We start from the raw sequence: 106,550 nt of genomic DNA, 5'->3' as shown, positions 1-106,550 counted from the left end.
GCGGTGTCCAAGACAAGTCCAGTCGTTCCCTGTCGTGGCACGGCGCGGTTGAATTCGTTCACCATACGCAGTACGAGTGAAGTATCGAAAGGGAACGTACTCGGTTACTAACGTAACCTCGGTTCCCTGAGATACGGAACGAGTACTGCGTTACATGCCGTGCCACGAGGCTGCGGCTTCAGTGTCGTCGCTTCAGTCGAATGACCTGGAATCCTATGGCGAAGCGCCTGCTTATATAGCTACCCCGCCCATTTCGGCGGGAATATTCGCGGGCTTTGTCGCCATAGGCCGCGCAGCTATGCCGCGCCGTCATTGGTTCAACAACTTGTCTATGAGTGAACCAATGACGATGCAGTTACACTGCGTTATTGAAAAAGGCTTCAGTAACAGGGAAAAAGGAGACCTTTCCCCATACGCAGTACTCGTTCCGTATCTCAGGGAACCGAGGTTACGTTAGTAACCGAGTACGTTATGTTCTTTTGCACTTTAATCTGTTTGAGACGTTTGTTTGCTTCATACATTTTGTGTATTTTTCAAAAGTAGGCCAATGTTATATTTAAGGCTCTTTTTTTGTTGTATTAAAAAAAATACTAATCAACCCAGTAAAGCTTGAAATAATATAATAGTCAGAAAATAATTCATTTTTTTAAACATCAGTTTTTTAATCTTTAGACAAAAAATAAAAGTTTGCATGTGCTTTATGGTTTGTCATAATTTGATACACCAGGATTTTATGGCCCATATAGTATGATATAGTGAGAGTATGGAGGGGGAAAACAGCTTAATTTTATTCAGAGGCCAAAACTAATAGCAAAAATTATTTATGTAAATCAATGAGATCTGTATAACAGTACAGCAGACTACTTTCATAAAATGCATATAAATATAATTTGTCACTCTATATCTCTTACAATATGTCTTGGTAAGAAGATATGGTTTAGTTTTATGATGAAAGCTCTATCATTTTTATTGTAGGGGGCAAAACACAATGCAATGCAAATGCATACAATGATGATTGAGAGATGAACAAATAAATGTTCCTCAAAGCCTGTTGTATCATATTTGATTTATAAAATATACAAAACCTTATAAATGACAAACGTGCCCCCATAGTTTCACAAAATCCTGTGGAAAACACTGCAATGTAACATTTCATATATTGCCTATATTTTTTTGTTTTATTTGGTGTTACATATGAAATAAAATGTTGAAATTATATTTTAAGATATTATCAGTGTTCTCCTTTTCAAAATTACAGCGCCCAGTGGTTCTTGAGCATTGACTATGATACAATGTTATTTCTTTTCATATCTGTCATATTATTTCAAGTTCCTCCATTGTCCAAATCTCAGAGTATTTCCTAAAAAAGCTATGACATCTGAGTATGATGATTCAAACGGACACAGGTCTGGGCTTCACTATAGTGTGTGCTGTATCTGTATGTTCAGAGTGTTACAAATCAAATGCTTTTATACCATAATCTTCAGTAATGCTCACATGATTAACAATTTAGGCAATGACAGACAAAATAGCCCACAGCATATGACTGTTTCTCTAAAAATATTGTTGTGCTGGCTTAATGTTTTACAAATGTATGCAATGTTGACAGATTAAAGTAGAGTTTTCTTTGGCAGCTTTAATCTTACAAAACACTGAACTTTGACCTTTGGACTTAATAACAGTTAGTTCTTCATCCTCAGAGAGAGCATCTAGACATCCAGAGGACAGTGAGGATGTGATTTTGGTCAAGTTTGTTCTGCTGGTTTCTATTCATACACTGGAGCTTCAAAAGCATCATCAAATAATGTCATGAAGCTTCTGGAAGTCAGGCTTCATTTACTGATACTGTATGAGCAGAAACTAGCAGGAAAACTTGACAAATCACCTTTTGTGTTCAGAAAAAAGGAAAAAAATGAACACAGGGATTGAACAGTATGAAGACGAGTGAATAATGACTGAATTTATATGTTTGGGTGAATTAACCCTTTATGCCCCCAAATAGAAACTGTATGAAATGTATGTATGCATTTATATTATTGTAGTAACTTGAAAAAGTAAACTTTAAGAAATAAGCCGCTTTAATCAGCGTTTGTGCTCGAGACACTAACAAAAATCACATTTACATTTGTACATTTGGCAGATGCTGTTATCCAAAGTGACTAACAGTGCTCTTATTAGAGGGATGATCCCGCCGGAGTAAAGTGTCTGGATCAAGGACACACTGGAGGTGATGCTGCAGAGATCGAACCAGCAACCTTCTCTCAGTGGTTTAGACCACTACACCACAAAAGTAATGAGGCTATGACAAAAATTAGCATGTAATTGTAAAAATATGAAATGAAATATGACAGGAAACTGAATGCTGACATGAATGAAGTGTAAAATGTTTTAATCTGTTTATTCAGTCATGCTGATGGAGAGCACATGAATGTTTGCAGCAGACACAGATTGACCCGCACATCTTCTCCCACTCTTGCTTCAAGGTTGAGGGGTTCAGAGGATCATCATCATCATGGTCTTCCTCATCCTCTGGATCAACGATGTCTCCATTGAGAAGAGCAGCAGTGAGGGACATGATGGATGAAGGTGTTCATCAGCTGCTTCATCAGAATAAAGCTGCAGAATTGGCACAGCTGTGTGAGATGACATCAGGACTGTAAATACCTGATTGTTAGATCAATACATTTGAATAAAGCTTTGTTTGTGTGTTGTTGTATATGCATTTATTTATTGTCATTATTACTTTTATTATTTTACTTTTTAACTAAGCTATTGTCAGTAAATGTATATATTGTATTACTTGCTGTGAGATGTTAGTGCACCTGTCACTCATATCTTTAACCCATTTTAGCCCACCGGCAACTATAGTTGCTGCAGTGTATGGTTGTCATTTTCCTTTTGTAAGTTTTTTTTCTAGATGTTTTCCATGTTTTATTTCTCAATGACATGCAAGAAAATATCCAAATAAAGGATTTCAAGAACAAAAAAAAGATATTCACTTCCTTCCTGTGACATGAGGCTGTCAACTTCCTACCCCTACTTCCAGGAAGCATATTGAAGGCAAAGCCTCCCAAAGAAAAGTAATTTTCATGTTAATATTAGGAATTTTTTGTTGACACACACACACACACATATATATATATATATATATATATATATATATATATATATATATATATATATATATTTATACAACAGTTCTGTCTGGTTCTCGAATCTGATATTCTAGTGATAACAGCACTCCTACTGCCTTTTCACCGTTTGTATCACTCCGCTTGAAGTGACCGTCATGGCGGCTGATCAAATCAACCGTATTTTTTTACAAATATTACTTCTTGTACCACGAACTGTAGTTTTAATAGTTTTTTAGGCGAGAATGTAGTTGTTTAGACCTGAATTATGTGACTTATATTTAATAATAGCGCCTTTTTTACAATTTGTTTGACGGTTTCGGAGATGCGAGCTCCAGGCCTTTAGCGGCCGTACAGTGCTTCTGTAACCGCCGAGAACAGCTTCATCTCGGCCAGTGCCTCGGGGATTTGCCGCTGGCTCTTATAGTGGTTTGAGTACATAGAACGGGCAGTCTTTGGTCTTATTAATCTATTATTTGTTCCAGAGCAAGTCGAATTGTGCTATATTAAATTTGATAATAATAAACGTTACATTACATCCTTATATAGCACATTGGCTACAACTAGACGGGACATATCAGACTCTTCTCCGCTCTTGAAATACGTAAAACATTAAACTTTATAAACATATGGTTTTTTGAGTAAAGAAAACGCTTTACTTTTTTTTTTTCCAAACATCAGATTCAGATCTTTATTTACCTTTGCATTGCACAGAGGAGATGTCCAAACTGCGTGCGCACTTCATTCAGGAGGTGAGGCAGATTAATGAGGCTTGATTGACAGTTTGAGGATCCAATGGAGTTAGGAGGTTTTGTCACAAGCTCTTTAAAATCCTTTTCATTCGTTAAATATTTTGTAAAACCCACATACAAGCGTAAATGGTGACCTAATTTTTTTTAATAACTAGTGCTTTATGTTTGATTGAACTGTACAATTGTGCTTATTTGTTGTTCTAAATATTATATATATAAAAATGTCCATTAAGTAATATGGATTGAGTGAACATTACATTAATACGCCATTAGATGGCGGCAACACTTTACAGGAGAATGAGTCAGTGAAGCACAAGAGACTTTTAAATTGAAAGGAACTTTTGCAAAAGGAAGTTGTTTTAGCCATGGTTTTAGCGCTGTGGTGTATGTTATGGAAAATTCACAAACTGTGAAAAAGGACAAATACAAAGATCGCTTTCCTCAGTGGACATTCAAACGGACTTGTATAAAGGATATAATATTATGGACATCGACTTGAAGAATGAATGTAATGCAATATACCAGACACAGGTAATAGCCTACTCTCTCTCTCTAATACTGTACAAAATTCAATGTGTTTCAATGAAGCGACTCAACGTTCCTTCGTTACTAGTTCTAAAGTGATGTTTTAGAGTTAGTAACGGAGGCTTGGTTCAACTGACAACTTGAGTTTTGAAATGTTCCTTCGTTACTAGTTCTGAAGTGACGTTTTAGAATTAGTAACGGAGGCTTGGTACAACTGTCAAATTGAGATTTGAATCCGTGGCGGAAGGAAGTAGTGCTGCACAAAAGAGGGTTTTAAAGACACTCCGTTGTTGTTCTTATTTATTTACACACTCGTGCCGTCGAACTGTTGTATAAACGCAATATCACACTCGTAGCCGTGCGATATGGCTGTATATCAGCACGTTGTGATTACCTACGGCACTCGGCCTGCGGCCTCGTGCCTACGGATGAATCACAGCGTGCTGATATACAGCCATATCGCACGGCTACTCGTGTGATATTATTCATATATATGATATATATATATATGTAATCATGAGGGTCTCTAGAATCAACCAAACAAAACAAATCTTAGAAAAGATCTATAGTTTTTTGTATACTCAGTCAAATGTCCAAGCGGCAACTATAGTTGCCAGTGGGCAAATGACTTGTAAGTACATATATCATGGGGAAATGGGTATACTGTGTTTAATGGGTTAATAAATCAAGGTTATTGGTCTTGTTTAGTGATTTTTGCTTTCATAATATTTTATATTGTTATATATTATATATTGTTATTTGTTAATTAATTTATTTTTTAATTAATTTATTTTTTGTTTGTTTGTTATATGTGACCCTGGACTACAAAACCAGTCATAAGGGTCAATTTTTTTAAATTGAGATTTATACATCATCTGAAAGCTGAATATATATAAGCTTTCCATTGATGTATGGTTTGTTATGATATGACATTTGGCCGAGACTCAACTATTTGAAAATCTGTAATCTGAAGGTGCAAAAAAATCAAAATATTGATAAAATTGCCTTAAAGTTGTCCAAATGAAGTCCTTAGCAATGTATATCCATTCACAAAAAGAATTTTTTATATATTTATAGTAGAATATTTACAAAATATCTTAATTGAACATGATCTTTACTTAATATCCTAATGATTTTTGGTATTAAAGAAAAAAAATTATTTTGACCCATACAATGTATTGTTTGCTATTGCTACAAATATACCTGTGTGACTTATGACTGGGTTTGTGGTCCAGGGTCACATATAGATGTATTTTTTTCAAATGAACAATGTAATTTAACATTTTAATTCACAATGCTCTGTTGGAGCAACTTAACGGCTGCACTTTGTTCTTCACTATGTTCCACCGCTTTAAAACAAACGGATTTGTTGTTTGTTGTGTTTTCATATTCAAGAGATTATAAACTAAATGCAGCTTTTTTGTGTTCGCATTGAATGTTCTTTGACTTTTATTGATCTGTTGATCTGTTGAAAGAAGTTATTTTGAGTTAGATGCATAAATGTTGTCCTCCTATTCCAATTTGACATTTAGGGGTGCATACAACATATTTGCCCACCGGCAACTATAGTTGCCGCACATTCAAACACGTTTTTTAAGAAGAAAAACAAAAACCTGGGGAAAATAAATGCAGAACATGTTCACAGAGGACACTATTAACAGGACTATATGCATGAAACCATTCAGAAAAATTTGGGCACAAATGGGTTAATTTTATTTATTATTTTTATTATGACATATAATTACATACAAGATCAAGGAAGATACCATAGTTGTATCTTTAACAATGAACAAAAATAATGGCAATAAATAAATAAAGAAAGAAAGAAAGAAAAATAAAGAAAAAACGTGTTTGTATACATCATTATACACACAGAGATGAAGTATGATGACAAGGCTAAATATTTTAAATACATCATAATGCATAAAAAAAAATATATATATATATATATATATATATATATATATATATATAGCCTATATAGTGCCAGAAGTGGGCACTCGTGCAACGTAAGCAATGATGTACATCTGATTCAACGAGACTGAGGGAAGTTAGCGAGGGAAGGGCATTTAAAAAATGAACTGGAACGCAGCCCGAGTCAACGAGACTGAGAGAAGTTATTAACATGGAGCACGTTCAAGCTCAAACCGGTGCACAAAGTTTTAATACATTTTCCGGGTTGAACAACATGTTTCCTGGAAACGGTGTGCAACGGGTTTGCTCTTGTTTAGTGGGTGTGTCAGAAATGTCATCCCAATCAGCGGCAAGATGTATATAAACCACGCGGTATTAAAGAGACAGTTCACACAATGCGTAATGTAACATAGAAATACTATACTTATATATTTTGCTGTTGTATTGTGAAGTGACACTTTCACTTATAAAATTTTCTATACTCCTCTGATTATATAATGATAAATATTACAATATCAAAGCACAACAACAGTGATCAGCGATAATGATAAGCCTAATACAACCAATAAAAATAACATGGATCATAACACAGTCTCGGAGGTAAGAAGTGGATTATCCTTCACCTGAAATGTTTGTCTTTTCATCCTGAAATGCAAGGCAAGTGTTGTATGACAATAATGAGAAGTTTCCACAAATCCCTTCACTCGATTGGGATGTTCTCTTTTATTCTGGACGGTAAGGGCAGTGACTGTAGCATTGAGCGTATTTTGTAGTAATAAATACGTATTTATACCGACTTCATCAGGCTCTGAAAATGATTCAAAAAGGAACACAAAGAACGGCCTTCTCAGTTGCCATAGTTGTAACTCCTGCATCATCATCTGCACCCTCTGTGTTCAACACACCACCGTTTCTGTTTAAAAAACGTTTTGCAACGTTTTGTCAGGGCTGAACGCAGCCATGATGTTGGTTGCCGTATGTGCAAGAACGTACTCGGTTACTAACGTAACCTCGGTTCCCTGAGATACGGAACGAGTACTGCGTATGGGGAAAGGTCCCCTTTTTCCCCGTTACTGAAGCCTTTTTCAATAACACAGTGTAACTGCATCGTCATTGGTTCACTCATAGACAAGTTGTTGAACCAATGACGGCGCGGCGTAGCTGCGCGGCCTATAGCGACAGAGCGCGCGAATATTCCCGCCGAAATAGGCTGGGTTTAGGGATAAGCGGGCGTTTCGCCATAGGATTTCAGGTCATTCGACTGAAGCGACGACACTGAAGCCGCAGCCTCGTGGCACGGCATGTAACGCAGTACTTGTTCCATATCTCAGGGAACCGAGGTTATGTTAGTAACCAAGTACGTTCCCTTTCGATACTTCACTCGTACTGCGTATGGGGAACGAATTCAACTGCGCCGTGCCACGACAGGGAACGACTGGACTTGTCTTGGGCACCATGAGGGAACCAGAGGACAAGTGAGAAGGCCAGAGCCGTCGAACCCTCGTTACACTACCAAAAGGGGGGTAACTCCCAGAGTGGCATGAAGCGGAGCTCGATAGAGGCCGCTGGATCATACTGAGAGGACCCGAGCTTGTAAGGTCGGGATGTCCAAATGATAAAATCTGACAAAAGTGGACGGCGAGGACCAGCCGGCCGCCTCACAGATGTCTTTCTCCACTAGACTGTCTAAAATGTCTAAACTCCACTAGACCAGGCCCAAGAGGAAGCCATTCCTCTAGTAGAGTGGGTTCTAACTCCTATGGGGCAGTCGAGGCCCACAGAGGAGTAACAAAGAGCAATAGCGTCGACTATCCAACGCGAAAGACGTTGCTTTGAGACCGAAGGCCCATTTGGTGCGGCCACCAAAGCAGATAAAGAGCTGATCAGATTGCCGAAAAGGCTGTGATTGATCAACGTAGGTCCTTAATGCCCTGACAGGGCAGAGTAATTCCAGCTCTCGCTCGTCTGACGAGGGAGGAAGTGCTGAGAGGGAAATGACCTGTGCTCTGAATGGAGTCGAGAGCACCTTAGGGTCGTAGCCATGCCTAGGTTTCAAAACGACTTTGGAGTCGTTGGGCCCGAAGGGCGTGGTCCAGGTCTTTTGGGGTGGTCCAGCCGTGGCGAGACTTTGCCCCATCCTCTTCCTTCCTGAAAAATCAGGAGGGCTTAGGAGGCGTCGGGTCCAGCGTAAATTTAGGCCGGGGTCCCTGACGTTGCCTCGGGAAGGAGGAGATGGCGCTGTCCTTGGGTGGTGCTGCCTGAGAGGTAGGTTTGTTCTGCTGAGCCGGCGCAGACTTGGGGCGGCTGGAAGCAGACGTGGAGCTGTCTAGGCAGGAAGTGTCGCATAGCCTGGGACGACTTTTGTGCTGCAGTAAAACGCTCCGTAAAGCCCTCTACTGCTGGCCCGAAGAGACCAGAGGGAGAGACCGGGGCATCCAAAAAGGCCGTCTTGTCCATCTCCTTAATCTCGGTCAGGTTGAGCCACAAATGGTGCTCAAGCACGACCAGGCTGGCCATGGATCGTCCAATGGCCTGAGCTGTGGCCTTTGTGGCACGCAGGGCTAAGTCAGTGGCGCTGCGGAGGTCACGGAAGGCAGATGCATCGATGCCGGACTCGTCCAGAGAACGGAGGAGCTTCACTTGAAACACCTGGAGAATAGCCATGGTGTGCAGCGCTGAGGCAGCCTGGCCCGCGGACTTATATGCTCTGCCAGCCAGGGCAGAAGTGGTCCTGCAGGGCTTGGATGGAAGGGCCCTCTTAGTTTTCCAACCCACAGCCGTGCGGGGACAGAGGTGAGCCGCCACTGCTTCGTCCAGGGGCGGTAGATGCTCGTAACCCTTCTCTTCAGAGCCATCCACAGAGGTGAGAGCTGAATAATGTGTAGTACGTAGGCGGGCAGAATACGGGGCGCGCCACGACTTCGTCAGCTCATCGTGAACCTCTGGGAAAAACGGTGCGGTGCGTTGACGAGGGGCCTGGCGGGAACCCGGCAGGAACCACTCATCGAGCCTGCTCCGTGATGGCTCCTCTGGTGGAGCCCATTCGAGGTCCAAAACCTCTACTGCTTTCGAGAGGATGCAGAAGAGCTCGGCATCCATACCCGGCTTGCAGTCAATGGGCTCCAGCAAGGGAAGGCGGGCGGAGTCAGAATCACCGGCCCAACCTTCGGTTTCAGAAGCCGTGAGAGACATGGAGTCATCAAGCGGCTCGTCCTCAGAACCGGCAAAAGAGATGAGGTCGCTCGCATCTGCTGAGGGACGCAGCTCAGGGCGGGAGAACAGGATGGGGGACTGCTCTCTCGAGGGAGAGGGTGAGGCACGCGGGGAAACCAGCGTGACGTTATCCAACTCCGTGCGCTGGGGCAGCTCTGCCCCACTGTCTCTTCCTAGCCGGCTCGCGGGAGGAAGAAGACTGGAGGGCGCGAGTGGCGAGATCGCCTTCACCGAAGAAGGCGATCCGCGAGCGCAGAGAGGCGAGACTCATGTTCTCACAGTGAGAACACGAGGTCCCGGTGAGCGTGGCCTCTGCATGGGGTCTGCCCAGGCAGCCGACGCACTCACCGTGCCTGTCGTCGTCATGCAGAGGGGCTCTGCATGTGCCACACGAGTGGCGTGGCATTTGTAACAATGCCGCTGCCGTGAAAATGGAGTTTGAGGGGCTCTTTTAGAGTGGCGAGGGCCACTAGAGCAGTGAAAACTGCTGTTGGAAAGCTCTTTTAGAGCGGCAATAAACCGCAGGAAAATCGCTCTTTTAGGCGCGCTGGATGGCGGCTGGAGACGGGCTGGCAGGCGGCCGGAAGCGGGCGGCTCGAGACGGCGCTCGAGGCGGCAGTCGACGAGGGCGCCGGCGCTTCTTCGTCGGCGAGCTCAGCAGTCCGCTGCGGGAGCCTCTTCGATGGTGGCGAGAGCTTCTTTCCAGGCGAGCTTCTTCCAGGCGGCGAAGGCTTCAGCCGGAGATCAGCGAGGAGCGATGTGAAGTCGTCGCTAAAGGAGAGAGAACTGAAATCCTATGGCGAAACGCCCGCTTATATAACAATTGGTTCAACAACTTGTCTATGAGTGAACCAATGATGATGCAGTTACACTGCGTTATTGAAAAAGGCTTCAGTAACGGGGAAAAAGGAGACCTTTCCCCATACGCAGTACGAGTGAAGTATCGAAAGGGAACTGTAGACGTTTAGGATTCAGCATTATGGTGAGTTCCTGAACCTGTGAGATATGTTGATATTGAACAAATATGTCTTTATTATAGTTTTTAATCCTGCAGGTCATTAGATATGACATAGAATCACTCCAAGACATGGTGGTGCCTAAAGAAAAGTCTGGATTACAAAGGTTAAGTGATTTCAGCATTTTAACTAAAGGTAACCTTAAAAATGATCCTAGCATAAAATATTTCAAGATTGTTGTAATGGTTTTTATTTGGTAGTTAAACATTTACATTTTAACATTAAGGGTTTTATATCATAATGAATTAATATTAGATTCTGTCTGAGTTACAGTCTGAGGAGGCCATTGAAAAGATTATTTGTGCTGTAAGAGAGAGAGAGAGAGAGAGAGAGAGAGAGAGAGAGAGAGAGAGAGAGCCTTAGTGGAAGCAGGGATGTTATCTGCTAAAACTTAAACAAAACATAAAGTAATGATATCACAACCAAAACAATCCAGCTGACTCTTTTAAAACTAATTTATAATGATCAGACATGCTTTAAAAATGGTTAAGAGACCATAAGAACTAGGTAAAACCTGAAAAATGCAACATTTAAATGTTTTTAGAGTTAACACCAAAAATCAAACCTTGAAAATGAGCGGCTAATAGTCATGTGTGTGTGTGTGTGTGTGTGTGTGTGTGTGTGTGTGTGTGTGTGTGTGTGTGTGTGTGTGAGTGTGTGTGTGTGTGTGTTCGTTCATTGGACTTTGTTTTGTATTTGTTAGTTCAAGGTACTATTCTGTCCCTACCGTGTGTATATTGTGTCACTAACCTCTGGAAAGAGTGTCATTACAGATGGGTTAAATGAAATGACAAAACTTTACAGAAGATGATAATTCTGACTGAATCTGATGAAAAAGATGATATAGATGAGCTTTAATTAGACCGGTTATCAGTTCTGTCTGCTAAAAACTACTTCTGTCATTGATTGGAATTGAACTGAGAGTCTAAATTTAAATACCGTTATCTATGTGTGATCAGAATGATAAACAGAAAATGTTATAGACTTGACAGTAGGGATATAAAAAATGACAGTCACTGTCAAAATGATCTGTAAATTAATGGCAGGGAAATGTGTGACGATTGACAGACTCCTGTTTTTGTTTTGGGGTGTTACATGATATTGGGGCGCTGTGGAAACATGGAAAATGATTGAAGTCAGATGGTCGCCAAATCATTCATTGTGTGTTAGTGTCAGATTTTCTGGACGATATTTTGTTGCCCATTTGGATTTCTGTTTCTAAAAAGGCAAAAGCTGCTGCCACCCAAACAAGGGAGATTGTGTGTACCACGTTATCTGAAAATAACTTTGACTGTTCTAACTCTCTACAGAGCATGAAATATTTGCTTCAGAGGCAGAGAGAGCTGTCTGGAGGAAATCTGCAGTATTAAAGATGGTATTTGATTTAGTGTTGATGGTAAACCTTGTTTACCCAAACATTTCTTCAACCACTGTGCTAAACTGGCAGAAAGAACCCAGTGGCACACCTGCAAGAAAGCTTGCCCTGTCCACCCCACACTTAACTTTTTCCTTTTACAGCACTGCACGAGTGTTTTCCAGGTAAAAAGGCCTATGTTATTGAGTGAGCGCAAGAAATTATTTGGTGATCATATTTTTTAATTTGTAAAAGAAGGGGGAACAGAGTTAGGATTTAAAGGTGCACTAGAACACTATTTCACAAGATGTAATATAAGTCTAAGGTGTCACCAGAGGTTTTTTATTATACAATGTTTTATTATACAATGTTTTATCTGCCTATTTTGGGGTGTAATTAAAAATGCGTGTCCCCTTTAAATGCTCGCGCTCCCCGCCCCCAAGCTCGCATCTCTATAGCCCTGTCCCAAATGGCACACTCCGGACTTGTGGGCTTCCTCAGAGTCCACACTTTGGTGACGTCATGTAGTGCAGACCTATAGAGCCCTTGGCGCGAGTCCACGAGGGCGCATTGAGAGGTATTTTTGGGACAGACTCAATCGTCATGCCGGAAATAATGGTCTGGTCTGTGCGTGAGTTTCAGATGAATTTACAGGTTTAAATATAAATACTAGGTTTACATATGACTCAGTAAAGCCCTGACATTCAGTTCTATTTATTTAATGAATCATAATGCGATCGTATTATTCAAAGTGCTATTATTATGTTTGAGATATCAATCACTGGTCTATGACCATAATGTCTGTATAAACTGTAGGTAACAACTGGTAAAATGTACACCTAGGTCATAAAAACCGTAATGAAACCTACACTTAAATATTTTCTTCTCATGTCATCAAATTGCTCTTGAGCGAAATCTCCTCCCATCCGTTGTCTGATTGGCATTTCGCAAGGAATCCTGGGTAGTTAAAGTGTGCGGAGCCTGCATCTATGCGGGCTTCGCGGAAGACCGCTTCAAGGGTACAAAGGGGGCGCTGCTGAGCACACTTCAGAGCGTTAAAATGCTGAATGGGACGGCCTACGAACTCGTAGACTCGGCGAGAATGCTCAATTTAAGTCCACGAGACCGAAAGTCCACATGAAGTGCACCATTTAGGACAGGGCCTATAATACATTGCATAAATAAAGTCCACACAGCTAATATAACCCTCAAAATGGATCTTTACAAAGTGTTCGTGATGCAGCCTATCAGATCATGTAACTTGTAAGTATGGTATTTATTTCAATCTGGTCTCATGACGAAAACCTACTTGTGGGCACATTTTCGCGAGTCGCGAAATACGTAGCAATGAGTACATATCGCTGCAGTTTCACTCTGAAATGTCCACTGAGCGGCGCTAAAAGCGTGTTCTTTTTTCTTTTTTTTTTGCCGGAGCAGATAATAGGGTGAATGTGGTACGTTTTTATGATGTTGCTTTTTAGACGAATCGCGGGGGTTCTTGATTTGACATTTGCGCTCCGTTTCGTTTTAAAATAACGTCCCACCGACGCTACACCTAAACCTACCCGATATCGATAAATCGTAAAGCAAACGTCACGTAAGAAGCGTCCGCGATCGTACTGTTTTACAGCTCGTTTAGATCTCTCTTTTTTTTTTTTTTGCCGTCAGTCGCCTTTCACGCGACTCCTCATCGTAAGTCCAACTCCGTATCGGCTGAGCTACCGAGCAAGCTTGGTCATAACCAAAAAAAGCCAAACATATAGAGCTGGTTAAGCGACGCAAAGTCCAAAGTACGTTCGTTTACAAATCAGGCACTCCGGTAAGAAGCGCTTTGAAGTCGTAACATCATATTGCAGCGAGATGTACTCATCGGTACGTAATTTTGTGTCTTGCGAAAACGTGCCCACGGGTACATCTCTACTATGAGACCAGGTTGATTTATTTGGATGTTTACATTTGATTCTGAATGAGTGTAAGGCTATGCTCCATGGCTAAAGCTAACATTACACACTGTTGGAGAGATTTATAAAGAATGAAGTTGTGTTTATGAATTATACAGACTGCAAGTGTTTAATAATGAAAATAACGACAGCTCTTGTCTCTGTGAATACAGTAAGAAACGATGGTAACTTTAACCACATTTAACAGTACATTAGCAACATGCTAACGAAACATTTAGAAAGACAATTTACAAATATCACTAAAAATATCATGATATCATGGATCATGTCAGTTATTATTGCTCCATCTGCCATTTTTCACTGTTGTTATTGCTTGCTTACGTGCATAAAATCTGATGATTCAGCTGTGCAGCTCCCGATGTTAAAGGGTTAGTTCACCCAAAAATGAAAATTCTGTCATTACTCACCTTCATGTCGTTCCACACCCGTAAGACCTTCGTTAATCTTCAGAACACAAATTAAGATATTTTAGTTGAAATCCAATGGCTCAGTGAGGCCTTCATAGGGAACAATGACATTTCCTCTCTCAAGATCCATAAATGTACTAAAAACATATTTAAATCAGTTCATGTGAGTACAGTGGTTCAATATTTAATATTATAAAGTGACAAGAATATTTTTGGAGCGCCAGAAAAACAAAACAAAATAACGACTTATATAGTGATGGCCGATTTCAAAACACTGCTTCAGGAAGCATCGGAGCATAATGAATCAGAGTGTCGAATCAGCTGTTCGGAGTGTTCAGATGACCAAAAGTCAGACCAAAGTCATGTGATTTCAGCAGTTTGAAACACGATCTGAATCTTGATTCGATACACTGATTCATAATGCTCTAAAGCTTCCTATATAATGAATTTATGATATATTCTGATTGTAAAATATCTGTAAGAATGTGTTTTGTCGCGCGATGAGTTTGCACGGCAATTCAGAGGTGTCAGATTTACGAAATCTTCCCCAAAATACATAAAAGTAGCCTATGTTGCTGGTGAACTGGGAGAGGTATAGAGTAAATTTTATTGTTTCATAAACAATGTGCTTCTGATATGTGTGTATTACTTCATCAAATTATATAATTTGATATACAAGTTATTGTTTCAGCTTCTGTAGACATCAGTGTATGGAATTTGATTTTAACAAACTATAATTGTCTTTTTTATGCAGCAGCCTGAATGTCTGAATGTCTTTAAATGTCTAAAACCTAAAATAAACCTGATGAGGTTAAAAACACTGAATAGTTGTGACACATGACAAGCATCTGTCTCTGGATCAGCGCTAAAGCACGTTTGAATTTAGCAGTGAATCTTTGCATTTTATTCTTTGCCATAATCCTAATCGAACACTGGGTGTATTACAGCTTCAGAATTATATTTGTATTGACTGTCAACAGTGATAATAAGGTATAGCTGAGAGCAGTCCAGACCAACCTTATGAAAGTATGACTTACAGAAGGTACACTTAACTAAGAACGTTTCTGGAAACACGTATTAGCGTTAAGGTTCAGCTTAAGGTATAATTTAAGAACGACGTAGAGTTAAGAAGGTTTTGGGAAATCCAGCCCTGGTCTTCATTGTACACAATGCAGAGAGAAACGTAACAGCAGTCAGTGACAAGCCGGTTACACTGACACTGTCACTCCTCGTGTTTCTGGATTTCAGGAGAGCCAGGGGAAAACACAGTATTATACACAAACCTTTAGGGTCACTGCAATAATGAATGAGCGTAAACTCTTTGAATGAATTGAGCACAAATTAAATAGCTGCGTTGCTGTTTCCTCTGTGTGTGTGTCTCAGAAATCAGAGCTTGGCAAGAGTAAATCAACTAAAATACTACATCATACACATGTTCTAGTATTTGATATGTATATTTAAATTATTTATACCTTGTATGATATAATACATGAATTAATGGAATAAGCACAGCAGGATCTCAAACAGCCGCGTTTCGTCACTGTGCGGCTCTCAGAATCCAAACTACAGTCAATGCAGAAAAAAACATGTTGCAAACATAGAGGAATGCATGTCTGGGCTTAATAACAGTACAAACTATCCAGCACCAAAGTTCAGCGTTTTGTAAGATTAAAGCTGCCAAAGAAAACACAACTTTAATCTGTCAACATTGCATACATTTGTAAAACATTAAGCCAGCACAACAATATATTTTGAGAAACAGTCATATGCTGTAGGCTATTTTGTCTGTCATTGGCTAAATTGTTAATCATGTGAGCATTACTGAAGATTATGGTACAAAAGCATTCGATTTGTAACACTCTGAACATACAGATACAGCACACACATCTCCAACACGCTTTAGCTAAAGCACTAAGAATGAAGTTCAGAGTAGCAGTTCTTCTGCTTCTGTACAAATGTCTTGTATTCGCTCCGAATGTCATATTCGCGACAGAATCTGCCGTCTCAGGATTGCCTTGTCCTTTGAAAACATGCACAGATGTACTGAAGGAACTAAAAGATCTGGAAATCAGACTGGCTAAGAGTGAAGATCAGATTGAGGAAATCAAAAAGGAAAAACAAGATCTGGAAATCAGACTGGCTAAGTGTGAAGCTCAGATTGAAGAAATCAAAAAGGAAAAACAAGGTGAGACGACACTCGTCAATCACGAAGTGATTGAAAGCAGTTTTTTTTTTTTCAAAAACATTAAAAAAACAAGAACTTCAACTAGATTTTTCATTTTTCCTTCAGGGAAATGTCCATGAATGAAAATGTCCATGAATTTGGCAACTTACATGTGTTTATCTCAGAAATACTATCCTTATACTAGTATACCTCAGATATAATAATTAAAAACATAATAATAAACAGCTTTGGCTCACTGCCTGTTTTATTATTGCTAAGCACCTATCAAAATCTGTGTGGCAATGCTGCTCGACTCGCTGGACAGCACAGAGATATAGTGAAGCCCAGACCTGTGTCCATTTAAATCATCATACTCAGATGTCATAACTTTTTTAGGAAACACTCTGAGATTTGGACAATGGAGGAACTTGAAATAATATGACAGATATGAAAAGAAATAACATTGTATCATAGTTAATGTTCACAGCACATCTGTTATAGTTTTATTATGATTTTTATTCATACAACAGTTGGATATAATAATGCCATTATCTCAAAGAATGGTTGTTTCAGGGATTGAGTTTAGTGAAATATGAATTTGAGGCTAATGATTTTAAGGGGAACAACTGAAAAAAAAGAAAAAGAAGAGAAAAAAAACTTGAAACTTGTACTTTATGATATGTTGCCATATGGCAACAATGCACAATAGTGGAAATAACTTAAGGAGTAAGTGTGTATATAGTTAATATTTTTCCTCAGAAATGTTGTTTGTATTGAATCAATTGGTGCTATTATAAGCTTTAGCAGTAATTATAAACACCTTATTCATATTTTCCAACATCTTGGGCTTTTATTTATTCCATTCACTTTTGCTGAATAATGCTTTATATTCTTTGAATTTCATTGTTTTCATGAATATTATTAAACTTGCAAATGTAGTCAGTTAAAAACAAACATGATACTGTTCATGATGTATCATAAAACATTGATATAAAACCAAAAACATTGCAATTCATGAAAATGCAACATTACGCAATCTTATGAGAGGAAGGTTATGAACATGAACCCCCCATAATCCCTGAAACTTCACCTTTTTCTGTACGTAACTTCACAAAGCTTTTTTTTTTTCAGAGGTGAGGCACAGGTACACATTACATTTGGTGCACTTCACCCTAACAATACACTTACAACCACTTGCACCTTCCTTTTTGAGACACCATGGTAGGCCAGTGGTTGGTCTTGCCCAGTAGCACTGGCTGTGGTGGCAGTGGGCAGGCAGGTCTCTGATGTTGATTTAATCCATAATACAAATGCCATGGCAGTCTAGACACTGCTAAGTGTATTACTGCCCTCCACAGGTCAAAGTTTGAACTAATTTTTATGTGCAATATGCTAGTTCAATAGTATATAACAATTAGTGACCTGTGGAGGGCAGTAATACACTACAGCGTCTACACTGCTGGAATTCTAATAGAGAGGAAGAAGAGAGCTAGTTCAAGATGAGCACTTATGGTTAAAACTTATATAATTTTAAATTTTTTTCAGAAAATGAGTGATTGTTTCTCTAGATAAGACCCTTATTTCTCATCTGGGATCATGTAGAACAATTTAAAGCTGCAGTGAAACTAATTTTGACCTTCAACTGTTTGGTGCCCATTGAAGTCTACTATAAGGAAAAAAAATCCTGGAATGTTTTCATCAAAAACTTAAATTTTCGACTGAAGAAAGAAAAACATGGGCATCTTGGATGACATGGGGGTGAGTAAATTATCAGGAAAAGTTTATTTAAAAGTGGACTAATCCTTTAAGGTTTTTGATGAAAACCCAGCTAACACAGTTACGTTGTGATGGCGTAACTGGACCGGACCATATTCGTTGTAGCGACGTACCAAATAACGTTCTAAGGACGTAACTTTGTGATTCCCATATTCGTCGTGGCGACGCTCATATTAGTTGCAACGACGTCCCGATTAACGTTCCAGCGACGTTACTTTGTGATTTCCATATTCGTTGTGGCGATGTTTTAGTGGTACGTTGCTGGAACGTAACAGGTATGTCCTAAAGACCAAAATACCACCTCAACCTTTATCTTAACTCTGCTTCTCACCTTTACTCCGGGGAATGGAGATGTGCTCCATCCATGACCTTGAAATCCATGCAGAACTGATAAACACTTCATTCTCTGCTATAAAACCTTATAAATTAATAAACGGTGCACAAATTCTCAAAGAACTTACATTTTAATGATTACTTCCTTCACTGCTGACTCCTTCAAGCTGGGGACACACTGAACGACTAGAAGAAACATTCTAAGACTGAAATCAACACACTTAAAAACTTTTTCCTTCAACTGAAGTGGATTTAAATACTTAAAGATTATAAACAGACTGAACGCAACTGGCTCTGACTTCACGTTTTTGGCAAGATCAGTTGAAAGTATCAAATCACATTTATAATCGGCCTTACAGTCGTTAAGTGTGTCCCTGGCTTTAGTCGTTGTTGCAGCCTCCTCAAAAAAATATATCTTTCTGTACATGAAAGCATGAAAAAATATTTTAAGAAAAAAATACAGTAAGGGCATATTTCATGTAGCCTAAATGAATTGCGATTATACATTTTTTTTTTAAATTTTTGATAGTATTTTGAAATCATTAAAATATGTATATATTGTAAGTTAAAACATTGTTTTTATCATGACATGAATTCATATCGTTCCAAACCTGTCAAGACTTTCGTTCATCTTCAAAACACAAATAAAGATAATTTAATGAAATCATCTCAGGTTACTTGTGTAACCCTGGTTCCCTGAATAAGGGAACGAGACGCTACGTCATATGACATGATGGGAACCCTCTGCGCAATTGCGTCGTGAAGCACTCTTGTATCCAACCAATAATGTGACAAGACGTCAGAGGCGGGTGACGTCACGGACCAGGAAACTATAAAGCATACCCAGAACAAAGAACGCTAGCTTCTGGATTATGGCTGAAGCAAGACGCTCACAGGTATGCTGGGGGTATGGCAATGTGACATAGCGTCTCGTTCCCTTATTCAGGGAACCAGGGTTACACAAGTAACCCGAGACGTTCCCTTTCATGGGAACTGTCGACGCTATGTCATATGACGTGATGGGAACGCTATCCCAACTACGCCGTAGAGTCACGTGCCTGTTTTTTATCTTGTAGGCAGAACTGAGGACCCCGGAGTGGAGCCTACGTCCAGCCTACGTGTGTGCTGGTATGACCATCCAGCTGAACCACATATGTCAATTAATGGATACTCCTAACATTAAGGCCTTTGAGGCCGCCATACCCCTAGTAGAGTGGACACGGACAGCTAATGGAGATGGCTGTCTGGCCGCCTCATAAGCAAGTGAGATAGCCTCGACCACCCACTTGCTCATTCTCTACTTAGATGCTGGGCCTCCTTTCTTAGGAGACCCGTAACACACAAACAATTGATCTGTTTTGCCCCACAAGGCAGCTCTGTAGACATATGCATCTAAAGCCCTCACTGGGCAGAGCAGATTGAGTTTCTCCTGATCCAGAGTTGTAAATGGAGGAAGATAGAAGGCCTGAAGTACGATGGGACCTGGGACGTTGGTGGGGACCTTAGGCATATAGCCTGGTCTAGTGTGCAGGAACGCTTTGACCATTCCAGGTGCGAATTCCAAACACAAAGAAGCAACTGAAAGTGCTTGAAGATCTCCTATTCTTTTAAGAGATGAAATAGCCAGTAGAAATTTGGTCTTTAACCCTCTGGAGTCTGAGGCTGATTTGGGGCCTGGAGAAGTTTTGACATGCCCTGACATTTGTGCTTTTTTCAGTTGTTCATAAACATATAAATGACAAAAGTGTCATTACACTGTATTCAGCACAAACTAGGCTACAATAATATATGAGGAACATGTATGTACATGATTGTTTTTTTTGAAGGAATAACATTTATGCGTGGTTATTGAAAAAACAAAAAACTTAAGTCACTGAAATAAGGCCAAAAAAAGTATAGTAAATCTGTGTTTACAATACTTTAGGGTATTGGAGGTTGTAAACTAGAGTTTTTGCTTCAAAATTATGTAAAAATTATGCTGCCTACTCCTTCATATAAAACAATATATTGATTTAGTTTTTGTAAGACACTTTTTGCCAAGAAACACAGTATGCGTGGAGGCGTGAATCACCACTGAATAATGGGCCATTCTCACCTGAGAAGACAAAAGAATTGGATAGTAATGAGCTGAAATGACTTGCATATTAATGAGCCATTTCAGTCAGGTAGGCTGTGAAAAAAACCTTCTGTGATGTCTCAAGCTCATCATGATATATGAAACATACAGAAAATATTATTACAATATAAAGTAATGGTTTTATATTATACTTTAAAATATAATGTATTTCTGTGATGCAAAGAGTCTGAATATAAGCTTTTTAGTTTAAAAATATGCACATTTGGAGAAATGTTGGATTCTCATATGCTTATGTCAATTTTCTATACAGAGGAGTTATATTTATTTAATATTCATTGTTATTACTATGAGCGCTGGTGTTTTCAATTCATCCTTGAAGTCGGAGGGCGCTCTCTGTGCATATTTAGTCCACAAATTCATCTAAAAGAAGAAGAGGCTATTCCATGAATGGAGTTTCCAAGTCATACTGCAGCCGGAGGGCGCTAAAGAAACAAAAACTCATCTGAAATTCATCTATAGAAGAAAAGAAAACAGGAACTAACTGCATGTCTTCTAGAGCTCCCTAACCATCACTTTTACATCCAGATAAACACTTTTCAAGACAATAAATACACGATTGAGACGATGAATGCATGTATTGCCAGTAGTGATTACCCTGGGGCATGTGTCAAAAAGTGATTTATGGCCCCTTTGATTGATGACTTGACAGGTGTGACCTTTTGTCCTTCCGTTTCCGGACTGTGTCAACACAACCTTTGACCCCGATGTCATTGACCTATGACCTCCGGATATTAGGATGAATGTAATGTTGTTTGTGTTTGTCCATCTGGATGTTGACCCGTGAGCTCCGGGAGTGAATGATCGTTTGACCCGGTTGTTTGACCAGATATTTCGGGGGTGTCGCATTCCGTCACAGGGTTATATAAATAGAGGTTCAGACATTCTGCAAAAATGAGAAAAAATAATATTTTACCAATAGGGTCAATGCAATATACGCGCTCTCTCTCTCTCTCTCTCTCTCTCTCTCTCTTTCTCTCTTTCTCGTCACACACGTAATACAGATCTATTTAAAATAAATGAAAATATATTTATATATAATATATTAAACTGAATAATGAACAACATTGGAACAATCCAATCCCTCTCCCACTCTCTCTCGGTCTTTCCAAGTGAGCAGCTCACACCCAGCCAGGCAGTGACAACAATGGGCCATGCTGCATTCTATGGGACACTTAGTCTGTTACCTTTTCCAGAGAAAATGTTCAAAATGTTTAAATATGTTCTTAAAAATCTTTAAAGTTTTAATAAATCTTCCTATAAGGGTGATGCTTAAAATAAATCTCTGTATGTTTAAAAATGAGCTAGGAATATTGAGTGATTTGATTTAAAATGATTCCAGATATAAAGTCTCTATGTGTTGGACATACCCTATTAGGGATGAACATTAGGGATGAGATTTACACACATTACACTGAATAATAATAATCAAACATCTTACTAAATAATATAGTTTTAGCTAGATGAAAATATAAAAAATATCTTACACATCTTACTAAATAATAATGTAGTTTTAGCTGGATGAAAATAATAATATCTTACATTTCCAGGGATCAGGAAATGTAATTCCTTTAAACATCATGAAGTTTTAATACTTATAATCCGCCTCTCTCTCTCTCTCTCTCTCTCTCTCTCGCTCTCTCGCTCTCTCACATACACACACACACACACACACACACACACACACACACATCATGGTGTAAAAACCTTTTCACAGAACAGGATAACACATCGTTCCAATAGACCACCTCATATTAATCCCAATACAATTAGTGACTATTTAAGAATGCCCAAAATGTTTATGGCTTTTTAGAACAATAATCCCAATACAATGGTTGTCTGTTTAAGGATGCCGAAAATGTTTATGGTTTGTTACCACAAACATCCCAATACAATGGTTGTCTGTTTAAGGATGCCGAAAATGTTTATGGTTTGTTACCACAAACATCCCAATACAACAGGCAACTGTTTAACACCGCTGAGATATTTACATAGCGCTGTTCTCACAAGAGACGCGTGAGCCCAGGTGGTCTACCAAGAGAGTTTTGCACGGACCTCTGGCGACATCTTTTGGACACTGATGAAAAGGCCAGTCTGAGCGAAACGTAATGTTAGGTATAATCTGATCTATTTTTTAACAATATATATATATATATATATATATATATATATAGACTCTGTGATCAATCTCCCAACGGATCTGCCATTATATAAAAACAGTAAATTATAATACTATAAGCAATCACAATTATAAGTTATTTGTAATTTTTAATTTTGAATTTGGTAATATCTATCTATCTATCTATCTTATATATATATATATATATATATATATATATATATATATATATATATATATATATGCTTGTTTATAGTTATATGAAAAACTCTGTCAAATGTTTTCATTATTTGAGTAATTTCGTGACGCAACACGGGACCGCCCACCCCTACATCCCCAGCTGGGGTTAAAAGCGGGTCATCCGAGTCCGACTTTCACAGTCTTTTCACATCTTTATTGAAACTCTGCCAGAAGTCTTCCAGAAGCTACTTCGTTGTCCAGAAGAAAATGTTACGAGGTAAGAATATTTCTTTTAATTTTGCTGTCTTGATGTGTTGAAATTGCTATCGTTCATTTTTACTTTACGAGGTTGTTGCGATATAGGATCTTCAAAAAAGCAATGTTTTACTTTTGTCCTCAATATAGCGTGATTGTATTTTTCTACATTACAAATATATCATGATCAAATAATTAAAACATAACTGCATGCGCAGACTTTTATTTACGGTCAATGCCGTTTTCCTGTTCCGGGTTATGCCGTTATCAACTTGGTTTTAAGTAATGATTTTTGGTTCTGATCAGTTTCTGTTACGGTTTTAGTACGATTCAAACATAAATAGTGGTGTTTGATGTGATTTTACACAAATGTTTTAAACGTAATGTACAATGTTTAATGTTTTTCGGGAGTTTTCACTTTTTGGCTACAAGATGGAGCCATTTTGCCACCTGTTTGATTCCCAGTAAATTTAATTCTGGTTTTGGATGCTAAATACAGGCATTTCTGCATGTGCTGTGTTCTTGGTATTTCTACATTTTTAAAAGTAAACATATTATATTGTATTTTGGATTACTGTACATGCTTTAACATGATATGTACATGTTTAATGTTTTTCGGGAGTGCTATTCACTTTTTGGGCACAAGATGGAGCCATTTTGCCACCTGTTTGATTCCCAGTAAATTTAATTCTGGTTTTGGATGCTAAATACAGGCATTTCTGCATGTGCTGTGTTCTTGGTATTTCTACATTTTTTAAAAGTAAACATATTATATTGTATTTTGGATTACTGTACATGCTTTAACATGATATGTACATGTTTAATGTTTTTCGGGAGTGCTATTCACTTTTTGGGCACAAGATGGAGCCATTTTGCCACCTGTTTGATTCCCAGTAAATTTAATTCTGGTTTTGGATGCTAAATACAGGCATTTCTGCATGTGCTGTGTTCTTGGTATTTCTACATTTTTTAAAAGTAAACATATTATATTGTATTTTGGATTACTGTACATGCTTTAACATGATATGTACATGTTTAATGTTTTCGGGAGTGCTATTCACTTTTTGGCTACAAGATGGAGCCATTTTGCCACCTGTTTGATTCCCAGTAAATTTAATTCTGGTTTTGGATGCTAAATACAGGCATTTCTGCATGTGCTGTGTTCTTGGTATTTCTACATTTTTTAAAAGTAAACATATTATATTGTATTTTGGATTACTGTACATGCTTTAACATGATATGTAAATGTTTAATGTTTTTCGGGAGTGCTATTCACTTTTTGGGCACAAGATGGAGCCATTTTGCCACCTGTTTGATTCCCAGTAAATTTAATTCTGGTTTTGGATGCTAAATACAGGCATTTCTGCATATGTTGTGCTAGTTCTTAATAATAATAATAATATGCATAAATATGTGAAATTAGTCTGACATTGAATCAACCGTTTTAACAGGTCTATTTGCCCCGTAGGTTCAAACATCGAACTGAATGCTTTTGATTCAATTGACTTTTGTGAGTAAACATTATTACTTTTACTTCTGTTCATGTAAATTACAAAATTACAAATGTCATCTGTCTTATTTTACAGTAACAACACCAACATTTAACATAGGCGGCGCAGAACCGGGTAAATACATGTTCTCACGTAATATGTAAATCATAAAAATTACAATTGGCATTTGTCTTATTTGCAGTATCAGACCAGGCATTTGTTGCAGAAACCTCAGACATTGGTAAATATATGCTCTCATGTGATATGGTTTTAGTAATGTTTATGTCAAATCAGCATGTCAAATTTTCATATCTATTTTGAAAGTAATTGAAATATGTGATAATATGTTTTGTTTTAATTTAGAATTAATCCAGCTAGTCACACAACCAGGCTTTATAGATCTCACACAAGAGCAAGGAGGGGCCGAAAGGCAGGACCAGGGCGCCACCCCCAGTGAGATCGTATTAAGAAATGGTACCCCGCCTATAACGCCGTCATCAAGAAACAATGACGTTGTAATATCTAACGCAGACGCAATAGACCTTACTTCAGATGAAGATCTTCAGGGTGATGACTACGAACCACCCGCAAAGAAAAGAATCATTGGTGTCGTCACCCCTATGAGGATACATATACCCTCGGTAAATGACGGTAAAGAACATTATTCATTATTTTAGGTTCATTGACTGAAATAATCCTGAAAATATGAAGTATAGGTGAAAATCTTGACGTTATCTGCTATTTTTACAGAAAGACAAACGTCGGCGAGTGTACTAAGATGGTCTGATTCACAGCTAAATGCTTGGGACCAGGCGTCATGGGCAAGCGAAGATGACGCACCAACGAGAGGCGGCCAAACCCCGTATCCATCACAAGAAGAACCAGTAGAACAAGACCAAGAACCTGCACACGAACACACACATGAACAAGAACAAGACCAAGAAGATCAAGAAGAAGAAGGAGAAGACGGCAACGTGTCAGTGGCTTCGAGCAATAGTTCATCTCGAGGTCACCAGCGCAGTGAGCACATTGAAGCAACGCTCAATCATACCCTTACCGAAGTGCTGGCAATACACACGCGTATGGATGGAATTGAAACCCGTTTGGATGATATTATCCGCCTTTTAAATGAGCAGATGACAATGAATGAGAGAGGGTTCGGGTGTGTACTATCTAACGGTAATGAAAATCTGAGAGAGAAAAGACTGATGGTGGATCTTCTATGTGCAACTCACAGAGGTGTACAAGAGATCAGACATTTTCACAATTGAATGTTTGTCTGTTTTATTACACTATGATTTGTATATTCTTTCACCTGTTATGACTTTTAAAATTTCCGTCTGAATGTTTTTATATTTTGTAGCAAACCGTTTTGATACCATTACTGTTTTTGAACAAAATAAATATTAAAATGGCCGATGAGAAATGTTTTTGTGGAGACAAAATGCATTCCTGTCAACCAGACCATTCTCTCACAGAGCTATTACAGCGTGAGCTTGACTTGCATACTGATAACTCTGACCAAAGGTGTGATAGATTACGACAGATGTTAAATATGTATCCAGAATCTGTAGAAATGTCTTTAAATGATGTTTCGTTACAACGTTCTTATAATTTGGATGATTTAGAAATGTTTGTAGCACAATCACACACCGTTGACCTGTGTGATCGATTACAGAGTTTATTAAATGACAACTCCATACCCAACGTACAAGATGGTGCCGGTCTAAATAATGGCTCAAAATGTAATGATCCTACACTCTCCACAGATAGCGGCGGCAATATCCCTCCATCATCTATCGGTGATGCTACCCCTACCGGTACCGAAAATTCTGATCAGCCAACGTCTGACAACTCAGCTCGTCCAACAGGTAATCAGGCTGTTGAACTCCCGTCCAGTAGTATTACCGATAGACCTCAGACACAACGTCCCGACATTGACGCACTGATTAGACACGGTGGTTCCGTAAACGGATATCATGTTTTACCAAGACCACGCTTCAACAGCGTACAATTGCGTAGGACGATGAATCTGAGAGAAATCAACTCTAATGATTTGGCCTCATATCATAATTTTTTACACAATACCTTCAGCGATATAGTGACGTTTGCGCAAGATATTGGTGGAGACGGGTGTGTTATCAATTTATCCATGTCCGCTCCTTCTTTGAGAACTCCCATTAATACTGTTTTAACATCAGGGAGTAATTATGACGTCGGTATGTTTCTGGATCAATTTGAAAAAGTTTTACAGAGTGACGACCAGATATTGATGGATGACTCGGTCGAGATTGATGCGAACATAGCCATTAACAGACAAGGCGGTGGTCGGGTACGGCGCAAACTCACCGATTTGGCTTGTCACGAGGTGATTAAGCGTAAAAAAATGTCGTTATTCTGCCCGTTAAACATCTCGAATAATCTATGTTTCTCCATCTGTCTCGCTCATTTTCTCAACCCCCACTTACCCGAGAGCGAACTAGAAAGAATGGCGACCATTATCCACAACAATGCGGGGTTCTCCATCCACAATAAAATTGGACTGGACAACATAGCGTCGTTCGAAACCCTGTTAGGTATCAAAATCGTCGTTTTTTACAGACCGACCGCCGGTACGATAGAAACATTCAAAAATCAGGATGAACCTCATCCTAAAACAGTATGCCTCTATCTGCATGACGCTCATTACTACATGATACTGAATTTGACGGCATTCATAGGCGCTGATTACATGTGTAAATTTTGTTATAAAGGTTACACAAATCGCAGAGATCATCATTGTAACTACGTATGTAACGTGTGTCATGACCCCGAATGTCACAGATTCCCTAAAAAACCGGTGCACTGTCCCGATTGCCTGCGTTTCTGTAACTCCGCTTACTGCTACGAAATGCATAAAAAACCTACCCCAGATGGAGGTAATCCTCCGTGCGATGTTATAAAATATTGCAAACTATGCAACAGGCGATACACTGTTGCTAGAAAACCGCACGAATGCGCCCCTCATCGATGTGTACATTGTCACGAAGTTCTTCAACCTCTCGGTGTACATAACTGTTTCATACAGCCTCTTACACCCAAGCAACCCTCCACAAATTACATTTTCTACGATTTCGAAACTCGTTATGAAAATGGGAAACACGTCGCCAATTTTGTTTGTGCAATCACTTTTAACGGAAAGAGATTTGTAGCCGACGGCGTCGACTGCATCGCGAAGCTAATCACCCGATTCAGGCAACCCAGATATAAAGGGTACTGTTTCATTGCCCATTACGCGTCTAGATTCGACTCCTTTCTAATTCTGGAGTATTTTTGCAAAGCGGGTCTTAAGCTCGACGTCATAATGCAGGGATGTAAATTAATCTTCATGTATGATGACGCTTTTGACCAGCGGTATATTGACAGCTATGCATTTATCCCAATGGCCCTCTCAAAGATGCCTTCTGCGTTAAACCTGAGCACCGTAGAAAAAGGCTACTTCCCACATCTTTTCAACAGGTCGAAAATGAGAGTTATGTCGGCCCCTACCCTGACAAGAAGTACTACAACTACGATAACATGTCCGATAAGGATCAGGCAAAGTTTGACGCGTGGCACGGCACAACTACTGATAAAGTGTTTAACTTTAAGAACGAGTTGTACGATTACGGCGTGAATGACGTCGTTTTGCTGCGCGAAGGGTGTATGAAATACCGCGAGGCATTCATAGAGTGCACCAAGCTCGATCCATTCGGATTCACGACGTTAGCAAGCTGTAGTATGGGAGTCTTCAAAACACACTATCTCGAAAAAGATACGCTGGCTCTGACGCATAACAATGCATACGTTCAACAGAGTAAGACGTACTCGAGCGCATCGATCGAATGGTTAGAGTTTGTAAAAAAGACTCGAAACGTCGACATTCATCACGCTTTAAACCACGGCGAAGTGTCGGTCGGTCGTTATTTTTTAGACGGCTACTTTGAGCAAAATGGGACTAGGCATGGGTTGGAATACAACGGATGTTTTTACCATGGACATTCGTGTCGCTTTGAACCTCATCAGAGACACCCCCTGTCGGGTGTAACCTATGGGGTTCTCAGGAGACGGTTTGACGACAAGGTTGAAATTCTGCAGAACGCATACGGTTTACAGATGGAAGTGATCTGGGAATGCGAATGGGACAAGATGAAAAAGACTGACCCTGCTGTGATGGAATTTATGAGCACTTATTCCGCCCCAGAGAGGTTGAAGCCGCGAGAGGCGTTGTTCGGCGGACGTACGAACGCATATAAACTCTACCACAAAACGCGCGAAACTGAGAAAATAAGTTACTTGGATTTTACCAGTTTATACCCGTTTTGTCAGGCTAGAAAAAGCTATCCGATCGGTCATCCTCAAATCATTTTCAAAGATTTTGAACCTATCGAAAATTATTACGGTTTAATAAAAGCTACCGTCTACCCTCCGCGCAAATTATTGCATCCTGTTCTCCCTTACAGATGCAACGGTAAACTGATGTTCCCGTTATGTCGCACATGCGCTTGCGATCAAAACCAAACAACAAACTGCGACCACAACGACGAGGAGAGGGCGCTCGAGGGGTGTTGGGTCAGTATCGAACTTTTAAAAGCCATCGAGAAGGGGTACGTCGTCGCGAAAATAGACGAGGTATGGCACTTTCCGCAACAATCAGACACATTGTTTAGCGAATACGTAAAGACGTTTTTGCGGTTGAAACAACAAGCATCGGGGTACCCGTCAAACGTTGTCACAGACAGTGACAAAGAGACTTACATTCAGAGTTATTTTGAAAAAGAGGGGATACAACTTGATCCTGAACATATCAATCATAACCCCGCACAGAGGTCCATCAACAAATTACTGTTAAACAGCCTTTGGGGGAGGTTCTCGATGAGGGAGGGGCTACCTCAAACCACGCTCGTGAACGATCCCGAACTTTTCACCAGAATAGTTTTTGGCGAAACCGAGACCATGACATATTTCACTTTTGTCTCGGACGACGTAGCGCTTGTCCAACATCGTCCTAAAAAGGGAGACGTTGTTGAGACTCGTGACATTAATGTATTTGTAGGTGCGTTTACAACCGCGCACGCTCGGTTGGAATTGTACCAACTCATGGACAAACTAGGCGACCGTCTCTTGTACTCCGACACAGACAGCGTCATTTTTGTGTCTAGGGACGGTGACTGGGAGCCACCTCTGGGTGATTATTTGGGGGAGCTGACAAATGAGATAGATGACGGTGATTATATCACAGAGTTTTGCTCCAGCGGCCCAAAATCTTACGGTTATCGCACGGCCAAAGGTAAAGTGTGCATGAAAGCTAAGGGTATAACGTTGAACGCTAAAAATTCCCAAGCCATCTGTCTGGATAGCCTTATCGGTCTGGTTGACGGTTATGTGACTTTGTCTGATGATACGCAATACATCCTGGCTCACACTGAAAACATTGTGAGGAATAAAAAGACGCTCACTTTGCATAACAAGTCAGTCGTTAAAAGGTTTAAGGTGGTGTATAATAAGCGCAGACTTCTGTCCGACTTCACCACCCTTCCTTATGGCTACTGAACCTACGATGCACAGAGGGTCCCGGGATGTTTCTGATTTTGATTTCAGACTTCAGTTCCCATTCAGTTGTGTGATAAGTGGACCTTCAAATTCAGGGAAGAGTTATTTTGTAAAAAAACTGTTGGAAAATGGCATGAATTTGATTTCTAAAAAAATTGAAAACATTGTTTTTTTGTATGATTGCTGGCAACCATTGTACGATGAATTACTTAAATTGTATGACATTAAATTTGTGGAAGGAATTCCCCCGTGTCTGGATGATGATGATTTACTACCTGTCAGTAAAACCAACCTACTCATTTTGGATGATTTGATGGGAGTGGCCTGCGGGAACAAGTCTGTCGAAAAGGCCTTTACGCAATTTGTGCACCACCGCAATCTCAGCGTTATATACATCACTCAAAACTTATTTGTCCAAGGTAAATCCAGCAGGACCATTAGCTTAAACACAAATTACTTAATTCTGTTTAAAAACCCGCGGGATGCCAATCAAGTGGCTGTGCTAGGACGGCAGATGTACCCCGGAAACGCCAAATACTTCATGGAGTGTTATCAAGATGCTACGAGTCAACCTTTCGGCTATCTAATGATAGACTATAAAGCAAAAACTCCTGAACAATTTCGCCTCAGAACGGGGTTGCTTTCCAACCACCAAGTGGTTTATCTCCAGAAAAAACGAAGGACGTGACAGTCGCTATGTCGGCCAGACTTTGTAAACATCTCCCGCTATTAAAACTGCTACATAAATCGACGCCTAAACAACGCCGTCTTATTTTACAATCGGCATCCGACGAACTCATTTTAACATTGTGCGAAGTCGCTCTTAACATACTCTATGGCACGATTCCTATCAACCGTCAGCAGTACGAAAAACTGAAGAGGAGGAAATCGGAAATTAAATTTGTTACCAATAAAAAAATTGGTATATCTGCCAAGAAGCGCATTTTCAACCAGACTGGCGGTTTTCTTTTACCTCTCCTGAGTGTCGCTGTGCCCTTTATTTCAAGCTTAATAGCGTCTAGACAGGGCTGACGATGGAATACGCCGAGAAGATGTATTTAGTGCCTCAACACCAACTGGAAAAGCTGAGAAATGAAAATGTTCGTGAGAATATTCAACAGACCGTTGAGAACGATCTGGATACAACCATAAGAAGTATTCTACAGAGGTCTGATTTGAATCAATACGAAAAAGCCAAACTCTATACAAACACCCTGAGCAGGTTTTTGGCACTCGTTAAACAAGGCAATCGTGAGAGTAGCGTTTTAACCCTTTCACTACCTCATTCCGAGCCCACCCATAAAGACGACCGCGGTCCTACCGACGATGGCCACAACGGCAATGTGGAAGATGTCGCGACCGAAGTTCTGAAGAATGTACCATCAAGGAGCGCGAAAAATACGCGCTACATATTAGACAAAATGTCTAAAGCTAAAGAGATCAGCGATTGGAACGAGTCGGGGGAGTTTGTGTTCAAGGGTAAAGTTATACCGGGGTCACACATGTTTGATTTGATAAAAAATATCACTGCTCCGCACAAGGTACGGGATGACCAAAGACCCGTAGGATGGACCAAGTTTCTACAAGCATTTGGGGAATTAAACATTCCATTTTCTACAGTGCCGAATCATCATGTTAGACAAACGATTCATTCTTTAAAGAGTAAACCACGCGCCGACGGCACTGAGTATGGTCCCCAAGCTAAAAAGCCAAAAAAGAAAAAATTCCCCCACTCATCGTCTCCGCGATCAGAGGATTCATCGTTTAAGTCGCATTCTTTCGATCGTGGACAGTGATATCAAAATCGTCGTTTTTTACAGACCGACCGCCGGTACGATAGAAACATTCAAAAATCAGGATGAACCTCATCCTAAAACAGTATGCCTCTATCTGCATGACGCTCATTACTACATGATACTGAATTTGACGGCATTCATAGGCGCTGATTACGTGTGTGAATTTTGTTATAAAGGTTACACAAATCGCAGAGATCATCATTGTAACTACGTATGTAACGTGTGTCATGACCCCGAATGTCACAGATTCCCTAAAAAACCGGTGCACTGTCCCGATTGCCTGCGTTTCTGTAACTCCGCTTACTGCTACGAGAATGCATAAAAAACCTACCCCAGATGGAGGTAATCCTCCGTGCGATGTTATAAAATATTGCAAACTATGCAACAGGCGATACACTGTTGCTAGAAAACCGCACGAATGCGCCCCTCATCGATGTGTACATTGTCACGAAGTTCTTCAACCTCTCGGTGTACATAACTGTTTCATACAGCCTCTTACACCCAAGCAACCCTCCACAAATTACATTTTCTACGATTTCGAAACTCGTTATGAAAATGGGAAACACGTCGCCAATTTTGTTTGCGCAATCACTTTTAACGGAAAGAGATTTGTAGCCGAAGGCGTCGACTGCATCGCGAAGCTAATCACCCGATTCAGGCAACCCAGATATAAAGGGTACTGTTTCATTGCCCATTACGCGTCTAGATTCGACTCCTTTCTAATTCTGGAGTATTTTTGCAAAGCGGGTCTTAAGCTCGACGTCATAATGCAGGGATGTAAATTAATCTTCATGTATGATGACGCTTTTGACCAGCGGTATATTGACAGCTATGCATTTATCCCAATGGCCCTCTCAAAGATGCCTTCTGCGTTAAACCTGAGCACCGTAGAAAAAGGCTACTTCCCACATCTTTTCAACAGAGTCGAAAATGAGAGTTATGTCGGCCCCTACCCTGACAAGAAGTACTACAACTACGATAACATGTCCGATAAGGATCAGGCAAAGTTTGACGCGTGGTACGGCACAACTACTGATAAAGTGTTTAACTTTAAGAACGAGTTGTACGATTACGGCGTGAATGACGTCGTTTTGCTGCGCGAAGGGTGTATGAAATACCGCGAGGCATTCATAGAGTGCACCAAGCTCGATCCATTCGGATTCACGACGTTAGCAAGCTGTAGTATGGGAGTCTTCAAAACACACTATCTCGAAAAAGATACGCTGGCTCTGACGCATAACAATGCATACGTTCAACAGAGTAAGACGTACTCGAGCGCATCGATCGAATGGTTAGAGTTTGTAAAAAAGACTCGAAACGTCGACATTCATCACGCTTTAAACCACGGCGAAGTGTCGGTCGGTCGTTATTTTTTAGACGGCTACTTTGAGCAAAATGGGACTAGGCATGGGTTGGAATACAACGGATGTTTTTACCATGGACATTCGTGTCGCTTTGAACCTCATCAGAGACACCCCCTGTCGGGTGTAACCTATGGGGTTCTCAGGAGACAGGTTTGACGACAAGGTTGAAATTCTGCAGAACGCATACGGTTTACAGATGGAAGTGATCTGGGAATGCGAATGGGACAAGATGAAAAAGACTGACCCTGCTGTGATGGAATTTATGAGCACTTATTCCGCCCCAGAGAGGTTGAAGCCGCGAGAGGCGTTGTTCGGCGGACGTACGAACGCATATAAACTCTACCACAAAACGCGCGAAACTGAGAAAATAAGTTACTTGGATTTTACCAGTTTATACCCGTTTTGTCAGGCTAGAAAAAGCTATCCGATCGGTCATCCTCAAATCATTTTCAAAGATTTTGAACCTATCGAAAATTATTACGGTTTAATAAAAGCTACCGTCTACCCTCCGCGCAAATTATTGCATCCTGTTCTCCCTTACAGATGCAACGGTAAACTGATGTTCCCGTTATGTCGCACATGCGCTTGCGATCAAAACCAAACAACAAACTGCGACCACAACGACGAGGAGAGGGCGCTCGAGGGGTGTTGGGTCAGTATCGAACTTTTAAAAGCCATCGAGAAGGGGTACGTCGTCGCGAAAATAGACGAGGTATGGCACTTTCCGCAACAATCAGACACATTGTTTAGCGAATACGTAAAGACGTTTTTGCGGTTGAAACAACAAGCATCGGGGTACCCGTCAAACGTTGTCACAGACAGTGACAAAGAGACTTACATTCAGAGTTATTTTGAAAAAGAGGGGATACAACTTGATCCTGAACATATCAATCATAACCCCGCACAGAGGTCCATCAACAAATTACTGTTAAACAGCCTTTGGGGGAGGTTCTCGATGAGGGAGGGGCTACCTCAAACCACGCTCGTGAACGATCCCGAACTTTTCACCAGAATAGTTTTTGGCGAAACCGAGACCATGACATATTTCACTTTTGTCTCGGACGACGTAGCGCTTGTCCAACATCGTCCTAAAAAGGGAGACGTTGTTGAGACTCGTGACATTAATGTATTTGTAGGTGCGTTTACAACCGCGCACGCTCGGTTGGAATTGTACCAACTCATGGACAAACTAGGCGACCGTCTCTTGTACTCCGACACAGACAGCGTCATTTTTGTGTCTAGGGACGGTGACTGGGAGCCACCTCTGGGTGATTATTTGGGGGAGCTGACAAATGAGATAGATGACGGTGATTATATCACAGAGTTTTGCTCCAGCGGCCCAAAATCTTACGGTTATCGCACGGCCAAAGGTAAAGTGTGCATGAAAGCTAAGGGTATAACGTTGAACGCTAAAAATTCCCAAGCCATCTGTCTGGATAGCCTTATCGGTCTGGTTGACGGTTATGTGACTTTGTCTGATGATACGCAATACATCCTGGCTCACACTGAAAACATTGTGAGGAATAAAAAGACGCTCACTTTGCATAACAAGTCAGTCGTTAAAAGGTTTAAGGTGGTGTATAATAAGCGCAGACTTCTGTCCGACTTCACCACCCTTCCTTATGGCTACTGAACCTACGATGCACAGAGGGTCCCGGGATGTTTCTGATTTTGATTTCAGACTTCAGTTCCCATTCAGTTGTGTGATAAGTGGACCTTCAAATTCAGGGAAGAGTTATTTTGTAAAAAAACTGTTGGAAAATGGCATGAATTTGATTTCTAAAAAAATTGAAAACATTGTTTTTTTGTATGATTGCTGGCAACCATTGTACGATGAATTACTTAAATTGTATGACATTAAATTTGTGGAAGGAATTCCCCCGTGTCTGGATGATGATGATTTACTACCTGTCAGTAAAACCAACCTACTCATTTTGGATGATTTGATGGGAGTGGCCTGCGGGAACAAGTCTGTCGAAAAGGCCTTTACGCAATTTGTGCACCACCGCAATCTCAGCGTTATATACATCACTCAAAACTTATTTGTCCAAGGTAAATCCAGCAGGACCATTAGCTTAAACACAAATTACTTAATTCTGTTTAAAAACCCGCGGGATGCCAATCAAGTGGCTGTGCTAGGACGGCAGATGTACCCCGGAAACGCCAAATACTTCATGGAGTGTTATCAAGATGCTACGAGTCAACCTTTCGGCTATCTAATGATAGACTATAAAGCAAAAACTCCTGAACAATTTCGCCTCAGAACGGGGTTGCTTTCCAACCACCAAGTGGTTTATCTCCAGAAAAAACGAAGGACGTGACAGTCGCTATGTCGGCCAGACTTTGTAAACATCTCCCGCTATTAAAACTGCTACATAAATCGACGCCTAAACAACGCCGTCTTATTTTACAATCGGCATCCGACGAACTCATTTTAACATTGTGCGAAGTCGCTCTTAACATACTCTATGGCACGATTCCTATCAACCGTCAGCAGTACGAAAAACTGAAGAGGAGGAAATCGGAAATTAAATTTGTTACCAATAAAAAAATTGGTATATCTGCCAAGAAGCGCATTTTCAACCAGACTGGCGGTTTTCTTTTACCTCTCCTGAGTGTCGCTGTGCCCTTTATTTCAAGCTTAATAGCGTCTAGACAGGGCTGACGATGGAATACGCCGAGAAGATGTATTTAGTGCCTCAACACCAACTGGAAAAGCTGAGAAATGAAAATGTTCGTGAGAATATTCAACAGACCGTTGAGAACGATCTGGATACAACCATAAGAAGTATTCTACAGAGGTCTGATTTGAATCAATACGAAAAAGCCAAACTCTATACAAACACCCTGAGCAGGTTTTTGGCACTCGTTAAACAAGGCAATCGTGAGAGTAGCGTTTTAACCCTTTCACTACCTCATTCCGAGCCCACCCATAAAGACGACCGCGGTCCTACCGACGATGGCCACAACGGCAATGTGGAAGATGTCGCGACCGAAGTTCTGAAGAATGTACCATCAAGGAGCGCGAAAAATACGCGCTACATATTAGACAAAATGTCTAAAGCTAAAGAGATCAGCGATTGGAACGAGTCGGGGGAGTTTGTGTTCAAGGGTAAAGTTATACCGGGGTCACACATGTTTGATTTGATAAAAAATATCACTGCTCCGCACAAGGTACGGGATGACCAAAGACCCGTAGGATGGACCAAGTTTCTACAAGCATTTGGGGAATTAAACATTCCATTTTCTACAGTGCCGAATCATCATGTTAGACAAACGATTAATTCTTTAAAGAGTAAACCACGCGCCGACGGCACTGAGTATGGTCCCCAAGCTAAAAAGCCAAAAAAGAAAAAATTCCCCCACTCATCGTCTCCGCGATCAGAGGATTCATCGTTTAAGTCGCATTCTTTCGATCGTGGACAGTGGTTAGAATTTTAAGGTTTCTTTATTTTGTTAATATTGGAATAACTAAATGCACTGTTCATGTACCGGATGTTTGCATGTAAAATAAAAGACAAGAGAAAGATTCCCGTTTAAGCGTTTTTATTCGTTTATATACTAAACAATCACATTGTTAATTTGATCAATCAACCACAGTCCGTAGAAGTATTACAAGATTGTACACATTGAATACACAGACTTAATTTTTCATTACAAACATTCGGCCTTAATCTTTTCACAAAGAGCCTGACCATTTTATCATTTTTAATATAATCGTCGCTGTAGAGCCTCAGCACATTGTCATAGTCGACACCTCTGGCCATGTGGTACAGAAAAAACACGCAGTGCTGTCCGCACGCATCCGATGTAAAATCTTGGACTCGTCTGGCTGAATATAGGGTGGTAGCGGAGTTGGTTGTTAGAAATGTTTTGATGGTGGGTGGAAAGAGATCACTGTCCGGAGGGTTGCCATAACTATCGAAAAAACAACTAGGTCCGTCCTCATCCAAATAAACAGCGGTCCAGTGTTCGCCCGGCATGTGGGCCGGATCCGTATTAATTATCGTCATTGCAGGTAAGTTCGTTATCGGTACCGTAGGGAGTTGATCACACGGTAGAACACCGATAAAATGTGGTTTGCACATGATTTTTTCCATGACGGCGGTGAGTTGTACCGTGTTCATTTCAATAGTAATCGACCAGAACCTGTCTGCGGTTAGAGAGCTCCACGATGCTGTCAAAAACTGCGTAAACTATTAAATTAATAGTGCGCGGCAGTGGGTTTTTGAAACGGGCTTCGAGTCTGATGTTACCCGACTTGACGAGGGAGATGTGCTGACCGCAGTCTTCATCAGGTGTGAGGTTAAAGGCGTAAAGCGCGTATCCGTTCAGAAAATCATCGCGGTCGATAGATAACGGTTGGTTTTTAAGATGTCTACCCGTTGCCATAGCCAGCTGGTAAAATTCACGTACCGCCAGCCCCGCTGCAAAATCGGGTTGCAGCGGCTTTGCAGGGAATTGCTGTCCGTCGACGTAGACTGCCAGGTACTCCAAGTCATAATGTTTAAATGCAAAGGGGTTTTTCCCATAGTTTCCAGTGAATGAATCGTTATCAACCATAGCCAGAACTAAAGATTTTGGCAGTGTTCCTAAAAACAAATTTTCTTGATTTGAAACACGGCTGCCGGCCGGTATGGAGAAATTTTTTAGGCATACCCTGTCTATAGGGTACTTGGCCGTAGCCCCGAGTAAGGCCTGCGCGTGTCCTAGTCTAACGGATGGTGATACGGACACTTTCTTGACAAACAGTGACGCAGTCATGATTTTTAATTTGTAAGCGGGGTCACCAGTTTTCATCAGACAGAATTCATCCTTGCCTCTGATCATGCGAATTTTAATGTCAACGCCGTTCAGCATTAATTTTTCTTGAAAGAAAATGTCGCTGTGAATCGGCGCAAGTAGCTCGACAGTCTTGCTTTCGCTTGTGTATCGAGCTCTTTTTGTCAAGCCGGCGTTAGCGCCCGCGGGATCCGCCACGTCCATCTGACCGGCTGTATCTTTGTAAAACAGCCCCGCGGAGAAGAGTGATTCCAGCGCATCTTTACCGTAATTAATGAGGCTCTCGATTATGGCCCGGTATGGATAGGTACTCGAACTCTGAGATATCAGCCGATCACCAAGACTGACGTCGACTTGCGAAAATATAGTTGCTCCGGGGTAATTTATTAGACCGACCTTTGCGTCGTCCGCTAGGTCGCTGCCATCAGGGGCTGTGATTTTAAGCCGTAGATACACCAAGGTGTTATTTAGGTCCAAATAATCCTCGCCGGTTCCGGCGATAAAAAACTCCAACGGAGCAGAGTCCGATATAGCCGATAATGGAGGAACTTCTAAATAGCTGTTTTTCTCAATAACAGTTTGCGTTAGCGGGACCGTGAATAGGTCCAATTCAGACTTGATGCACTCGCCTGACATGCGGTGTAGTAAGGCCATGTTAGAAAATGGTTCGCTTAACTGATACGTTACGCTTCACAGACTTCTTACGCTTTCTACTACCGACTGCTAACTTCTTGAAGGAACGGGCTGTTTTCTTCTTTTTTGTCACGGTACGACCACGCCTCCTTATACCCGGAGGTTTAGATAGACTCTTTCGTGCCATTACCATCAAGCCTGATCCGCCTTGCGGTTTAGAGTCGTCGTTATTTGATCTCGACAGAGCGTTCGAGACTACGTCTGTCACTATATTTTTGGCTGCCGATTTTAGGTGAGGTTTGGCAATGCTGAACCCTCTTTTGAGAAATGGTATGGCCATCCTAAACAAACCTCTGAACAATCCACCAAGACCGGCCCCATACATAACTCCGCCCCCTGCGTATCCTGGCAGACCTCCGCCGGCCTGATTTCGGTAATAATTGACATATTCCGCAGCGTTCGTCTCACGGGGGTTATAATAATTCATTTTAAAGAATAGAATGTTTCGACGGTTTAAAGTGAAGTTTTACAACAACTTTTCCGTAAGAAAATGGTATTTCGCAGTTATGATCGTCCTTCAATTCCACGACAATGTCCGTGATGAGCTCCTTGTTGACCGGTACGTAATGAGGTTTGTCGTATCTAACACTAACCGTTTCCTTGTTTTCACCCGATATATGTACGCATCTCAAAAGGGGGACGTGCGAATCCCCGACGGCCTGATATTGGATAATGTCTGTGTAAACGTAGATCGTATAGAGACCCGCGTTAATATCAGCCTGATAAGGGGCGTATGTATTAACACTCGTTGTAAAATCAGCTTCAGCATGGTAGTCCGCACGTCCGAGAGGATCATCCGGCTTCACCCCTAAAATAGTGGCGAGTTTTCCATAGAACCCTACCGCTATGTTACGTATTGCCACTAGATACACCTTGTTTCTCAATTCATCATAACGCAGTTCTCCGTTCTTTGCAAGAACCTTATTTACCCCAAGGATTACATCGTAAATGGTCGCGTAGTATCCACCATTTATTTTTAATTCCTTCCTTACAGTAGTCCCCGATATCTTTCTAATCTTTTTCTTTTCCCCCGGTTTATCTCCTTCCTTTTCCGTCGGGAGTGGGGCCTTGTAAAGCGTGAAACCCCCATCCTTATCACTTAAGGTGTACCAACTTTTAGGATATTCAATTTCAGCAAGCGCAACATCCCATTTTCCTTTCAAGTTGATGGTTGTAGATAGCCTCGTTCTGTAACTAGATATACGGTTTTCAGGATAGACGTCCAAAGATGCGTTGCACGGCAACGTAACATAGAAACCTTGATCTTCCATGATAGTAGCCTTTACATGAATGAACCGATCCGTAATGAGTTTACGCGTTTTAAGGCTTTTGCAAATCCACCAGAGTTTTTTTGTCAATATAGCTATTAAATTTCGACGGCCATCCTAACCATTTCACTAAAACGAGCGTAGACCTCCCCTGTTTTTTCTCCCCTAAAACCTTTTCCACCTTAAACGACTTGTTTTTGCTCACAATGATCTTTTGTAGCTCTTTTTCATAAAAAACTCCGTCGATGATCTCACCGTCGTAATCAGATAGTCTGTAGACAGGTGGTTGACGAGGAATGCATGCGGATATTGTGAAAAATTCCTCCGTGTAGTTCTGCTCATACCCTTTGGCGAATGGCCCTCTCACTTTAGAGATCCTAACAAGATCTCCGACTTTATATTTAAATAAAACCTTTTCATTCTTCTTTATATCACCGTACAAGTTTTGAAACACACTCGCCTCATTTTCTTTGTTGACGTCCAAAGGTCGCATCCTAATACTCCGGTGATAACTGCTGTTGTACCCCTCCATAATATCTTGTAAAACATCTATGTACCGGTGGGAGTTTGTGGCCGTTAAAAATCTCCACATACGACTTTTTAATGTTCGATTAAAACGCTCCACGACGCTAGCTTTCAAATCCGTAGCCGTTGCGAAATGAGTGATGTTATGCTTTTTCATTAAGTCTTGAAAACGCTTGTTAAAAAATTCCGTCCCCTGATCAGTCTGTAATTTCTGCGGTACACGTCGCTCTTTGAGTATAGACTCAAACGCCTTAGTGACCTCTGCACCGCTTTTATTCTTTAGTACACGACACCACGCATACTTGCTAAATACATCGATGCAAGTCAACAAATATTTATTATTATCATTATCCTTGGAATACGCAGTCATATCAACGAGATCCGCTTGGAACTGCGCGTCGATACCATAAACCACAACTCTATTGCGTTTGTATTTCACAGGCGCGGTTCTGTGTAATGTGTAAGCGTCCTCACCGGCAAGCCAATCTGAAACCTCTTTATCGCTTAGACGGACGCCACTATCCTTAAAGACCGCGTCTTTTAGGCGTTTTTTCCCCCCTAATGATCCGGGGTTGGAAGGTGTATAATAAGCATCTTTCATGAGCTCTGCCATGTTATCGGCTCAACCTTTTGCAAAAGAATAAGACAAAGGCTGGTATGCGTTAAACTTTTTATTAAAAATCGTTACAGGATATATGATAGGATATATATGATAATGACAACTATCTCAAAGTAATAAAACAAGAAAATATACATGATAGGATATATGATAGCTATCTCCGAGTAATAAGACAATAAAATAAGAAAGACAAGGTATTACATGCAGAGTATGAAGAGTAAAATTTTGTTAGATACACTCTAACCAGAAAAGAAATTCACGACATGTCTTTAAATCACAATCTAAGAAATGATCAACCGCTGTTTCAATAAAAGGATTTACATCGAAATCAGCATCTTTTAACACCAACTCCTCACAAACATCAGTTACAAAGGCACAGATACATGTGATGTCGGCAAAACGCAACTCTGCTTCACACACTATATCCAGAACGTTTCTTAAAACAGAAAGCGGTTCATCGTTATTGGCACATTCGGTGATCATTTTACCCCATGTACATATCACTCCTCGAGCATTTTTCATTACTTTCTTGAGATTCTTTACACGCTTATCTTCATCATCATTATCATCATCTTCTTCTTCTTCTTCATCATCAGAATTTGAAAATATGATCACTTCTTCCAGCAATCTCTCGAGTTCTCTTCTGTAATGTTCTTTGAACATATTTCCCATAAAATCTTTTAGGCTATATACCAGACCCATGTTGTTAGTGTCGGTGGTGCTGCTGACGGTTTCTTGGTTACTCTCCATCCGTAAGGGGTTTACCCGACCAGATATCGACCGCGTCGTAGACTGCTTTCTTGCACGATTCGTCCACAAGCTCGTCCCTGATTGCTTGCAGCCTGCTGCCGATGTACGGCTCTTCTTTTAATTCATGCAGAATAGCTCCGGTTGTTCCTTGAATCCGTTGAGGGTGCGACTTTAGTCCGCAGCGTTGTAGCGCGTGAGCGATAGCGCGGCGAAGGCTGGGTTTAAACAGCTTGCGGGTCAGTTCGTCAAAGTGAGTATCGAAGAAAAATGTAGGTGGTTCAAACAGGCAGGAGTGTTGGAGCTGGCTGGGGTGATCAATGGCACAGCCCTCACAGTCTTCCTTCAACTTGTTGCTGATGATGTGCTGCAGCAGCGCTGCGATCGTGGCTTTCACGGTCTTGAATCCGATATCGGTAAAGCAGCCGTCTGTCACGTCAAAATCCTGTTTAGTAGCGAAAGGTGTGTCGGCGCAGAGTTCCGTCAGGAAGGAGAGGTTGCGGTATCCGAGCTCTGTGCAGAATTTATCCAGCCATTCTTTCGAAGTGTCCGTTGCAGAAGTGTTTTCTGTTAGAACATGATCCGTAGCATTATCATCAGGATGATCGAGATCGCATTTGTATGAGTTGATGAAGCAGTGCATCTGCTGTGGAGACATGTCTCGAGCCATGGCTTATAAATGAGAAGTGTTGGTGGGTTAGACTTACCCGCTCTTTTAATGGCTGTAGTGAATGGGCGGGGCCGGCAGTTCGTACATGTCGCTGCGGGGGCATCTCTCTGGGTGGAACAGGGCCACTTTAATTTTCTTGTAACCATCATGTATGTTGCACCAATTGAACATCTTGTTTATCGCCGAGAAAAAGCCACTCAGCAGATCCAGATCACGCCACGTGAACAAAAACTGCATCTCGTACAGTTTGTCGTGTTCTTCCTTTTCCACAAGGCGTCGGGGTGGGTCACGGAGCTTTGTCTTGTCTTTGCAGCAGAAAATGTAGACATATTCGTCGTCATTCTTCATAGAATGGTCTCCGACCACACGGAACCGGGTATTCGGCACCACACTGTCAAACTCAGAGATGTACAGCGGCATCCCCCGGCAGTCATTCAGATCCTTCCAGACACGGCCGTAAAACAGCACCCAGTCTTTCTCATGAAACACCACACACGGATCCCCCCGGTAAAAATCACCGAGGGTATCTGCTGTGTAGAGAGTCACGACTCTGGATGCTTTATGAAAGATGTAGCCAAATACCCGCTTATTGGACATTATATTCTCCTTTTTCACGACATCCGTATTGTCATGGAGAAACTTTGTTATACTCGTATGTCTGCAATGTTTTTTTGGTGCCATTTCCAGCCCGTCATATATCGAGTCATCATCGCTATCCATATCAGGAGTTCTAGGTGAGTTTAAATGCCCTATGTCTATGTAGCTCATAGCTCCTCTTCTCATTTTTGCAGAATGTCTGAACCTCTATTTATATAACCCTGTGACGGAATGCGACACCCCCGAAATATCTGGTCAAACAACCGGGTCAAACGATCATTCACTCCCGGAGCTCACGGGTCAACATCCAGATGGACAAACACAAACAACATTACATTCATCCTAATATCCGAAGGTCACAGGTCAACAGCCAGATGGACAAACACAAACAACATTACATTCATCCTAATATCCGGAGGTCATAGGTCAATGACATCGGGGTCAAAGGTTGTGTTGACACAGTCCGGAAACGGAAGGACAAAAGGTCACACCTGTCAAGTCATCAATCAAAGGGGCCATAAATCACTTTTTGACACATGCCCCAGGGTAATCACTACTATTGCCTCTGAATTTGCGTCTGAATAGCGCTGGCTCCGTGGGCGTGGCCGCATTAGCGGATAATGAGCTGAATCACAGACTTCTGAGATGGCTCTCTTTTCATACAGATTACATAAACACAGAAGGTTTGTTTTCGATTTGACTTACATGATTTAAAACCTGACATCTTAACGTTTTTTTAGACATAAGTTTAATTTTTCTGTGATTAGTATTCACTAAGTTACAGTTCATTTTCTGAGAACTATCAGATTGGACTTCATTCAGAGGGAGAGGAGAAATCATGCATCATGTTAGTTTTCTTTATTTTACAAAAAGCACAACATTTTGTTTTTACTCTGAGTGTATACAAATAAAAGAAGATATTCTATAGTTTCAATTGATATATTACTTATGTCTCTATGACAAAAAATGACAGTATTTTAAGTCTGTTTTGCTGCAATGTGAAAAAAAACCTGCAAAATGCGCCGGCGTGTTTTCAGACCTCAGAGTGTTAAGGGTGAGGAATTTCTCTGAAACTTCCTCTAGTGGTTCGAAGGGAGCCTCAGCTAACCCTTCTAATACCACGGCCAAGTCCCAGGCCAGAGTCCTTGTACGTACTGAAGTCCTCAGCCTCAGAGTACCACGGAGGAAGCATATAAAAAGGGGCTCTCAATCTACCAAGGAAATCCCCAGAGGAGCATGGCCGAAATGGCCGCATACAACTTCCTCATGGAGGGAGCTTTGGAGTAGAGTATGGTCTCCACAACCTCAGTTGGGAGACCAGCATCTATGAGCCTGGCCCCCTCAGAGGCCAGGCCCACAGTCTCCGTAGTTCTGGGCGCGGATGAATTATCATGCCGCCCGCTTGAGACAGGAGGTCCTGCCTGAGAGGAAGCTCCATCAGGGAGCCATCTAGAAGGGACACTAGGTCTGAGAACCATATTTTGGTTGGCCAGTACAGGGCTATCAATATTAGACTGACCCCTTCCTGGCGTACTTTCTCCAGAACTCCCGGGAGCAGAGCGAACGGGAAAATGCATACAGACGCAGCCTCGGCCATGTCTTTACCATGGCATCCAGACCCAGTGGTGCTAGATGAGATAGGGAGAACCACAGTGGACACTGGGTTGATTGCCCTGAAGGAAATAGGTTGATTTCAGCTCGACCGAAGTTTTCCAAAGTGAGCTCCACCACCTCGGGGTGGAGTCTCCATTCCTCAGGCCTCAGCCCCTGCCTCGACAGGGCGTCTGCTCCCACATTTTGATGCCCTCAGGTCTGGGAGAATGTATTCTGCCAGAAATACCGCCATCATTTCCAGCCAATTTATGTGCCAGGAACTCTGATGGTCTTCCCAGAGACCCTGAGCTGAGCGACCACTCATGATCGCCCCCCAGCCCATGAGGGAAGCATCTGTCGTAAGCATTACGCGACAACGAGAAGTCAGAAAAAAGAAGGCATTTTCCACATGACCAGAACACGAAGGCATCGCCGCGTGACTTTGATCATGCAAAAAGGATTTCCCCTTGGAGAAAACCCCTTGGTCCTGAGCCATCACTGTAAGGGTCTCATGTCCAGAAGGGCAAAGGTTATCACGTTGGACGCAGCTGCCACAAGACCCAACAGTCTTTGAAACTGTTTGATAGTGAGTGACTGGCCTAGTTTCACCCCATTCACGGCATTGAAAATGGAACTCACGAGCAGGAGACAGATGTGCCTGCATCGTGGTGGAGTCCCAAACTACCCCTAAGTAGTTGGTAATTTGAACCAACACACTTTTCTTGGCATTGAGCCTCAGCACAAGCCTCTTCATGTGTGACAGAACAACATCTCAATGTTGAACTGCCAGATGTTCTGTTTGAGCTATAATCAACCAGTCATCGATATAGTTCAGTACGCAGATGCCCTGGAGTCTCAGTGGAGCCAGAGCTGCATCCACGCACTTCGTAAATGTGCGGGGTGATAAGGCCAAAGAGAAAAACCCTGTAAGCTTTGCCCCCGAAAGCAAACCTGAGGAACTCCCTGTGTTGAGGATGGATGGATACATGAAAGTAAGCATCTTTCATGTCTATCACAACAAACCAGTCCTCGGACCTGATCTGTGTGATAACCTTCCATCCTTCTTTGGAACATTGAAGCATTGGTTGTAAAAACCCTGAAAGCTTGCTGGGAGGAGAATCCCTTCTATAGCTCCTTTTTGCAAGAGCGTCATAATCTCCTGTTCCATTACCAGAGACTGCTTGGGGGAGACACCACTGTGGGAAGGACCCCATTAAACTGGGGCGGGCGAGACCTGAATTTGTAACTCTTTTCTATTGTGATCAGCACCCATTTTGAAATATTTGGGAGAAGTTTCCATTCTGCCAGAAAATTTACTAAGGGAACCAGTCTCTCGACACTGGCCCCTTGGGTTTTTTTGAGCACTTTACTCGGTGCCCTGAAGCGGCGAACCGGCAAGGAACAGCCGAATCAAGTGATGACCAGTAGAGACCGCTGCACTCTGAAGCACACTGGGTGGCAGGGTTAGCAGAACAGCCCCCTGAGGGCGCCAAAGAGGGATGGGTACCAAGTATTTTAATACCCAATCCTCTCTGGAGTGGGCTGCCCTCCAATGTCCTGCGCCACTGGCATCAGGACCTCTTCGAAGCCTTCTTGGTGATAATTACAGTCCGCAGATCTGTGTTACCCCACAAAGACTTCAGCTGTGTCGCCTGTCCCTGTCCCCAAGCTTTCTGCGAGGTGGCAACACTTTCTTTGGATAAACGGTCAGACCAGTGCCCTGAAACGGCGAACCTGTCATGATCACTAGTGAGAGTGCCCTATCAGCCACTTGAGGGCACTCCATCCCGGACTCTGGTTTTCACCCCTTGGACTTCATTACCCATAACACACTTCCCGGACAATTATCCCATGTCATTACACCCAGCTGTTTTGTGTTTCCTCATCAGTGTCTGTCTATTTATACCCTGTTTGTTTCTGTTTTAGTCATGGAGTTTTCATTGTGTGTTTTCTTGTTTTTGTTGTGCTTGTTTTGTATGGACTGCTTTAGTGGATTTTGATTTTTCACGATTTTTGGATTACCCATTGGATTACCCCTTGCTCTTGGATCTGTCTCTTGTCTCCGTGTCTGCAACGTGATAGAACCGGCAGGGAACATCTGAACTGACTGCTCTACAATCCTCCTCTTTCTTAGAGGAACACTGGAAACCACTGCACCCTGAAGCACATAAGGTGGCAGGGTTGGAGGAATGGTCTCCTTTATTCTCTTTTAAATTCCTCAGAATTTAATGTATTCAATATTTCATTTAATCCTCAAATAAAATGCAGCTAGTTCTTATATATATATATATATAGTTCTTTGAACAGGCTGAATATGTTTAGAATACAAAAAAAGAATTATAGCTCGTAATAATTCGCAACGTATTTTAGGGAAAGAGAGAAAGGGAAACTCCCGTCTACTCAGATCCCTCAATATATATATATGTATTTATAATTACGGACACGTGATCTATGCGCAGCCTCGGCAAACGCGAGATCCGAGCCGTATATTCATTCTTGCAGACTTAATCTACGTGCTGCCTCAGCAACGCGAGATCCAAGCTATATATTCTTTAATGAAAACTCAATCCAGCGCGAGATCCGAGCCTTGTGTTAGACTTTTATTCCCTCAAGAATAAAGCCAACAGGAGTGGAGCTACAAAACTCCCGCTAGTGCATACTTTTCTTCGGGACATTTTTATGAATGAACAGTCACTGACAATTGTGAGTTGACATGCATGCTCCACTCCCAGCAAACAACACATAAATCGTGTGTATTCCCACTCGCTTTGTAGTGTAGCACAGGGGGAAACGCGATTCAAACTGCTGTTCACTATTGATTTGTTATAAACGTGTGATTTGTGTGACTGTGAGGTGGCGAGTCCTCCGATATCACAATATCCACCTCCTCAGAGCTGGAAATGTGAGTACCAGTGCCTCAGCCCGGGGGAAGAAACCGCAGAGCGTGCTTCCACCTGGGAGACGGCACTGAACCTGGCAGGTAAGGGCAGAGAAAGGGCGGCGCCCGTCTCTAACCCCTCTGTCAGATCCATTTGTGAACCCCACGAATGGAGCCTCCGCCCTGCCTCAGCAGAAGCGGGACCCTATCCGCGGGGAACACTGGAACACAGTGTCCTGAGATTGAGTTTTTTACAGTGCACACAGACAGCTCCCTCGAGAGCTGCCTGGGCATGCTCAACTCCCATTCAACTGTTGTTTCTCGCCATAAAACGTGTCTTTTTTATATATAAATATATGGATTGGTGTGAGATACTCTTGTCCTCAGACGAAGAGATCGTGACTTGTTTATATGTAATAAAACAAACAACACCAAATAAGACACACTATAACACAGAGCGCTTGCTGAAGACAACAGAAGCTAGCGTTCTTTGTTCTGGGTATGCTTTATAGTTTCCTGGTCCGTGACGTCACGTCAGCTTGTTCCAAAGCTATAAAATAAGATATTTTAAAGAAAGTTTGTTACCAGGCTGCTTTGGGCCAACATTAGCTTCCATAGTAGAAAAAAAACTATGGAAGTCAATGGTGGTTTTTAACAGAAATATATAAAGAATATAAAGAAATTTATACAGCTTTGGAACAAGCTGAGGGTGAGTAAATGATGACAGAATTTTCATTTTTGGGTAAACTATCCCTTTAAGTCACATGCAACCATGTCATTCACAATAAATTTGCCAAATCAGATTTTAAATTTTCATTCTTATTGTAAGGGGTGGTTTAAACCTTTTCTAATCTGTTTGATAGGACATGTAAACACTTGATCAGATTAAAAACTGACATTTGAAAGTGTAAAGCATGTGGAATGACATAGAAATGACGCAATGATGAATGAAAACCATTGTTGTTGAATGAATGCAGTGTAATAAATGACTATTGTCATAAAATTTCAAAATGCTTCTGTTTAGTTTTGAGCATTTTTACTGCTTGATAAATATAAACAGCACGGCACATAGCTTCATGTTCTCTGCGTCTCCTTATCAGGACCTGGAATGATAAATATAAAGTCTGCTTTTTGAAACAGAAAAGAAGCAATGACAGGATGATGGTTAATATGCACCAACAGTGCATACTGTAATTTTGGACAGACAATGCATTTTAAAATATCAAATGCAATTTCTAAATAAATGTACACATCAACTATATTCAGATTCAATCACAATGATTTCATTCTGAATTAAATAAAAAGTGTAAATGTATCAAATAGTAAAATTGCTGACGCCTCAAATTCAGAATTATTAACATCTCTTTGTCTCTGTGAGTAAGTGAATTGTGAAATTCAACCCTGTGAATTACCTGTTTGTCCTCCTGAGCCTTTTAACGAGAAGGCTGCTTTTATGGCTGGATGCTGATTGACACACCTTTTGACCATGTTCTCACATCCAGGACAACAAAATGATCAAACAGACCTGAAACAAATGACCCATGATTGAAATCACTTTAAATCCATTTAGTCTTATCTAAGTGATATCTCTTGATCCGGGACCCATGCAGTCCACCTGGAGATTATCTGAATGATATGTGGTTGTATATAAAGGGTAATTAATGACTGAATGTTACATACATACCGATAGCAGCACCATTAGTCCAGGACCTTATATCTATTGGTACTGAACAAGTCAGAAACTAATTTAATACCCACCCCTGCTTATAATCATTGTTGTCTTGTTGTTGCTGCAGAGGCTGTCTCTCCTCCAGCTGCTGAAAATAAAAAGTATGTTAGATTTATAGGAATGAATAGACTCACACATAACGTTAATGTTAAACCAGTAAGTGGCGACAAACAAGAATATTTTTTTTATAAACAACTCTAAATCATTGATTTGGCTGGTTCATTGGCTGTCATTACAAAAAATGTAAGTAAACAAATCGTTAAGTAATTAACCGTGTCTGATTAACCGTTTTATACAGATTTTATTGAATTTTCAATATGGTTCATATGAGCTTCATGGAGGCCAGGCAGGGTCTAAAATTAACAAACACTCTACTACAGTTGCCCATTAACGAATATAAGTGATTATTCTGCCGTTTATAGCATTAAACAGTAAACGTTACATTTAAAATAACTACAAAAAAAATATAAAACTATGTCTCAGATTTTAACGTTAACGTCACCTCAGACCGCCCCACGGGCAGCGCTCGTGCGCACATTAACCAAACGGAATTTATTTATGAAATAAATGTAGAAAACCAAAAACACTGCACTAATATTACTCATCACAAGTGATAATTTAGTGTCACATGGGCAAAAACGATGAATAAAAGCAGATTTGTAGGGCTTACCTTTTACTCCGTGTCCGTCTGCTGGAAGTCGACTATTACAGAACAAAATGATGCACATGCGCAGTACTCAAGATTCTCCGAAAGTCCGTTAGACTTGCTCATTTAAAATTTCGAATTTGTCTCGCCCGTGCCCCATCCAATAAATCTCCTTCATTCACAAACACAACATATAATATATATAAACAAGTCAGTAACTTTTGGCGCTCTAACGGTTAAACAAAATGGCATGCATCTTGTGGAAGAACATTGTAGCCGGAGCTACTTCTCTCTGTTTACGTCTATGACGAGTTACTGAGTACCAGGTACTGTGCTACTCCGCAGCAGTTCCTACCAGACCGGTCTAAAATAGTCTGAATATAAACACTTATTATAGGTGTACCATAATGATTCAGGGTAAGACAAAAACACGGTTTGGAAAATGTATTCATGTTGTATATTCCCATTGTATAATTTTTGTACATTTTGAACACAAAAAGTTACATATCTGGAAAGTTATCAGGAGACCAATGGACCACGTCGCAGCAACGTTCTCCGTGGGATTAACCAGTCCTCACAACATTCATTCAGTAAACCTCTTTTGTTCACAAACATATGAATAATCATTTTGCTGTCAAATATTTTATGAATATGTAGTAGGCTATGAGGTATATCTCAAATATAGATAAAACTACGTTGATTCATTTAAAAAAGCTTGAATCAATTAAATTTACTCATAACATCCAAATGCCATATTAACAAACATAATATTGGCTTAATGCAATATCTGGAAAGTTATCAGGAGACCAATAGACCACGTCGCTACAACGTTCTCCGTGGGATTAACCAGCGACGTCTTTTGAGGACTTGCCCGCGACGTTTCTGGAATGTTAGCCAAGATTCTGAAAAATGGAACATTACCACGACGTCCTCACAATGTTGTCATAAAGTAATGTCACGCTGACCAAATGACGACTAACTGACGATGTCATCACAACGTACTGTGTTTGCTGGGAACACACAAAATATCTTGAACGTACTTCCGGTTTCCGCATTCTTCAGAACGCTTATGCTGTATGTCCCACGCCTTTCCCATTCTACTTATGGAACGAACGCGGCACCAGTTTCGTTTCTTCACGACGCAATCACACAGAGGGTTTCCACAGCGTCATTTTCTATGCAATGTCTCATTCCCTCTTGAGGAAACAAAGGTTACAATCGTAACTGATACATTTTTTACACTTTCCGATGCACGGACCGAACACACTGAACTTTCTGAACCACTGCTAGTGGGAAATCAAACAGGAAGTGTTTGTCAGATCTAAATGTAAATGTAGATCTCACAACAGGTTTTGGGAAATGCAAATGTTTTGTGAGGGGAAAGTTAAAAAAATATATCTTTTCATCACATCCCAAATTTTTTCCACCACTATGTCCTTTTAGGGGCTCCGTAGTATTGTGCTGTGCATTTATGAATTTTATTTTGTAAATATATTATTTTTGAGGCTGATCTGGCTCTGTATGAATTGGTCGATGTGATGAGCAAAACATTATTTTATCGTAATAACAATGCATGATTCTTGATTCGAATTGGAGATTATAAAAATGTTCTCTGTTACATATTTTGTCAAACAAATAATCAGCTACAATGCAGAACACACACAGAAGTGAAGGAGTGACACCATAACACATCCACAATAGAGAACAAACACACACAACACCATGTTCAGGTTTGACTGTATCTGTGACATAATTGCAAAAAAAAATAAAAAATACTTCAGTGATCATATATTGTTATAAAGTCTAAACACAAATCTATATAAAAACTTTTTTTTGTGATCAAATCTTTTTTTATTTTTATACATTTTAAAGAGAACAATACATGAAGGTATATACACACCAAAAAAAATAAATAAATGAATAAATAACAGTATATAATATATACATACATGCATGTACACACACATACACATGTAGGGCTGTAGTCAATCAAAGAAATGCTTAGTCGACCAAAGTCCTGTCCTGCGCAACGATCAGTCGACTAAAAAAAAAAAAAAAAAAGACGCAATGTCTTTTTTGATTGAACATTTATTAAACAATTATAAAAGAGCATTTATAAAACAACAACGAAAAACATCAATAATACATAAAACTATAATAATAATACAATTCTTTGAAAATTAGGTTATTTTTTAAACTGCAAAGTGAGGAGTTCTGTCCTAGGTCTATAGTGACCGTCACAATCGTGCACCTGGACCACACCACACGCTACAAAAAATATAACTGCTAAAACTGCCAAATAATGAAAAATCCTAACAAAAGCTCTCGATTATACAGGCTGTATATTCTTCTTTACTTTCAAAGCTATGGGTTAACTTTTGTCCAACCGATCTAGACGTTTTAAAACAAACACAAACAAACCCAAAATAGCCTAAAAAAACACTAATAATAATAGGCTGTATAGTAGGAAGGCCTATAGATTTATTTTCGTTTTGTTACATTATATAGGCTATTTTCAAACGCGTCAAGTGTACAAATAAATTGAGTCAAAATCTATTGAGTCAGCATAATAAAGCCGTTAAGGCTACTTACAGATCTGCAGGCCTAGTCCACCTTTTTTATGTTGTGGGCCAAAAACACTAAGGGGCCGTTCACACAGAACGCGTTTTTATATTCCAATGCGCTACTTTCCCATTGTTTTTCTATGTAAACACGCGCTTGACGGACGTGCATGACCGTTAAGGCCCTTTCACACCGGACGCGAAACGGAAAAGCGAAACGAAAAAGCGGATAGTTCGCATCAAAACCATTCACATCAGCCGCGACGCGCATTTGCGACGTTTGTGATCTGAAAGATTCCAAAACATTCGCGGCGACAGCTGAATGAAAAATATATATATTTCAACAAAATAATCTTCATCCTGTTGAAAAAGTTGGTCAGTTTAACTGCTCAGGACAAACAACATTTTGGGTGCACCCAGTCTTAAAGAACAGAGAGTCTGAGGGGGAGTACGCTAATCTTGTAACAGGAGTTAAAACTTTATCACGGCCGTACATACTTTCGAATGTCCGTGGGACAATTTGAGGAGCTCAACAATGGCACCTCATCTGACGAGACAAACCACAAACTTCAGGGAACCAATAGATCTGGAACAGCGTTTGGCAGTCTGCATAAGGTGCTGTCCTCACTGATTGTCATGTTCAAGTGTTGATATTACGATGTTTCCAGTCACAATGTAAACAAGTGCCACAGTCGTACTGACGGCAACACATTCACTCTCCATAGTCACGGACACAATTAGGTTTAAAAAAAAAAAAAAAATCAACAAGTTTTACCTCAAAAGGTTATGTTATCCTTGTCTATAGCCTACAACGACTTGCATGTACCTTTGTTTCCTTGTATTTGATTGGTTGAAGCCTTTTCTGTCGCTTCGAAAGTGAAAAAAAATCGACATCGAAGCGAAAAAAATAAACGTCGTTTTTTCGCAGCAGCACATTCGCGTTCGGTGTGGAAGCACTCATTACACAAACAGCTGATCAAAAAACAAAACCATGGCGCGAATAATTCGCGCGTCAAAATCGCGTCCAGTGTGAAAGGACCTTTTACGCTCGCGTCTCGCGTCTTTTGCAGCGCCTCACACATGAGCGTCGCGTTTTTAAGACGCCGTGTCAAGTTAAAAGAATTTCAACTTTTACAAGCAGCGCAGCTCATCAATGTCAGTTCCAAAACAGTGGACCAATCAGAAGAACTTGGGGGCGGGCAAGCGTTGCGAGTTGGCATGACAACTGATTTATATAATGGCAACATGGCGGAGGAGGCGCTCATTATTATCTTATTTTCTTTTTTTCCATGTCAACTTGTATCTGTAAATTCTGCAGTTTGCCTATTTCTATTACTTCCGTTATTGTCGTTATTGCATCACGTCTCAAAGCCGCGTCTCGAGACTCTCGCGTTCTATGCTGCGCTGTTTTTTAAAACCACTCCTGAGCGCTGCGTCTCGCGTTTTTAGACGCAAAGACGCGTTCTGTGTGAACGGCCCCTAACATGTCCACATTCTTGGGTAAAAGACAGCTCCTCGACTTGTTAACAATAAATCCTGCTTTGGAAAATATGCGCTCTGCAGGAGCGGAGGTTGCAGGGATGCAGAGCAGGCGTTTGGCTGCCTGAGCAAGTCGTGGATATCTCTCCTCATTAGCAGTGTCCACTTTACTTCTGTACTGAAAACAAGTAGCGTTCTAACTGAATGAATACAGCAAAACTACCTATATTCCTTACTGAGCGCGAAGCAGCAGTGCAGCCAGCCACAGGTGCGGTTCCCGAGTGTTCATGTGGTGCGCTAAACTGTGGCGCCGTTATAAAATAGCCTAATTAAAGCATTTAAAGTTTGGTATAAAACATAGGCTAATTATATTTAGAATACAGTAATATATAACTGCTAATAAAGGAATAAATATCAAGGAGTAAATCAATGAAAATTTCTTTATTGGTAAAAAAAAAAATTTTTGCAACTGGTCGACCAATGAGAATGTCAGTCGACCAAAACGGCATCGACCGATTAGTCGACTATACGACTAAAGTTGACAGCCCTATACACATGTGTACATATACACATACATACAGATACATATACACATCTACGTATACATTCGCATATATACCTACATATAAGCATAAATAATAATGCGTATGATTAACAAAGAGAAAAAAAAAAAAAAAAAAAAAAAAAAAATATATATATATATATATATATATATATATAAACAATTAAAAAAAAATCTATATAAAAACTTGTGAAAAGATACCTATAAAAATAGATATGTGCAAAATGAGTGATGCTCTTCAGCCATCTACTGGTCATCCAGTTATTTTAATGTTTAACCCTTTCGCACGTAAGTTTAAAATATTCTGGCTGACCCCCCAGCATGAGTTTTTTAAGGCGACCATTATTTAGACGCGTCATTGCTTGTTACGTGACACACCGCAGCGCTGTATGACTGATGATCTGCTTTCATTTAATTTTTCCTTTTTTATTCAAAATATTCACAAATTTGTTAACTATAGCATGAGATATCAAATATTCCGATTGCCAAATATGTGCAAGTGGATGTGTTTTGCTGTTTAAACACTTTTATAATGATTGCGTTAGTTGAGCCATATGTGCGATGGGCACCACACAGAGAATCGGATCTGTTATATTTACAACCCGTGAATTCATCCACTTCTCCCGAAATACATGAAACATACATGAAAAAGTGAGTCTGTGAACTGGGGAAGAATAGAGTAAGCTTTAAATTTACTTTCACAATGTGTATCTGATATGAATAAAACGTGTCGTCTAATTATAATGAAAAGAGTTGTTATTTCCGCTTCTATAGACATCATTGTGTATTTTACAAACTCTAAATATATTGTTTTGTTAGTACTCACTTGTATTTAAATGTCTGAAACCTAAAATAAACATTATTTGGTTGAAAACACTGTATATATGTAATATATGAATAGTGCTGCACGCGTCCGTCTCTGGTTTAGCACCAGCCAAAGCGCGCATACACATTTGAATTTGGCAGTTGATCATGTGATGCACCGAATGTTCTAATCACACCGGTGTGATCGTACGCGTCAAAGGGTTAATGTTTGTTTTCCGGTAGATGTCAGCAAACTACATCATGACTGTCCATGTTATCTCCATGAACAAAATTAAGAAATTAGATGTAAATTATCACCAATATAAACACATTATAAAATCACCATATAAGTGAGGGATGTTACATAAGTTTAAAAAAAGTGGACATGTTATGGGCATGTTCTCATGATCATGATTGATTTTTACAGGTTTATCAAGGATTTATGATGCCCATTCATTATAAACATTTTACTTTTATTCATATTATATAAACTTTTTTTCATTTCAAAAGCTTATAAAGTGGAGCGATTTGATAATGCCGTACCGACTCTTATTCTACCTGGCAGAAATAAGGCCATCCTGAAGACGGCGCAGTTTGACCAATCAGATGACAGGGGCGTTTCAGCACCTCCCACATGTGTGAATGAAATATCAAAGCCATAAACTGATTTATAACAACTGAAAAATAAGAAATGTTTTTTTAAGGTTTCAGACATTTAAATACGCATAAGCACCAGTAAAACAACACATTTAGAGTTTGCAAAATACACACTGATGCCAGACATGAGTGGAAGCAGCAATAACAAGCCATTAAAATATAATTTGCTGATATTTATTCATATCAGACACACACAATGGGCCTAAGTAACTATAAAGTTTACTCTGTTATTCTTCCTGTTCACCAGGCACTTACTGTTATATGTATTCAGGAGAAACCGATGAATTCACATTCTGTACTCTGTGAACTGCAATAAATCTAAGATGGTGGCGCCCGCGTTATGGATCAAGATAAAGATAATTTATAAATGTTTGTAAACAACAAAACATCTCGGGTTACAGATGTAACCCCTGTTCCCTGAGTAAGGGAACGAGACGCTACGTCGAATGACGTGATGGGAACCCCCTGCATTTTGTGTTCTTGAAGCACCTCTGTATCCAACCAATGAGGAAACGTGACGTCAGAGGCGGGTGTCGTCACGGACCAGGAAATTATAAAGCATACCCAGAACAAAGAACGCTAGCTTCTGGAATATGTCTGAAGCAAGACGCTCACAGGTATGCCGGGGGTACGGCAACGTGACGTAGCATCTCGTTCCCTTACTCAGGGAACGGGTTACATCTGTAACCCGAGACGTTCCCTTTCGTGGGAACTATCGACGCTACGCCGAATGATGTGATGGGAACGCTATCCCAACTACGCCGTATCACCAAGTACCTGTCTGTTATCTTGTAGACAGAACTGAGGACCCCGGAGAGGGGCCTACGTCCAGGTTGTAAAACCAATAAATGTGTGCTGGGATGACCATCCAGCAGAACCACATATGTCATTAATGGATACTCCTGACATTAAGGCCTTTGAGGCCACCATACCCCTAGTCGAGTGAACATGGACAGCTAATGGAGATGGCTGTCCGGCCGCCTCATAAGCAAGTGAGATAGCCTCGACCACCCACTTGCTCATTCTCTGCTTAGATGCTGGACCTCATTTCTAATGAGACCCATAAAACACACAAACAATTGATCTGTTTTGCCCCACAGGGCAGCTCTGTGGACATATGCATCTAAAGCCCTCACTGGGCAGAGCAGATTGAGTTTCTCCTGATCCAAAGTTGTAAATGGAGGAAGATGGAAGGCCTGAAGTACGATGGAACCTGGGACGTTGGTGGGGACCTTAGGCATATAGCCTGGTCTAGTGTGCAGGAACACTTTGACCATTCCAGGTGCGAATTCCAAACATAAAGAAGCAACTGAAAGTGCTTGAAGATCTCCTATTCTTTTAAGAGATGAAATAGCCAGTAGAAATATGGTCTTTAAGGGTGAGGAATTTCTCTGAAACTTCCTCTAGTGGTTCAAAGGGAGCCTCGGCTAACCCTTCTAATACCACGGCCAAGTCCCAGGCCGGACTCCTTGTACGTACTGAAGGCCTCAGCCTCAGAGTACCACGGAGGAAGCGTATAAAAAAGGGGGTCTCGACCTACCAAGGAATCCCCCAGAGGAGTATGGCCGAAATGGCCGCATACACTTCCTCGTGGAGGGAGCTCTGGAGTTGAGTATGGTCTCCACAACCTCAGTTGGGAGAGCAGCATCTATGAGCCTGGCCCCCCTCAGAGGCCAGGCCCACAGTCTCCATAGTTCTGGGCATGGATGAATTATCATGCCGCCTGCTTGAGCGAACAGGGAAATGCATACAGACGCAGCCTCGGCCACGTCTGTACCATGGCATTCAGACCCAATGGTGCTGAATGAGATAGGGAGAACCACAGTGGACACTGGGTTGATTCCCCTGAAGCAAAAAGGTCGATTTCAGCTCGACCAAAGTTTTCCAAAGTGAGCTCCACACCTCAGTGTGGAGACTCCATTCCCCGGGCCTCGGCCCCTGCCTTGACAGGGCGTCTGCTCCCACATTTTAATGCCCTCAGGTCTGGGAGGAAGTATTTTACTGCAAGAAATACCGCCATCATTTCCAGCCGATTTAAGTGCCATGAACTGATGGTCCTCCCAGAGACCCTGAGCTGAGCGACCACTCATGATCGCCCCCCAGCCCGTGAGGGAAGCATCCGTTGTAAGCATTACGCAACGAAGAGAAGTCCCCAACACAGGTTCTGGGACAGGAACCAAGGCTTTTTCCACATGGCCAGAGCACGAAGGCATCGCCGCGTGACTTTTGATCTTGCGAAAAGGATTTCCCCTCGGAGAAAACCCCTTGGTCCTGAGCCACCACTGTAAGAGTCTCATATGCAGAAGGCCAAAAGTTATCACGTTGGACGCAGCTGCCATAAGACCCAACAGTCTCTGAAACTGTTTTACAGTGAGTGACTGGTCATAAGAGACCACCGTCGTGTTGTCCGTACGGACCAACACGTGGTGGCCCCTCAGGTCTGGGAGGAAGTGTTTCAGTGCTAGAAACACCGCCATCATCTCCAGCCGATTTATGTGCCAGGAGAGCTGATGGTCCTCACATAGACCCTGAGCCGAGCGACCACTCATGATCACCTGTACTGGTAAGCTATGCCCGAAAGCAAACCTGAGGAACTTCCTGTGAGAAGGATGGATGGATACATGAAAGTAAGCATCTTTCAGGTCTATCACAACAAACCAGTCCTCGGACCTGATCTGTGGGATAACCCTCCATCCTTCTTTGGAACAATGAAGTATAGGTTGTAAAACCCTGACAGCTTGCTGGGAGGAGAACCCCTTCTATAGCTCCTTTTTGCAAGAGCGTCATAACCTCCTGTTCCATTACCAGAGACTGCTCGGGGGCCACCACTGTTGGAAGGACCCCATTAAACTGGGGCGGGCGAGACCCGAATTTGTAACCCTTTTCTATTGTGAGCAGCACCCATTTTGAAATATTTGGGAGATTTTTCCATTCTGCCTCATTTACAAAGGGAACCAGTCTCTCGAGACTGGCCTCTGGTGATTTTTGAGCACTTGACTCGGCGCCCTGAAGCGGCGAACCGGCAAGGAACAGCCGAATCAAGTGATGACCGGCCCTCCTCGGAGGATCAGTGGAGACCGCTGCGCCCTGAAGCACACTGGTTGGCAGGGTTAGCAGAATGGTCTCCTTTATTTTCTTTTAAATTCCTCAGAATTTAATGTATTCAATATTTCATTTAATCATCAAATTAAATGCAGCCAGTTCTTATATAAATATATATTTTTGAACAGACTGAATATATTTAGAATACAAAAAAAGAATTATAGCTCGTAATAATTCGCAAGGTATTTTAGGGAAAGAGAGAAAGGGAACTCCCTTCTGCTCAGATCCCTTTATATATATTATATATATAAATATATATATATATATATATATATATATATATACACACACACACACACACACACACACACGCATAATTACGGACACGTGATATATGCGCAGCCTCTGCAAACGCAAGACCCAAGCCGTATATTCATTCTTGCAGACTTAATCTACACGCTACCTCGGCAACGCGAGATCCGAGCCATATATTCTTTAATGAAAACTCAATCCACGCACTGCCTCGGCAAGCACGAGATCTGAGCTATATTCTTTAATGAAAACTCAATCCACAGCGCAAGATCCGAGCTTTGCATTAGACTTTTATTCCCTCGAGAATAAAGCCAACAGGAGTGGAGCTACAAAACTCCCGCTAGTGCATACTTTTCTTCGGGACATTTTTATGAATGAACACTGTCACTGTCAGTTGTGAGCTGACGTGCATGCTCCACTCCCAGCAAACTACACATAAATCGTGTGTATCCCAACTCGCTTTGTAGTGTAGCACAGGGGAAAAATCAAACTGCTGTTCACGATTGATTTGTTATAAACGTGTGATTTGAAACATGATATGTGTGTGACTGTGAGGTGGCCATCCTCAGATCGATATCACAATATCCACCTCCTCAGAGCTGGACATGTGAATATCGGTGCCTCAACCTGGGGGAAGAAATCGCAGAGCGTGCTTCCACCTGGGAGACGGCACTGAACCTGGCAGGTGAAGGCAGAGAAAGGGCGGCGCCTGTCTCTAACCCTCTGTCAGATCCATTTGTGAACCCCACGAACGGAGCCTCCGCCCTGCCTCAGCAGAAGCGGGACCCGATCCGTGGGGAACACTGGAGCACAGTGTTCTGAGAGTGAGTTTTTACAGTGCACACAGACAGCTCCCTCGAGAGCTGCCTGGGCATATTCACTCCCATTTCACTGCTGTTTCTCACCATAATACTTTTTTATATATAAATATATGGATTGTTGTGAGATACTCTTGTCCTCAGACGAAGAGATCGTGATTATTTATATGTGATAAGACAAACAACACCAAATAAGACACACAAGATACAGAGAGCGCTTGCTGAAGACAACAGAAGCTAGCGTTCTTTGTTCTGGGTATGCTTTATAGTTTCCTGGTCTGTGACGTCACCCGCCTCTGATGTCACGTTTCCTCATTGGTTGGATACAGAGGTGCTTCACGAACACAAAATGCAGAGGGTTCCCATCACGTCGTTCGACGTAGCGTCGATAGTTCCCACGAAACTCCCTCACGCTTGAAAGGGTTAAATTAAACAAAAACCGAAAAAACAAGCTGTCTTTCCATTTCTCGTTATTCCAATCCAAATAGGAAATGAAATGATCAAAATGTACACAGATCACAGGGCTTTCTTCAGTGCAGAAATAAACGTCATAGAAATAGGTCCGCATAGGGCATAACCTGATATTGCTGAGTTCAACATGTTCCTGGGTCAACATTTTTGTTGATCCTGGAACAACATTCAAATCAACCAATCAGATTTGAGGGACAAGTTTACCAATTATGTCAAGTTTAGGCTTAAAATCATTAATTGATGCTTCTACATCAGTGTTATTCATCTATCATTTCCCTCTGATTTTTTTCAATTAAAGGGTTAGTTCACCCAAAAATGAAAATTCTGTCATTTATTACTTACCCTCGTGCCGTTCCACACCTTTGTTCTTCTTCACAACGCAAATTAAGATATTTTTGTTGAAATCCGATGGCTCAGTGAGGCCTTCATAGGGAGCAATGACATTTCCTCTCTCAAGATCCCTAAAGGTACCCAAAACGGTAACGCTTTACTTGAAGGGGTGTGCATAAGACTGACATGACACCTTCATAATCTTGACATGACACGTGTCATGAATATGAAGGAGGTTTTATGAATGTTTATGACAACTGTCATTAAGTGTCATTCGCTCAATTGTCATTTTTAATGCAAAGATGACATTGTTTGAGATGTCCGAGTTATGACAACTTGACATAAACCAACACATCATAACCTGTCAGTGTCTTTGTCATGACAACTTGACATTAGCAAAACATCATAACCTGTCATAAACATGACATAGCAGATTAATTATCAAACTTAAAAAACTACTTAGCTTTATGGGTTAACAATACATTACATTATTTTGGTAACACTTCAGTATAGGGAACACATATAAACGATTAACTATGACTTTTCCCTCAATAAACTCTTAATTTACTGCTTATTATAGTTAATTGTTAGGTTTAGGTATTGGGTAGGATTAAGAATGTAGAATATGGTCATGCAGAATAAGGCATTAATATGTGCTTCATAAGTACTAATAAATATCCAATATTTTAGCCATATGAATGCTAATAGCAGAGGTGGGTAGTAACGATCAAAGTACATTTACTTCGTTACATGTACTTGAGTAGTTTTTTGGAAAATTTGTACTTTTTAGAGTAGATTAAAATGTGGGTACTTTTACTTTAACTTGAGTACATTTGTAATAAAAAATCTGTACTTTTACTTCGCTACAATGGGCAACGTTCCTCTCGTTACTTTATTTTAATTCAATACTGTAAATGTTAAGAAATGCGTAGTTTATTCCAAGCGCGCTGTCTCTTTTTTCATGAACGATGCCCCATTCACAAATGAATCACTCTTTTGAGTCGATTCTGTTCAAAGACTTGATCAAACAAGTTAGTAAAGCTGTCTAAATTGGTTCGCGAATCAGTTTGAATGATTTGTTCAGTTCCTGCACGCGCTGAATCGTTTGAAGCGGTTTCTCACTCGGAGCATTGGATGAAGTGGCAGTGGACCTACAGTCAATTAAAAGCAAATCTGCAAATGCATACAGATGTTTGCCAGCGATGAAGACCTTTGTTAGATGAGCTGCGTATGCTGTCTGTGAACAATTCCACAGGTAGGCCTATCGATTTCATTTGATTTTACTTCATGATACAGCCAATAGCCGACATTTTACAACCAAACAGATTATTACGTCACTATAACAAAAGTATGTAGTATTTCTTTACCGTTTTTATGGGCATATATCTTAATTTATACATTAATTTATACATATACTATTGCGCAATGGTGGCGCCAGCGACCTGTTCATCTTGAAAATGAACGCCTTGCGTTGACACAGTTATGCTGTGTTCACACCAAACGCGAATCGAGCGTCTGGCGCGAATGATTTCAATGTTAAGTCAATGTAAAGACGCGTTTACGCGCGTCTGGAGGTCTCGCGGCGCGAATGAGGCGTTTAGAGCGGCGCGGAAGACGCGAATTCGCCTCATTCGAATGGTGCAAATTGTGCATTTACGCGTTTGACGCGAATTCGCGTCTGACGCCCGAGTTGAAAAATTTGAACTTTGGCGTAAATTCGCGCCGCGTTAACCAATCAGGAGCCTGCTTGCTGCTGTGGCGGCAGGCCCGCCCGGAGTCACTCATTCAAAATGGAGGAACGACTGTCAGTGAGCAGTCACCCAGAGATTTATGACACAAGTTCATACTTCTATGGAGACATAAAAAGGACCTCGCTTGAAAGAGTGTCAGTGACGAGATTGGGCAACCTGGTAAGTTGTAAATACACATTTCACTTTTGAGTCACGTACACGTTTATCGACCCGCGAATACAAAGCGGTAGCTCTCTCGATGAACGCACGATCAACATCAGCCATCTTGCAAACAGACAACCGCCTAGCACTTGCCCCTCCCACAAGAAGCGGATTTCGCCTCGGACGCGCGTCAATTTCGCTTCAAACGCTTGTTTTTTATGTGCGTCTATTTCGCTCTAGACGCGCGAATGCATTCAAAATGTTCAAGCGGCAAACTAGACGCGGTAGACGCGAATTTGACGCTCTATTCGCGTTTGGTGTGAACGCAGCATTAAGCAGTTTACACGCGCCTGCTGAAATATACATTTGATTACATTTTGGAGAACAGACCAAAGAAGATCCGTCAATGTGTATTTGATCATTGTTTGTGTCAAGTTCAGATATGAGCGCGAGCACAAGTAAAGAGTTTTCTCTCTTCTTTAAAATGTAACATTAGCTGTATACGTTATTAATATAGTAATGATGCATTCGGGTTACACGATGCTAGAAATAATGCTTGTTTCTTCTATGTTTGTTTGTTGCAAAGATATCTAATTATGATAATAAATTAAATATCTATTTAAATAATAAACATTAAATAATAACATGCATATACATTGTGTGTGTGTGTATATATATATATACATATATATATATATGAGCAATATCACACGAGTAGCCATGCGATATGGCTGTATATCAGCACGCTGTGATTCGTCCGTAGGTAATCACAGCGTGCTGATATACAGCCATATCGCACGGCTACGAGTGTGATATTGCGTTTATACAACAGTTCGACGGAACGAGTGTGTAAATAAATAAGAACAACAACGGAGTGTCTTTAAAACCCTCTTTTGTGCAGCACTACTTCCTTCCGCCACGGATTCAAATCTCAATTTGACAGTTGGACCAAGCCTCCATTACTAATTCTAAAACGTCACTTCAGAACTAGTAACGAAGGAACGTTTCAAAACTCAAGTTGTCAGTTGAACCAAACCTCCGTTACTAACTCTAAAACGTCACTTTAGAACTAGTAACGAAGGAACGTTGAGTCGCTTCATTGAAACACATTGAATTTTGTACAGTATTAGAGAGAAAGAGCGAGAGAGAGAGAGTAGGCTATTACCTGTGTCTGGTATATTGCATTACATTCATTCTTCAAGTCGATGTCCATAATATTATATCCATTATACAAGTCCGTTTGAATGTCCGCTGAGGAAAGCGATCTTTGTATTTGTCCTTACACCACAGCGCTAAAACAACTTCCTTTTGCAAAAGTTCCTTTCAATTTAAAAGTCTCTTGTGCTTCACTGACTCATTCTCCTGTAAAGTGTTGCCGCCATCTAATGGCGTATTAATGTAATGTTCACTCAATCCATATTACTTAATGGACATATTTATATAAAATAATATTTATTGAACAACAAATAAGCGCAATTGTACAGTTCAGTCAAACATAAAGCACTAGTTATTAAAAAAAATAGGTCACCATTTACGCTGGTATGTGGGTTTTACAAATATTTAACGAATGAAAAGGATTTTAAAGAGCTTGTGACAAAACCTACTAACTCCATTGGTGTCACGGGTGCACAAGAACAAGATGTAACAGATCCAAGTGCAGCATAAGTATTTATTGGGGAGTCCAGAAACGTAATCCAAGGCAGGCAAGAGGTCAAAATCCAGGTAATCAGTCCACAAAACAACAAGCCAGAGATATAAACAGTGCACGTAACAAATACAACGAACCACAACCAGGGACAGACACAACTGAGATTAAATAGACAAACACTAATTAACAAACACAAAACAGCTGGGTGCAATGATGAATGGTAATTAGTCCAGGGAGTGTATATGGGAAATGTAGTTCATGAAATGAGTGAAACAATGAGTCCGGGAAGGAGTGCCCTCTAGAGGCTGAAGGCACTCTCACAGGTGATCGTGACATTACCCCCCCTCAAAGGAGCGGCTACCAGACGCTCCACCAGACAAAAAACAAAAACACAAAAAAAAAAACTCAGGAGGGAGGTGGACAGGAGGAGGATCAGGGGGAGGGATGGTGGGCCAGATCCAGGGTCCCCAACTGATAGCCAGGGTGGTGCTGGAGGAACTGACCAGGCTGGTTCCAGCGGTTCTAGAGTCCTGGCTGGTGCCAGGGTGGTGCTGGAGGAACTGACCAGGCTGGTGCCAGCGCCTCTGGAATCCTGGCTGAGTGCCAGGGCGGTGCTGGCGGAACTGACCAGGCGGGTTCCAACGGTTCCAACGGCCGGGGCAGTGGCAGCAGGGCAGGAAGCCTGGACGACGGTGGCAGGACAGACGGCTTGGTTGACGGCGGCAGGACAGAAGATCTGGGCGGTGGCGGCAGAGCAGAAGGCTTGGACGGCGGCAGGGCAGTAGGCCAAGGGTGCTTCATGGCCATATCAGAGAGAGCGGACAGCTCGGTGACGGCCTCCGTGGCCGTATCAGAGAGAGCGGACAGCTCGGTGACGGCCTCCGTGGCCGTATCAAGGGGAGCGGACAGCTCGGTAACGGTCTCCGTGGCCGTATCAGGGAGAGCGGAGGACTCAGGGACGGCAGCGGGCTCAGACTGGGGCTGCTCTGGGACGGCAGCGTGCCCAGGCTGGGGCTGCTCTGGGACGGCAGCGTGCTCTGTAGTAGACTCACTGGCTGGAGCGGGCTCTGTAGTAGACTCACTGGCTGGAGCGGGCTCTGTAGTAGACTCACTGGCTGGAGCGGGCTCTGTAGTAGACTCACTGGCTGGAGCGGGCTCTGGAGTGGACTCACTGGCTGGAGCGGGCTCTGTAGTGGACTCACTGGCTGGAGCGGGCTCAGTAGTAGAGCCACTGGCTGGAGCGGGCTCAGTAGTAGAGCCACTGGCTGGAGCGGGCTCAGTAGTAGAGCCACTGGCTGGAGCGGACTCACTGGCTGGAGCGGACTCACTGGCTGGAGCGGACTCACTGGCTGGAGCGGACTCACTGGCTGGAGCGGACTCACTGGCTGGAGCGGGCTCTGGAGTGGACTCACTGACTGAGCGGCTCTGGAGTGGACTCACTGACTGGAGCGGGCTCTGGAGTGGACTCACTGACTGGAGCGGACTCACTGGCTGGAGCGGGCTCTGGAGTGGACTCACTGGCTGGAGCGGACTCACTGACTGAAGCGGGCTCTGGAATGGACTCACTGACTGAAGCGGGCTCTGGAATGGACTCACTGGCTGGAGTGGACTCACTGGCTGGAGTGGACTCACTGGCTGGAGTGGACTCACTGGCTGGAGTGGACTCACTGGCTGGAGTGGACTCACTGGCTGGAGTGGACTCACTGGCTGGAGTGGACTCACTGGCTGAAGCGGGCTCGGGCTGTTCTGAGTGCATCCTCCAGGCACGCAAGACAGCCAAAATATAAAAAGTGAAGACAGCCCTCCTGGCCATCACGGACTGACAGGGAGAGCATGCGAGACTGGAGTGGACTCACTGGCTGGAGCGGGCTCTGGAGTGGACTCACTGGCTGGAGCGGGCTCTGGAGTGGACTCACTGGCTGGAGCGGGCTCTGGAGTGGACTCACTGGCTGGAGCGGGCTCTGGAGTGGACTCACTGGCTGGAGCGGGCTCTGGAGTGGACTCACTGGCTGGAGCGGGCTCTGGAGTGGACTCACTGGCTGGAGCGGGCTCTGGAGTGGACTCACTGGCTGGAGCGGGCTCTGGAGTGGACTCACTGGCTGGAGCGGGCTCTGGAGTGGACTCACTGGCTGGAGCGGGCTCTGGAGTGGACTCACTGGCTGGAGCGGGCTCTGGAGTGGACTCACTGGCTGGAGCGGGCTCTGGAGTGGACTCACTGGCTGGAGCGGGCTCTGGAAAGGCCTCCGGGTTTTGGGGAATGGAAGCCTTCCTCCTCCTCTTCCTCCTTTTAGATGTGGGAAGCGGAGACTCAGTGCCAACCTCCTCTGAGGCCTCTGAAGCGGATTCACGGGCTGGGACGCACTCATGGACTGGAGCAGGCCTTGGAAAGGACACACGGGCTGGAGCGGGCACACGGGCTGGAGCGGGTGCTGGAGGTAGTCGAAGCGGCCCATTCCCACGCAGATGCAGGTAATTGGAGAAATTCCAAAAGTTTAACCCCCTTACCAGCTCCATCTCCCACTGCGGCAGAGGTCTATCCAGACAGTTATTAATAGTGTCTTTGAGGACCGTATCAGAGAGACCATACCCCTCCGCCCGTGACCAGAACTTCTGGACGAATGCCCGCACTCCCATTCTCCTCTGGCGGAGAGTCGCCAAAAGGGCCTGAGCCTCCTCAGCCCCCACTGATGACCGGAGTCTCCTGCTGCTGGATCCTTGCATAGTGGTGGTTCGTTCTGTCACGGGTGCACAAGAACAAGATGTAACAGATCCAAGTGCAGCATAAGTATTTATTGGGGAGTCCAGAAACGTAATCCAAGGCAGGCAAGAGGTCAAAATCCAGGTAATCAGTCCACAAAACAACAAGCCAGAGATATAAACAGTGCACGTAACAAATACAACGAACCACAACCAGGGACAGACACAACTGAGATTAAATAGACAAACACTAATTAACAAACACAAAACAGCTGGGTGCAATGATGAATGGTAATTAGTCCAGGGAGTGTATATGGGAAATGTAGTTCATGAAATGAGTGAAACAATGAGTCCGGGAAGGAGTGCCCTCTAGAGGCTGAAGGCACTCTCACAGGTGATCGTGACAATTGGATCCTCAAACTGTCAATCAAGCCTCATTAATCTGCCTCACCTCCTGAATGAAGTGCGCAGTTTGGACATCTCCTCTGTGCAATGCAAAGGTAAATAAAGATCTGATGTTTGGAAAAAAATTTTAAAGCGTTTTCTTTACTCAAAAAACCATATGTTTATAAAGTTTAATGTTTTACGTATTTGAAGAGCAGAGAAGAGTCTGATATCCGTCTAGTTGTAGCCAATGTGCTATATAAGGATGTAACTTAACGTTTATTATTATCAAATTTAATATAGCACAATTCGACTTGCTCTGGAACAAATAATAGATTAATAAGACCAAAGATTGCCCGTTCTATGTACTCAAATTGAATTATGTCTCATGTTATCCACTATAAGAGCCAGCGGCAAATCCCAGAGGCACTGGCCGAGATGAAGCTGTTCTCGGTGGTTACAGAAGCACTGTACGGCCGCTGACGGCCTGGAGCTCGCATCTCCGAAACCGTCAAAACAAATTGTAAAAAAGGCGCTATTATTAAATATAAGTCACATAATTCAGGTCTAAACAACTACATTCTCGCCTAAAAAACTATTAAAACTACAGTTCGTGGTACAAGAAGTAGTATTTGTAAAAATTACGGTTGATTTGATCGGCCGCCATGACGTCACTTCAAGCAGAGTGATACAAACGGTGAAAAGGCAGTAGGAGTGCTGTTATCACTAAAATATCGCATGGCTATCAGCCAATCAGATTTGAGAACCAGACAGAACTGTTGTATAAATATATATATATATATATATATATATATATATATATATATATATATATATATATATATAATAAAAGTAACTAGTAACGAGCTACTTGAGTAAGATTTTTATTGGATACTTTTTTACTCTTACTCAAGTAACTATTAGGATTATTACTTTCACTTTTACTTTGAGTAAATATTTAAATAGTAAATATAATATAGTAAATAAGTACTTGTACTTTTACTTGAGTACAGTTTTTGGATACTCTACCCACCTCTGGCTAATAGTAATAAGCAACTAGTTAAAAGACCCTAAAATAAAGTGTTACCATTATTTTATAACAGTGTCATCTTTTTTTTTACGAAATTTGAAATTGTCTATTATCTGACCTTCTGTTGGAGGAAACTTAAAAAAAAAAAAAAAAAAAAAAAAAAAACATGAAATGAAAAATAGTCATGACGCTGTTATAAAATTATTTGTCAGAGTATTGTCACTTAATGACATTTTAATGGCTAGTTCAATTTGTACCACTGTACTTGAGGTCACGATACATATTTATGACACTATTATAATGGCCTCATGACAGCCATTGTCAAAACCAACCACATGACAGTTTAATGTAATGTTAACCCATAAAGCTAAATGATGTCAAGTTGTCATGACAAAGACACTGACAGGTTATGATGTGTTGGTTTATGTCAAGTTGTCATAACTCGGACATCTCAAACAATGTCATCTTTGCATTAAAAATGACATAATTGCGCGAATGACACTTAATGACAGTTGTCATAAACATTCATAAAACCTCCTTCATATTCATGACATGTGTCATGTCAAGATTATGAAGGTGTCATGTCAGTCTTATGCACACCCCTTCAAGTAAAGTGTTACCCTAAAAACATATTTAAATCAGTTCATGTGAGTACAGTGGTTCAATATTAATATTATAAAGTGACGAGAATATTTTTGGTACGCCAAAAAAAAACAAAATAACAACTTATTTAGTGATGGCTGATTTCAAAACACTGCTTCAGAAAGCATCGGAGCATAAATGAATCAGTGTGTCGAATCAGCTGTTCGGAGTGCCAAAGTCACGTGACTTCAGCAGTTTGACACACGATCCGAATCATGATTCGATACACTGATTCATTTATGTTCCGATGCTACGGCTTGTGACCACACATTGATGCCCTAAGACACGAAACGATCGGTTTGTGTGAGAAACCAAACTGTATTTATATCATTTTTTACCTCTAATACACCACTATGTCCAACTGCGTTCAGCACTCGGTTAGAGAGGTCTGATTGCGCTCTGACAATGGCAGTGATGTCTCACGCTTATACTTCAATGAGTGTCAGACATCACTTCCGTTGTCAGAGCACTTTTGGGCAAACTGAAGTTGATAGGATGGCTAGAATATATATTGTGCAGGCCACAAAATGGCTTCCTCTTAGCCACCTGTTGTTTAGAGTAGTTTCTCATCTGTTTTCTAGAGTAGTTTGAGTTAGCACTCGTCACTTCAGTTAATATGTATGTTTAGGTCGGCCTTAATCAGCCACCTGACATTGTTTGCTTGTGAGCTTCACTTTCTTTCTCTTATCCATGAGATTTGAAGGTGAAGCCCAGGCTTCACTAGGCTTGTGGCCCTGTAAGAAGGCCCATAGCTTAGCTGCCAGGCTAGAGCTAGGTTAGGTGTGATGTCTGTATTTATAAAGTTTGAGTTGACAATGCTAGTTTTTTAGCTTTCGTCTTCTAGGGCTTAGAACAGGTTTGAGAATCTGTATGAGAGTGTTTTTCCTTTTAAACAGCATGTATATCAATGTTTTGTGTTACTTTGAGTTCTAGACTTTTGCCCTACATTTATATGTGAGCTTACTTATGCTGCCAAAGGTTAGCACCTGTTCTCATAATAGTAGGCCCTTTTTGCTGTAAAGCGGCCTCTATTTGAGAGGATGGTGACTATATATTCCCCAGTTAAGAGGTTTATTTGTGTCACTGAGTGCATCACCTGTTGAATTGCATACTCAGGGTAGTTAGAACCACTTTTTGTGGAAAGTTGGTATCTATTTAGCTCGCTCCTTGGTGATCTTGTTAGCAGCTATATTGCATATAACTCGGATTGTAGGCTTTATGATATTTAGCCTCCTTCAAGTTAGCAGTTGTTTTCTACAATGCTGTTTAACCCTCAGGGGTCTGAGGATTTTTGGGGCCCTGGAGAAGTTTTGACATGCCCTGACATTTGTGCTTTTTTCAGTTGTTCATAAACATATTAATGGAAAAAGTGTCATTACACTGTATTCAGCACAAACTAGGCTACAATAATATGTGAGGAACATGTATGTACATGTTTGTGTTTTTGAAGGAATAACGTTTATGCGTGGTTATTGAAAAAACAAAAAACTTAAGTCACTGAAATAAGACCAAAAAAAGTATATTAAATCTGTGTTCATAAGACTTCTGGGTATTGGAGGTTGTAGACTAGAGTTTTTGCTTCAGAATGAAGTAAAAATTATCCTTCCTACTCCTTCATATAAAACAATAGAGAGATTTAAATTTTCTAAGACACTTTTGGTCAAGAAACACAGTATGCGAGGAGGCGGGAATCCTCATGTATAATGGGTGATTCTCACCTGCGAAGACAAAAGAATTGAATAATAATGACCTGAAATGACTTGCATATTAATGAGGCCTTTCAGTCAGGTAGGCTGTGAAAAACCCTCTGTGATCATGCTAATAACAGGATTAAAGTCCACTCAGGACAAAAAAAAACATGATTTTTGTGATCTCATGCATGCACGTATTATTGCACATGATATGAAGAAAATTTTGTATAGGCCTATGTTAAATTACACTACCAGTCAAAAGATTGAACACATTATAATGCCATTATAATGTTTTTAAAAGAAGTCTCAAGTCTCTAACCAAATAATGGTTTTCTATTTTAATATACTTTAAAATATAATGTATTTCTGTGATGCAAAGCGTCTGAACATTCCTACCTCTAGGGCATTTCATATAGGCTACGATATTTGTTATATTATAGAGCCTAAATGTTGATGTGCAGTTGACAAACTATAAATCATTAAAAAGATCTAAGACTCAAGCTTCACATTTTACTCTTAAAATCTTATATTGATCATAATTTCTTAATATGCTTAAAAGCATACACATTTGGAGAAATATTGATGGATTCTCATATGTTTATATCAATTTTCTATACAGAGGAGTAATATTAATTATTCTATTATCGTCATTACTATGAGTGCTGGATACTGTGTTTTCATCATACATACTTACAGCCGGAGGGCGCTCTGCCCCTTTTGTCCACAAATGCCTCAGTAAAAGAAGAGGAATATCATGTGATAATCAAGGAACTAACAGAGGCAAGAGATCGCTAAATATGGCTATTCAAAACACTTTTGAAGACATTAAATACACGATTGAGATGATGAATGCATGTATTGCCTCTGAATTTGCGTCTGAATAGCGCTGGCTCTGTGGGCGTGGCCGCATTAGCGGATAATGAGCTGAATCACAGACTTCTGACATGGCTCTCTTTTCATACAGATTACATAAACACAGAAGGTTTGTTTTCGATTTGACTTACATGTTTTAAAACCTGACATCTTAACGTTTTTTTAGACATAAGTGTAATTTGTTTGTGATTAGTATTCACTAAGTTAAAGTTCATTTTCTGAGAACTATCAGATTGGACTTCGTTCAGAGGGAGAGGAGAGATCACGCATCATGTTAGTTTTCTTTATTTTACAAAGAGCACAACCTTTTGTTTTTACTCTGAGTGTACACAAATGAAAGAAGATATTCCACAGATTAAAATGGTGTATAACTCTTAATTGTATGTGCAACATTGACGGAGTATTTTGAGTCTCTTTCACACTGATAAGAAAAAAACCACGGTGGTATCGCCGGCGATACCTTCAGACCTCAGAGTGTTAACTGATCATAGTTTGCTCACATATTTACACTGTCGATCACAACATTCTTCTTGACAGGCTGGAAAACTGGGTTGGGCTTTCTGGGATGGTCCTTAAATGGTTCAGGTCATACTTAGAAGGGAGAGGTTATTATGTGAGTATCGGTGACCATAAGTCTGAGTGGACATCCATGACATGCGGAGTCCCTCAAGGTTCAATACTCGCACCCCTCCTGTTCAACCTATATATATGCTGCCACTGAGCCAAATAATGAGAAAGAACCAAATTGCATATCACAGCTATGCAGACGACACCCAGATTTACCTAGCCCTATCACCTAACGACTACAGCCCCATTGACTCCCTGTGCCAATGCATTGATGAAATTAAAAATTGGATGTGCCTAAACTTCCTTCAGTTAAACAAAGACAAAACTGAAGTCATTGCATTTGGAAACAAAGATGAAGTTCTCAAAGTTAACACGTACCTTCACTCTAGGGGTCAAACAACTAAAAATCAAGTCAGGAATCTTGGTGTGATTTTGGAGTCAGACCTGAGTTTCAGTAGCCATGTAAAGACAGTAACTAAATCAGCATATTATCATCTCAAAAATATTGCAAGAATTAGATGCTTTGTCTCCAGTCAAGACTTAGAGAAACTTGTTCATGCTTTCATCACCAGCAGGGTGGATTATTGTAATGGGCTCCTCACTGGTCTTCCCAAAAAGACCATAAGACAGCTGCAGCTCGTACAGAATGCTGCTGCCAGGATTCTGAGCAGAACCAGAAAACATGAACACATCACACCAGTCCTCAGGTCCTTGCACTGGCTTCCAGTTGCATTTAGAATTGATTTTAAAGTATTGTTACTTGTTTATAAATCACTCAATGGCCTAGGACCTCAATACATTGCAGATATGCTCATAGAATATAAACCTAACAGATCACTCAGATCATCAGGATCAAGTCATTTAGAAATACCAAGGGTTCACTCAAAGCAAGGAGAGTCTGCTTTTAGCTGTTATGCCAGCCGCAGCTGGAACCAGCTTCCAGAACAGATCAGGTGTGCTCCAACAGTAGCCACATTCAAATCCAGACTCAAAACACATCTTTTTACCTATGCATTTGCTGATTGAGCACTGTGCTATGTCCGAACTGTTTGCATTTTATTTTATACGTATTATCTTTTTATTCTTTTAAATTCCTTTTCCTGTTTTTATTTCATTTTTAATGTATTTTATATCTTTTACGTATCATCTTGTTTTCTGACTTTTAATGCATTTTAAATATTGCTGTCTGGTTGAAAGAGCTGGGAGAATTAGGAAGAAAGCATTTGTGATTAGGTTAAAATTTGGTACGAACCATGGGGAAATTTGAGCTGTGGTGCATGGTTAAGATATCTCTGGATTACAGTCAGGACACTTTCCAAAGGGGGAAATTTCCAAAGGGGAAATTTGAACTGCGTTGCATAGTTAAGATATCTCCAGAAGGGGGGATTAGGGCTGTGTGGTGCAGTTTGAGGTGTCTTGGCAAAAGGGGAGATTGAAACTTTGTGTATCAGTTTGAAGTGCCTTAACAGGTAGCAGTCCTGTCGTGTGAGGAAGATCCATTCAGATCTGCTCTGATGGATAGATCTGTTTAGATCCACTCTGATGGACAACAACAACAACAACAACAAAAACTCCCTGAGACTTCCTAGCTCATCCATCCAGATAGCAAAATTCTCTGTTTTTACTGTTATTTCTATTCCTTATGTTCTATTTTTATTATTCTTTTTTATGTAAAGCACTTTGAATTACCATTGTGTATGAAATGTGCTATACAAATAAAATTGCCTTGCCTTGCCTTGCCTTGCCTCAGGCCCTGCCACGTGTCTGTTTGAGGTAGTAGGCCTTATAGTCTCCCTTAGACCATGTTGGCTTTGTTTGGTTCCCTTTAGTCACATGTTTAGGGTACATTGCCTGTTGGAATGTGTAGCCTAGCGCAGGTCGCAGTTAGCTTCCCATAGTTATGTGGGTTAGAGCTGGTTCCCTGTGGCTAATTGGTCCCCAGCTGGAGCCACGTGTCATTGAATCGGCAGGCCCCTTCAGGCCTCCTTTTTAGTCCACATGCTGGCACAATTTGTGTTTTTAATTTGCATACAAACTGAACGGCACTTGTTGCTGGAATGGTAGGCCCTTCAAGGCCTCCTTTTTTAATCGACTTGTTGGCAGGATGCCTGGGAAACCATGCCACCATCAGCCACGCTCATCACCGATGGATAGGCCATTAACAGGCCTGTTCACAATGTTTGGCAGCGTTTCATGTATTCCCTCTTTGGAAATTTCTAATACATGGCCCCTTGGGTGGTATGGTTATGGTGGCCACTTGCTGATGCCACGTGTTTACTAAGGTAGGCCTACCTCGGCCTCCGGTGTAAATTCAGTTATGTACTCCTCTCGCTGTGAGAGTAACAGGATGCTTTTACCCAGTATTTTGAGTGGCTGGCCCCTCAGGTTGATTATGGTAGTGAAACCTTACTGAAGTTTGGTTTAATCTACATCTCCCTTCCTGAGTCTGATTCCTACTCTAGTTGAGCTAAGAGCCACCTAGCACCTAGGGTGGATCTATTGTGCTCCTAGAAACGGCCACTAGTCTTATGCTGTGTGTCTTAGAGGTTGCTAGGCCCTATGGGCCGCTTTTTTGAACACACTGGTGTATGTTTGTGTATATTTCTCTTTGAGAATTATCTGTATACACTTCTGGTCGGCCAGAGGCCCAAGTGATAAATCCAACCTCCTTTGGTCTGGTTGTTTATCGTTCCTGGTGCCTAAAACACTGCCACGAGCTGATGCCACGTGTCTGTTGAGGTTATAGGCCCTCCCAGGCCTTCCTTAATATGTGTTGGCATGCTGTACTCCTCTTGCTTTAAAGAGTAAAAAGGTGCTTTTACTGAGTACACTGCTCGTTGGATTGTGTCAGGTAGGTGAGCTTTGCACTTCCCTATTAGGGTTATGTTTGTAATAGTGCTTAGTTCCCTAAGCTGATCATGGTGGTAGGCCTTAATCAGCCCTAGGCTGGTTTGTAGGGTGGCCATACGTCCGGATTTTGGCCGGACAGTCCTGATTTTAAGCCCCCTGTCTGGCGTCCGACGCAGCCTCAAGCCGGACACTCATTTGTCCTCCTTTTCGGAATTGTGCTGAATCAGCCTAAAAAAACAGATCTAGAATATTAGGAAGCAGCAGCATAGCGTCTAATGCTGTAAGATCTCTGGTCAAACAAACGATTGGCTGAAAGCGGTGTCAAATAAATATCTGATATATCATTGGTTAAAAACGTAAACAAGCCTCCAAGTGCTGGCTACCTCATATCATCACATTAACATGTCGATTCGGTGCTGTTGTCGCCTGAGCTGCTGCAGAGGGTGAACTTCTTTGTTAAGAACTGAAATTTGTATTTATTTATTTTTCAAATTCATTATTTGTTTATGTATTTCTGTTATTTACAGAATCCAGAAATGTTATGTTTTCTGGCACTGTGCCAGTCTGCCAGATTATTTTATTTATTTATTTAGGGGCCAAGCCCCGAAGGGGCTGTAGCCCCTATTGTAATTGTACGTTTTCCCTTTTATTAGGGGCCAAGCCCCGAAGGGGCTGTAGCCCCTATTGTAATTGTACGTTTTCCCTTTTATTATTATTATTCTTCCTCCCGAATGGGAGTCTATGGCAGCCCTATCAACGGAACATGAGAAAATGATGAAATTTGGCACAGTTGTAGAGATGCTCATGAATAGTGATTGGACCAAATTTGGAGTCTCTAGAACCAACTCTATAGCGCCACCACCAGTTCAAAATTTCAACATTCTAACGGTTTTAACATTTGAACTGTTTGTCATAGAAAAATTAAATTTAGTTCATCTGATTCGTCTCTTCATGCTGATGCTATTCAACTTCTTACATTAAGTCTCCACCCATTACAGTAGCGGCCATTTTGAAAAGTACAGTATTTGTTTTTTTCGCTTCTCCTCCTTCAAAATTTGTCCAATTTTGTCCAATCTTTGATCAGATTATCTTTGGACTGAGCCGCACAGAAATGACTGAACAGATTTTTTTTATTCATCTTTGTTCAAAGGTTATGATGTCACGAAGTTAACGAGGTTGACCCGAAATTAGTATAGAGGCTGTATCTCGGCCAAACTTTGAGCAATCGAAACAAAAATTGGTACGCTTCATCAGAACCATGGTCTGAGGGTCTATGCCAAACTTGGGAACAGCGCCACCTACAGGTCATGAGATATGAAAAATGGCTATTTTGGCCAATAACTTTTGAACAGTTTGTCAGAAAATCAAGATCTTGGTGTCTATGGATTCCCTGTGCCATGCCGAATCCGAGGATATAATTCGTCAACATCGGATGAACCACGTGTCCGCCATTTTGAATTTTGTCATAAATTGCAATAACTTTTAAACAATTTGACATATCATCACAAAATTTGGTACATATGACCATCAGAGTGTCCTGAAGGTACATGAGAAGTTTCAGCACAGCGCCACCTAGTGTTCCACAGATATAATGATTTTTGCAAAATTGCTTATAACTTTTGAAAACATTATCCAAAATTTGTCTGCTTTATGTCATTTTATTCCCTGGCTTATGCCGATTCCGACAATGTGTCATTTGTCATTTTCCTTAAATGTACCTGTCTGCCATATTGAATTAAATCAAAAACAGTTTTTCGCTACTCCTCCACAAATTTTGGTCAATTTTGTCCAAAATCAGCTCAGATGATCTTTGGACCGAGCCGCACAGAAATGACTGAACGGATTTTTGATATTCGCTACCATTCCCAAGATATTCATCTCTGAATGTGACCTTGCTTGTGTTTTGTTGTCTTATACTAGTTAGCTTAGCACAGTAATTGCTTAGCATGCTAAACTATTGCTATTCTTTCTAATGTGGTCTTCAGTCAACAGGTTAACCAAAACTTAGTTGGCATTAAATAACTTTGCATACTAATATGGTTAACATGCTATGAAGCTTTTTTTTTGTGAACTCTTTCTCACACTGAAACCTCTGCTTAGCATACTGATGAACTTGCATGGCTGATTAGCTCAATGTGTTACGCCACGGATCCCGAATGCTCTGCATCGTGGGTTCGAAACTCAGTGTGACACATGCCCAGACCGCATGAGGTACTGTGGCAGGAAAAGATGCAGAACTTCTGTCTGTTCTAGGCATTCTGCCTAAAACTGGTCTAATCTGAAGCTATCACATGCAGTTCCTTTATGTCCAAATTCGTAGTTATTCTTCTTCCCCCTGTATGGTAATCAATGAACCATAAGAAGGAAAATTATCAAATTTGGCATGCTTGTAGTGATAGTAATTAAAAGTAATTTGACCAACTTTGGAGTATCTAGGACTAAGTCTATAGCGCCACCACCAGTTCAAATATTCACTTTTGTAAAGGTTATAACTTTTGAACCCTTTGTTCCAGAAAAATGAATGTCAATACAACTGATTCCTCTCTTCATACTGATCACATTCAATATCTTACATTAAGACTCCACCCAGTACAGTAGTGGCCATTTTGAAAAGTACAGTATTCCATTTTTTCACTACTCCTCCTACAATTTTTGTCCAATTTTGTCCAAAATCAGCTCAGGTGATCTTTGGACCGAGCCGCACAGAAATGACTGAATGGATTTTTGATATTCGCTACCATTCCCAAGATATTCATCTCTGAATGTGACCTTGCTTGTGTTTGTTGTCTTATGCTAGTTAGCTTAGCATGCTAATTGCTTAGCATGCTAACCAGTTGTCATTCTCTTTAATGTGGCTCTTCAGCTATCAAGTTAACCATGAGCTTCATTAGCATTAAGTTAGCTTAGCATGCTAATATGGTTAGCATGCTAAGTAATGCTTTTTTGTAAATTCTTTCTTACACTAAAAGTTCTCTTCCACAGATTGTTGAATGTGCATCCTCAAGTAGCTCAATGTGTAAAGCCAGTTACCTGATGAGCTCTGCACCCCAAGATAGTGGGTTCGAATCCCAGGTGGAGCGGTTTTATGAAATAGTGTGTTTTGGTTCCTTTACTGCCTCTTGGATTAGAAATAAATGCTTTTTGTTTCATGCTGTGTTCATTTTCATCTAAGCTTATGTACATTCTGAGTTCATTTTCGCCCGTAATTCTGAACCAGCTGTTTCATGTTTGTTCATTTTCTGCTGTTTTTCCTCTTCCTGCTCTGTATTGCGCTACAGCATGATGAGCTGCAGAATGATCTAAAGTAGTTATTAAATATAACATTCAGTGCAGTTTTATAAAAATTCTTCATTTTGAGTTCATTTTCACATGAACTAATGAACTTCGGCAGGTGTGCCAACATTCACCTGCACAGTGGCGCAATGAGTTGAGAAATGGACATTGGACCCGGAGGTTGTGGGTTCGAATCCCGTGTGGGGTGCCTTTATACAATTGTGTGTAATGAGTCATTTTGATTCCTTTTTTATCCAAATAAGCATTGTACTAATCTTTATTCCTCTTGAATGAGATACAAGTGTTTTTAGTTCATTCCGTGTTCATTCTCTGAACTTCTATTAATTTTCATTTCATTTCCACCTGTCCTTCTGAACCAGCTGTTTAGCATGTACATTCAATTTCTGCTGTTTTTGCTCTTCCTGCTCCGTATTGCGCTACTGCCCCTTCTGGGGCTTGGCCCCGAATTGCTGCTTGCAGCTATATTTATTTATTTGTTTTTTTTATTTCCAGAAGTCCAGAAAAGTTATGTTTTCAGGCCCTGTGCACTTTGCAAGACTTTTTTGAAACAGACATCACAATGTACATAAATACAAATACTGTGAACAAACACTTTTTTGCCTCTTCTGTTACGCATAGGTCTACATAAAATTGTCCGGCAATGAAAAGAGTAGGCTTTTTCAGAATCACTGTATCATGCTACCATCAATATAATGGACAAAATTGTATTATGAGTACATTGTAGTTGCGAGTACACCAGAGTTCTACTAAATGCCGCAAAGTGTCCTCCTTTTTGGTGTTATGGAAATGGCCACCCTACTGGTTTGTGCTCCCCTGTATGAACAGGTGTTTAGCGCACAGCCTCCTCAGTGTGTTAATTAAGAGCTGAGTAGATCCTAGGATGGGTGGATTATACTCCTCTCAATATGAGGGTTCATAGCACTCAGCTGAGTTCTGCTCTCCAGGATGCCCGTCTCTACGCATGGGTCTGAGTTGCTCCTGCCTTTTTGCAGTCACTCTTACCTGCTCTCTTCTATCAAGAATGCGTTATGGAGATTCTGTACTCAGAGAGGGATGGCCAAGACTAAGTTTGTCCTATGACAGACCAGGTCGGCCTTCCTGGTGGCATTGGGGGTGACTTCGTTCCCCTCTAGTGACTGGCCGGGGTTCCTTTCGGTTCTCTGGCCACAATCCCTTAAATGGACCATTTTCTCTTCAGAAAAGTTGGTTCAAGATGCCTTTAGGGGCCTTGGTAGACCTTCTGCGGAAGGCCTTCTTGAGGCTCAGCTTTGGCTGTTGGCCAAAGGGAATGCTGTCACTGACAGCCTGGTGTGACCCGAGGGTGAGTTGGTAAGCGTTTCCTTCGAAACTGCTCTACGTTTTGTCAGCCATATTATTTGGCATGCACTCTCCTCAAGCATAGCGGCGTGGGTATATTGTTTCCCATTGCGTATTCAACGCAGAGCGAGTTCCCTTTCGAAAGGGAACGTCTCAGGTTACGTATGTAACCATAGTTCCCTGAGAACCAGAGAATGAGACTCTGTGTTTCCTTGCCATGCTTCGGGTTTCCTCAAGACGAACAGTCCCTCAAGACGATAGATACTGACTGTTTCTCTTTATACTTCCCGGGTCACGCCATATTATGTCATAGGCTGTTGCCGGCCAATAGGGATTGGAGTCGTTGGATAGTTGGCTTTCAGACATCGGATCACGTGTGACATTCCCCATTGAGTATTCAACGCAGAGTCTCGTTCCCTGGTTCTCTGGGAACTATGGTTACATACGTAACCTGAGACGTTTTGAGCACTTCAATTTGGAACGACCCTTCAATATGGCGGCCATGATTATTTTCACTCCGAAGTGCCCTTAGGAGGGCGACATATCCCATTTGGAATGCACCGTATATTGTGAAAATTAATGTGGCCAACTCCCTGATCAGTGCCCTGACTACTGAACTAGGGAGCTGAAGCTGATTGAGACGCATCCTTTAGCTCTGCCCATGGCATGGCCTCCAGGAGGGCTGATTTTTACAGAAAGACTCGGTACAGCATATCTGTCTTTTATAAATATGATAAAACTAGAGATATGAAGGATGCTATAGGTGTGTAACAATACATTGATACATCAATCTAATGTCTAACAATACAATGTATCGATGCAAAGCTAAAAAATTGATACCTGTGTGCTATTTATAGAGGCACCTTTGTTTTAACACTATCCACATTTTCACACAATGACAGTCAATGCATTATCACCAATGTGTTCTTCTGGTTTAAAGGTGCCATAGAATTGAAAATTGAATTTACCTTGGCATAGTTGAATAACAAGAGTTCTGTACATGGAAATGACATACAGTGAGTCACAAACACCATTGTTTCCTCGCAACAGTCGGGATCATTAATATGTACGTCCCCCAAATTTTGCATATACCAGCCCATGTTCAAGGCATTAGACAAGATAATATTAACGTCTGGATCTGTGCACAGCTGAACAATCAGACTAGGTAAGCAAGCAAGGACAATAGCGAAAAATGGCAGATGGAGCAATAATAACTGACATGATCTATGATAAAATGATATTTTTAGTGATATTTGTAAATTGTCTTTCTAAATGTTTTGTTAGCATGTTGCTAATGTACTGTTAAATGAGGTAAAAGTTACCATCGTTTATTACTGTATTCACGGAGACAAGAGAGCCGTTGTTATTTTCATTATTAAACACTTGCAGTCTGTATAATGCATAAACACAACTTCATTCTTTATAAATCTCTCCAACAGTGTGTAATGTTAGTTTTAGCCACGGAGCACTATCAAACTCATTTAAAATCAGAAGTAAACAATATAACAGTATACAATACTCACATAATCCGACGCATGCATGCCGCATGCTTGACGAACACTTTGTAAAGATCCATTTGCGGGTTATATTAGCTGTGTGAACTTTGTTAAGGCACTGTTCAAGGCAAGTGCGAGCTCTGTGGGCATGGACCATGGGATTTAAAGGGGCCGCAGCATAAAATCGGCGCGTTTATAATGATGCCCCAAAATAGGCCGTTAAAAAAATTAATAAAAAAAAATCTATGGGGTATTTTGAGCTGAAACTTCACAGACACATTCAGGGGAAACCTTAGACTTATGTTACATCTTTTAAAAACATAATCTAGGGCACCTTTAAACACTTGCAGTCTGTATAATTCATAAACACTACTTCATTCTTTATAAATCTCTCCAACAGTGTGTAATGTTAGCTTTAGTCATGGAGCATAACCTCAAACTCATTCAGAATCAAATGTAAACATCCAAATAAATACTTTACTTACATGATCCAATAGGCTGCATGACGAACACTTTGTAAAGATCCATTTTGAGGGTTATATTAGCTGTGTGAACTTTGTTTATGCGATGTATTATAGAGTTGCGAGCTCGGGGGCAGGGAGCGTGAGCATTTAAAGGGGAAGCATGCTGAATCTAAATCTCAATAATAGGTAGAATATTTGTAGTCTCAGTCATCAGTTTAGAAACAGGCGCCTCAACCCCTGTGATGTGTGGCAGCAGCAGCACGAGATCTCGGGAGAATGACCAAGCAGGCACAGATCAAGTGTGGTACAAAGCATTCTCAGATTTATTCAGGAAGAAGGGTCATATTTATAGACATAGGTCAAACAACAATCTCCAGGATGGCTTGAGCATCCAATCATACGACTTAAGAATAAAACGTTACCATGTATGGCATTTCAAGAAATATAATATCAAATAAGAAATGTATGTGCATAAATGTGTGTGTGTCTTCAACTTCTGGTTACGTGTGAGAGTGTCAGTGTGTCCAAGGACTACTACTTATTGTTTTGTCTAGGTCGGTACATGATGTGCACAATGGAAAAATCCCAAGACACAGAGAAAGTCAAAAAGTGAAGCCCAAGAAATAAGAAATTATTTAATGATGCCCCAAAATAGGCCGTTAAAAAATTGAATAAAAATAAATCTATGGGGTATTTTGAGCTGAAACTTCACAGACACATTCAGGGGACACCTTAGACTTATATTACATCTTGTGGTAAAGTGTTCTAGGGCACCTTTAAACTGCCTTTCAGAAAGACGCTCGGGACAGTAGATGGAACTGAGCCAGTGCTGAATCTTCACGAAAGTTTATCATTTGTTCGCGTTTAAAGCTTTGCAAAAAACAGTGCGCGCACATCTCAGACAGTGTCTATAACTTAAATCACAACACTGGAGAAGAGAGCGCTGTGAATCGTTCTTCACACACACAGTAACTGTTAAAAGAAAATCCTCAATAAACTGTGACTCTGTGTTGCTTCAAGCGCATCATTCTGCACACGGGATGTGTATAAGTGCTTTGTGCCGCTCTGTATTGGAGCCTTTATAAAACTTTTGCACAATGAGAGAATATTAATGGCCAGTCTTGCTCTGTCCTACGTATATGTTGTTGCTTCATTCAAAAGTTGCGCTATACATTTAAAGGGTTAGTTCACCCAAAAATTAAAATTCTGTCATTAATTACTCACCCTCATGTCGTTCCACACCCGTAAGATCTTCGTTAATCTTCAGAACACAAATTAAGATATTTTTTTTAAATCCGATGGCTCAGTGAGGCCTTCATAGGGAGCAATGGCATTTCCTCTCTCAAGATCCATAAAGGTACTAAAAACATATCTAAATCAGTTCATGTGAGTACAGTGGTTCAATATTAATATTATAAAGTGACGAGAATATTTTTGGTGCATCAAAAAAAACAAAATAACGACTTATTTAGTGATGGCCGATTTCAAAACGCTGCTTCAGGAAGCATCGGAGCATAAATGAACCAGTGTATCGAATCATGATTCGGATCGCGTGTCAAACTGCCAAACTGCTGAAGTCACGTGACTTTGGTGCGCCGAACAGCTGATTCGACACTCTGATTCATAACGCTCCGAAGCTTCCTGAAGCAGTGTTTTGAAATCCGCCATCACTAAATAAGTTGTGCGCGCATATGATCGGTTTCAGCGTGGAGCTCCGCTTTGTGTTTAACAACACCAGCCACGTGGATCCTAGCTCATATACAGAATAAAGTATTCATGTTTAAAGTTATAGACATATAACTTAGAACAGCATATAACTTAGACTTATAACATTGAACACCACCCCCGAAAAAAATATTCATAATCAAATGACTAAGTCATCACTCTAAAATGGAGTGTACTCGTAAAACATGCTCTGATTGTAGAAATATTTATATAATTATATAATTTATTTAATTAAGCATATATTTATATAATTAAGCATAATCCAGGAAGCCAATCACGAGATATTGCTCACACAATTATGACACATAAAACCCCACAAACACACAGATCCTAACTAAAACTAACATGTAGCTTTATTGTGGCATTTGAGCTTATAACATGCGTAGATTGTAGAAAATGGCACATCATTATTTACAGTGGATGCTCCCGATTGAAATTAGTCCAAGATCAACATGATTGCATGCATCGATCACGAGTTACTCCATGTAAAAGAACGATTTTAAACAACCATCAGGGGGCGCCAATGGCTAAACAAAAAATCTACATTGAAATTTGATCCAGTTCACATATAGTTATTGCATATCAAATATGAAATATATGTAAAATTTTACTTGAGAACTTTTTTTGTAATTTTTGTAATTATTTTCATACAGGTATGCAAATAAATATTTGAACTTAACTAATTTATCAGCAATTTTCTTTCAAGTGTTTTTACAGACACAATGATAAATGTTACATAAAGTAAGTAATAATAAAGACAAAGTCACAGTTGAGATATAGCCTACTGTCACGAATACAGCTTCCCTGGTGCATCCTCCGGACCACCGGAGGGAGCCATCTCCCGAATATTGACTACTTACTATCTGGACTCCATTTTCCATAGGCCCGCATTCCTGGGATTGATTACACATGCACCTGCACCATATCACACTCACACTATTTAAGACGCACACACACACACACACTCCATCGCGAAGTCTTGATTTGTTGTAGTGATCATTTCTGAGCGTTTCTTGTGGTTTGAACTTCTGTTATTACCTGGACTGTTTATCTCTGCTGAACCTTGCCGCCTGCCCTGACCCTTGCCTGTTTATCGACTCTGTGATTGTTTGCCGCCTGTCTTGATCCCTGCCTGTGACCTGATTCTGCTTCTCTGCTGCCAGCCCTGACCATTGCCTGTCCCTGTTTACGGTACTGTCTTGCCTTTGTCTGATACTGTCACTTTTAATAAAGCTGCAAATGGATCCACTGTCTACTGACCCATCATTACACCTACATTGTCAGTCACAAGCAAAAACGTCTCAGGTTACGTATGTAATCATATTTCCTTGAGAACCAGGTAACGAGACTCTGCGTTTGATTACGCTATGGGGAACGTCACGTGACCCAGGTGTCTGAAAGCAACTATGCAAAAACTCCAATCCCTAGGAGCGCCTGGAGAAACAGAAGACATCTATCGTCTTGAGGGACTGTTCTGCAGGCAGGCAGCCCGAAGTATGGCAAGGAAACACAGAGTCTCGTTCCCTGGTTCTCTATGGTTACATATCGTCGCTGCCCGATGAAACTCACGTTTGTCCAAAACGGTTACTTTTCAGGAAGTGAAAAAAACACCGCATTTCAAAAGCAGTTGAATGTAGCGTTGTCATACTTGGTACGGCATCTTTACATGTAACCATATTCTTGCCAGTGTAATGATATAATCCACATTTGACCAAAATTGAGTTTAAATGCATATTTTACAGTAATGGTGGTCGATACGCGTTCTTCCGATCATTAATTAGAATGACCAAGTCGCGTTTCATATTGACAGATGAATATGCTCAGTTTATGAAATAGTCTACGTCTTAGTTTATTAAATACGTTTAGTTTATTTAATATTAATTATAAATTTATTAAATGTCTCTTGCAAACTAAGAAGGGACAATGAATCAATACACTGACATGGTAATGCTAGACAGATACTTTGTTTGCACAGTCCTACCATAATTTTGTCACTCCTAGACGTACGTCTGGCGTCAGGGGGGAAACGTTTACCTCGATAAAGGAAAGTCATTGTCTCACCAGGCTATGTTTATTTGGCAATGTATTGCAGAAAAGAAAAGTGAAAATGAAGATGCAGTTCCAGTAAACTCCAGTTACCAGTTCATGTTTATTCTTCAGGTGATTCAAGCAATACCAACTAATCAGACTCAATACTGACATTACAGGTGGAATTGTAAAATAGCAACAGGCCTTATTTACATACTAGCAAGCAAACTAATTAGAAAAACTGTGGAGAGCTTCAATGTCGTACTTTCGTCAGCCAGGTTCACAAATATAAAAATAAATAAAAATATTCGGTGACAATTACTTCATCTAGACCATTTACCGATAAATAATAGTTGTGAATATATAATAAACTTGAGAACAGTTGTCAAAAACAAACGTTTGCTGATACTTTACCTCACAGTGTTATTCGCTATCCAGTGCTGAGCTTCGATGAAACTTCACGAGACCGGCGAGATGCTTCCACAAGGCGGGAGATACGCGGCGTGATTGACAGCTTTGACACCAAATGGATATACGTGAAAATCAGATGACATGATTTCACAACTTTTCATTGGCCATTTAGATATGTGAAGCATACTGTATACAGAAATGAACCTGGACATTCAATCCGTCGAAAAATCTCAAAATCTGCAAAATGGACATACGTGGTTTTCATCGGACAGCGACGATATGTAACCTGAGACGTTACCTTTCGAAAAGGGAACTCGCTCTGCGTTTGATTACGCAATGGGGAATGATATACCCCCGCCGCCATGCTTGAGGAGAGTACATGCCAAAAAATATGGCTGACAAACGTCAAGCAGTTTCGAAGGAACCGTTAGCAACTCACCCTCGGGCCACACCAGGCTGTCAGTGACGGCATTCCCTATGGCCAGCAGCCCAAGCTGAGCCTACAGAAGGCCTTCCAGAGAGAAAAGGCCTACTAAGGCCGCTAGAGGCATCTGAGACCAACTTTTCCTCAGACAAAATGGTTTCTTTAAGGGAATGAGGCCAGGGAACCGAAGGGAACCCCGGCCAGTCACTAGAGGGGAACGAAGTCACCCCCATTGCCACCAGGGAGGCCGACCTGGTCTGTCATAGGACAAACTTAGTCTTGGCCAACCCTGTCTGAGTACAGAATCTTCATAACGCATTCTTGATAGAAGAGAGCAGGTAAGAGTGACTGCAAAAAGGCAGGAGCAACTCAGACCCATGCGTAGAGACGGGCATCCTGGAGAGCAGAACTCAGCTGAGTGTTATGAACCCTCGTACTGAGGGCAGTATATAATAACTTTAAACTCGGATACTTTATTCTGTATATGAGCTAGGATCCATGTGGCTAGTGTTGTTAAACTCACCACGAAGCTCCGCGTTGAAACCGATCATATGCGCGCTCCGCATCTATATCATAACAGTCGTATTTTTGATGTGTTCGTATTCAAACTCCAGTTCTGACCGCATCGTGAGCAAAATACAAACAACACACACGTGCTGCTGTGCTGAGGGAAACAGCCTACGGCTCGTGTGTTTGAACGCAGCTAGAGCAGGCAGAGGTGAATGAGCCACACTTTTGTGACATTTGAATTCTCCGCTGTAATGCGATCTCACGCGAACATATTTTCCATTTGTGCTGGTAGATTACAGCAAAACAATCCACATGCACACAAACCTCTGCTCTGGTCGCGTCGCAGGAAAACACATTGTGTTGTAGCACTGAGGAAACGAACACCAACCATATGTCTCTGAATGACAAGAGAACGAGGCGAGAGAAGTGACACTTCCTCATGCATAATACCGCAATTATAATCTTATGCATACTACAGCTCAAGTGATTGGATTAAATGAGCTTTATGTCATGAATAAATACAGAAACTGTTGATGTCAGCATGTTCGACCAGCCCATACTTGGAGCCAATCAGCACTCCAGATCTTGCCGGTAGTACACGATGACTTCAGATTTTGTGACGTTGCTCCGACTTTGCTTTTCAAACCGGAAGACAGAAATTGCTCTGAAAAATGCAAAAATAACTCATTTTAACTTTTAAATAAAATTAAATAAAATTGAGTACCTTTAGTGTTTTTAATGATGTGCAGCCTATACATATCTGTTCACAGCTCAAAAAATGTGTTCTGGGGATTCATGACCCTTTAAGTACTTGGATTTAGTATCTTTAAAAATAAAATACTGTGTTTTATTCAAGGGATCAGGCGTTTCCATCATGCAAAGACCGATGTGACACTCGTTAGTTAGGTGACTGACACTGCATACCTGTATGTTGCTATTCATAAAATAAAATGATTTACAGCACAGCAATGATTTTGTAGATCAAATAAAACATACACGAAAATAAATAAATAAAACATTTTATATCTGTGGTAAGTTGGAAAATTATGGTACGGGTGGGGTTCCTTTCCGAAGCTGATTTCTTACAGAACATGCGCACAAAAGTAGTTAATCACCATACAGACAAAAACTTCTGAACAATTAGTAGTAATGAGTCTTTTTGGGAGTGCAGCATATTATGCAGCATATCAATGCATATTTAAATTCTATTTCATACTGATTAGTTAACTCATCTTCATTAGTAGTTAACAGTAGTGAATTAGGTGTTAATGAAGAATTACCTATTAGTTCTTCAGTAATTTCTTATTAGTGATGCAGTAAGAAACAGTGCTCTAAAGTGTTACCCACAGTTCTTGTGTTGTTTGATACACTTACTGCAAAGATTTTTAATTCTAAATGAAGAATGACTCAGCTTGAAGTATACAGAGCCTTGAGAGATGCTTTTCTGCAATGAATTACTTACATTTTAGCTTTATTTTATTTACTTAATGCATTTTTAGGCGTTTTAGGCAAATTTTATATTAATGCTATGGGGATAATATCAAGATTTGTTTATTGCTGGACTGGTAGATTATCTGAGAGGCATAACTAGTGTGAAATCATAATGTTGCTAATGTAAGGATGGTAAAGTTGCAGAATGAGAGTAAAACAGGTATAACTGGTTCAACCTGGTGAACTGAAGGAGAGAAGAGATCGACTCGTCAAACACTGGGTCACTTCTAACAGCACTAACATGAGTCTACTGTAGCCCAGATTTACTGTTAAAATCACACATTTAAATACTGATGAAACCAAAATGTTTTTAGAAGAATTTAAAACCAAAACATAATTTTTATGATTTTAATAACTGAAGCTGAAATGTGGCTTCCATGTATTCAGTCATTTTCATAATAAACAGTAGAATTATAATATAGTGTAGGCTAATCAAATGATTGAGCAGAAGACATTTATTGATTGATCAGAGTCTCTTTGAAGAACATTACTAAAGAGGTTGAAGTTTAATCCAAGTCTTATGAAGCGATATGATTTCTCTGTATGGGGAGCAAAGTGAAATTTGATCGATTCCCTCTGATCAGTTCATGTCTACAGAAGACAAATCAAATATGGTGACGTGTCAATAATATCAAACCCTCAGTAGTGTCTGTGTCAGGAAACAGCAGAGGCATTTCTCTAAATATCTTCTGTGTTGGAGGATTTCTGCATGTGTGAGCGATGGATGCTGGGATCATTTTCTCCTGACATGATAATCACACTCTTCATGTCTCTTGATTTCCACAGACAAAGACTTTGTTCCCAGGACCAGGAACGACTTCCTACAATGTAAGTTACTGAGAAAACAAGCAGAGAAACTCACTGAGTGTGAAAACATGACAGAAGAGATTTAGATCATGATGATGATGATTTTCACAGGATATCTGCTCAACTGTACTGAGACACTGATGAAATACTGAACATGAAGAGTTCAGATACATTAAAAGATCAGATTGATGATTCCTGATTGTGATGTGTTTTATCTCCATCAGATTCCCGTTGGCTCACTCTGGATCTGAACACAATGAATAAATACCTCCTTGTGTCTGAGGGGAACAGAGTGATTACTCGCACTGACACACCGCAGTCGTATCCTGATCATCCAGACAGATTTGGTGGTGGGAATTCTCAGGTGTTGTGTAGAGAGAGTGTGAGTGATCGACGGTCTTACTGGGAGATTGAGTGGAGTGGAGATGTGTGGATATCAGTGTCATATAAGAGCATCTGCAGGAAGATAGGGATTGAGAGTCAGTTTGGATCTAATGATCAGTCCTGGAGTTTGATCTGCTCTTACTACAGATACTCATTCAGACACAATGACATATGGACTGTTCTACCTGTAGATCCCATCATCAGTAGAACAGTGAATGGGAAGGATTACTATAGAACAGGAGTGTATGTGGATCACAGTGCAGGAATTCTGTTCTTCTACGACGTCTCTGGAGACACAATGATCCTCATCCACACAGTCCAGACCACATTCACTCAACCGCTCTATCCTGGGATTTGGGTTTATAGAGAATCATCAGTGAAACTGTGATGATGAATCAGAACAGAGAGACTCTACCCATAATGCTTTGAGCTGATGATGAATCAGATGTTATAGAGTCTCTTCATTACATTAATACTGCGACACTGAAATATCATGTCAGAATAAAAGTGTGTGACACAGATCAGTGTGTGTATCTGTGCTTTTCTCAATCTGTTTGTCAATGGAAATCACCTTCATTTAGTTCTATTATAGTGTCACATCGATTATAATTTATGAGTGTAGAATTGAGATTTGTTCAACATCTTGTAATCAAGTAGTCAAAGCACAGAAGCAACATTATTAAGTTGGCTTGAAAAAGCTGAAATGCTGTTTAAACTTATTATTAGTGCTGCCTGAAGCATCATCACTAACAGCTGCCAAGACACTCCCTAGCAACTAGACAGATTACCCTAGCAACCGTTTACCAAGACCTATCTCTGCATCAGATCATCGTATAGAGATGTGATTGGCTCTTTTTACCAGAGACTTTATTATTACAGGGAGATGGGAGGGTCTGTATCTCTTACCATTGGAGAAAGCGTAATGGCTAACTTAATCACGTGAAATCACCTTAGCAACCACCAAGATCACGCCTAGCAACCACACAGGACACTTTAGTAACCACATACAGTACGTAGCCAGCCAGAATAATACTTCATAATATAATAATACTTGGGGACGTGTGTTTGCTGCCTTTTATCGCTAAGTGGCGCTATAATCACAGACTTTTAAAAAATTAGAAAGTAAATGTGTCAGTTCGTTCTCTCAAGTATTAATCAACGGGCTGTGGTAGCAGATGAATTCAATTGAAATATTGTGGATAAATGAATTCTCTGTTGCTCTATAAGGAAAAAACCCATTATTAGCCTACACAGTCTAAGTATACTTAACTAATGCCAATGTGTCAGTCGGAGCTCTAAAATATCAGCTGGTGTGCCCCACTGCTCCACCTAAACTGTACTTTAGTCCCGGACACTCAGCAATGTGGGCACATCTGCACAGGATCGAGCCCTGAGCTTCCTGCAACATCTCTTTAAATACTCGGACCAAGACTGAAACTTCTTTCAAATGGAAACATGACTTCACAATGGGAATTTGCATTAATCAGGGTCCTAGACTGAGTAGTTTACACCTTTTGGGGACAGAAGGCCATTTTCATGAAAGACCCTGTGAAGGTGGACACACCCATTACAGAGAGCAAAATAACTCTAAAATCTTTAAACCTTTATTATCTTCTGGTTTACTTCTGTGGGAATGAGACTTTTGTAGCAGTCGCACTGAGACATTTCAAATGATACTGTTCTGACCATTTCAGTAGTCATTTAATTTTGGATTTATTTCATTTGCTAAGATATATCATGTGACTTAGGTTAGAGGTCACGGCAGCCATCTTAGATTTCACTTCACTATAGCAGTGATGCAGCAGCAGATGTCTCTCTGATAAAGGTTATATTCTTGTCATTTCATGCCAAAGAGGCCATCGTCTGTAAGTTTAATTGTTCATTGATTTTTATTTATGTTAAAAAAGAAGTATTTCATGGCATTTAAAATAATTTGTTGAACATTCATCAAAGAAGATTGTTAATATCTCACTTTCATATATTAGCGCTAAATTCTGTTTCTCTCTTAAAAGTTAGATTTATTCTTACTTGATACTTAATATATGCTTTATGTTTGTATTTTAGTTTCACAAAATACGATGTTGGCAACTGAAGATTTCAAGTAAAACACTGAAAGAGAACTCTTTTGGTTTCGACTTTTTCTTCATCCCTCATCCTGTTTAACTATCTGTCGAGGTGCAACCTACTTGCAGCAGGGACAGAATAGATACTAAACATGTATTAGATTAAAATCTCAATAATAGGTAGAATATTTGTAATCTCAGTCATCAGTTTAGAAACAGGCGCCTCAACCCCTGTGATGTGTGGCAGCAGCAGCACGAGATCTCGGGAGAATGACCAAGCAGACACAGATCAAGTGTGGTACAAAGCATTCTCAGATTTATTCAGGAAGAAGGGTCATATTTATAGACACAGGTCAAACAACAATCTACAGGATGGCTTGAGCATCCAATCATACGACTTACCATGTAAACCTTACCATGTATGGCATTTCACAAAATATAATAACAAATAAGAAATGTATGTGCGTAAATGTGTGTGTGTCTTCAACTTCTGGTTACGTGTGAGAGTGTCAGTGTGTCCAAGGACTACTACTTGTTGTTTTGTCTAGGTAGGCACATGAGCTGCACAATGGAAAAATCCCAAGACACAGAGAAAGTCAGAAAGTGAAGCCCAAGAAATAAAAAAATATTTAACAATGGCCACTTTAAATCATTTATGATTTAGTGCTTCCCTTTAAAGAAAATTGATCAATCTGTTTTTCAAATAATAGCAAGCAAAATCTAAACACATAATCATAATCTAATACTGTGATCTATGGATTATTCCAAGACTTGTCTTAATCATTCCCTGTATGGATTGTAATATGCATGGAGCCAAACATAAAAGCAGTAAAATCATCAGTAAACAGTAAACAGTAGAACAGGAAACAACAAATTAAAGTATGTCGCCCAGTTAGAGAAGCATTGTCCTTTTTACATAGTTCATGTTGATTGTCTTGGCAGCATTGTAAGTTAGAGGGACAACGGACCAGACGCTGTGTATGGCATGACAAATCAAAGAGTCCTTGGTGTCGTCCATGTGTCCATGTCATGGCAGCAGGCATAGCCGAGTTCAAAGTTATTGTTACTTCCTGTCACTGAACTGTTCTCTCCTTCCATGGTCCTTGACGTTGTTATGTTGGTCCAGATTAACTAGTCAGATCGCATATGGACGTAACGCTGTGTGTTCAGCTCCTTTCCGGCCATATGTTTACTCTCCTAATTAATCTGAACGTCCCCCTTGGCACGGGGCAGCCTTCAGGCTACTCGCGTGCATCAATTGCGGCTGCAGGTCAGTCAGCACTCCCATCCTTGTCACTGCAATCACCATGGCCGGCCCCAGATATTTTGGCTCTCCGATCTTGACTGGCTTCAGACTCCTTATCAGCACCTGCACAAACTTGTGTGTTGGTTTCTCTGAGGGGAGAGGAAGAGTTAGTGAAACATCACAATTAATAGAATTACATTTTTTCGACCAGCTCCGTGACATAGTCGTCCAGGATCCTCCATTTCACCTAAAGAAGAAAAACGCCAGCGCAGCCTTTGACCAGTGGTGTCGGGAAAGGCCTACCTATCAGAATTTCAAAAGGAAACATTTTAGTAGTGGAGGATGGTGTCATTCGTATTTCAGCTAAAACAGCTTGCAATACAGTCATCCAATTTTTTCCGTCTCTAAACTTTGGATGTAAAAGGTGTTCCATAATCATTTTAAATGACACTTGGTATCCCAAATCTGGGTATAATTTCTTTGCATTTTTTGCATTCTCCCTCGCACATAGGAAAGCTTCTGGCCACTTTGTGAATCTGTCAATGGATGTTAGTTTTTGCACAGATAAAGCATTAATTGCCTGAGCTGTCTTAGCTGCATTTGTGTGCGAGAGACCATGATAGTGACGTATAAGCAACACAAGTGTCGACTTTGGCCAATTGATTACTTACTTGCTTCCTCTTAATCTCCTGCTGCATGTCCCCTAACCTTGACTATGGCCTCTTTGCTCGTCAGCTGCACTACATTAATTAAATCTACTATCAAATCAGAATGTTGTATGATAACTGTTCACATGAAACCATATAGATTTTGGGTGAATTTCAGGTCATCTCCGCATGTAGGGAGAAGAGGGGGTGAAGGAAAGGAAATATAGATTAAGGCATTGCTGAGGTGTGATCGACTCGAATGGGGATGCTAATTTTGCAAGAGAGAGTTCAAATGTTAATTTCCTTTGTTTTCTCAAAGAGTAGCCCTTTCTTGGTCCAGATAGTCCAGCATTAGTCTGAAGGGGTGGATTCTGGAATCCACTGCCGCTTCAATATATATCTTTTAAGTTATTAATCAACATTTATATTTCTGTTAAAATATTTGAATGACTTCTTCAATGTATGTTAAAGCATCTATTTTCCTCTGTACCTCTCACTGAGAGAAAAGAACATGTTATCAGTATGTTTTGGGGAAAGTTTCCTGCTCAGATCAACTTCAGCCTTGAAGAAGCTGTGAATCGTGTGTATCTGTGTATGTGCGCTAAGAGTTTTATGCAGGTCCCTTTGTACTGGACAACTGGCATTCTGCTTGAGACCAGAAGACGCCATGTCATGAGTCCAAAACGACATCCGGTACCTAAATCCAGGGTCCCCCTCGTCATCACTGCGACAAAGGGAGATATGCTTCTTACTATCTGTCCATGTGTGGAAAATTTCTAATCTTGTCTATTTTTCTTAGCCAATCAGAATCATTCAACCTGAAGTAATGACGTAGTTAGTTGACTCTGTTAGAGTATAATTGTTGTGGAAATGTGAATGTACGCAGAGCGGCCTACGAACTCCTTGTGAGACCTGAAGCTGACTTCTGCTGATGAAACTGCAAACTATTCTTCATTAAATTTTTCTTCATTTTATTTTTTTTTAAAACTTTGACTCCGGGTCTTTATTCAACATATCTGGTCTCAAGGGTCCTAAACTGTTTATCCCCAACAATAGTGAATCTGAGTTCAGTGTTGTCATGGACAGGTTTGTTGTGTCTTCCATCTTCTTGACATTTTTCAGTTGATAATAACAACAGAATGTCCAGTTTTAGAGTTTTTGAACAAATCTCTATCAAGTACATTTTAAAATTTTCACTCGTCGCCACCTACTGTGGCATAACAACGTAATACCATCTTTATTTGAAGTTTCAAAGGTCATTTACTCATTTTGATCGCTGCCGTAAAATCAGTGTTTATACCTGGCCAGGGTCTGCTCATGATTTCATTCACCGTGACCGTGTCCAAAGACTGTCCTCTCAGAAACAGGTGACATGAATGGAGAAAAAAACCTTTGAAGAAAGTCAACTTGCCTTTCTCTGAGTTGAAGTTAAACAACACTCTTCATCTGAGTCATTGGCCTGAAACTTTGAAAAAAAGAGAAGAAAAAGATCAGTAAAAATTCATAGAGAAAGAATTTGCCTATTGTTATGTCTGCATCAATATGCTATAATAACTCTTCTATTCTGTTCCGTTTCAGAGCATTCACGGAGAGAACAGGAGACATGACTGCACCGCTTTTGCACTGGTTTACTCGGCACACAGCAACAACAACAACCAACGGCAAGGGAGTGCCATCTAGTGGCCATCAGGTATTGTAACATCAACTCAAATACATTACATCTCCTCCCTCCTTAAATCAGTCTACCCCATGTTTTTTTTCTTTCTCTTTTTAACATAAAAACATCCATTCAAATTAGGGAATAACAGTTAGGGGCCAACAATTAGTATTCACCCTTAAGCAATATCACACTTATTCACTTGTCAACTTAACTACTCCCCCCAAAGGTATGAAACACTAAACACATTCAACTATGCATATGACATTCAAACACTTTACAGATCAAGTCTGCTAGGTGGTTTACAGATTCTAACAGGAAATCTTCTCACATTTGGGGAAGAAGCAATAGCTGGTTCAACAAGCTTGGTTACATTCTGGTCTAGAGCATTTGGTTCGGTGTCATTAGATGTTAAAGACAGTTCTTGTCCCTTATCATCCAGAGTTTGTGATGTACTGTTCTCTGCTGGTAGTGTTTCTGTGTTTTTTGTAATTTCTGGATGACAGTCCAACATTTGATCTGCATGTCTTTTCCAGCTTTGTGAACGGTCCACCTGAACCGTGTAGGACAGTGGTCCTGACTGAGAAGAAACAGTACCTGTTTTCCACTTCTCCTCTCCCCGTCGATAATCTCTGACCAGCACCGAATCACCCACGTGGAAGTCTCTGTGTTTTGCATGGAGGGAACGGTAAGAACATTGAACTTTTTGTGCCTGCTCCACAGTCCTTTGCACACTTGGTTTCAGCAGATCCAGCCGTGTCCTCAATCTGCGACGTAAGAATAACATAGCAGGTGTTTCTTTTGTTGTGCTATGTGGGGTATTCCTGTACTGTAGCAAGAAAGAGTCTAATCTCTGCTGTAATGGTACTGGTTCTTTAGATGCTTTCAGTGAGTGTTTAAAAGTCTGCACGAAACGCTCGGCCAGACCGTTGGTGGCTGGGTGGAATGGTGCAGAGCGTATATGTTTAACACCATTTGTTTTTAGAAAACATCCAAACTCCTCCGAAGTAAATTGTGGGCCATTGTCGCTCACTAGGGTTTCAGGTATACCGTAACGACTAAATAGACCACGCAGAACTTGAATAGTCTTGGAGGAAGTTGTCGAATCGATCACATGAACTTCTGGCCATTTTGAGTGTGCGTCAACAATTACCAGAAACATTCGTCCTTCAAATGGTCCAGCGAAATCGACATGAATCCACTGCCAAGGAGCTTCTGGCCATGCCCAGGGATGTAAAGGTGAGAGACATGGGGATTTTTGATTTTGTTGACATGACATGCAGGTCTTTGATTTTTCTTCAATTTGAGAGTCAATATTTGGCCACCAGATGTAGCTGCGTGCTAAAGCCTTCATTTTTACTACACCTGGATGTCCTGTGTGTAAATCTTCCAAAACTTGTTGTCTCAGATTCAATGGAACAATAACTCGCTGTCCCCACATTAGACAGTCCTGCATCAGTGAGAGTTCCTCTTTCCTTGTGAGATATGGTTTTAGTACATTTTCTGAGTCTTTGGTAGATGGAAATGATCCAGTGGCTACCATCTCCTTCACACGACAGAGGGTCGGATCTGCTTTGTTTTCTTTCCTGATATCGCTGCTACACACTGGAAGTGCATCCATCTTTTTTATGAAGTAAGTGTCCACTGCATCTTTCCTGTCTCTGTGCTGTACAGGCAGTGGCAAACGCGATAGCCCATCAGCGTTTCCATGATCGTTAGCACTTCTGTATTGAATTGTGTAGTTGTGTGCAGCCAGCAGAAGAGCCCACCTCTGAAGTCTGGCAGCAGCCATGGATGGAGTTGCTTTGTTAGGATGGAGTATAGTGGTAAGTGGACGATGGTCTGTTATTAATGTGAAGTGACATCCCTATAGATAAGTATGAAACTTCCTTACTCCAAAAATTATCCCTAGTGCCTCCCGTTCTAGTTGCGCATAATTTTGCTCAGATTTACTCAGGGTACGGGAAGCGAAGGCTATAGGTCTTTCATGCCCATCCGGCATCATGTGCGAAAGCACAGCTCCAACCCCGTAGGGTGAAGCATCAAAAGCCAAGCGAACTGGGAGTCTTGGATTATAGTGTGTGAGTACCTTGGGTGTTAACAGCTGCATTTTAGCATCTTGAAAAGCCTTCTCACACTCTAGAGACCACTTCCATTTTGCATCTTTGTGTAGCATTGCATTCAAGGGGTGAAGAACTGTGGCCAGATTTGGAACAAATCTTGCATAATACTTAACCAGACCCAAGAATGATCTGAGTTGGTTAACATTAACAGGAGCTGGTGCTTCGGCGATGGCACGCAGTTTGTCTGGGGACTTGTGAAGTCCTGATGCATCTATCACATGACCTAAATACTCTAGTGAAGTTCTGAAAAACTCACTCTTCTCTCTTTTAACCCGAAGTCCGAATTTCTCCAGCCGACTCAACACAGCCTCCAGGTTAGACAAATGATGGGCATTGTCTTTTCCTGTGACCAGGATATCGTCTAAAAAACAATGTACGAATGGCAGCCCTTGTAACACTTGTTCCATGACTCGTTGAAATATCGATGGAGCTGAAGTAATGCCAAAGGGTAACCTGTTATATACAAACATCCCTTTGTGAGTCGTGATGGTAAGATATTTACGTGAATCTTCATGCACAGGAATCTGCAGGTAAGCATGTGAAAGGTCTAGTTTGCTAAATCTTTGTCCCCCAGCCAGTGAAGCAAATACATCTTCTCTGAATACTTTGGCATACCTTTTTAAAAGACTGTCCAATGTCCCTTCATTAGCATGATGCACAGCTCTTACAGTTTTGATCTCAAGCCAGTCTAGACGGATTCTGCGAAGCCACTCTCGTCCCAGCAGTGGAGCTGCGTTTCCTGTAACAACATACAAGGGTAAGCGTACGCTTTGTCTGTTTAACTTGGCGCGCAACTTGATGACACCTTCTGGCGAGATTACTTCGCCTGTATACGTCTTGAGAACAACGTTCGTCTGGCGTAGTCGAACATGGCTCAGTTTATCTCTGTACAGTTTGCTAGAAATAATAGAGACCGCCGCCCCAGTGTCCACTTCCATGTCAATTGGCAATCCCTCAATTTTTGGTTGCAATTTTATTACAGATGACACTGAATCAGTTTCACTTTTCATTATGTTCACCCGTGAAGAATTGTGCAGTGTTGCTGTGACTTTGTGTAGTGTCAGTTCAGCATCTGTGTCTGAATTTGTCTCTTCCTCACTCTTTTCCATATCAGCGTCCATTCTGTGAATTGGTCTTTTCTTTATCTGTCCCTTCCATTTTACATTATTTTTCCCTTTTACTGTCGTTCTAGGTATTTTCTCCTGTCTTTTTACCTTTACACATTCGTGCAATGTGGCCTTTCTTTCCACAGTTGTGGCACAGTTGGTCTTTGTAAAAACACTCATTTTGGATCAGGGACGTGCACAGGAATTTTGAGGGGCAGTTGCTCTGACCTAAAAAAAAGGGCACTCTACCACTCACCCCCCCAACCACCCCCCAAATAAAATAAAAAAAACCAACGGGCTATATGCAGGACTGAGAATAACCGTGGTATAAGCGGAATAATTGACTCCGCTTCGAGTCGTGACTGAATCCACCTCAGGTGTGCATTATTTTTCTAATAATTCAACGGCCCGTCGTCAATTATTCCTTACTTGAATCACAGCTTAAATAGTGTTTTGACATCGACAACCCAAGTGCATTTTACCTCAAACTTGCGTCTAGTTAACTTTCTAAAGTAGCAATCACTTCTCGGGTCGACATTAAAAGGGGATGTGAGAGAGACGCGTGAGTGAGAGACGCAGGGAAATGAAATGCAGCTGAACGTTTCCTCTATGAAAGACACTGACAAAAACGAAAACTAAGGACATTTAATCTATAATTTTATTTTACTTTAGTTATTACAGTTTTGGTTAGTTATCGTTTTTTTGTAATGCCTCGTTTTTATTTTTATTTCAGTTAACGACGATGTTTTTTCCCACCTAGTTTTCGTTCGTTTTCGTTAACGATTATAACCTTACTCACCTTTCCGACAACGTTAAATCGTCTCACCCGACAACCGCGACAATCTCCTTCTAGTGCCGCTCATGCAGGCTCAGCTCAGGTGCCGGTCGCGTGATGCGCTGCAGCCACGTAAACAGAGTTTGCCCTTCCCCTACTGACTTTCACTTTCGGATGGGTGCCCGAATATGGAAGTGAATGAGGCTTTGCGATTTTTTTTTTTTTTTTTTTTTTTTTTTTTTATCTAGGCCTACGTGAAATTCTGCATCCATTGTACGATTTTTTGAAAAAAAATTTTCCACCTCGGAAGGGCAACGTGAGTCGAGAAGGGCATATGGGCAGTTGCTCGGGCAACCTGAGCAACCCCCCTGTGCACGTCCCTGTTTTGGATATGGTTGGACTTCCCACATCTATAACATTTCTCCTTAGGCGATTCTGACGACAGGGACATGGCATTTACTTTCAATGAGTTGCTCAGATGTTGTGATTCTCTAGATACAGCCTCCATTGACATCGCTATATCCACAGCCTTTTGATACGTGAGTGCCGATTCAGTCAATAGTTTCCTCTGAATTGATTCGCTACTCAGGCCACACACGAATCTGTCTCACAGTGCGTCATTTAAATTGTCGCCAAATTCACAGTGCTCCGCCAGTTTCTTTAATACTGCCACATATTGTGCGACACTTTCCCCCTCTGCTTGATTACGTTTGTGGAATTTGAACCTCTCTGCAATCACAATGGGTCTGGGGGTAAAATGTGCTTGGAGTGCGTCCACAATCTCATCATATTTCATAATCCCGGGCTTAATTGGTGCAATGAGACTGCGTAAAAGTCCATAAGTCGATGCCCCCATTACACTGAGAAAAACGGACACTCTTTTCTCTTCGCTAATGCCATTAGCCTCCACAAAGTGTTCAAAACGTTCTACATACGTAGTCCATTGCTCTCTTGCCTCGTCGAACGGCTCGACATGTCCGATGATCGTAGTCATCTTTTCCTCTCGACCGACGGCTCAATGTTGGCTGTGGGAACTTTGTACTCGTCGCCAATTTGTGTTATATCTGCATCAATATGCTGTAATAACTCTTCTATTCTGTTCCGTTTCAGAGCATTCACGGAGAGAACAGGAGACATGACTGCACCGCTTTTGCACTGGTTTACTCGGCACACAGCAACAACAACAACCAATGGCAAGGGAGTGCCATCTAGTGGCCATCAGGTATTGTAACATCAACTCAAATACATTACACCTATGAAAAAATATGACTTACCATTTCAGGACTCCCAATGTTTGTGCCCTCATCAGAACTGATATGATGATCAGAGGTGAATGCCAGGGGGCTTGCAGCCTTCTTAATCATTGCTTTCTTTACCTGGACAAAAATGTTAATAAGGTAAAAAAAAAAAAAAAGGAACATAAAAAGGTTGTAGGTAGTGGTGGATGAGGAGAGATTAATGATATGATTGTAGCGCTTTGGGTGTAGAATAGTTCATATTAAGGTGCTATGCTATGTAAATGCTTCATTTATTCTAAGAAAATGATTTCTGGTCCTGTTTATAAAGCATACACTACAAAAATGTAGCCAAAATCCTCAAACAGTATCATTACACTATGAACACATTGTGGAAATTCATCTTCAGAGCTGGTATGTTGATGTTGTGTGGCTAGGGCCCTGTTTTGAGAAAGGGAATTCTTCAGTTGTTGTAACATCTGGTCTCTGGCAGCCTCCTTGAGTTTGCTTTGCCTGAAGAAATTATAAGGGAAAAATAAATAAAAATTTGTTAACATCCTCCAGTCCTTCTCACACATAGACTTTACATGGGCGGGCCGCCCAGGTATATTAACTGCCGCCAAATATATTTGGCGGCACATTTATGCTTTTATTATATTTATCCTCATATACATTTATATCCGCCTAAGATAATGAAACCATCCACGATTGATTAACTAGTGGAAAATCTCCTCTTGCCCTTCATACCTGCTCGTTATGTGAGCATCAGAACTGTTTTCCTCTCTCTGACATTCCCATGTGCGCTGCAAAGACGCAGTAGATATTACACAAAGAGTGCTGCATGATGCAAAGATTTTTTTACAGTCTATGGTTGCAAAGTCACAATGTCTACTTTATGGTCTTTATAATATGCTTTAGATGGTTGTGTAATGACTGAGACAAATCAGACACAATTATTTGTTAGTTAACCAATACTTGTTTTAAGCTCACTCTGGGGTCTGGCTTCCATCCCCTAGAGAAGTTCTTAGTTACAAGTCATATTGCACCAAACTATGTGGCTGCCACACAAAAAGGTGCATATTTCCTGCATTATCCACACATAACACAGACTCTCTTGCATTAACCCTTTGAGCGGTACGGTCCCACATATGGGATTTTTATTTCAGTGCCCCTGGGCGTACGGTCCCACATATGGGATTTCGAACGTTCAGCGACGTCACATAACTGCCAGATTCAAACTGCGCTTTCGCGCTTTGGCTGTGAGACGGACGCGCGCAGCTCTTGTCATATATTGCAGCTATGCAGTGTTTTCAGCCACATAACATTTCTTTTAAGGTTTCAGACATTTAAATACGCATAAGCACCATTAAAACAATATATTTAGAGTTTATAAAATACACACTGATGTCAGACATCAGTGGAAGGAGCAATAACAATCCATTCGTTTGCAATTTGCCGACATTTATTCATATCAGACACACATAATGGGCCCAAGTAACTACAAAGTTTACTCTATTATTCTTCCAGTTCACCAGCCACTTACTTGCATATATTTTGGGAGAAACTGATGAATTCATCTGCTGTAAATCCGACTGACACGACTCTGTGAACTGCGGGGCAAACTAAGATGGCGGTCTTTAAGATCTCGCATTATAGATCAAGATAAAGATCATTTATAAAGGCTTTTAAACGACAAAACACACTCACTTACACATATTTGAGGATCGGAATATCAGATAGTTGATAACATGGTAAGCAAGTTTGTGAATGTTTTAAATAAACAAGGAAAAACAAAATAATAGCGATCCATCTGTCATACAGTGTTATTGTGGCTGCGCTCAGCGCTCGTGACACGCATGACGCTTCGCCATGGAAACATTAAAGGCAAACGTTCTAAAATAACGGTCGCCTTAAAAAAACTCACTCTGGGGGGACAGTTAGAATATTTTAAACTCACGCTCGAAAGGGTTAATGTATAGACAGACTAACTTCAGGTAACTTCAATTATGCCATGTTTAGTGTCTATGCGTTCGTATCGGGAAGATTTCAATGATTGTGTATGCAGTATATCCATACCTGTGCAACACATCAGTATTACAAGAATCTTTAATAGTTCTTATTCAAAAACTCAGCTTGTTAATCTTTCTTGGTCGTAAAAGCCCTGACAGGAGGTGTGTTGTCGCCCGGAAATACAACACCTTCATTGGCTACATCAACTTTTTTATGAGGTTGGACTTTGACCAGAGGTTAAAAACTAGAGAACAATGCCACTCCTTCTCTTCTCCTTGCTTCTGGACGACTGAATGAACCTCCTTGCTGCAGGCCTCTCCAGGCTAAGGCCTGGAGGCCTGCCGTGCCTCGGCCTACAACCAAGCCATGTGCTCATCTTTAGTTATGTGTTTGTTTGGAATCCATAAAAGCACAGTGAAAAAGTGTGTCTATCTTTTCTGCAAGGGAATGCTCAAATCTCCAATGAAAACTCTGATTAATGTACCTTATGAAGATGAGGCATCAAAGTACGGCCAACGTTTTGAGGCGAGGTACCACATTCCACAAATAATGGGGCTGATCGATGGAACTCATATTCCGATCCTACCTCCCTCTGATGGATATAAAGACTTTTTCAATAGGAAAGGGTGGCCCTCCTACGTGCTTCAAGCCGTTGTAGATGAGCAAGGCCGGTGAGAATTTTTTTTATATGTACATTGTATACACGCATGCGCGCACACATTTTTTTTTCTGTACAAACTATATATTCCTCAATAAAATGCAGAATACTTTCTGCATTATTACATTCTCAAATCATGTGCAATAACTGTTGTAACATTTGAAATTTCACAATTATTCGTTGAAATTTCACAGTTATTCAATTTTTTTAAAGGCAAGTGGTTGCAGTGCATTTATTGTAGCTACTTTTAAAGAAACGAGTTTAGTTGGCTAACTTTCAAAAAAAAAATTTAATTATTTAAAAGAAAAATTTACCACATACTTTAAATTGAGTAAATTTTTTTTAAAAAAAATTCAGCGTTTGATTTAAAAAAATACATATTAGCATTAATAAAAGCTAAAATGAAAAAAAGAAATGCAGCATTAACTAATGATGAATACAAAAACCGTGCCTAACTTTCCACATTTTTTCCCCCAGCTTCTGGCACATAAGCTGCAAAATGCCAGCCATGATGCAAGTGTGCTTAGACAATCAGAACTCTTCCAGAAATCCTACCTGGTAAACTAATCCATTTAGATTATTACATTTTCTCAAATTGTGATTTCGTATGGCAAACTACTATAATGATGTCTTATTTTCTAGGCTGTGAAAAACGTAGAAGGACAAGACCTCAGGCTAATGGTTGTTGGAGAGCCTGCTTATCCCTTACTTGACTGGTTGATCAAGGGGTACACAAATTCTCCCAATCTTACACCAGAGCAGGAATCATTCAATGTCTACCTGAGTTCACTCAGGGTAGGTGTAGAGATGGTGTTCGGCAAGCTGAAGTCAAGGTGGAGAGTGCTCCTTAAAAGAAGTGACTTTCACCTCCTCTTTTGCACCGATGGTGATCGCTACATGCTGTGCACTGCACAACTTTTGTGAGAAGCGAAGTGATGGTGTGAATTTAAACTGGTTGTCATGGAAAAATCACAGAGACGAACAGACAAGATCCAAGTGCAGGGTTTTTAATGGGTATTCCAAAATCGTAAGTCCAGAAACAGGCAAGGGTCAAAATCCATAGAGCAGTCAAAAACAGGAAACAAAGAAAACAAACAGAGAAACCGGTGACCTGAACTGAAACCTCCATAACAAAAGCAGAAACAAACAGGGTTTAAATAGACAGACAATAATAACATAATACAAGACAGCTGGGTGCAATGAAGTGATAATGAGTCCGGGAAGTGTGTTATGGGTAATGTAGTCCAAGGGGTGAAAACAAGAGTCCGGGATGGTGTGCCCTCTAGTGGCTAATTAGGGCACTCCCACTAGTGATCATGACACTGATTAAACAACATTTGTGAGATGACCAACTCTACCCTCAGCCTACCCAACCTGTTCATGCTTCGGTCAGCACAAGCGGAAAGAATGCTAGGGAAGCACTGACCCAGTATTTGGCCCATCATTTTCCCATCCGTCAAGGTGACCAACACTGAAAACAGACACTTCCAAAAAGAGTACATTACTACATATTTACTGTTTTTTACTTTTTAAAAGAAAAAAAAGAAAAAAAACATTCTCTGGTCATGAGTACATATCAAAGCAATTAACAAAAACACCTTAAGAGTGAATAAACCATTTATTGTAAATTTTGTATAGTACTGCCCTGTAATTTCTTTTCACACACTTTAAAATAATCTTTTAGTAAATATAAACTGCAGTATGACATCACAAAAACAGAAACCACTGCGAACAGTACTGTTAACTTTTTCTTAACTACAGTCTATAATCTGCAGCATTTCAATAAAGCAAGCTTAAAATGCTTATCAAAAAGATCTGTGTGACCTGTGTAAACATGTTTCAAATGTAAACTAAATGTGTTGAACAATAACTGTTGTGAAATAAACATTTTACAAAAGGAATGTCTGTTTCCTTATGGCTACAACTTGAACACCAGATTATCACAGATTCATAAATGTGTACATGCTAGTAGTGTCAGCGGTTGTGGTGGAGTATTTTTTGAAGAATGACCCCTTGTTTCTGCATATGAGTGCTGCGTTTGGGGATGGGGGCGGAACATCAGCGATACGATTCGTCTGCATGTGTAGTGCTGATGTTTGGTGTAAGATGCCACTAAGACCTGAAAGCAGTTGTCCTACAAGCCGTTCATTTGATCTGGAATGTTCCTCAACTAGTGTCATGAGGAGCCTCTCTTCATGTTCCTGGTTTCTTTGCAGTTGCTGTTCCATCCACACATTTTGAGTCTCCTGCATCTTTTCCAGAAAGGTCTGCTGCTCAGAATGACCACATCTTTATAGCTTTTTCATAGCGAGAAGTTATTTCTTGATGTAGGTCCTACAAAGGAATTGCAGATTCGTAGTTATATTTCAGAAAATATTGCATTAGACTGCATACTTTTGAGTCAAATTGAAAAGTCTGCAACTACAAATAATCAAATCTACTCTAATGTAAAAGGTAATTTGGTCATGCTTAAAAAGCTTTAAATTACAATAGACATGAAGGTGTTGATTTTGTCGGATTGTGCGGAATCTGTGCAAGTAAAAATATAATATATTCCTTAACGCAAACAATATATATGAGATATAGATACACTTTTTTTTTTTACACTGCAAATACATACTTGATGTTAAATATCAGGTGATTATTAAGCCAGAATTTTATCAACAATTCTTAATAACCCTTTCCTTTTCCCAATTTTACTTGTACTCTAGGTTACCTTGTATTGTCTAACATTTGCCAATATGTACTGTTAAGTGTGTAAACTGTAATGACAAATTGTATGTCTGTCATTTTTTAAGTCAATTTAGACAAAAGCATCTTCTAAATTAATAAATGAGGAGTTCAGATGAAAAGGCCTAAGTGCGTGTGAAATGTTCTTTAAAATTATAATTTTTTTAATCAGGGTCTTATGTTTATGTTCAGTTATTTCAGTATAATGGCAATGTAAAAATCCTATGCAATGCAATTAAAGCCGAGTTCAGACTGCACGATTTTAGCCCCGATTTTGGCTCGCCGACAGGTTTTGAGAAATCGCTGACAAATGCCCGAAATTACAGGCAAATCGGTGCTCGTTCATGTGAGTGACAATCACGCAGTGTGAATGAGCAAAGACGCGATCTGAGAGAATCAATTCAAAATCCTGCAGTGTGAAAAGTTTTCTGACTGAA

The 106,550-nt window shown here is 40.9% G+C and overlaps 2 protein-coding genes and 1 pseudogene across 4 annotated transcripts; 2 read left to right on the top strand and 1 right to left on the bottom strand.

Moving 5' to 3' along the window:
• Positions 1 to 16,110: 16,110 nt before the first annotated feature.
• Positions 16,111 to 90,384, top strand: LOC125262962 (tripartite motif-containing protein 16-like). The gene is made up of 3 exons (XM_048181803.1): positions 16,111 to 16,458; positions 89,459 to 89,500; positions 89,704 to 90,384. The coding sequence occupies exons 1-3, from the start codon at positions 16,191 to 16,193 to the stop codon at positions 90,249 to 90,251; spliced, it is 858 nt and encodes a 285-aa protein (XP_048037760.1). The 5' UTR covers positions 16,111 to 16,190; the 3' UTR covers positions 90,252 to 90,384.
• Positions 24,312 to 26,485, top strand: LOC125262973. 3 transcript variants are annotated; one of them, XR_007183672.1, is made up of 3 exons: positions 24,312 to 24,965; positions 25,088 to 25,375; positions 25,475 to 26,485. XR_007183672.1 is itself a non-coding variant. In XM_048181822.1 (3 exons), the coding sequence occupies exons 2-3, from the start codon at positions 25,069 to 25,071 to the stop codon at positions 25,993 to 25,995; spliced, it is 828 nt and encodes a 275-aa protein (XP_048037779.1). In that variant the 5' UTR covers positions 24,312 to 24,744; positions 24,821 to 25,068; the 3' UTR covers positions 25,996 to 26,485. The 3 variants fall into 3 exon arrangements, 2 of the variants coding, with proteins under 2 accessions (XP_048037779.1, XP_048037772.1); XM_048181822.1 differs by having other exon boundaries at positions 24,312 to 24,744; positions 24,821 to 25,375; XM_048181815.1 differs by having other exon boundaries at positions 24,312 to 25,375.
• Positions 90,385 to 95,753: 5,369 nt separating the features above from the next.
• LOC125265920 lies at positions 95,754 to 98,720 on the bottom strand (annotated as a pseudogene).
• Positions 98,721 to 106,550: the final 7,830 nt, after the last annotated feature.

The sequence above is a fragment of the Megalobrama amblycephala genome, linkage group LG1 (assembly GCF_018812025.1).
Source record: "Megalobrama amblycephala isolate DHTTF-2021 linkage group LG1, ASM1881202v1, whole genome shotgun sequence".
Lineage (NCBI taxonomy): Eukaryota > Metazoa > Chordata > Actinopteri > Cypriniformes > Xenocyprididae > Megalobrama > Megalobrama amblycephala.
This window is presented reverse-complemented; position numbering and strand designations above follow the sequence as displayed.

Bases quoted from the DNA above. Each gene is read 5' to 3' on its own strand.
- LOC125262973 (XM_048181822.1), top strand. From the start codon at position 25,069: ATGTTTTGTTTTAATTTAGAATTAATCCAGCTAGTCACACAACCAGGC. The intron at 25,376-25,474 runs GTAAAGAACATT...CTATTTTTACAG, and splicing joins TATACCCTCGGTAAATGACG to AAAGACAAACGTCGGCGAGT.
- LOC125262962 (XM_048181803.1), top strand. From the start codon at position 16,191: ATGAAGTTCAGAGTAGCAGTTCTTCTGCTTCTGTACAAATGTCTTGTA. The intron at 16,459-89,458 runs GTGAGACGACAC...TGATTTCCACAG, and splicing joins AATCAAAAAGGAAAAACAAG to ACAAAGACTTTGTTCCCAGG. The intron at 89,501-89,703 runs GTAAGTTACTGA...TATCTCCATCAG, and splicing joins CAGGAACGACTTCCTACAAT to ATTCCCGTTGGCTCACTCTG.